At 47.1% G+C, this 144179-nt stretch overlaps 4 protein-coding genes across 5 annotated transcripts in view; 1 reads left to right on the top strand and 3 right to left on the bottom strand.

The window, feature by feature from the left end:
- Nucleotides 1-737, bottom strand: part of LOC137314027 (NLR family CARD domain-containing protein 3-like) — a 6379-nt gene extending 5642 nt beyond the window's left edge. Inside the window, exon 1 of the mRNA XM_067979730.1 lies at nucleotides 1-737. This exon is cut by the window's left edge and continues 224 nt beyond it. Within this exon, the coding sequence (XP_067835831.1) occupies nucleotides 1-645 (645 nt within the window). The 5' untranslated portion in view covers nucleotides 646-737.
- Nucleotides 738-35456: 34719 nt separating this feature from the next.
- LOC137314014 (NACHT, LRR and PYD domains-containing protein 3-like) lies at nucleotides 35457-84367 on the top strand. 2 transcript variants are annotated; one of them, XM_067979702.1, is made up of 11 exons: nucleotides 35457-36327; nucleotides 54992-55087; nucleotides 57120-57286; nucleotides 60303-60471; nucleotides 60577-60642; nucleotides 63525-65262; nucleotides 81328-81414; nucleotides 81549-81719; nucleotides 81877-82047; nucleotides 82455-82622; nucleotides 82795-84367. In XM_067979702.1, the coding sequence occupies exons 1-11, from the start codon at nucleotides 35871-35873 to the stop codon at nucleotides 82880-82882; spliced, it is 3378 nt and encodes a 1125-aa protein (XP_067835803.1). In that variant the 5' UTR covers nucleotides 35457-35870; the 3' UTR covers nucleotides 82883-84367. The 2 variants fall into 2 exon arrangements, with proteins under 2 accessions (XP_067835803.1, XP_067835804.1); XM_067979703.1 differs by lacking the exon at nucleotides 35457-36327 and adding an exon at nucleotides 50654-53718.
- A 14083-nt stretch (nucleotides 84368-98450) lies between these two features.
- On the bottom strand, nucleotides 98451-101532 carry LOC137313999 (probable G-protein coupled receptor 139; the record flags this gene model as incomplete). The annotated part of the gene is made up of 2 exons (XM_067979687.1): nucleotides 101463-101532; nucleotides 98451-99316 (listed from the first exon to the last, which is right to left on the bottom strand). Coding segments are annotated over exons 1-2 (936 nt in total), but the record flags the coding sequence as incomplete, so codon positions are not given.
- A 19956-nt stretch (nucleotides 101533-121488) lies between these two features.
- On the bottom strand, nucleotides 121489-124823 carry LOC137313993 (NACHT, LRR and PYD domains-containing protein 3-like). Its single transcript, XM_067979677.1, has 5 exons — nucleotides 124173-124823; nucleotides 122539-122625; nucleotides 122212-122382; nucleotides 121863-122030; nucleotides 121489-121690 (listed from the first exon to the last, which is right to left on the bottom strand). Exons 1-5 carry the CDS (start codon nucleotides 124751-124753, stop codon nucleotides 121603-121605), a joined length of 1095 nt encoding a protein of 364 aa, XP_067835778.1. The 5' UTR covers nucleotides 124754-124823; the 3' UTR covers nucleotides 121489-121602.
- Nucleotides 124824-144179: the final 19356 nt, after the last annotated feature.

Here is a 144179-nt window from a genome sequence, read left to right on the forward strand (position 1 = left end):
GTGGAATGTGTTCAGGAGGTCCGTTTTACGAGTTTCTCTCCCTTTGTTTCCAATCTCTCCTTCAACCTTTTCCTTCACCCAGTCAATCACTCCACAAATTGTGTGATGAAGAAATGGACCCAGAAACTCCTCCAGGGGCCGAGCTGACCGTGAGGAGGAGAGACCAACAAAAAAACGGAGAAATATCTCAAATCGCCCATCTTCCTTGCTGTGGGCTTCACTGAGGAGTTTCCGGATGTCCCCTGGATCTGCAGTCAGGAATTGTGCGAGTGCAGCTACAAACTCTTGGATGGTGAGGTGCGGGAATGTGTAAACCACACTCTGGGCAGAATCATCTCTCTCCAAAAGTTCCACCATGAACCCAGACAGGAACTGGGAAGGTTGCAGATTGTTCTTGATCAAATCTCCATTTCTAAACACAATCTTCTTCTCGGAGACTCCAGTGAAGGCCATCTCACCGATCTTCAGTAACACATCACGGGGGGATTCAATCTCTCGGCCATGGCTTTTAAGAATGTTGTAAATATAGTAGGAATATAGTTGGGTGATGGTCCTGGGAACTCGCTGCTGTTTCCTGTCTCTTTGTGTGAAGAAGGGACCCAGTGACAGACCGAGGATCCAGCAGTAGGAAGGGTTGTAACACATAGTGTACAGGATCTCGTTCTCCTCCAGTGTTTGAAAACAGCTGCTGCCACCGCCTGATCTTCAAAAAACTTGTTGAAATATTCCTTCCGTTCTTCACCAACAAATCCCAGGATTTCAGCCCAGACACTGATCTCAGCCTTTTCCAATAAATGTAATGCAGTGGGGCGGCTGGTCACGAGCACTGAACATCCTGGGAGCAGCTTGTGCTGTATTAAACTGTACACAATGTCAGACACTTCACACCAGTCTTCAGGATCTGTGCACATGTAATCAGCCTCTGTATTTCTCCGATTGTTATCAAAATCGATACTGTCCTTGAATTCATCTAAACCATCGAATATAAACAGTAATCCTACTGGGTTCTTCCAGAGATCTCCCAGAATATTCCCAAAGTAAGGATACATATCCAGTATCAGATTCCTCAGGTTTATTCCACAGTTAATAGCGTTCAAATCCCGGAATTTAAAACTGAAAACAAATTGAAAGTGTGGGTATATTTTCCCAGTGGCCCAGTCATAAACAATCTTTTGTACCATTGTTGTTTTTCCAATCCCCGCGACTCCGCTCACTGCTGCTGAACTCCCAGAACTGGATCGCTGGAAGAAACTCTTCATTTTCTGGAACAAACTGCCTCTCTGAGAAAAACTGCTCTGGAACAATTGATCTGTTCGGATTTTTTCCAGTTCTCTCCGGAGATGTTTCTCTCTCCACTCTTCATGCTCTCGGCCTCTTGCCAGCAGTTCATGTTCTACAAGTGTCCGATCTCGAACAGTAGAAATGACCGTTAGCTCAGTGTATAGATTGACCAGCTGGAAAATCTTAACCTTCTCCTTTATTCGGATCGTGTTCACTCTCAGTGTTTCAGTTTGGACCCGGAGTGTTTCCTTGTGTTTCTGTTGAACATCTTCAATGAGAACAGACAGAAAGTGGTTCTCAATGTTAGTTATTTTGAAAAAAGTAACAACTTCTCATTATCACTTTACTCGTCAGTGTCATTTCGTCAGTCCTTGGGCAAGTTATCTTGATTATTGTGGGCACTGGGAGAGAGACAGACTGTGAATGGACAGAAGTCCCACTGTTATTGTATCAGGTCTAGGGCAGGTTATCTGGGATACTGTGTGTACTGAATAGACTGAAATGGGCAGAAATCTATTGTTTAACCTCAGTTGTGGGGAAGCTTTTAGAAACGATAATCCGGGACAAAATTAGTATTCAATTTATTAAGTGTGGATTAGTTAAGCAAAGCCAGCACCGATTTGTTAAAGGTAAATCGTGTTTAACTATCTTGATTGAGTTTTTAAATGAGGTGACAGATTGCGTTGAGGAGTGCAATACGATTGATGTTGATATGGACTTTCAAAAGGCGTTTTATAAAGTGTCGCAAAATAGGCTTATTAGCAAATTTGAAAGCCATGGAATAAAAGGGGCAGTGGCAGCATGGATACGAAATTGGCTCAGTGACAGGAAACAGAGAGTCGTGGTGAACGGTTGTTTTTTGGACTGGAGGAAGGTTTACATTGGTGTTCCCCAAGAGTCGGTACTCGGACCACTGCTTGTTTTGCTATATATTAATGACTTGGATCTGGGTGACGCAAAACGTGAAAGTGCAGTAAACAGTGAGGAGGATAGTGATAGACTTCAATAGGACATAGACAGGCTGGTGGAATGGGCGGACATATGCAGATACAATTTAACGCAGAGAAGTGCGAAGTGAAACATTTTGGCAGGAAGAATGAGGAGAGGCAATATAAACTAAATGGTATCATTCTAAAGGGGGTGTAGGAACAGAGAGACCTGGGGGTGTATGTTCACAAATTTTTGAAGGTGACAGGACAAGTTGAGAAAGCAGTTTAAAAAGCATACGGGATACTTGGCTTGAAAAATAGATGCATAGACGACAAAAACAAGGAAGTGATGATGAAGCTTTATAATTCCCTAGTTTGGCCACAACTGGAGTACTGCGTCCAATTCTGGGCACCGCACTTTACGAAGGATGTGAAGGCCTTAGAGATGATGCAGAAAAGATTTATTCGAATCGCTCCAGGGATGAGGAACTTCAGTTACGTGATTAGACTGGAGAAGCCGGGGTTGTTCCACTTGGAGCAGAGAAGATTGAGAGGAGATTTGATAGAAGTTTTCAAATCCATGAAGGGTTTAGGTCAAGTAAATAAGGAGAAACTGTTCCCATTGATCGGACGGTCGAGAACCACAGGACACAGATTGAAAGTGATTCGCAAAAGAACCAATGGCGACAGGAGAATAAACTTTTTTAAAGTAGCGAGTAGTTATGGTCTGGACTGCTCTCTCTGAAAGGGTTTGTGGAAGCAAATTCAATCGTGGCTTTCGAAAAGGAATTCGATAAATACTTGAAGGAAAAGTTTTGCAGGGCTACGGGGAAATAGCAGGGGAATGTGGCGCACTCGGTAGCTCTTGCAAAGAGCCGGCAGGGGCTCGATGGGCTGAACGGACTTCTTCTGTGCTGTAAAAATTTTATGATTCTAATGTATCAGACCGTGGGCAGGTTATCTGGGGTATTGTGGGCACTGCGAGAGGGAGAGTCTGTGAATGGACAGAAGTTCCACTGTTATTGGAACGGACCTCGGGCAGGTTATCTGGGATATTGTGGGCACTGGGAGAGGGACAGACTGTAAATGGACAGAAGTCCCACAGTTATTGTGTCAGACCTCGGGCAGGTTATCTGGGATATTGTGGGCACTGGGAGAGGGACAGAATGTAAATGGACAGAAGTCCCACTGTTATTGTATCAGACCTCTGGCAGGTTATCTGTGATATTGTGGGCACTCGGAGAGGGACAGACTGTGAATGGACAGAAGTTCCACTGTTATTGTATCAGATCGCGGGCAGGTTATCTGGGGTGTTGTGGGCACTGGGAGAGGGACAGACTGTGAATGGACAGAAGTTCCACTGTTATTGTATCAGACCTCGGGCAGTTTATCTGGGATATTGTGGGCACTGGGAGAGGGACAGACTGTGAATGAACAGAAGTTTCAATGTTATTGTATCAGACCTATACTTCTTTAGTCACCTGATTACAGGTAAATATTACTGACATTCTGAAGGTACAGGGGGGATTAAGAAAGACAATTTAAGGTATTAGGAGTTTAGGTTGAGGGAATGGTGAGAGGGTTTGATGTATCTTGTTAGTGTAAGAGACTTCGGTATTGAATCATTTCAACGTAATTCACAACTTTAATGCAGGAAAAAGGCTCACACTCATGAAAATAATTAGAGACGGAGAAAATTTAAAGTCGGAAATAAGAAGAGAAATCAGGGTAATTTTCTCACTGAAGGGTCAGAGAGCGGGGGACCCAGTTACCAGGGAAACACACTGAAGGGGCAGTGTAAGTGGGGTTAAAAGACAATTGAACGTGTTTCTGTGGATACACTGAGAGGAGGAGTAGGTGGGGCCATCTCTCAAAAAGAGGCAGGCTTATTTGGGCCAAATGGCCTTTTCCTGTCTCTAATCATTCTCCCGTTATATTGTATTTCAGAAATTGTGAACAATTTTTCAGCAGCTTTGCACCTATATTTAATGTGTTTTTATAACAGTCCTTTCATAGAATTAGAATTAGAACTACTGCCCACATCACTCAGTGCAATGTTAGAGCAGAAAACATTCGCAGTTCATTTCAACTGTTCTCCCAATAATTATACTCCGTTGTTTCATTTTGGTCTGAAATTCCTACAATGCAGGTTTGGGTAATTACAAATCTGTTTCCATCAGTCATTCCATTGGGTCTAAAAAGACCGTGAGTTAAATGACTATTCTTTGAGTAGAATAAGTTCTCTCTTTCACTGCCATCAGTCATTCCATTGGGTCTAAAAAGACCCTGAGTTAAAGGACTATTCTTTGAGTGGAATAAGTTCTCTCTTTCACTGCCATCAGTCATTCCATTGGGTCTAAAAAGACCCTGAGTTAAAGGACTATTCTTTGAGTGGAATAAGTTCTCTCTTTCACTGCCATTAGTCATTCCATTGGGTCTAAAAAGACCCTGAGTTAAAGGACTATTCTTTGAGTAGAATAAGTTCACTCTTTCACTGCCATTAGTCATTCCATTGGGTCTAAAAAGACCCTGAGTTAAAGGACTATTCTTTGAGTGGAATAAGTTCACTCTTTCACTGCCATTAGTCATTCTATTGGGTCTAAAAAGACCCTGAGTTAAAGGACTATTCTTTGAGTGGAATAAGTTCTCTCTTTCACTGCCATTAGTCATTCCATTGGGTCTAAAAAGACCCTGAGATAAAGGACTATTCTTTGAGTAGAATAAGTTCACTCTTTCACTGCCATTAGTCATTCCATTGGGTCTAAAAAGACCCTGAGTTAAAGGACTATTCTTTGAGTAGAATAAGTTCACTCTTTCACTGCCATTAGTCATTCCATTGGGTCTAAAAAGACCCCGAGTTAAAGGACTATTCTTTGAGTGGAATAAGTTCTCTCTTTCACTGCCATTAGTCATTCCATTGGGTCTAAAAAGACCCTGAGATAAAGGACTATTCTTTGAGTAGAATAAGTTCACTCTTTCACTGCCATTAGTCATTCCATTGGGTCTAAAAAGACCCTGAGTTAAAGGGCTATTCTTTGAGTAGAATAAGTTCACTCTTTCACTGCCATTAGTCATTCCATTGGGTCTAAAAAGACCCCGAGTTAAAGGACTATTCTTTGAGTAGAATAAGTTCTCTCTTTCACTGCCATTAGGAAGCCAGCCCAGAACTTCCGAATTACCCTGAATATTGTCTTTCCCTCACATTACTCCACGGATTAATGATCTATTGTGTTAACATCTAAACATCTTCTCAGATCAGATCGAACACCGACGTCTCATTCTGTGCTGTGTAATGAAAATATTTTAATATTTTGCATTTCTCCACCTCTTTCCCTACCGTTGATGGTGGGCCAGATTTCTAGAGTAGTCGGTCAACCTTAAAGTCTGGCTTAGGGCACTGCTCATTAATTCTGAGCCCAGAGCTTCTATGTGCCTCATAGGAGTTGTGAATGGGGATTCACGGTGTATCAGGATCCTACCAGGTGTGTATGGGGATTCACAGTGTATCAGGATCATGCCAGGTGTGTATGGGTATTCACAGTGTATCAGGATCCTGCCAGGTGTGTGGGGATTTAACAAGTTCTGGCGATCATCAGCTGGATTAAGTGAAATAATGCAACCTCCGCATATTCCTAACGAGGTTTCATTTCTGTTCCCTCCACCCTTTGAATTTCTGATTCCCAGATTCTGACAATCTCTAAACAAAAGTCTACAGTCAAACATTCTGATTCTCAGAAGTGAAATAAATAGTTTGAAATCTCCATTTCATCACTTACCTTTCAGGTGACTGGGTATTTCAGTTAAACCTCGTCCGATGTTCATATAATCAAATGGATCAGGACCTGTTTAAATCAATGAGCTTTCATGAAATCTGATCTGTGTAATATTAAAGTAAATTCTGCAGTTTTTCAATCTGAAATTGAATTCAGTGTGTGATTTTACCGTACCAAGTTCCTGCATCTCTTTCAGTATTTTGTCCAACTTTGGTACCGCATGGTGCATGTTCACAAAGGATTCCCACATCACCCTTCGGGCCCGAGAGCCTTTCTCCATCACCAGATTTAGGAGAAGTTTGGAACTGTCCGCCCTGTTTCCCTTCTCCACGAGATCAATGACTTTCTGTAAAGAACAATAATTAATATATTGGTCTCTCCTTTTCCCAGTCCCACTGAAACTGTTTCCTTTTTTTCAGTCCACAGAAAAGTTATACCCGAAGCATCCCTCTATCCTTTGTGCAAGCACTGACCGATCCACTGGGTATTTTCCTCTCATCGTATCATTGTTTCAGATTCACTGTATTTTCAGTTTGATCCATTTATTTCCTATTTGGCCTGTTTCTGTTCTGTAACATTGTTTGATTCTAAGATCTCATATCCTGTTAGTTCCCTGCTGTTTAAATAATCCAAACTCATTCTGTTTCCAGCCCACTTACCCGATGTTCCTGTCCACTGAAATGCCACTCGTATGTTAACAACGAGCTGACTCCGTCCACCCCTTCTTCAATCGCCTGTTCTAGTCTGTCCCGGTAGAATTTCGTCAACTGGAACAGATGATAGTCGTCGCAATTTGTCAGGAACTCAGTGATTGCAGTGTTCGGATCTGTGAGCAAAAATGGAGAAAACTAAACACATTATCGACTTTCTATCCGGGCGGTTACATTTCCTCTTATAACAAACGGCTGAAGCCTCCTGTGAGCCACATTATCAAACACCTTCTGAAAACCCAGAGACACCGCATGTGATACATTCCATCGACCTATATTGTCACCTCTCAACAAAGCTGCATCAGATTTGTCAAATACAGCTTGTCTGCAGCGAATCATTTCCAGCCTCCCCTGATCATCCCCTGCATTTCGAAACGTTCACGAATTCGATCTGGAATTACAGATTCTAGGAGTTTGCCCACTACTGACGGAGACTAATTGGTCTCCAGTTACCCGTTGACCCTCTCTCCCTATTTTAGCAGAGACATTACTTGGGCTCCTTCAGTCCACCTGGATATTTTTGATAACAAGCGAGGATTGAGAAATTGGGGTCAGAATCCCTCCTATCTCCTCTCTGACTTCCTTTAACAGCCTCGGGTGTGTTATCTCTGGGGCCAGTGATTTATCCACCTCGGCGATGTTTCTCAGATCCAAATCCTTCTCTTTCCCTCTCTGTTCTCCTTTTGGAATATCCTTGAAACCTACCTCTTTGACCAAGCTTTCCGTCACCAGTTCTAATATCTCCTTATTTGACTCTGTGTCAAATTTTGTTTGATAATCGCTCCTGTGAGGCCCCTTGGGTAGTTTTACTATATTAAAGGCGCTATATAAATGCAAGTTGTTATTGTTCCAGCTCTGTCATAGAAGCTTTATTAATACTGGCGACCAGAGGTATTTTTCTTTCTCCTCAAAATGTGATAACCAAGAACGTTTTGCGCTGAGTCCTGTGAAAACTCAGGCCCTGTCTTGCAGATACTAGATCACATCTCTCATGATTCTGATTTTCCAAATGTGTTTGGAGTGATTTGTATATTTAGAGATAAAACTCAACCATAACTCCGATTTTTTGGAATGTTGACCCGTTTCCGTTTATTGTGTTTTTTTAATACCAAGTGACTTTATCTCTCAATACTTCAAAACCACCTTCCTTTTTACCTGCCAATAACTTTTCATTATTTCATAAATCTTCTGTTCCTGCTCCAACAGTTTTATGAATTCCGTTCTCTCATCTCAGACCCGGATATTTCCCACCCTCCAGATTATCAGCTGAAACCCTCCCGCTGCTCCATTCACCCAGTCTGTAAAACCATTGTTGTTCGATTAAGACCGTGACCGTCCCTTCCCTTCTTTCTGAACTCACCCTCGTGCCCCGAGACCGTGAACCCTTCCCTCCTGCTCCATTCACCCAGTCTGTAAAACCAATGGTGGTCGGTTCATATCGTGTCCGTCCCTTCCCTTCTCCCTAAACTCACTCTATTCGCCAAGACCGTGAACCCTTCCCTCCTGCTCCATTCACCCAGTCTGTAAAACCATTGTTCTTGATCGGTTCAGATCGGGACCTGCTCAGGGCTGCAGAAGAGCCTGTCTATTCCCTGACTATGGAATATCCCATCACTATCACTCTCCTATTCCTGTGTCCCACCTGCCTCTCACCCCCGCCCCACTCGGGGTGTCCCCCTGCTCCCTGGCCTCATACTGTTACTCAGGAAGACCATCCTCTGAGTCACTGTCTCTGTCCACCTTACAGTCCCCACCATCAGGTATCAATTGGACAGTTCCAGTACTCAGGAGATCCCTACACCTGTGACTGCACTATGCCTCTAGATGGTCACTCACTTCCCTCTATCTACACGGTATCTGTACTGTTACATCTTCCTGTGTGAACTGCAGGTTCTTGCTCCTGATCTGGACCCTTTGTCAGGACGGAAATTGTATTGTGAAGAATTTTCTGAACGTACCTGTGTACATTCTCATTCTTGTTGAAGATGTTGGATCTTCTCCCCTGTTTGAACCTTCAGCCATGGTGGTGACAGACGTTCCCAGATTCTGATGCCCTGTAATAAATATAATATAAATAGGAGGGTTAGACGGAAATATTAAAATAAGCAGGAGAGCATTGCCTTGTTAAACATGATTCCAAGTCTCTCCTCCCCCATCAGCACAACAGCTGTTCGCTCTGGGATCGAGCATTTCCCGAGTGTTATGATCAACGCTCCACATCAGGTGTGACATGGACAGCTGCCCAGTGAAGTCCAGTGAGTCCCGCTGATCTCCACAACCCAGTTCCAGACGGGAACCCATCGGCAGAGACTCTGAACTGGGAGCGTCCCTTGGTAAGATTTACTCACACAGTACAGGCCAGAACCAGCCTTATTCCTGAGGCAGTGAATATTCTGGAGGGAAATCTGGAGCGGGGTGATCATTGATGGATTAAATGACCCTTCACTCGGTTTAACACAGTCTGAGGCAATTGTGTTATTTTTATTCACAAATTGTGTTGAATATTTTTGATTTGTTGAGTTTCGTCATTAAATTCAGATACTTTATGAATATGATATCTATCCTCATACACAATATATAGCTGGGTGGGATTCCTCTGGTGCCTTTGGGCAGTGAAAGTGTCCGTGTGTTCATGGAGAGGTGTCCTGGTTGGTGTTTCTACTGGAATATATTTACCACATCCCCATGGTGTCAGCACCTGACAATCACTGTAGGAGGTGAGGAGATTTACCACTGTTCTAATATTAACACTAATGAGCACTGTGTGAGGTGAGGAGATTTACCACTGTTCTAATATTAACACTAATGAGCACTGTAGGAGGTGAGGAGATTTACCACTGTTCTAATATTAACACTAATGAGCACTGTGTGAGGTGAGGAGATTTACCACTGTTCTAATATTAACACTAATGAAAACTGTAGGAAGTCAGGAGATTTACCACTGTTCTAATATTAACACTAATAAGCACTGTAGGAGGTGAGGAGATTTACCACTGTTCTAATATTAACACTAATAAGCACTGTTGGAGGTGAGGAGATTTACCACTGTTCTAATATTAACACTAATGTATAATGTTATGAATCGTGTAACTTTAAACATTCAGGTGATGCACAATATTTATTTAGAGAATGTCGTTCTGGGTTTTACAGTCTCAATGTTCAAGTGGTGGATTTGATTGTTTTTATATAATCACGTTTGTGACTGGCAGTTGTATGTGTGTCTCACGAATGTGCTCCCAATCAAACTATCAGTCCCAGTGCCATTTCCTTTCCCCACTGTGGAAATGTAAAAATGATTAAATCTCGGATCAGTAATTTCTCCAAACTATATTTGAAGTTATTCTCCGGCATTAATTTATAACCAAGTTTGAGACTTTGTAAAATTCAATTCCTGCTGTTTCACTCACACTGACACTAGTATAATAAACACACAACAGCAACAACTTGCATCACCACAGAGCCTTTAACATCGAAAAAACATCCCAAGGCGCTTCACAGATGCCGAATCAGACAGAAAATGGCCAAAATTTTGGTCAAAGAAGTGAGTTTTAGGATGGTCTTTATTGTGACACCGCACACAAAATAATCAAATGGAAGAAATTTTATAAATCTTTATTAAAATTTAAGATCTACATATCATTTTATCACCAAATTATATCGAAATGGTAATCATTTAATTCAACTGTAATTTTGAAATTCAGAAATAGATTTACTGATGGGAAATAACATTAAGTAAAACCCAGTAAGATGATTGATTTTGATAGTTGGATCTGAAATATATTTGAATTCGGTAACACTGTCTGGTACTACCTTAACACACAGCGTAATATCGATATTATGAGGGCTATCAAGGTGGGTTCATTCCGATTTGATGCTGGGGGCGGGGAGACACTGTATATCTGCTGGGCTCTGCCTCAGACTGGAGCCACTTCTTCGATCAAACCCCTTCACTCCAAAACACACACAAGATTCATCAGTGACTGTGTGTTTTGAGATAGAAACTGATCTCACTTCACATTTCATTGCAAGGCCTCATGCTGGATAATTGTACTCGGTGATCAGACTCTCCCAGTCTCATTCTCACCATTTCGCCCCTTAACTTGTAATCTTTGTGGACCGTCAACAGGACCAGTGTTTATCTGAGTAAGTGAGACTTTCTCTTACCTTTCTCCCCAGTCCATCTATGGAAGCTCTTTGAATCGGAAGGGTTCTCTCTGGTTGCTGCTCTCACAATCCTGTGCTGATTCACCTGCTGTTGTTCCTCAGTCTACAATCCCTGTTTACTTCCAGCTGTGGGCTTTTCTCAATCACTCCGTCATTCACCGGGAGATCTAATAATGGCAGGGTAGAAAATGAGACAAACATTGACTGTGTGAAGGAGAATGTAATCTACACTTTCCTTCTAATGTTGAATTTAAATAAAAGTAATTGAAACGTAAACAATTGAACAACAAATATTTAATTGAATAAACACTTTGTTTGAGGAACTCTGTTCCCACATTCCATGTCTCTTTCCCACCCCGATCACAATATGTGATCGTTTCATTTTCCAGCCCTAGTTAGAGGCAATTCGTTCTCCATGTCCCGCCCCTGGTTTTAGGATCACATTTGCTATTTGTGAATCAGTGGCCATTCCTTTATATTTTCTGGCTGAACTCCATCCAGGGGCCGGACTCCCATTTTCCAAATGTATTTTAGTGGCATCATCGACAAACAGGGAGAGTAGATGGGACAATACTCTCAGCGTCATGGTTCTACCCACAGAAGGCAGATATACTGCGCCAACACCATGACTGGGAAGTGCGACTATTGCAGTGAGTTCACTTCACTTAATATTTGCATAACATAACATAACATGGGACTGATTTATCACAGAAAGAAGAGATTTCCCCTGCTTTGAGTGTTACTGTTTATTGTGGACACTCCGATGAGTAAAAGTCCTATTAACATCTGTGGACCGGGTTTCTAACCATCTTGAATTGACAGTTCCTGACTCAGAGGCTGGATGTGTCTCCAGTTAGCTGCAAACTCCGAAGTTCTGGCATGTGGGGGTTGGAACGTTTGTAACTACAAGTGAGACATTTTAATAAGAATATTTAACCGTCAAATAGGTATTAACTGTAAAAACTGCACCTCAGTGTGGGAATGTGGTGGGAACTTTGACCATATTTAAGAGAACAAGAGAAAATAGAAGCTCTCAGCAATTAACTTGTTTCTATTTTGCTATAAATGGTCATTGATATACAGAACTGGACGATAGATTACAACTCATTCTCATGCCTGTAATAAAATATCTCTGATTAGATAAAATCACGATCAGTAACGAAATGATTTGAAGTAGAATGTGTGAACAAATATGGCCCATTCTTAGTTTGAGGATAAATCAAATCACTATCCCCAAAAATATCAATAGTTGAATGCGTAATTGGAATTGAAAGATTTATTGGGGCCACTGTCCAAACACAATGGATATGATCGAAGGACTCACACTTCAGGGAGGGCACAGTGTCACCAATGATGACATTGTACCGTGTCTGATACAACGGGGCGGGGAGGGCACTTTGTCACCACAGGATGGCATTGTACCTTGTCTCGAACAAGGGGGCGGGGAGGGCACTTTGTCACCACAGGATGGCAGTGTACCGTGTATGGCACAATGGGGCGGGGAGGGCACCGTGTCACCACAGGATGGCAGTTTACCGTTCCTTACACAATGGGCGGGGCAGGCACTCTCGGGTACCGACCCCAAAAGATGGCAATGTACCATTTGAGATATGGAGGAGGCGTGGGTATATCAGTCAGTGATTCTTTGTGTGTTTGATAGAGAGAGATAGGGGAAGTGAACTCGTGTCTATTTCAGTGAGTGAATCTTAATGTTTGTGTGTACATGAGAGAGAGGGAGAGTGAAACAGATTTTATCAGTGAGCAACTGAGGATTGTATGAGTATGAGAGAGAGACAATGGATGCCTCTGCCTAACTGTGAGACTCTGAATGTGTGTTTATGTGATGGAGCCAGATACATTGTGCATCAGTGAACAACTGAGTGGGTGTGTGTGTGTGTGAGAGAGACAGAGAGAGAGAGAGAGAGAGAGAGACAGAGGATGTGTCTGTATATCTGAGTGACTCTGAGCAGGTATGTGCATACGTGACGGAGGGAGACACACTGTGTATCAATGTGGGACTGACTGAGTGTTTGTGTATGTGAGAGGCAGAGAGAGAGAGAGAGAGAAAATGGCTCTGTATATCTGAGTGAGTTTGTGTGTGTGAGAGGGAGACAGAGTATGCCTCTGTATATTAGCGAGTGACTGAGTATCTGTGTGTATTTTCTGTTGGGGGAGAAGCGGCACGATGATGAAATCTAACCTTTAACCATCAACCACTTCTAAAATCGTACACGGACTGGTATTTAACAAGTTAAATTGCCAGAAGACACATGTCCATATCAAACGTTCAATCAGACGCAGCAAGGGCAGACCACATGCAAAGTGCAAAAGCGTCTTGTTCTTATAGATTAAAAGGTTGAGGAAGTGAGTTAACACAAACGGAAACCGTTCGCCTCTGTCTCTGCAAGTTTCAGCATGTTGCTGTTACTTTCTGTCATTCAGAGGCAGACATTTTGAGACCCACTCAGTTCCCCCTTCAGTTTAATGTTTACCAAAAGGTTTATTCAATTCCACTGTGTTTTGATTAAAGTCGCTCTGGGTTTCAATTCGACCCTATCATCCAACTGAGAATAATGGGGTCACCCGTATTTGGTGTTGATTGATTCTCTGCATTAGGTTTTATCTTTAATTCTGATCACCACCTGGTTTCCACCCAGAACCGTGTGTGTGACGAGAGAAAGAGGAGAGATCTGCACTAAATGCAGACATGTGTTTCCTTCGATATAATCCCCCACTCTCATCATTCTCAGTCACTCACCCAATTCGTCCATTGAAAAGACTGAAGCGACATGTGATCTGGTCCGCACGGGCCCTGTCGCCAGTCAGGACTTGATACTCGGGGATCAGGCTGATCTCCCCACCTTGCTCTCCCTGTCCCCAGTGAAGACTCTGGTACTCGTAGATTCGGTTGATCTACCCGCCTTGCTCTCCCTGTCCCCAGTGAAGACTCTGGTACTCGTGGATTCGGCTGATCTACCCGCCTTGCTCTCCCTGTCCCCAGTCAGGACTCTGGTACTCGGGGATTCGGCTGATCTCCCCGCCTTGCTCTCCCTGTCCCCAGTGAAGACTGTGGTACTCGTGGATTCGGCTGATCTCCCCGCCTTGCTCTTCCTGTCCCCAGTCAGGACTCTGATACTCGTGGATTCGGCTGATCTCCCCGCCTTGCTCTTCCTGTCCCCAGTCAGGACTCTGGTACTCGGGGATTCGGCTGATCTCCCCGCCTTGCTCTCCCTGTCCCCGGTCAGGACTCTGATACTCGGGGATTCGGCTGATCTCCCAGCCTTGCTCTGCCTGTCCCCAGTCAGGACTCTGGTACTCGGGGATTCGGTTGATCTCTCCGCCTTGCTCTCCCTGTCCCCAGTCAGGACTCTGGTACTCGGCTGATCTCCCCGCCTTGCTCTCCCCGTCCCCAGTCAGGACTCTGGTACTCGGGGATTCGGCTGATCTCCCCGCCTTGCTCTCCCCTGGACACAATCTGAGTGGAGCCCTCCAGGAAGTGTCAGCGCACATCAACCTCGCTGTCACCTCTTCCGCTAAATGTTACTGACATATAAAGATCATGTGGGGCATAACCCGAAACCTCGCGTTGCCTTTACTCTTCCTACCAGCTGATTCAAGTGGGTTTGATGCGAGTTAAGTTTCGTATTAAGTGCTCAAATTATGTAAATGCTTCGATTTCCAATCCCCCCATTGATTTCAAGCAGACAGCTCAGAAGGAGGCCATTCGGCCCCTGCTGTCCGTGCTGGCTCTTTGAAAGAGGTATCCATTTAATCCCACTCCCCTGCACTTTCGCAATGGTCCTGCAACCTTTCTCCTTTACAAGTGATTAACCAATTCCATTTTGAAAGTTACTAAACAAATTTGTTCACCGCGAGCGAATGGACAGTCGGAGCATCAGTTATACACAGAGGCATTGGGGCAGATTTTAAACACGAATCTGCTTCCACAACCCTATCAGGCATTCGGTTCCAGATCAGAACAACTCGGTGCGTAAAGAAAATTCTACTCATCTCCCCCTGGCTTTTTTCCCAATTCTCATCAATCTGCGTCCTCTGGTTACCGACCCTCCTGCCAGTGGAAAGAGTTTCTCCCGATCTACCCTATCAAAACTCCACTATTAAATCTCCCCTTTACCTGCTCTAAGACGAACAAACCGAGCTTTGAAGTCCCTCGGGCCAGACGCAGAAAATTGCAGGATATTCGCTGGAAGTTAATGTCATTTAAGTCAATGCAAGCAGCTCAGGAATGTGGGAAATCTGAACAGTCAGTATTTTACATAGAAACAGGAAACAAGTTGTACTGTTTAAAGTAAGGGGCTCTCTGTCATTCTCCCTCTCCCCCTAACCCCGCCCATCATTGATGAAAGTAAGGGGCTCTCTGTCATTCTCCCTCTCCCCCTCGCCCACCCATCACTGATTAAAGTAAGGGGTTCTCTGTCATTCTCCCTCTCCCACCCATCACTGATTGTAGTAAGGGGCTCTCTGTCATTCTCCCTCTCCCCCCAACCCCACCCATCACTGATTAAAGTAAGGGACTCTCTGTCATTCTCCCTCTCCCACCCATCACTGATTAAAGTATGGGACTCTCTGTCATTCTACCTCTCCCCCCAACCCCACCCATCACTGATTAAAGTAAGGGGCTCTCTCTCATTCTCCAACTCCCCCCATAGATTTTGTACCTATTGGATCAAACCCGATTGACAAGTCCGTCCCCGTCATCCCCAACCGTCTCATCCCCCGGGGACCTTCCGGGCCGGGGTATGCGCACTGCACACTCGGCACAAATGAATGCCTCCCCCACAGACACAGCCCTCTCTCACTTGATTGACCGACCGCAGAAAGTGTCACGTGCCTCCAGATTTTTAAACCCTTCCGGCCGTTTCAACGACTCAGCGCCTGCCCGGATGCAGCGCTCTTGCGTGATGTCAGCAATCCGGCGGGGTCGCGACCTGACTGATGGAAGAGTCCAGGGGACTGGAGACGATCAGCTGGTCCCCATCCACCGCCATCATCTCAATCCACCGCCATCCTCCCCCTGGAGAGGATCAACTGGTCCCCATCCACCGCCATCATCTCAATCCACTGCCCTCCTCCCCCTGGAGAGGATCAACCGGTCCCCATCCACCGCCATCATCACAATCCACCGCCATCCTCCCCCTGGAGAAGATCAACCGGTCGCCATCCACCGCCATCATCTCAATCCACCGCCATCCTCCCCCTGGAGAAGATCAACCGGTCCCCATCCACCACCATCATCTCAATCCACCGCCATCCTCCCCCTGGAGAAGATCAACAGTTCCCCATCCACCGCCATCATCTCAATCCATCGCCACCTCCCCCTGGAGAGGATCAACCGGTCCCCATCCACCGCCATCATCTCAATCCACCGCCATCCTCCCCCTGGAGAGGATCAACCGGTCCCCATCCACCGTCATCATCTCAATCCAACGCCATTGTCTCAATCCACCGCCATCCTCCCCCTGGAGAGGATCAACCAGTCCCCATCCACCGCCATCATCTCAATCCACCGCCATCCTCCCCCTGGAGAGGATCAACCGGTCCCCATCCAACGCCATCATCTCAATCCACCGCCATCCTCCCCCTGGAGAGGATCAACCGGTCCCCATCCACCGCCATCATCTCAATCCACCGCCATCCTCCCCCTGGAGAGGATCAACCGGTCCACATCCACCACCATCATCTCAATCCACCGCCATCCTCCCCCTGGAGAGGATCAACCGGTCCCCATCCACCGCCATCATCTCAATCCACCGCCATCCTCCCCCTGGAGAGGATCAACCGGTCCCCATCCACCGTCATCATCTCAATCCAACGCCATTGTCTCAATCCACCGCCATCCTCCCCCTGGAGAGGATCAACCAGTCCCCATCCACCGCCATCATCTCAATCCACCGCCATCCTCCCCCTGGAGAGGATCAACCGGTCCCCATCCAACGCCATCATCTCAATCCACCGCCATCCTCCCCCTGGAGAGGATCAACCGGTCCCCATCCACCGCCATCATCTCAATCCACCGCCATCCTCCCCCTGGAGAGGATCAACCGGTCCACATCCACCACCATCATCTCAATCCACCGCCATCCTCCCCCTGGAGAGGATCAACCGGTCCCCATCCACCGCCATCATCTCAATCCACCGGCATCCTCCCCCTGGAGTGGATCAACCGGTCCCCATCCACCGCCATCATCTCAATCCACCGCCATCCTCCCCCTGGAGAGGATCAACCGGTCCCCATCCACCGCCATCATCTCAATCCACCGCCATCCTCCCCCTGGAGAGGATCAACCGGTCCCCATTCACCGCCATCATCTCAGTCCACCGCCATCCTCCCCCTGGAGAGGATCAACCGGTCCCCATCCACCGCCATCATCTCAATCCACCGCCATCCTCCCCCTGGAGAAGATCAACCGGTCCCCATCCACAGCCATCATCTCAGTCCACCGCCATCCTCCCCCTGGAGAAGATCAACCGGTCGCCATCCACCGCCATCATCTCAATCCACCGCCATCCTCCCCCTGGAGAGGATCAACCGGTCCCCATCCACCACCATCATCTCAATCCACCGCCATCCTCTCCCTGGAGAGGATCAACCGGTCCCCATCCATCGCCATCATCTCAATCCACTGCCCTCCTCCCCCGGATATGAGTGTGAATCAGACGGTTAATCAGACTCATCCATTCCTTTTTCCACCTCCAGTCTCCACTATTCCAATACTCTCCTGCCCGGCCTCCCATCTTCCACCCTCCATAAACATCTGAAACTCTACTGCCCGTATCTGAACTCACACCAACTCCCATTCACACTTCACCCCCTGTGCTCACTGATCTACATTGGCTCAAGTCCGGGAACGCCTCCATTTAAAAATTCTTATCCTGGTTTTCAAATCCCGACATGACCCTCGCCCCTCTCCCTCTCTCTGCAACCTCCTCCAGCCCTCCAACCTTCCGAGATCTCTGCACTCCTCCAATTCTGGCCTCTTGCCGATCCCCAGATTTCCATCACTCCACCATTGGCGGCCGTGCCTTCACCTGCCTGGACTCCAAGCTCTGGAATTCCCTCCCTAAACCTCTCCACCTCTCTCTCTCTCCCCTCCTTTAAGACGCTCCTTAAAACCTACCTCATTGACCGAGCACTGGATGGGCTCTGACCGGAGCTCTGTACAGCTGTAACATAACTTCCTCCACTTTATATTCCATCCCTTGAGATAAAGGCCAACACTCCATTAGCCTTTTAGATAACTTCTTGTACCTGCCCACTGGGATTTAGAGATGTGTGTACTTGGAGCCGTAAATTTCTGTGCTCATCCACAGTTCCCACACTCTTCCCATTCAGGAAATATTCCGATTTGTCTTTTTCTGATCAAAGTGGATGACGTCACACTTGCCCACATTAAACACCATCTCCCACAGTTTTCCTCACTCACTCACTCTGTCTGTGTCCCTGGTTTCCAGTTTCCCCAATAGGGTCAGATTCTGTTTTCAGTACAAAGTAACAGGTAATCAAATCTACCCTTTTATTCGGTATATCGAGGTGATATGGAGTTGAGGTACAGATCAGCTACGATATAATAGAGTGGCGGAACAGGCTCGAGGGGCTGGATGGACCCTCCTGTTCCCATGTAACGGGCTCGAGGGGCTGGACGGCCCCCTCCTGTTCCTGTGCACTGTTTATTGGGTGGGGTGTGAAACAAACGGGTAATGACACAGTGTCACACACTTTGCGGAAGGCAATGAACCATGTGAGAGAGACAGTGAGAGAGGATGCCTCTGTATATCAGTGAGTGTGTGAGAGAGAGGATGCCTCTGTATATCAGTGAGTGTGTGTGTGAGAGAGGATGCCTCTGTATATCAGTGAGTGTGTGAGAGAGAGGATGCCTCTGTATATCAGTGAGTGTGTGAGAGAGAGGATGCCTCTGTATATCAGTGAGTGTGTGAGAGAGAGGATGCCTCTGTATATCAGTGAGTGTGAGAGAGAGGATGCCTCTGTATATCAGTGAGTGTGTGAGAGAGAGGATGCCTCTGTATATCAGTGAGTGTGTGAGAGAGAGGCTGCCTCTGTATATCAGTGAGTGTGTGAGAGAGAGGATGCCCCTGTATGTCAGTGAGTGTGTGAGAGAGATGGGATGCCCCTGTATATCAGTGAGTGTGTGAGAGAGATGGGATGCCCCTGTATATCAGTGAGTGTGTGAGAGAGAGAGGATGCCCCTGTCTATCAGTGAGTGTGTGTGAGAGAGAGAGGATGCCCCTGCCTATCAGTGAGTGTGTGTGTGAGAGAGAGAGGATGCCCCTGTCTATCAGTGAGTGTGTGTGAGAGAGAGAGGATGCTCCTGTCTATCAGTGAGTGTGTGTGAGAGAGAGATGATGCCCCTGTATATCAGTGAGTTACTCTGAGTGAGTGTGAGAGAGAGACGCTGTCTCTGTGTTTCAGTTAATGACTCTGAGTGAGTGTGTGTGAGAGAGAGGATGCCCCTGTATATCAGTGAGTGATTCTGAGTGAGTGAGAGAGAGAGAGGATGCCCCTGTATATCAGTGAGTGATTCTGAGTGAGTGAATGTGAGAGAGGATTCCTCTGTTTTTCAGTGAATGACTCTGAATGAGTGTGAGAGAGAGAGGATGCCTCTGTATATCAGTGAGTGAGTGTGTGTGAGGGGGAGGATGCCTCTATACATCAGTGAGTGAGTGTGAGAGAGAGAGAGAGGAAGACTCTGTATATCACTGAGTGACTCTGAGTGAGTGTGTGAGAGAGAGGATGACTCTGCACATCATTGAGTGGCTGTGAGCGAGGATGCCTCTGTTTTTCAGTGAGTGACTCTGAGTAAGTGTGAGTGTGAGAGGATGCCCCTGTATATCAGTGAGTGTGTGTGTGAGCGAGGATGCCCCTGTATATCGCTGAGTGAGTGTGTGAGCGAGGATGCCCCTGTATATCAGTGAGTGACTCTGAGTGAGTGAGTGAGAGAGAGAGAGGATGCCTCTGTATATCAGTGAGTGTGTGTGTGAGAGAGGATGCCTCTGTTTTTCAGTGAGTGACTCTGAGTGAGTGTGTGTGTGAGAGAGAGGATGCTCCTATATATCAGTGAGTGTGTGTGTGAGAGAGAGGATGCCCCTGTATATCAGTGAGTGTGTGTGTGAGAGAGAGGATGCCCCTCTATATCAGTGAGTGTGTGTGAGAGAGAGGATGTCCCTGTATATCAGTGAGTGACTTTGAGTGTGTGTGTGTGTGTGTGTGTGTGTGTGTGTGTGTGTGTGTGTGTGTGTGAGATGATGTCTCTGTACATCAGTGAGTGACTCTGAGTGAGTGTGTGAGAGAGAGGATGCCTCTGTATATCAGTGAGTGACTCTGAGTGTGTGGGAGAGAGGATGCCTCTGTATATCAGTGAGTGAGTGTGTGAGAGAGAGGATGTCTCTGTATATCAGTGAGTGACTCTGAGTATCCGTGTGTATTTTGTGTTGGGGACAAGCGGCAGGATGATGAAACCCGACCTTTAACTATCAACAACTTGGAAAATCCTACACAGACTGGGACTGAACAAGTTAAATTGCCAGAAGACACGTGTCCATATCACAGGTTGGATCAGACTCAGCGAGTGGTGTCTCCGTGCAAAGTGCAGAAAGCTCTTCCTCATATCAGCCCAAAGTTTGAGGAAGTGAGTTCCCACAAACGGAAACCGTTCGCTTCTGTCTCTGCAAGTTTCAGCATTTTGCTGTTACTTTGTGTCACTCAGGGGCAGACATTTTGAGACCCACTCAGTTCCCCCTTCAGTTTGATTTTTTTACCAGAAGGTTTATTCAATCCCTGTGTTTTTTAATTAAAGGAGCACTGGGTTTCAATTCAACCCTAACATCCATCTGAGAATAATGGGGTCACCCGCATTTGGTGTTGATTAATTCTCTGCATTAGGTTTTATCTTTAATTCTCATCACCATCTGGTTTCCACCCAGAATCTCATTTCCGTTCCCGGAGCTTGCTGACAACTTACAGCCGCCAAGTGGAAAAAAGTGCTTTGAACTTTGTGTCTCTGCACTTATACTTGTTTTGCATAGAACATATTATAACCCTGCCATTTCTCAACAACGGTATTACTTATGATGATCACTTTGTAATATGAAAGTTACATGACACGCCAGACATGTTCATTAATCTAAAGGGCCTGCTTCTCACTGATGTTTTGAAATCACACATTAAAACACAGTCCTCTATTTACACTGCTAAGTAAAATTAAATATATTTATTAATCGATAAACGGATGGTTAGAATAATCCTTTTAAGATTAATATGCGTCGATAATCTGTATCTGTCTTCACAGCAGAAGACACTAAAAGCATACCGGAAATAGTGGGGAACAAAGAGGCAAATGAGAGTGAGGAACTGAAAACAATTAATATCAGTGGAGAAAAAGTACTGAGAAACTAATGGGACTGAAGCTGATAAATCCCCTGGACATGATGGTCGACATCCGAGGGTTCTAGAAGAGGTGGCTGCAGAGAGAGTGGATGCATTGGTTATGATCTTCCAAAATTCCCTCGATTCTCGAGCGGTCCCAGCGGATCGGAAGGTAGCAAATGTAACCCCGCTATTAAAGAAAGGAGGGAGAGAAAAAACAGGGAACGACAGGCCAGTTAGCCTGACATCAGTCATCAGGAAAATGCTGAAATCCATTAAGGCAGTGGTAACACGGCACTTAGAAAATCATAATATGATTAGGAAGAGTAAACATGGTTTTATGAAAGTAAATTTGTTCAACACGATTTTCCTAAGAGTTCTTTGAAGATATAACTGGCAGGGTAGATAAAGGGGAACCAGTGGATGTAGTATACTTGGATTTCCAAAAGTCATTCGATAAGGTGTCACATAAAAGGTTGTTACTTAAGTTAAGGGGGTTGGGGTTAATAAATTGGCATGGACAGAGGGTTGGTTAATGGACAGAAAACAGAGAGTCGGGATAAACGGGCCATTTTCAGGTTGGCAGGTTGTAACAAGTGGGGTGCTGCAGGGATCGGTGCTTGGCCCTCAGCTATTAACAATCTATATTAGTGTTACGTGGATCGAATGGAGAAGCTGGGGTTGTTCTCCTTAGAACAGAGACGGTTGAGAGGAGATCTGATTGAGGTATTCAAAATCATGGAGGGACTATACAGATAGAGAGAATCTGTTCCCATTGGCGGAAGGGTCAAGAATCAGAGGACATCGATTTAAAGTGATTGGCAAAAGAACCAAAAGCGACATGAGGAAAAACCTTTTTACGCAGTGAGTGGTTATGATCTGGAATGCACTGCCCGAGGGGGTGGTGGAAGCAGATTCAATCATGGCCTTCAAAAGGGAATTGGATAAACGCTTGAAGGGAAAAAAAAATTCGGCCTACGGGGATAGGGCGGGGGAGTGGGACTAGCTGGATTGCTCTTGCATGGAGCCGGTGCAGAGTCGACCGGCCGAATGGCCTCCTTCCGTGTTGTAACCATTCTATGATTTTATGAATTGGAGGAAGGGACCGAGTGTAATGTCTCCAAGTTTGATACAAAGGGTAGGTGGGAAAGTAAGCTGTGAAGAGGACACAAAGAGTCTGTAAGGAAATAATGTGGGGAAATGTGAGGTCATTCACTTTAGTAGGAAGAATAGAAAAAGAGAATATTTTTTAAATGATGAGAAACTATTGAATGTTGGTTTTCAGAGAGATTTGGGCGTCCTCGTTCCATGGTCTGAATACATAGAAACGAGTTTACACTGAATGTTTCATGCTCTGAATATATCGATAGGAGTTTAACACTGAATATTTCATGGTCTGAATATATAGATAGGAGTTTACACTGAATGTTTCATGGTCTGAATATATCGATAGGAGTTTACACTGAATGTTTCATGGTCTGAATATATAGATAGGAGTTTACACTGAATGTTTCATGGACTGAATATATAGATAGGAGCTTACACTGAATGTTTCATGGTCTGAATATATCGATAGGAGTTTACACTGAATGTTTCATGGTCTGAATATATCGATAGGAGTTTACACTGAATGTTTCAAGAACTGAATATATAGATAGGAGTTTACACTGAATGTTTCATGGACTGAATATATAGATAGGAGCTTACACTGAATGTTTCATGGTCTGAATATATCGATAGGAGTTTACACTGAATGTTTCATGGACTGAATATATAGATCGGAGTTCACACTGAATGTTTCATGGTCTGAATATATAGATAGGAGTTCACACTGAATGTTTCGTGGACTGAATATATAGATAGGAGTTTACACTGAATGTTTCATGGTCTGAATATATCGATAGGAGTTTACATTGATTGTTTCATGATCTGAATATATAGAGAGGAGTTTACACTGAATGTTTCATGGTCTGAATATATAGAGACGAGTTTACACTGAACGTTTCATGGTCTTTCGGATATAAATTGGAACCAACGCCTCTTGTACTGAGATCTGACAGATTGTTACCCTGGCAATAGAGGAAATCACTCAACGAAAATAACTGAAACGGAAATAACAAAAACCACCTTCGTGTTGGGAGTTTAGTTCAGATGAAGATTAACCCTGAACAGTCAGACACTTTTTCTAACCATGAAGCTGCGATTCCAATAACGGATTTTTTACACCACAAGACCTGATACTGGGGATTCAGTGAATTCACCATCAGTTTGAGCTCGACAGAACATTAAGCAGCACCGCATCTACAGAAGGACATCGATAAAACAGTCACATTATTAAAAACAGACCCCGTCTGCTCTGAAAATCTGGTTGTCTTAATCACTGCAAACCTGTAACTGTTAGCAGTGACCATTTAAATTACTGCCACAATACTGAATTCGATGGCGAAACATCTGGTCGTCACATTCTTTATACATCTGGAATGTAACAAAATTTGGATAAACGACATTTCTGCAAACTCCAGTTAGTGTTTAAAGGGCTGAAAGACGGTGTTTATATTTTCTGCTAAAAGCAGATTCCCATGACAAGAATATAAGAAATCGCAGCAGGAGTAGGCCATACGGCCCCTCAAGCCTGCTCCACCATTCAATAAGGTCATGGCTGATCTTCAATCGCATCTCCACTTTCCCGCCCGATTCCCATTTCCGTTGATTCCCCTCGAGTCCAAAAATCTGTCGAACTCAGCCTTGAATATATTCAATGACTCAGCATCCACAGCCCTCTGGGGTAGAGAATTCCAAAGATTCACAACCCTGTGAGTGAAGAAATTCCTCCTCATCTCAGTCCTAAATGGCCGATCCCTTATCCTGAGACTACACTCCTTCGTTCTAGATTCTCCGGCCACGGGAAGCAGCCTCTCGGCATCTACCCTGTCAAGCCCCCTCAGAATCATATGTTTCAATGAGATCACCTTTCATTCTTCTAAACTCCAGAGAGTATAGGCCCATTCTACTCAATCTCGCCTCATAGGACAGCCCTGTCATCCCAGGAGTCAATCTCGTGAAACTTCATTGCACTCCAGCTGAGACAAGTATACCCTTCCTTAGATAAGGAGACCAAAACTGTACACAGTACTCCAGGTGTGGTCTCGCCAAAGCCCTATACAATTGCAGCAAGACTTTCTTATTCTTGTACTCCAACCCCCTTACAATAATCAGCTGATTGTGTTGAAAGAGCAGGGAAATGAATCTGGATTCTATGGGGAAATACATTGCTCTCAGTTTAATAAAAAGAACCCTCGGCCGAGGCCGGGAGCTGGATCAGGTGATCACCCAGAACATTATTCTGATACAAAACACAAAATAATCAATTGGAAGAAATTTTACAAATCACTATTTTAAAAAAAGTAAGATTTACGTCTTATTTTATCACCAGTTTATATTTAAATTATCATTTAATTCAACTGCAATTGTGAAATCCAGGTATAGATTTACTGATGGGAAATAACATTATGTAAAACCCAGTATCCAGTTCAGAATTGTAAGATGATTGATTTTGATAGTTGGATATGAAATATATTTGAATTCAGTAACACTGTCTGGTACTACATTAACACATAATGTAATATCGATATTATGTGGACCACAAAGGTGGGTTCTTTCTGACATGGTGCTGGGGGCGGGGAGACACTGTATATCTGCTGGGCTCTGCCTCAGACTGGAGTCACCTCTTCGATCAAACCCTTTCACTCTAAAACACACACAAGATTAATTTGTGACTGTGTGATGAAGCACAGAATGCATTGTGAACCGAGTGGGAACTTGAGAATTTGGAAATAGGGGGACTCTGTTCAAGTAGCGGGTGAATTGAAATTAAAAATTTAGTTTAAAATTTAACACAGAACTTTAAAACTTTAGAAGAAACTGCAAGTTCGGTAACAGTTAACAGAAACTGTGATTTAGTGGCAGTTAACGGTCAATCAGCTGTAGGTGATTGTCTGAATAGAGGGTAATTACTGTGAACTGAAAGTTAACTGAGCAGTTGTAAGTGCTGTTCTCAAAAGGTTTATAAAGTAGAAGGTTAACTGCTGAAGCACAGAGTGTATTGTGGACTGAGTGGGAAATTGAGGAGGGGGGAAGGCCAGTGCACAGAGAGGAAGTGCTCTGAGATACCTGAAATAAAAGCATAGGTTAATCGGGATAAGTGAATTAATAATAGAGCATCTATTGGGAGTTTAGATAAAAAAAGATTTCTAAATATAATGGAGGGGCAGCAGAGACCCATTGCCTGTAATTTCTGTGCCATGTGGGAACTTCAGGACTTTTCATGTATTCTGGAGGGCCACGTGTGCAGGAAATGCCTCTAGTTGCTCGTGCTCAAGCTGAGGGTTTCTCAGCTTGAGGGGCAGCTGGACTCACTGCAGAGCATAAGGAAGGCTGAAGGTTTCCTGGATCGTACGTTCCAGGAGGTGGTCACCACACATCCACAGAGAGTTCGGGATAGCAAGTGGGTGGCCATCCGAAAGGGTAGGAATAGGCAGGCAGTGCAGGAATCTGCTGGGTGTGAGCCACTCTCAAACCAGTATTAATACCAGTGAGGGTAATAATACCTCGAAGGAGTGCAGTCCTGAGCCTGGCGCAATGGGGCAATGGACTGCACGGGGGGGTGGGGGGCACAGTGAAGTGTAGAAATTCAGTAGTCATCGGGAATTTGATAGTCAGGGGGACACACAGGCGTTTCTGTGACCGCTGACATGAGTCCTGCCAGGGTAAAGGACATCACAGAGAGGGTGCAGAACAGTCTGAGGAGGGAAGGGGAACAGCCAGAATTTGTGGTCCATTTGGGAACCAACGACACAGGAAAGGAAAGGGATGAGTCCGGCGGCTCGAGTTTCAGGAGCTCGGGAGGAAGTTAAAAAGCAGGACCTCAACGTTAGTAATCTCTGGATTACTCCCAGTGCCACGTGCTAGTGAGTATAGGAATAGGAAGATAAGGCAGGTTATTGTGTGGCTGGAGACATGGTGCAAGAGGGAGGGCGCCAGATTGTTGGGGCATTGGGACCAGTTTTGGGGCAGGAGGGACCAGTTCAAGATGGACGGGTTGCATCTCAAAAGAGCTGGGACTAATGTCCTCGCAGGGAGATTCCCTAGTACTGTCGGCGGGGTGGGGGGGGGGGGGGTGGTGAAACTAATTTGGCAGGGGGATGGGCATCAGGATGTAGCATTAGAAAGGAGGAACAAGGTGCACATAGGATTGGGAGAGACAGATAGCACTAGAATAAGAAATAGTACAGGATTAGGGGGATCAGACTAAGAGAGAATACGAGAAGGTCTACGATAGGTTTACAGTGCATGTGTGTAAATGCATGAAGCGTGGTAAATAAGGTTGGTGAGCTGCAGGCGCAAATAGCCACATGGAACATGATGTCATGGCGATAAGAGAGACCTGGCTCAAAAAACGGCAGGATTGGGTGCTAAATATTCCTGGATACAAGGTGTTCATGAAAGATAGGGAAGGAAAAATGGAGGGGGGTGGTGGAAGTATTGGTTCAGGAGAATATTGCAGTGCTGGAGAGAGAGGATGTCCTGGAGGGGTCAAGGACAGAATCTATTTGGATTGAGTGAAGAGACAATAGAGGCGCCATTACACTACTGGGTGTATTCTATAGGCCACCAACTAGTAGGAAGGATACAGAAGAGCAAATTTGCAGGGAAATTACAGAGTGGTTGAAGAACTATAGAGTAGTGATTATCGGGGACTTCGACTATCCTAATATAGACTGGGTGAGTAATAGTGTAAATGGCAAAGAGGGGGAGGAATTTCTGAAGTGTGTTTGAGAAAACTTTCTTGATCAGTATGCTTCTGGCCCAGAGGAAGGAGGCATACTGGTTCTGGGGAATGAGGTGGAGCAAGTGTCAGTGGGGGAGCATTCAGGAAATAGTGATCATAGTATCATAACATTTAGATTCGTTATAGAAAAAGACAAAGAACAATCTAAAGTAAAAATACTTAATTGGAGGAGGGCCAATTTCAGTGGGTTGAGATCAGATCTGGCCCGGGTAAATTGGAATCAAAGATTGACAGGCAAAACTGTAATCGAACAATGGGTGGCCTTTAAAGAGGAGATGGTTCAAGTACATTCCCACGAGGGCAACAAAAGCCAGCGCTCCCTGGATGACGAAAGAGATAGAGAGTAAGATGAAGCAGAAAAAGCGGGTGTATGACAGATGTCAGGTTGATAATACAAGTGAGAATCAGGCTGAATTGCAAATGTTACACCCTTGTTCAAAAAAGCGTAAGGATAAACCTGGCAACTACAGGCCAGTCAACCTCGGTGGTGGGGAAGCTTTTCGAAACGATAATTCGGGAAAAAATTATCGTCACTTTGACAAGTGTAGATTAGTTAAGGAAAGCCAGCACGGATTTGTTAAAGGCAAATTGTCTTTAACTAACATGATTGAGTTTCTTGATGAGGTAACAAAGAGGGTTGATGGAATCATAGAAATTTACAGCACAGAAGGAGGCCATTCAGCCCTTCGTGTCCTTGCCAGCCGAAAAAGAGCCATCCGGCTCTTGGTCCGTAGCCCTGTAGGTTAAGGCACTTCAAGTGCACATCCAAGCACCTTTTTAAATGAGTTGAGGGCTTCTACCTCTGCCACCCTTTCAGGCAGTGAGTTCCAGACCCCCACCACCCTCTGGATGAAAAAAGTTCTCCTCAGCTCCCCTCTAATCCTTCTACCAATTACTTCAAATCTATGCCCCCTGGTTATTGACTCCCCTGTTAAGGGAAATAGGTCCTTCCTATCCACTCATAATTTTTTTACACCTTAATTAAATCTCCTGTCGGTCTCCTCTGTTCCAAAGAAAATAACACCGGCCTATGCAACCTATAGCTTTGATTCTCCAGTCCTGGCAATGCCGTCGTAAATCTCCTCTGTACCCTCTCTAGTGCAATCAACATCTTTCCTGTGATGTAGTGACCAAAACTGTACACAGTACTCAAGCTATGGCCTAACCAATGTTTTATACATTTCTAGCATAACCTCCCTGCTCTTAAATTCTCTGCCTTGGTTAATAAAGGAAAGTATCCTGTTTGCCTTCTTAACCACCTTATCTATCTGACCTGTTACCTTCAGGGATCTATGGGCATGCACTCCAAGTTTCCTCTACACCTCTCAGTATCTTCCCATTTATTGTGTACTCCCTTGCCTTATTTGATCTCCCCAAATGCATTACCTCACACTTCTCCGGATTGAATTCCATTTGCCACCTTTCTGCCCACCTGAGCAGTCCATTGATATCTTCCTGCAATTTACAGTTCTCCTCCTCACCATCAACTACATGGCCAATTTTTGTATCATCTGCAAACTTCTTAATCATGCTCCCTACATTTAATTCGAAATCCTCGATATATACCACAAAAAGCAAGGGACCTAGTACTGAGCCCTGCGGAACCCCACTGGAAACAGCCTTCTAGTCACAAAAACACCGGTCGACCATTACCCCTTGCTTCCTGCCACCGAGCCAATTTTCGACCCAACTTGCCACTTTCCCTTGGATCCGATGGGCTTTTACTTTCCTGACCAGTCTGCCATGTGGGACCTTGTCAAAAGCCTTGCTAAAATCCATGTAGACTACATCAAATGCGCTACGTTCATCGATCTTTCTTGTTACCGCCTCAAAAAATTCAATCAAGTTAGTCAGACACGACCTTCCCTTAAATCCATGCTGACTCTCCTTGATTAATCCGTGCTTTTCTAAATGATGATTAATGCTGTCCCTCAGAATTGATTCCAATAATTTGCTCACCACCAAGATTAGGCTGACTGGCTTGTAATTACTCGGTCTATCCCTTTCTCCCTTTTTAAACAATGGTACAACATTTCAGTCCGCCATTCCTCCAGCACCACGCATGTAGCCAGAGAGGATTGGAAAATGATGGTCAGAGCCTACGCTATTTCCTTCCTTCGCCGGGACTGGCGATCTATCTAATTTCAAAGTTGCGAATCCCTTTAATATTTCCCCCCACACTATGTTTACCCCATCCAATATTTCACACTCCTCCTCCTTAACTACAATCTCTGCATCGTCCCCCTCTTTTGTGAAGACAGATGCAAAGTATTCATTAAGAACCATATCCACATTTTCCATCTCCACACAAAGGTTACCTTTTTGGTCTCTAATAGGCCCTACTCTTTCCTTAGTTACCATTTTGCTCTTTATGTATTTATAAAACACCATTGGGTTTTCCTTGATTTTACTTGCCAATATTCTTTCATACCCTCTCTTTGTTTCCCTAATTTCCTTTTTTATTTCACCCCTGCACTTTTGATACTCCTCTCGGCTTTCTGCAGTATTGAGCTTTCGGCTTTCTGCAGTATTGAGCTTCCCTTTTTTGCTTTATCCTAACCTGTATGCTCCTTGACACCCAGGGGGCTCTAGATTTGTGAGTGCCACCCTTTTTTATGTGGGAACGTATTTGCTCTGAACCCTCACTATCTCCTTCTTGAATGTCTCCCATTGCTCTGACTCTGATTTACCTTGAAGTAACTGTTTCCAGTCCACTTTTGCTAAATCACTTCTCAGCTTAGTAAAATTGGTTTTCCCCCAATTGAAAACTTGTACTCCTATTCTATCTTTGTCCTTTTCCATAACTGCTCTTAATCTAACTGAGTTATGAGGAAGGCAATGCAGTTGATGTTTTGTATCTGGACTTTCAAAAGGTGTTTGATAAAATGCCACATCATAGGCTTATCAGCAAAATTGAAGCCCATGGAATAAAAGGGGCAGTGGCAGCATGGATAGGAAATTGGCGAAGTGACAGGAAACAGAGAGTAGTGGTGAACGGTTGTTTTTCGGACTGGAAGAAGATATACAGTGGTGTTCCCCAGGGTCGGTGCTGGGACAACTGCTTTTCTTGATACATATTAATGACTTGGACTTGGGTGTTCAGGGTACAATTTCAAAATTTGCAGATGACACAAAACTTGGAAGTGTAGTAAACAGTGAGGAGGATAGTGATAGACTTCAAGAGGATATAAACAGGCTGGTGGAATGGGCGGACGCATAACAGATGAAATTTAATGCAGAGAAGTGCGAAGTGATATATTTTGGCAGGAAGAACGAGGAGAGGCAATATAAACTAACTGGTACAATTCTAACACGGGTGCAGGAACACATCAGGGGGTATATGTGCACAAATCTTTGGTGGCAGGACAGGTTGAGAAAGTGGTTAAAAAAGCAAATGGAATCCTGGGCTTTCATCACAAATGACATCCTCTATGACTGTGACCGTGGTAAACTATCTCTCCTCATCCTTCTCGACCTGTCAACAACCTTTGACACGCTGACCCCACCATCCTCCTCCAATGCCCCTCCTCCATCGTCCAGCTGGTTGGGACTGCGCTTATCTGGTTCCATTCTTATCTATCCTGTCGTAGCCAGAGAATCACCTGCAATGGCTGCTCTTCCCGCTCTCGCACCGTTAACTCTGGAGTCCCCCGAGGATCTATCATTGACCCCATCTCTATCCTCATCTACATACTGCCCCTCAGCAACATCATCCGAAAACACGTCAGATTACTCATGTACACTGACGACACCCAGTTCTACCTCACCACCACCTCCCTCAACACCTCCACTGTCTCTCATTTGTCACATTGCTTGTCCACAGTACTAGATGAGCAAAAATTTGCTCCAACTAAATATTGGGAAGACTGAAGCCCTTGTCTTTGGTCCCCGCTGCAAACTCCATTCCTTAGCCACCGACTCCATATCTCTCTCTGGCCACTGTCTGAGGATGAACCAGACCGTTCACAACCTTGGCGACCTGAGATGAGTTTCTGACCACATTTCTGCTCCATCACCAAGACCGCCCACTTCCACCTCTGTAACATCGCCCGTCTCTGCCCCGGCTCAGCTCATCTGCTGCTGAAACCCTAGTCCATGCATTTGTTACCTCCAGGCTCCACTATTCCAATACTCTCCTGCCCGGCCTCCCATTTTCCAGCCTCATCAGCTCATCCAAAACTCTGTTGCCCGTATCGGAACTCGCACCAATTCCCGTTCACCCATCACCCCCTGTGCTCACTGACCTACATTGGCTTCCGGTCCGGGAATGCCTCGATTTTAAAATTCTTATCCTTGTTTTCAAATCCCTCCATGACCCTCGCCCCTCCCTATCTCTGTAACTTCCTCCAGCCCTACAACCAATGTTCCCTCTATTTTTTTTGGCCATGTGCGGAATGAATTTGGGTTTGTGCACCGATATAAAGGCCGTGTGCACCACCGTAAAAAAAAATCACAACTTTGAATACAAATCTTTTTAGAAAACATTATTCAGGGTATGTAACAAACAGATCAATTTACAAAATAATGGATAATTCTAACAATTTAATGTTATATTGGCTGATACATTTATATAATTTATGAAAAGGGTTTAAGTTGCATTCGGATTGAGCAGACCAGTCTCATTATATTTTAAAAATCAGATGGGAACGATTCCAATCAGCATTTTTTTTGAATCAGCTTAATGACTCTGATTCAAACAGAAATAAATTGTTTGCCATCAGAATTTTTAAATTGAGTTAGAAATACAAAACAGCTGTCAAATCAGTCAGTGTGAATTTGGAGAGGGGCAACAGTTTAATTAAAGATTTCCGCCCCGCCCCATTGAATCCTCAGCAGGGTTTGAACAAATATTGCATTACAGTTGTACATCTTGCAGGTCTCATTTATTCTGGCTGCCTCTGTGTAAGGCAGGGAGCAGTTTGTTCATGAGGAACCTGAACTGAGGGAGGCAACAGACAAAGATAAAAAGTGACAATCCTTGGGGCAACTGATGACTTTTGGATAGTGATTGTATAAAACAATTTAAATCAACTTCATTGTTTTGTTTACAATGTACCAATGTGATTGGAAACTATATTTTAGCACAATCGTAGAAGGATCTTTAATAACAGATGATCTGTCACAATAACTTAATTTGTAAATATGAAATATGGAAATCGATAAACAATTATTACAATATGCCGGGTAATTTGGGTTCATTTGTAGTTTACTTCAGAAGCTAACGTTGAATAGGATGGTGACAAAAACTGTTAATTGCACTAATCGGAGACTCCCTCCAATGTTATTTGCTACCAATGCCTTAAATGTCTTTGTCTTGAGACTAAAATAATAGTTCTCCACAATTCGCACTGGAGGTGAAAAGCTTTCATTTAATTGAACACATCTCCTCATTATATCTTTACTGAATCCTCGTGTGCTCAAGTTTTCTGATTGGAAACTCAAGTCAGTTATATAATGAAGGGACGAAAATATGTGTATTTATTTATCCAATATACACATGTTTACACTTTAGTCAAGTTAGTTTATAATTTTACAATATCTATAAATTTTTACATTTTTTCTTCTATATCTATAAACTTTAACACTATTTCTTCGATGTATATAAACTTTTACACGATTTCTTCTATATCCATACATTTTTACACTATTTCTTCGACATGCATAAACTTTTACACTATTCCGTCTATATCTCTAAACTTTTAGACTATTTCTGCTTTATCTCTAAACTTTTACACTATTTCTTCTATATCTATAAACTTTTACAAAATTTCTTCAATATCTATAAACTTTTAAGCTATTTCTTCTATATCTAAACTTTTGCACTATTTCTTCTCTATCCATCTAAACTTTTACATATATCTATTGATCTATATCTATCTCTCCATCGGACTGTACACTATTTGTGGAGACCGGTCTCTGAGCAGCTGTACCACTGACCCACACCAGACGCCGACATCTGCAGTCCAACACTCCCGTCCGACCTAACTTGAACTCCCGCCCTTGCGACAAATTGATTGGTAGCTGACGTCACCTCAGCAGCATCCCCACCAGAGAGCACTGGTTTGGTTAGCAGACGGAATGATGATATGCGTGGCAAACAACAAACTGATGCGCAGCCGCGCCCACCGCAGTTAAGGTGGAATCGTGCCTGCAACCCTCCGAGATCTCTGCGCTATTCCAATTCTGGCCTCTTGCCTATCCCCCGATTTCCATCACTCCACCATTGGCGGCCGTGCCTTCAGCTGCCTGGACCCCAAGCTCTGGAATTCCGTCCCTAAACCTCTCCACCTCCCTCTCCTCATTTAAGATGCTCCTTAAAACCTACCTCATCGACCAGGATTTTGGTCATTTGTCCCAATATATCCTTATCACAATATTGTGAAATTTTGTTTGATAATCGCTCCTTGGGACATTTTACTATGTTAGAGGTGATATATTAATGCATGTTCTTGTTCTAAATAGAGGCATAGAGTACAAAAGCATGGAAGATATGTTGAACGTTTAAAAACATTGGTTTGACCACAACTGGAGTACTGTGTCTAGTTCTGGCCATTCGACTTCAGGAAAGATGTGAAGGCCTGAGAGAGGGTGCAGAAAAGATTTACGAGAATGATTCCACGAATGAGGGACTTCAGTTACGTGGATAAGTTGGAGAAGCTGGCGTTACCCCACTTCCCCCCCACGCCCGGCCCCGTTACCCCACTTCCCCCCGACGCCCCCCTCTCCCCCCACCACGCCCGCTTTCACCCACCACGCCCTGTCCCGGTACCCCACTCCCAACCCACGCCCTGTCCCATTAGCCCACTCCCCCACCACGCCCCCCTCCCCCCACCACGCCCCTCTCTCCCCCACAACGTCCTGCCCCGTTACCCATCTCACCCCACCACGCCCCCTCTCCCCCACCACGCCCTGTCCCGTTACCCCTCACACCCACCACGCCCTGTCCCGTTACCTCACTCCCCCCCACGCCCAGTCACGTTACACCACTCCCCCCACCACGCCCCCCTTTCCCCCACCACGCCCTGTCCCGTTACACCACACCCCCCCACGCACGGTCCCGTTACCCCACTCCCCCCCACGCCCGGTCCAGTTACCCCTCTCCCCCGCACGCCCTGTCCCGTTACCCCACTCCCCCCACGCCCTGTCCAGTTACCGCACTCCCCCCACGCCCTGTCCCGTAACCCCACTACCCCCCACGCCCAGTCCCGTTACCACACTCCCGACCCACGCCCAGTCCCATTAGCCCACTACCCCACCACGCCCCCTCTCCCCCACCACGCCCTCCTCTCCCCCACCACGCCCTGTCCCGTTAACCATCTCACCCCACCACGCCCTGTCCCGTTACCCCACTCACCCCATGCCCTGTCCCGTTACCCCACTCCCCCCACGCCCAGTCACGTTACACCACTCCCCCCACCACGCCCCCCTCTCCCCCACCACGCCCTGTCCCGTTACACCACCCCCCCCCCCATGCACGGTCCCGTTACCCCACTCCCCCCCTACGCCCGGTCCCGTTACACCACTCTCCCCCACGCACGGTCCAGTTACCCCTCTCCCCCGCACGCCCTGTCCCGTTACCCCACTCCCCCCGCCCTGTCACGTTACCCCACTCCCCCCACGCCCTGTCCCGTTACCCCACTCACCCCCCAAGCCCTGTCCCGTTACCCCACTCCCCCCACGCCCTGTCCCGTTACCGCACTCCACCCCACGCCCTGTCCCGTTACCCCTCCCCTTCACCACGACCCCTTCCCGCACCACGCCCTGTCCCGTTACCCCACTCCCCCACCACGTCCCCCTCTCCCCCCACCACGCCCTGTCCCTTTACCCCTCTCCCCCACCACGCCCCCTCTCCGCCCACCACGCCCCCTCTCCCCCCACCACAGCCCTCGGTCACGTTATTAACGTGTAAGGAATCTTACAACACCAGGTTATAGTCCAACAGTTTTATTTGAAAAGCACAAGCTTTCGGAGGCTTTCTCCTTCGTTAGGTGAGTTTGGGATTCCACGGAAGGTGCCGCATTTATATTCAGAGAACAATGCCAGGTGATTACAGATAATCTTTCCAACTGCCCGTTGTCAAGGCAATCAGACAGACAGACATTACATACAGGACGACTGAATATACAAACGGTCCGAACCCAAAGACAGACAGAGAGAGAGAGCGAAACATCCGAAAGGAAGTGAAAGACAGAGAATGACCCGTTGTACTAAAAACAGAAAACTTTTTTTTCGCTGGTGGGGTTACGTGTAGCGTGACATGAACCCAAGATCCCGATTGAGGCCGTCCTCATGGGTGCGGAACTTGGCTATCAATTTCTGCTCGACGATTTTGCGTTGTCGTGTGTCTCGAAGGCCGCCTTGGAGTACGCTTACCCGAAGGTCGGTGGATGAATGTCCATGACTGCTGAAGTGTTCCCCGACTGGGAGGGAACCCTCCTGTTTGGCGATTGTTGCGCGGTGTCCGTTCATCCGTTGTCGCAGCGTCTGCATGGTCTCGCCAATGTACCATGCTCTGGGGCATCCTTTCCTGAAAGCTTGTGATCTGATATAAAACTGTTGGACTATAACCTGGTGTTGTAAGACTCCTGACATTTCACCACCCCAGTCCATCACCAGCATCTCCACGTCATCTTTATTCACGGGACGGGGCTGTGTTGTGCGCAGGCGCACTGCCTCTTACGGGCGGAGTTTGCTCCGTGCGATCACTGGCGGCCATTTTGTGATCGCGGCCGGCCCGGGTGGAGGGTCGGGCGGGGAGCCGTGATGGCGGCGGCAGAGGATCGGATACAAGCCGTGGAACAGCAGTTCCAGGTCTTGGAGCGGCGGTTCCGGACCATGGTGGAGCGGCAGAAGGCGGCGGTGAAGAGGGGCGGCGGTGAGCAGTGGTTCCAGACCGTGGAGGGGTGGTTGCAGGTGGCGGAGGAGCGGTTCCGAGAAGCGGAGCGGGCCCAGGCCGAGGAGGAGCAGCGGTTCCAGGTCATGATCGGCGATGATGAGGATTGGTTCTTGGATGATGAGGTTTGGTTCTTGGACGATGGGGATTGGTTCCAGGTCTTTCCGAATTTGTACTCGTTCGTGAAGGAGAGGCGGTTCCAGCCCAGGATGCCCAAAGTGGCGGTGATGATGGGCGGCGATGAGGAGCGGAGGGTCCGGGCCAGGGGGCTGATCTCCAGATCGCTGAATCGAAGGCCGCGCGGCATGTGGTTGAATAAAGTGGCAGGTTGGTGCTGCAGGACGGGGAGTGGTCAGTACTGAGAGTGAGGGTGATGAAGCGGGTCAGTTCAGAGAGTGAGGGTGATGGAGCGGGTCAGGACTGAGAGTGAGGGTGATGGAGCGGATCAGCACTGAGAGTGAGGGTGATGGAGCGGGTCAGGACTGAGAGTGAGGGTGATGGAGCGGATCAGCACTGAGAGTGAGGGTGATGGAGCGGGTCAGCACTGAGAGTGAGGGTGATGGAGCGGATCAGCACTGAGAGTGAGGGTGATGGAGCGGGTCAGGACTGAGAGTGAGGGTGATGGAGCGGATCAGCACTGAGATTGAGGGTGATGGAGCGGGTCAGCACTGAGAGTGAGGGTGATGGAGCGGGTCAGGACTGAGAGTGAGGATGAACGAGCGGGTCAGGACAGAGAGTGAGGGTGATGGAGCGGGTCAGTGCTGAGAGTGAGAGTGATGGAGCTGGTCAGTACTGAGAGTGAGGGTGATGGAGCGGGTCAGTACTGAGAGTGAGGGTGATGGATCGGGTCAGCTCAGAGAGTGAGGGTGATGGAGCGGGACAGTACTGAGAGTGGGGGTGATGGAACGGGTCAGTACTGAGAGTGAGGGTGAAAGAGCGGGTCAGTACTGAGAGTGAGGTTGATGGAGCGGGTCAGTCCTGAGAGTGAGGGTGATGTTGCGGGTCACTACTGAGAGTGAGGGTGATGGAGCGGGTCAGTACAGAGAGTGAGGGTGATGGAGCGGGTCAGCACTGAGAGTGAGGGTCATGGAGCGGGTGAGTACTGAGAGTGAGGTTGATGGAGCAGGTCACTGCTGAGAGTGAGTGTGATGGAGCTGGTCAGTACTGAGAGTGAGGGTGATGGAGCGGGTCAGGACAGAGGGTGAGGATGATGGAGCGGGTCAGCACTGAGAGTGAGGGTGATGGAGCGGGTCAGCACGATGAGTGAGGGTGGTGGAGCGGGTCAGCACTGAGATTGAGGGTGATGGAGCGGGTCAGCACTGTGAGTGAGGGTGACGGAGCGGGTTAGTACTGAGAGTGAGGGTGATGGAGCGGGTCAGTACTGAGAGTGAGGGTGATGGATCGGGTCAGTGCTGAGAGTGAAGGTGATGGAGCGGGTCAGTACTGAGAGTGAGGGTGATGGAGCGGGTCAGTACTGAGAGTGAGGGTGATAGAGCGGGTCAGTACTGAGAGTGAGTGTGATGGAGCGGGTCAGTACTGAGAGTGAGGGTGATTAAGCGGGTCAGTACTGAGAGTGAGGGTGATGGAGCCGATCAGTACTGAAAGTGTGGGTGATGGAGCGGGTCAGCAGTGAGAGTGAGGTTGATAGAGCGGGTCAGTGCTGAGAGTCAGTGTGATGGAGCGGGTCAGTTCTGAGAGTGAGGTTGATGGAGCGGGTCAGTACTGAGAGTGAGCGTGATGGAGCGGGTCAGTACATAGATTGAGGGTGATAGAGCGGGTCAGTACTGAGAGTGAGGGTGTTGGAGCGGGTCAGTACTGAGAGTGAGGGTGATGGAGCGGGTCAGTGCTGAGAGTGAGTGTGATGGAGCGGGTCAGTGCTGAGAGTGAGGGTGATGGAGCGGGTAAGTACTGAGAGTGAGGTTGATGGAGCGGGTCAGTACAGAGGGTGAGGGTGATGGAGCGGGTCAGCACTGAGAGTGAGGGTGATGGAGCGGGTCAGCACGATGAGTGAGGGTGATGGAGCGGGTCAGTACTGAGATTGAGGATGATGGAGCGGGTCAGCACTGTGAGTGAGGGTGATGGAGCGGGTTAGTACTGAGAGTGAGGGTGATGGAGCGGGTTAGTACTGAGAGTGAGGGTGATGGAGCGGGTCAGTGCTGAGAGTGTGGGTGATGGAGCGGGTCAGTACTGAGAGAGAGGTTGATGGAGCGGATCAGTACTGAGAGTGAGGTTGCTGTAGGGGTTCAGTACTGAGAGTGAGGGTGCTGGAGCGGGTTAGTACATAGAGTGAGGGTGATGAAGCGGGTCAGTACTGAGAGTGAGCGTGATGGTGAGGGTCAGTACTGAGAGTGAGGGTTATGGAGCCGGTCAGCACTGAGAGTGCGGGTGATGATGAGGGACAGTACTGAGAGTGAGATTGATGGAGCCGGATAGTACTGAGAGTGTGGGTGATGGAGCGGGTCAGTACTGAGAGTGGGGGTGATGGAGCAGGTCAGTACTGAGAGTGAGGGTGATGGAGCGGGTCAGTACTGAGAGTGAGGGTGGTGGAGCTGGTCAGCACTGAGAATGTGGTTGATGGAGCGGGTCAGCACTGAGAGTGAGGGTGATGGAGCGGGTCAGTACTGAGAGTGAGGGTGATGGAGCGGGTCAGTACAGAGGGTGAGGATGATGGAGCGGGTCAGCACTGAGAGTGAGGTTGATGGAGCGGGTCAGCACGATGAGTGAGGGTGATGGTGCGGGTCAGTACTGAGATTGAGGGTGATGGAGCGGGTCAGCACTGTGAGTGAGGGTGACAGTGCGGGTCAGTACTGAGAGTGAGGGTGGTGGAGCTGGTCAGTGCTGAGAGTGAGGTTGATGGAGCGGGTCAGTGCTGAGAGTGAAGGTGATGGAGCGGGTCAGTACTGAGAGTGAGTGTGATGGAGCGGGTCAGTACTGAGAGTGAGGGTGATAGAGCGGGTCAGTACTGAGAGTGAGGGTGATGGAGCGTGTCAGTACTGAGAGTGAGGGTGATTAAGCGGGTCAGTACTGAGAGTGAGGGTGATGGAGCGGATCAGTACTGAGAGTGAGGTTGATGTAGGGGTTCAGTACTGAGAGTGAGGGTGATGGAGCGGGTCAGTACTGAGAGTGAGGGTGATGAAGCGGGTCAGTACTGAGAGTGCGGGTGATGATGAGGGTCAGTACTGAGAGTGAGGGTGATGGAGCGGGTCACTACTGAGAGTGAGGTGATGGAGAGGGTCAGTAGTGAGAGTGAGGGTGATGGAGCCGATCAGTACTGAAAGTGAGGGTGATGGAGCGGGTCAGCAGTGAGAGTGAGGGTGATGGAGCGGGTCAGTGCTGAGAGTCAGTATGATGGAGCGGGTCAGTTCTGAGAGTGAGGTTGATGGAGCGGGTCAGTGCTGAGAGTGAGGGTGATGGAGCGGGTCAGTCCTTCGAGTGAGGGTGATGGAGCGGGTCAGTGCTGAGAGTGAGTGTGATGGAGCGGATCAGTGCTGAGAGTGAGGGTGATGGAGCGGGTAAGTGCTGAGAGTGAGGTTGATGGAGCGGGTCAGTACAGAGGGTGAGGGTGATGGAGCGGGTCAGCACTGAGAGTGAGGGTGATGGAGCGGGTCAGCACGATGAGTGAGGATGATGGAGCGGGTCAGTACTGAGATTGAGGATGATGGAGCGGGTCAGTACTGAGAGTGAGGGTGATGGAGCGTTCAGTACAGAGAGTGAGGGTGATGGAGCGTGTCAGTACTGAGAGTGAGGTTGATGGAGCGGGTCAGTACTGAGAGTGAGGTTGATGGAGCGGGTCCGCACTGAGAGTGAGGGTGAAGGAGCGGGTGATTGCTGAGAGTGTGTGTGATGGTGTGGGTCAGTACTGAGAGTGAGGGTGATGGAGCGGGTCAGTACAGAGGTTGAGGGTGATGGAGCGGGTCAGATCTGAGAGTGAGGGTGATGGAGCGGGTCAGTACTGAGAGTGAGGGTGATGTCGCGGGTCAGTACTGAGAGTGAGGGTGCTGGAGCGGGTCAATACTGAGAGAGAGGGTGATGGAGCGGGTCAGTACTGAGAGTGAGGGTGATGGAGTGGGTCAGTACTGAGAGTGAGGTTGTTGGAGCGGGTCAGTACTGAGAGCGAGGGTGATGGAGCGGGTCAGTTCTGAGAGTGAGGGTGATGGAGCGGGTCAGTGCTGAGAGTGAGGGTGATGCAGCGTGTCAGTACTGAGAGTGAGGGTGATGGTGAGGGTCACTACTGAGAGTGAGGGTGATGGAGCCGGTCAGTACTGAGAGTGAGGGTGATGAAGCGGGTCAGGTCTGAGAGTGAGGGTGATGGAGCGGGTCAGTGCTGAGAGTGTGGGTGATGGAGCGGGTCAGGTCTGAGAGTGAGGGTGATGGAGCGGGTCAGTGCTGAGAGTGTGGGTGATGGAGCGGGTCAGTACTGAGAGAGAGGTTGATGGAGCGGATCAGTACTGAGAGTGAGGTTGCTGTAGGGGTTCAGTACTGAGAGTGAGGGTGCTGGAGCGGGTTAGTACTGAGAGTGAGGGTGATGAAGCGGGTCAGTACTGAGAGTGAGCGTGATGGTGAGGGTCAGTACTGAGAGTGAGGGTTATGGAGCCGGTCAGTACTGAGAGTGCGGGTGATGATGAGGGACAGTACTGAGAGTGAGGGTGATGGAGCCGGATAGTACTGAGAGTGTGGGTGATGGAGCGGGTCAGTACTGAGAGTGGGGGTGATGGAGCAGGCCAGTGCTGAGAATGAGGGTGATGGAGCGGGTCAGTACTGAGATTGAGGGTGGTGGAGATGGTCAGCACTGAGAGTGTGGTTGATGGAGCGGGTCAGTACTGAGAGTGATGGTGATGGAGCGGGTCAGTACTGAGAGTGAGGGTGATGGAGCGTGTCAGTACTGAGAGTGAGGGTGATGGTGAGGGACAGTACTGAGTGTGAGGGTGATGGTTCTGGTCAGTACTGAGAGTGAGGGTGATGGAGCGGGTCAGCACTGAGAGTCAGAGTGATGGTGCGGGTCAGTACTGAGAGTGAGGGTGATGGAGCGTTCAGTACAGAGAGTGAGGGTGATGGAGCGTGTCAGTACTGAGAGTGAGGTTGATGGAGCGGGTCAGTACTGAGAGTGAGGTTGATGGAGCGGGTCCGCACAGAGAGTGAGGGTGAAGGAGCGGGTGATTGCTGAGAGTGTGTGTGATGGTGTGGGTCAGTACTGAGAGTGAGGGTGATGGAGCGGGTCAGTACAGAGGGTGAGGGTGATGGAGCGGGTCAGATCTGAGAGTGAGGGTGATGGAGCGGGTCAGTACTGAGAGTGAGGGTGATGTCGCGGGTCAGTACTGAGAGTGAGGGTGCTGGAGCGGGTCAATACTGAGAGAGAGGGTGATGGAGCGGGTCAGTACTGAGAGTGAGGGTGATGGAGTGGGTCAGTACTGAGAGTGAGGTTGTTGGAGCGGGTCAGTACTGATAGCGAGGGTGATGGAGCGGGTCAGTTCTGAGAGTGAGGGTGATGGAGCGGGTCAGTGCTGAGAGTGAGGGTGATGCAGCGTGTCAGTACTGAGAGTGAGGGTGATGGTGAGGGTCACTACTGAGAGTGAGGGTGATGGAGCCGGTCAGTACTGAGAGTGAGGGTGATGAAGCGGGTCAGGTCTGAGAGTGAGGGTGTTGGTGCGGGTCACTACTGAGAGTGAGGGTGATGGAGCGGGTCAGTACAGAGAGTGAGGGTGATGGAGCGGGTCAGTACTGAGGTTGATGGAGCGGGTCAGTAATGAGAGTGAGATTGATGGAGCGGGTCAGTTCTGAGAGTGAGGGTGATGGAGCGGGTCAGTACTGAGAGTGAGGGTGATGGAGCTGGTCAGCACTGAGAGTGAGGGTGATGGAGCGGGTCAGTAATGATAGTGAGGTTCATGGTGCCGCTCAGTTCTGAGAGTGAGGGTGATGGAGCGGTTCAGTACTGAGAGTGAGGGTGATGGAGCGGGTCAGTTCAGAGAGTGTGGGTGATGGAGCGGGACAGTACTGAGAGTGAGGGTGATGGAGCGGGTCAGTACTGAGAGTGAGGGTGGTGGAGCAGGTCAGCACTGAGAGTGTGGTTGATGGAGCGGGTCAGTACTGAGAGTGAGGGTGATGAAGCGTGTCAGTACTGAGAGTGAGGGTGATGGTGAGGGTCAGTACTGAGTGTGAGGGTGATGGAGCGGGTCAGTCCTGAGAGTGAGGGTGGTGGAGCTGGTCAGCACTGAGAGTGACGTTGATGGAGCGGGTCAGTACTGAGAGTGAGGCTGATGGAGCGTGTCAGTACTGAGTGTGAGGGTGATGGAGCCGGTCAGTACTGAGAGTAAGGGTGATGGAGCGGGTCAGTACTGAGAGTGAGGTTGATGGAGCGGGTCAGTACTGAGAGTGAGGTTGATGGAGCGGGTCAGTACTGAGAGTGAGGTTGACGGAGCGTGTCCGCACTGAGAGTGAGGGTGAAGGAGCGGGTGATTGCTGAGAGTGTATGTGATGGTGCGGGTCAGTACTGAGAGTGAGGGTGATGGAGCGGGTCAGTACAGAGGGTGAGGTTGATGGAGCCGGTCAGATCTGAGAGTGAGGGTGATGGTGCGGGTCAGAACTGAGAGTAAGGGTGATGGAGCGGGTCAGGACTGAGAGTGAGGGTGATGGAGCGGCTCAGTACTGAGAGTGAGGGTGATGTCGCGGGTCAGTACTGAGAGTGAGGGTGAAGGAGTGGGTCAACACTGAGAGAGAGGGTGATGGAGCGGGTCAGTGCTGAGAGTGAGGGTGATGGAGCGTGTGAGTACTGAGAGTGATGGTGATGGAGCGGGTCAGTTCTGAGAGTGAGGTTGATAGAGCGGGTCAGTTCTGAGAGTGAGGGTGATGGAGCGGGTCAGTTCTGATAGTGAGGGTGATGGTGCGGGTCAGTACTGAGAGTGAGGGTGATGGAGCGGGTCAGTACTGAGAGTGAGGGTGATGGAGCGGATCAGTTCTGAGAGTGAGGTTGATGTTGCGGGTCACTACTGAGAGTGAGGGTGATGGAGCGGGTCAGTACTTCGAGTGAGGTTGATGGAGCGGGTCAGTACAGAGATTGAGGGTGATGGAGCGGGTCAGTACTGAGAGTGAGGATGATGGAGCGGGTCAGTACTGAGTTTGAGGGTGTTGCAGCGGGTCAGTACTTAGAGTGAGGATGATGGAGCGGGTCAGTCCTGTGTGTGAGGGTGATGGAGCGGGTCAGTACTGAGAGTGAGGGTGATTTAGCGGGTCAGTCCTGAGAGTGAGGGTGATGGTGCGGGTCACGTCTGAGAGTGAGGGTGATGGAGCGGGTCAGTACAGAGAGTGAGGGTGATGGAGCGGGTCAGCACTGAGAGTGAGGGTGATGGAGCAGGTCATTACTGAGAGTGAGGGTGATGGAGCGGGTCAGTACTGAGAGTGAGGGTGGTGGAGCTGGTCAGCACTGAGAGTGAGGGTGATGGAGCGGGTCAGTACTGAGAGTGAGGGTGATGGAGCGTGTCAGTACTGAGAGTGAGGGTGATGGTGAGGGTCAGTACTGAGAGTGAGGGTGATGGAGCGGGTCAGTACAGAGAGTGAGGGTGATGGATCGGGTCAGTACTGAGAGTGAGGTTCATGGAGCGGGTCAGTACTGAGAGTGAGGTTGACGGAGCGGGTCCGCACTGAGAGTGAGGGTGAAGGAGCGGGTGATTGCTGAGAGTGTGTGTGATGGTGCGGGTCAGTACTGAGAGTGAGGGTGATGGAGCGGGTCAGTGCAGAGGGTTAGGTTGATGGAGCGGGTCAGATCTGAGAGTGAGGTTGATGGAGCGGGTCAGAACTGAGAGTCAGTGTGATGGAGCGGGTCAGTACTGAGAGTGAGGGTGATGGAGCGGGTCAGTACTGAGAGTGAGGGTGATGTCGCGGGTCAGTACTGAGAGTGAGGGTGAAGGAGCGGGTCAACACTGAGAGAGAGGGTGATGGAGCGGGTCAGTACTGAGAGTGAGGGTGATGGTGCGGGTCACTACTGAGAGTGAGGGTGATGGAGCGGGTCAGTCCTTAGAGTGAGGTTGATGGAGCGGGTCAGTACAGAGATTGAGGGTGATGGAGCGGGTCAGTACTGAGAGTGAGGATGATGGAGCGGGTCAGTACTGAGAGTGAGGGTGTTGCAGCGGGTCAGTACTTAGAGTGAGGATGATGGAGCGGGTCAGTACTGTGTGTGAGGGTGATGGAGCGGGTCAGTACTGAGAGTGAGGGTGATTTAGCGGGTCAGTCCTGAGAGTGAGGGTGATGGTGCGGGTCACGACTGAGAGTGAGGGTGATGGAGCGGGTCAGTACAGAGAGTGAGGGTGATGGAGCGGGTCAGCACTGAGAGTGAGGGTGATGGAGCGGGTCAGCACTGAGAGTGAGGGTGATGGAGCGGGTCAGTACTGAGAGTGAGGGTGATGGAGCGTGTCAGTACTGAGAGTGAGGGTGATGGTGAGGGTCAGTACTGAGTGTGAGGGTGATGTAGCGGGTCAGCACTGAGAGTCAGAGTGATGGTGCGGGTCAGTACTGAGAGTGAGGGTGATGGAGCGGGTCAGTACAGAGAGTGAGGGTGATGGATCGGGTCAGTACTGAGAGTGAGGTTCATGGAGCGGGTCAGTACTGAGAGTGAGGTTGATGGAGCGGGTCCGCACTGAGAGTGAGGGTGAAGGAGCGGGTGATTGCTGAGAGTGTGTGTGATGGTGCGGGTCAGTACTGAGAGTGAGGGTGATGGAGCGGGTCAGTACAGAGGGTGAGGTTGATGGAGCGGGTCAGATCTGAGAGTGAGGGTGATGGAGCGGGTCAGAACTGAGAGTCAGTGTGATGGACCGGGTCAGTACTGAGAGTGAGGGTGATGGAGCGGGTCAGTACTGAGAGTGAGGGTGATGTCGCGGGTCAGTACTGAGAGTGAGGGTGAAGGAGCGGGTCAACACTGAGAGAGAGGGTGATGGAGCGGGTCAGTACTGAGAGTGAGGGTGATGGTGCGGGTCACTACTGAGAGTGAGGGTGATGGAGCGGGTCAGTCCTTAGAGTGAGGTTGATGGAGCGGGTCAGTACAGAGATTGAGGGTGATGGAGCGGGTCAGTACTGAGAGTGAGGATGATGGAGCGGGTCAGTACTGAGAGTGAGGGTGTTGCAGCGGGTCAGTACTTAGAGTGAGGATGATGGAGCGGGTCAGTACTGTGTGTGAGGGTGATGGAGCGGGTCAGTACTGAGAGTGAGGGTGATTTAGCGGGTCAGTCCTGAGAGTGAGGGTGATGGTGCGGGTCACGACTGAGAGTGAGGGTGATGGAGCGGGTCAGTACAGAGAGTGAGGGTGATGGAGCGGGTCAGCACTGAGAGTGAGGGTGATGGAGCGGGTCAGTACTGAGAGTGAGTTTGCTGGAGCAGGTCATTACTGAGAGTGAGGGTGATGGAGCGGGTCAGTACTGAGAGTGAGGGTGATGTCGCGGGTCAGTACTGAGAGTGAGGGTGAAGGAGCGGGTCAACACTGAGAGAGAGGGTGATGGAGCGGGTCAGTACTGAGAGTGAGGGTGATGGTGCGGGTCACTACTGAGAGTGAGGGTGATGGAGCGGGTCAGTCCTTAGAGTGAGGTTGATGGAGCGGGGCAGTACAGAGATTGAGGGTGATGGAGCGGGTCAGTACTGAGAGTGAGGATGATGGAGCGGGTCAGTACTGAGAGTGAGGGTGTTGCAGCGGGTCAGTACTTAGAGTGAGGATGATGGAGCGGGTCAGTACTGTGTGTGAGGGTGATGGAGCGGGTCAGTACTGAGAGTGAGGGTGATTTAGCGGGTCAGTCCTGAGAGTGAGGGTGAAGGTGCGGGTCACGACTGAGAGTGAGGGTGATGGAGCGGGTCAGTACAGAGAGTGAGGGTGATGGAGCGGGTCAGCACTGAGAGTGAGGGTGATGGAGCGGGTCAGTACTGAGAGTGAGTTTGCTGGAGCAGGTCATTACTGAGAGTGAGGGTGATGGAGCGGGTCAGTACTGAGAGTGAGGGTGATGGAACGGGTCAGTACTGAGAGTGAGGGTGATGGAGCGTGTCAGTACTGAGAGTGAGGGTGATGGTGAGGGTCAGTACTGAGTGTGAGGGTGATGGAGCCGGTCAGTACTGAGAGTAAGGGTGATGGAGCGGGTCAGCACTGAGAGTCAGAGTGATGGTGCGGGTCAGTACTGAGAGTGAGGGTGATGGAGCGGGTCAGTGCAGAGAGTGAGGGTGATGGAGCGGGTCAGTACTGAGAGTGAGGTTCATGGAGCGGGTCAGTACTGAGAGTGAGGTTGACGGAGCGGGTCCGCACTGAGAGTGAGGGTGAAGGAGCGGGTGATTGCTGAGAGTGTGTCTGATGGTGCGGGTCAGTACTGAGAGTGAGGGTTATGGAGCGGGTCAGTACAGAGGGTGAGGTTGATGGAGCGGGTCAGATCTGAGAGTGAGGGTGATGGAGCGGGTCAGAACTGAGAGTCAGTGTGATGGAGCGGGTCAGTACTGAGAGTGAGGGTGATGGAGCGGGTCAGTACTGAGAGTGAGGGTGATGTCGCGGGTCAGTACTGAGAGTGAGGGTGAAGGAGCGGGTCAACACTGAGAGAGAGGGTGATGGAGCGGGTCATTACTGAGAGTGAGGGTGATGGAGCGTGTGAGTACTGAGAGTGAGGGTGATGGAGCGGGTCAGTTCTGAGAGTGAGGGTGATGGAGCGGGTCAGTTCTGAGAGTGAGGGTGATGGAGCGGGTCAGTTCTGAGAGTGAGGGTGATGGTGCGGGTCAGTACTGAGAGTGAGGGTGATGGTGCGGGTCACTACTGAGTGTGAGGGTGATGGAGCGGGTCAGTACTTAGAGTGAGGTTGATGGAGCGGGTCAGTGCAGAGATTGAGGGTGTTGGAGCGGGTCAGTACTGAGAGTGAGGATGATGGAGCGGGTCAGTACTGAGAGTGAGGGTGATGGAGCGGGTCAGTACAGAGAGTGAGGGTGATGGAGCGGGTCAGTACTGAGAGTGAGGGTGTTGCCGCGGGTCAGGACTTAGAGTGAGGATGATGGAGTGGGTCAGTACTGTGAGTGAGGGTGATGGAGCGGGTCAGTACTGAGAGTGAGGGTGATGTCGCGGGTCAGCCCTGAGAGTGAGGGTGATGGTGCGGGTCACGACTGAGAGTGAGGGTGATGGAGCGGGTCAGTACAGAGAGTGAGGGTGATGGAGCGGGTCAGCACTGAGAGTGAGGGTGATGGAGCGGGTCAGTACTGAGAGTGAGTGTGATGGAGCGGGTGAGTACAGAGGGTGAGGTTGATGGAGCGGGTCACTACTGAGAGTGAGGGTGATGGAGCGGGTCAGTACTGAGAGTGAGGGTGATGGAGCGGGTCAGCACGATGAGTGAGGTTGATGGAGCGGGTTAGTATTGAGAGTGAGGTTCATGGAGCGGGTCACTACTGAGAGTGAGGGTGATGGAGCGGGTCACTACTGAGAGTGAGGGTGATGGAGCGTGTCAGTACTGAGATTGAGGGTGATGGAGCGGGTCAGCTCTGTGAGTGAGGGTGATGGAGCGGGTTAGTATTGAGAGTGAGGTTGATGGAGCGGGTCAGTACTGAGAGTGAGGGTGATGGTGCGGGTCACTACTGAGAGTGAGGGTGATGGAGCGGGTCAGTACTGAGAGTGAGGTTGATGTAACGGGTCAGTACTGGGAGTGAGGGTGATGGAGCGGGTCAGTGCTGAGAGTGAGTGTGATGGAGCGGGTCAGTACTGAGAGTGAGGGTGATGTTGCGGGTCAGTCCTGAGAGTGGGGTTGATGGAGCGGGTCAGTACAGACAGTGAGGGTGGTGGAGCGGGTCAGCACTGAGAGTGAGGGTGATGGAGCGGGTCGGTGCTGAGAGTGAGGTTGATGGAGCAGGTAAGCACTGAGAGTGAGGGTGATGGAGCGGGTCAGTGCTGAGAGTGAGTGTGATGGAGCGGGTCAGTACAGAGGGTGAGCGTGATGGAGCGGGTCAGTACTGAGAGTGAGGTTGATGGAGCGGGTCAGCACGATGAGTGAGGGTGATGGAGCGGGTCAGTACTGAGATTGAGGGTGATGGAGCGGGTCAGCACTGTGAGTGAGGGTGATGGAGCGTGTTAGTACTGAGAGTGAGGTTGATGGAGCGGGTCAGTGCTGGGAGTGAGGATGATGGAGCGGGTCAGTGCTGAGAGTGACGGTGATGGAGAGTGAGAGTGATGGAGCGGGTCAGTACTGAGAGTGAGGGTGATAGAGCGGGTCAGTACTGAGAGTGAGGGTGATAGAGCGGGTCAGTACTGAGAGTGAGGGTGATGGAGCGGGTCAGTCCTGAGAGTGAGCGTGATTAAGCGGGTCAGTACTGAGATTGAGGTTGATGGAGCGGGTCATTACTGATAGTGAGGGTGATGGAGCTGGTCAGTACTGAGAGTGAGCTTGATGGTCTGGGTCAGTGCTGAGAGTGAGGGTGATGGAGCCGGTTAGTACTGAGAGTGCGGGTGATGATGAGGGTCAGTACTGAGAGTGAGCGTGATGGAGCGGGTCAGTTCTGAGAGTGAGGGTGATGGAGCGTTTCAGTACTGAAAGTGAGGGTGATGGAGCGGGTCAGTCCTGAGAGTGAGGATGATGGAGCGGGTCAGTGCAGAGAGTGAGGTTGATGGAGCGGGTCAGTACAGAGTGTGAGGGTGATGGAGCGGGTGAGTACTGAGAGTTAGTGTGAAGGAGCGGGTCAGTACTGAGAGTGAGGGTGATGGAGCGGGACAGTACTGAGAGTGAGGGTGATGGAGCGGGTCAGAACTGAGAGTGAGGTTGATGGAGCGGGTCAGTACCGAGAGTGAGGTTGATGGAGCGGGTCAGTGCAGAGTGTGAGCGTGATGGAGCGGGTCAGTGCAGAGTCTGAGGGTGATGGAGTGGGTCAGTGCAGAGTGTGAGGGTAATGGAGCGGGTCAGTGGAGAGGGTGAGGGTGATGGAGTGGGTCAGTGCAGAGGGTGAGGGTGATGGAGCGGGTCAGTGCAGAGGGTCAGGGTGATGGAGCGGGTCAGTGCAGAGTGTGAGGGTAATGGAGCGGGTCAGTGCAGAGGGTGAGGGTGATGGAGCGGGTCAGTGCAGAGTGTGAGGGTGATGGAGCGGGTCAGTGCAGAGTGTGAGGGTAATGGAGCGGGTCAGTGCAGAGTGTGAGGGTAATGGAGCGGGTCAGTGCAGAGTGTGAGGGTAATGGAGCGGGTCAGTGCAGAGTGTGAGGGTAATGGAGCGGGTCAGTGCAGAGGGTGAGGGTGATGGCGCGGGTCAGTGGAGAGGGTGAGGGTGATGGAGCGGGTCAGTGCAGAGGGTGAGGGTGAAGAAGCGAGTCAGTGCAGAGGGTGAGGGTGATGGAGCGGGTCAGTGCAGAGGGTGAGGGTGATGGAGCCCTTCTCCGATGCCCCGCTGACCCGGCCCCTCTCCGGCGGCCCGCTGAATTTAAGGTGAAGTTTGATAAACACATGAGGGAGAAATGAATCGAAGGATATTCTGATGGGGTTCGATGTCGATGTCGGGGAAATGCTCGTGTGGAGCAGTTGGGCCGAATGGCCTATTTCTGTGCTGTCCAACCTGTGTCATTCTGTTTGAAAAGGGGAAGTGATGAGTCTGCTTTTTCTGAACCAGTTTTGTGAAAAGACAACATCGGGAGCTTTGCACTAATTCTGTATCATGGTACTAGAGAACTCCTCTGATGGAACTGGGAGATTCCAGCCAGAGCTTGGAATGTTCTGTAAATGTGAAATGATTTTATCTTCTTCGAGAAGATGAAACTACAAATGAGACCCTTGCATTACAGAGGAGAGGGTTTGAGTGGGTGAATAGTTCAGACACGTGTTTCTCCATCTCCAGCCTCTCTTTCCTTTCAATATTTTGTCACCTCCCAAATTTCTGCCCATCTTTCTGACAACTCCATGTGTGAATCTCTCCAATCAGGTTTCCCCTCCTGTCACAGCACTGAAGTGGCAATAATCAAAGTCACAAATAACACCTACTGTGTCTGTGACTGTGGTAATCTATCCCTCCTCATTCTTCTCCACCTCTGCAGCCTTTGACACGGTCGATCACAATCTCCTCCTCCAACGCCTCGACTCCATTGTCCAGCTCAGTGGGACTGCCCTCATTTGGTTCCACTTTTACCTGTCCAGTCGTAGCCAGAGAATCTTCATCAAAGGTGTCTCTTCCCGCCCCCTCGAGATCTAACCTCGCCCCCTCCTCTTTCTACTCCAAATGCTGCCCCTTGGACACATTATCCGAAGACAAGGGGTCAGCTTTCACGTGCACTGACAATACTCTGTTCTACCTCTCCACCCCTCCACTGCCTCTGCTTTGTCACGCTGTTTGCCCGACATCCAGTCTTTGACCAGCTACAACCAGCAAGTAACATTCACGCCAGACTGCCAGGCAATGACCATCTCCAACAAGAGAGAGTCTAACCACCTGCCCTTGACATTCAACAGCATTACCATCGCCGAATCCCCCACCATCAACATCCTGGGGGTCACCATTGACCAGAAACTTAACTGGACCAGCCACATAAATACTGTGGCTACAAGAGCAGGTCAGAGGCTGGGTATTCTGTGGCGAGTGACTCACCTGAGCAACTCGCCAAGGCTTCTTCGACAGCACCTCCAAACCAGCGACTTCTACAACCTAGAATGACAAGGGCAGGAGGCACATGGGAACAGCACCACCTGCAGGTTCCCCTCCAAGTCACACTCCATCCCGACTTGGAAATATATCGCCGTTCCTTCATCGTCGCTGGGTCCAAATCCTGGAACTCCCTTCCTAACAGCACTGTGGGAGAACCGTCACCAGACGGACTGCAGTGGTTCAAAAAGTCGGCTCACCACCACCTTCTCAAGGGCAATTAGGGATGGGCAATAAATGCTGGCCTCGCCAGCGACGCCCACATTCTCATGAACGAATTAAAAAAATATTTCTCCAAGTAAACATTTGGAAGACGAAAGACACCGTCTTCAGCCCCTGCCATGAATACTGTTCCCTCGCCAGTCATTCCATTCCCGTCCCAGCCAATGTCTCCGATTGAACCCGACTGTTCACAACCTCAGCGTTCGATTTGACATCAAGCTGAGCTTCTGATCTGATATTCTCTCCATCACAAGGACCGCCTGATTCCACCTCTGTAACATCGTCCATCTCCATCCCTGCTTCAGCCCATCTGCTGCTGAAACCCTCCTCCGTGCTTTTATCACCTGTCGACTCGATTTTTCCAATACTTTCCGGGCCGGCTTTGCTCCGTTCCCCCACTGTAAAGTTAAGTGAATCCAAAACCCTGCTCACCGATCACTTCTGAACCTACATTAGCTCTTGGTCCCCCAGCATCTCCAAATTAAAACTCTCGTCCTTGTGTTTAAATCCCTCCATGGTCCCATCTCTCCCTATCTCTAACCGACTCCAGCCCTACAAGCCCCTACCACCAAGATCTCTCTTTCCTCCGACTCTGGCCTCTTCTATATTTCACTCCCTCCTCACCCCATCTATGGCAGTTCTGCTTTAGAATCTTAGAATCATAGAAAATTTACGGCACAGAAGGAGGCCATTCGACCCATTGTGTCCGCGCTGGCCCAAAATGAGACATGCAGCCTAACCCCACTTTCCAGCACTTGGTCCGTAGCCTTTTAGGTTACGGCACTTCAGGTACACATCCAGGTAGTTCTTAAATGCGATGAGGGTTTCTGCCTCTACCACGCTTTCAGGCAGTGAGTTCCAGACCCCCACCACCCTCTGGGTGAAAAAATTCTCCTCAGCTCCCCTCTAATCCTTCTACCAATTACTTTAAATCTATGCCCCCTGGTTATTGATCTCTCTGCTCAGGGAAATAGGTCCTTCCTATCCACTCTATCTAGGCCCCTCATAACTTTATACACCTCAATTAATTCACCCCTCAGCCTCCTCTGTTCCAAAGAGAACAACCCCAGCCTATCCACTCTTACCACATAGCTAAAATTCTCCAGTCCTGGCAACATCTTCATAAATCTCCTCTGTCCCCTCTCCAGTGCAACTACATCCTTCCTGTAATGTGGCGACCAGAACTGTACCAGTACTCAAGATATGGCCTAACCAGTGTTTTATTCAGTTCCAGCATAACCTCCCTGCTCTTACATTCTATGCCTCGGCTAATAAAGGAAAGTATCCCGTATGCCTTCTTAACCACCTTATCCACCTGTCCTGCTACCTTCAGGGAACTGTGGACATGCATTCCAAGGTCACTTTGTTCCTCTATAGCTCAGTATCCTCCCATTTATTGTGTACTTCCTTGCCTTGTTTTCCCTCCCCAAATGCATTACCTCACATTTCTCTGGGTTGAATTCCATTTGCCACTTTTCTGCCAACCTGACCAGTCCATTGATATCTTCCTGCAGTCTAGTTTTCCTCCTCACTATCAACCACACGGCCAATTTATATATCATCTGCAAACTATCATGCTCCCTATATTTAAGTCTAAATGATTAATATATATCACAAAAGGCAAGGTGCTTAGTACTGAGCCCTGTGGAACCCCACTGGAATCAGCCTTCCAGTCTCAAAAACACCTGTCCACCATGACCCTTTATTCCTGCCACAGACAATTTTGGACCCAACTTGCCACTTTCCCTTGGATCCAATGGGCTTTTACTTTTTTGACCAGTCTGCCTTGTGGGACCTTGTCAAAAGCCTTTGCGAAAATCCATGTAGACTACATCAAATGCACCACCCTTAACAACCCTCCTTGTTACCCCCTCAAAAAATTCAATCAAGTTAGTCAGACATGACCGTCCCTTCAATCCATGCTGGCTGTACTTGATTACTTCGTGCTTTTCCAAGTGACAGTTTATTGTGTCCCTCAGAATTGATTTCAATAATTTGCCCACCACCGAGGTTAGACTGACTGGCCTGTCATTACTCAGTCTGTTGTGCGCTCCCTTTTTAAACAACGGTACAACATTAGCAGTCCTCCAATCCACCGGCACCACGCCTGTATCCAGTGAGGATTGGAAAATGAAGGTCAGAGCCTCCGCTATTTCCTCCCTTGCTTCTCTTAACAGCCTGGGAAACATTTTATCTGGCCCTGGTGATTTATCTACATTCAAAGATGCTAATCCCATTAATACTTCCTCGCACTATGTTGATCCCATCCAATATTTCACACTCCTCCCCCTTAACTACAATCTCTGCATCGTCCCCCTCTTTTATGAAGACAGATGCAAAGTATTCATTAAGAACCATACCAACATCTTCCACCTCCACACATAGTAAAGCCTTCAGTTATCCCGGCTCGATGTTCTGCAATTCTCTCCCCAAACCTCTCCACCTCCCTCTGCTCCTTTAAGACCCTTCTAATATCCACTTCTTGAATCAACCTTTTGACCACCCCTTCTTTATTCAGCATCCATCTTTTCTCTGATTCGGGTTCTGTGAAACGCCTTGGGATATTTTTTGATGTTAAAGGCGCTATGGAGATGCAAGTTTTCGTTGTTTATTTATTGTACTAGTGCCAGTGTGAGAGAAACAGCAGGAACTGAATTTTACAAAGTCTCAAACTTGGTTATAAAGTAATGCCGCCGAATAACTTCGAGAGTTTGGAGAAATTACTGATCTGAGACTTAATCACTTTTACATTTCCACAGTGGGGAAAGGAAAGGACACTGACTGATAGTTTGATGGGAAACGCGTGTGTGGGGTCGTACACAAGTGGAGAATCTTCAGAGTAAAACAGCAGCCATATCGACCAATTATATATTGATGGCGTTTTCTGAGATTGTAAGATGTTTAAAGCTATACAACAAATAAATTCTGTGCATCACCTAAGGGTTTAAAGTTACACGAACCATAACATTTCACATTAGTGTTAATATTCGAACAGTGGTAACTCTCCTCACCTCCTACAGTGCTCATTAGTGTTAATATTGGAACATTGGTAAATCTCCTCACCTACAGTGCTCATTATTGATAATATTAGAACAGTGGTAAATCTCCTCACCTACAGTGCTCATAAGTGTTAATATTAGAACAATGGTAAATCTCCTCACCTCCTACAGTGCTCATTCGTTTTAATATTAGAACAGTGGGAAATCTCCTCACCACCTACAGTGCTCATTAGTGTTAATATTGGAACAGTGGTAAATCTCCTCACCTACAGTGCTCATTAGTGATAATATTAGAACAGTGGTAAATCTCCTCACCTCCTACAGTGCTCATTAGTGTTAATATTAGAACAGTGGTAAATCTCCTCACATCCTACAGTGCTCATTAGTGTTAATATTAGAACAGTGGTAAATCTCCTCAACTCCGACAATGCTCATTAGTGTTAATATTAGATCAGTGGAAAATCTCCTCACCTCCTACAGTGCGCATTAGTGTTAATATTAGAACAGTGATAAATCTCCTCACCTCCTACAGTGCTCATCAGTCATTTGCTGACACATAAGAGATGTGGTAAATATATTCTAATAGAAGCACCAACCAGGAGACATCTCCCTGAACACATGGACAATGTCACTGCCCACAAACACCAGCGGAATCACACCCAGCTATATATTGTATTTGTGGATAGGTATCATATTCATATTCTGAATTTAATAACGTAGCTCAACAAATCAAAAATATTCAATACATCTGTAAATTAAATGATACAATACCCCCAAACTGTGTAAAACCGAGTGAATGTTCATTTAATTCATCAATGATCACCCTCTCCATATTTCCCTCCAGAATATTCACTACCTCAGGAATAACGCTGGTTCTGGCCTGCACTGTTTGAGTAAATCTTACCAATGGGCACTCCCAGTCCAGAGTCTTGTCCGACGGGAACTGGGTTGTGGAGATCAGAGGGACCCACTGGATTTCACTGAGCAGCTGTCTGTATCACACCTGATGTGGGGTGTTGATCATAACACTCGAGAAATTCTCGATCCCAGAACTAACAGCTGTTGTACTGATGGGGGAGAAGAGACTGGATATCATGTTTAACAAGAGAACGTTCTCATCATTTTAATATTTCTGTCTAATCCTCCCAGTAATATATTTATTACAGAGCATCAGAATCTGGGAACGTTTGTCACCACCATGGCTGAAGGACCAAACAGGGGAGAAGATCCAACATCTTCAACAAGAATGAGAATGGAAACAGGTAGGTTCAGAAAATTCATCAAAATATAATTTCTCTCCTGACAAAGGATCCAGATCAGGAGCAAGAACCTGCAGCTCACACAGGAAGAGGTAACAACACAGATACTGTGTAGATAGAGGGAAGTGAGTGACCATCTGGAGGGACATTGCAGTCACAGGTGGAGGGATCTCCTGAGTACTGGAATTGTCCAATAGATACCTGATGTTGGGGACTGTAAGGTGGATAGAGACAGTGACTCAGAGGATGGGGAGCAGGGGGACACCCCGAGTGGGGTGGGGGTGAGAGGTAGGCGGGGCACAGGAATAGGAGAGTGATAGTGGTGGGAGATTCTATAGTCAGGGGAATAGAGATTCACTTCTGCTGCCCTGAGTAGGTACCGAATAGTAAGTTGCCTCCCTGGTGCTAGAGTGAACAACATCCTGGAACGCGTGGGACCATCTCTGAAAAGGAAGGGGGATCGGCAAATAGCCATAGTCGGAAACAATAATACGAATACGATTATAGAGGGAATATTAAGATTTAGGCTCGAGACTGTAAAAACAAGCCCTCCGGGTGGTGGTCTCCAAATTGTTTTACACTGGGCTGCTTAGGATGGAAATATGAGTCAGGTCAATGTGTGGCTGCAGGGCTGGAGCAGGAGGGAAGGGTCCACGGTCTTGGGGATCGAGTGAGTTCAGGGAGAAGGGACGGGACGGTCACGGTCTGAACCGACCAACAATGGTTTTACAGACTGGGTGAATGGAGCAGGAGGGAAGGGTCCACGGTCTTGGGGATCGAGTGAGTTCAGGGAGAAGGGAAGGGACGGTCACGGTCTGAACCGAACAACAATGGTTTTACAGACTGGGTGAATGGAGCAGGAGGGAAGGGTTCACGGTCTTGGGGATGGAGTGAGTTCAGGGAGAAGGGAAGGGACGGTCACGGTCTGAACCGACCAACAATGGCTTCACAGACTGGGTGAATGGAGCAGGAGGGAAGGGTTCACGGTCTTGGGGACTAGAGTGAGTTCAGGGAGAAGGGAAGGGACGGTCACGGTCTGAACCAACCAACAATGGTTTTACAGACTGGGTGAATGGAGCAGTGGGACGGTCATCAGCTGATATGACTGGAGGGTGGGAAACATCCGGGCCTGAGACTAGAGAGTGGAATTAATAAAACTGTTGGAGCAGGAACAGAAGATTTATGAAATAATGAAAAGTTATTAGCAGGATAAAAGGTAGGAGGTTTTTCAGTATTGGGAGATAAGTTATGGATGTTGAGGGGGGGAAGAAAAACGAATAATGGATAAAATTCCCCAAAAATTGGAGTTTGGATTACGTTTTATGTCTGTGAATGTACAAATCATTCCAAACACATTTGGAAAGTCAGAAGCATAGGAGATATGGTCCAGGAGCTATGAGACCATATGGTTTAGGTTTACACGGGAATCAGAGCAAAATCTTCCTGGTTATAACATTTTGCGGGGAGTTTAATGAAGATTCTAACACTGATGGTGTTGGTGGGAATGTAGGTGTACTGGAGGAGGATGTGGGACCAGAGTTAGAGATAACTAGAGAAGGATTTGGATCTGAGAAGAATAACCAAAGTAGAGATGCCGCTGGACCTACAACCAATGTGGTTAAATGAAGTCAGGGAGGAGACTTTGGATATAAAATCTGCGCTGATGGATTCGAAAGAGACAAAGTAATGTATCTGTTCAAGAAAGAGAGAAGATAAACTGGGTAACTGGAGATCAATTAGTGTACATCAGCAGTGGGCAAACTACTTGAATCTGTAATTCCAGGTGGAATTAATGAACATTTAGAGATATAGGGGATGATCTGTAGACAAGTCGTGTTTCACATAATTAAACACCGGTTTTTAAGAATTGACTGTACGGATTGATGGAATGTAGCACAGGCGGTGTATATGGGTTTTCAGAAGGTGTTTGATAATGTGGCTCACAGGAGGCTTCAGCCGTTTGGTATAAGAGGAAATGTAGCCGCCCGGATAGAAAGTAAATAATGTGTTTAGTTTTCTCCATTTTTGTTCACAGATCCGAACACTGCAATCACTGAGTTCCTGACAAAGTGCGACGATTACCAGCTGTTCCAGTTGACGAAATTCTACCGGGACAGACTAGAACAGGCGATTGAAGAAGGGGTGGAGGGACTCAGTCTCATGTTAACAGGCGAGGACCATTTCAGTGGACAAGAATATCACGTAAGTGGGATGGACACAGAATGAGTTTGGATTATTTAAACGTAACAGAAGTGACAGAATATCACATCTTAGAATCACAGAATGTTACAGAACAGAAACAGGCCAAAAAGAGGAGAAATGGATAAAACTGAAAATTTTGAATCTGAACCAATGATACGAAGAGATGATAATACCCAATGGATCAGTCAGTATCTGTACAGAGAAAGGACAGGGTAACGACAACAGCAACATGCATTTATATCGCGCCTTTAACATAGTAATTCGTCCCAAGGCGCTTCACAGGCGCGATTATCAAACAAAATTTGACACCGAGCCACACGAAGAGATATTCAGAGAGGTGACCAAAAGCTTGGTCAAAGAGGCAGGTTTTGAGGAGCGTCTTAAAGGAAAGGAGAGCGAGGTAGAGAGGCGGAGACGTTTAGGGAGAGAATTTTCAGAGCTTCTGGACTAGGCAGTTGAAGGCACGGCCACCAATGATGGAGCAACGACAATCGGGGATGCACAAGAGTCCAGAATTGGAGGAGTGCAGAGATCTGAGGGGTTTGTAGGGCTGGAGGAGGTTACAGAGATAAGGAGAGGCAAGGCCATGGTAGGATTTGTGCAAAATGATGAGAATTTTAAAATCGATCAGTTTCCGGATCGGGAGCCAATGTAGGTCAGCGAGCACAGGGGTGTTGGGTGAACGGGACTTGGTGTGAGTTAGGCTATGGGAAGCAGAGTTTTGGATGAGCTTAAGTTTACGGAGGCTGGAATGTGAGAGGCCTGCCTGGAGACCATTGGAATGGTGGAGTGTGGAAGTGACAAAGGGATGGTTTCGGTCTTCCCAATATTTAATTGGAGGAAATTTCCTCCGGACGCAACTATTCCAATGCTCTCCTGGCCGGCTTCCCATCTTCCGCCTTCTGTAAACTTCAACACATCCAAAACGCTGCTGCCTGTAACCTGTCCCTCCCCCGTCCCGCTCACCCCTCACTCCTGTGCTCGTTCACCTATCGCAGTTCTCGAATGACTTCAATTTTCAATTCCCATCCTCCTGTTTAAATCACTTCATGGTCTCGCCCCTCACTAGAATTCTCTATTGCTCTGACTCTGGCATCTTGTGCCTCTCCCCATCGCCCGACCAGCGGTGGCCTAGCATTCCGTAGTTTATGGACCCAGGCTCTGGAATTCACTCCCGAAACCCCTCCACCTCTCTATCTCCCTCTTCTCCTGAAAATTTGATTCTTTATCCAGCTTTTGGTCATCCCTAATAATATGCCCTCCTTTGTCTCAGGCCCATTGTCTGATTCCACTCCTGTGAATCGCCGTGGGATATTTTTCTATATTAAAGGTGCAATGTTGTTGTTGATGAATCAAGATGTTCACAGAATATTTTGCCCATGTTCAGAATGGATCAGAACCCGGCCCAGTGATTACTTTATGTGCTCAATAAAGTGGGAGATCCATCACGGAGCAGCTCCTTTCCTTCTCATTCTCAGTCTTTGTCTTTCACTCCACTCCTCAATATAAACTGGGAGATCCATCACGGAGCAGCTCCTTTCCTTCTCATTCTCAGTCTTTGTCTCTCCCACTGCTCCTCAATATGAACTGGGAGATCCCATCACGGAGCAGCTCCTTTCCTTCTAATTCTCGGTCTTTGTCTTTCACTCCACTCCTCAATATAAACTGGGAGATCCCATCACGGAGCAGCTCCTTTCCTTCTCATTCTCAGTCTTTGTCTTTCACTCCATTCCTCAATATAAACTGGGAGATCCCATCACGGAGCAGCTCCTTTCCTTCTCATTCTCAGTCTTTGTCTTTCACTCCACTCCTCAATATAAACTGGGAGATCCATCACGGAGCAGCTCCTTTCCTTCTAATTCTCGGTCTTTGTCTTTCACTCCACTCCTCAATATAAACTGGGAGATCCCATCACGGAGCAGCTCCTTTCCTTCTCATTCTCAGTCTTTGTCTTTCACTCAACTCAATATAAACTGGGAGATCCCATCACGGAGCAGCCCCTTTCCTTCTTATTCTCAGTCTTTGTCTTTCACTCCACTCCTCAATATAAACCGAGAGATCCCATCACGGAGCAGCTCCTTTCCTTCTCATTCTCGGTCTTTGTCTTTCACTCCACTCCTCAATATAAACTGGGAGATCCCATCACGGAGCAGCTCCTTTCCTTCTCATTCTCGGTCTTTGTCTTTCACTCCACTCCTCAATATAAACTGGGAGATCCCATCACGGAGCAGCTCCTTTCCTTCTCATTCTCTTTGGGGATAGAATATAAAAACAGGGAGGTATTGCTGCAGTTCTATAAGGTATTGGTGAGACCGCACCTGGAATACTGCATACAGTTTTGGTCTCCAGACTTAAGAAAATACATACTTGCTCTCGAGGCAGTACAAAGAAGGTTCACTCGGCTAATCCCGGGGAAGAGGGGGTGGACATATGAGGAGAGGTTGAGTAGTTTGGGACTCTACTCATTGGAGTTCAGAAAAATAAGAGGCGATCTTATTGAAACATGTAAGATTGTGAAGGGGCTTGATCGGGTGGATGCGGTAAGGATGTTCCCAAGGATGGGTGAAAATAGAACTAGGGGGCATAATCTTAGAATAAGGGGCTGCTCTTTCAAAACTGAGATGAGGAGAAACTTCTTCACTCAGAGGGTAGTAGGTCTGTGGAATTTGCTGCCCCAGGAAGCTGTGGAAGCGACATCATTAATTAAATTTAAAACATAAATCGACAGTTTCCTAGAAGTAAAGGGAATTAGGGGTTACGGGGAGCGGGCAGGAAATTGGACATGAATTTAGATTTGAGGTTAGCATCAGATCAGCCATGATCTTATTGAATGGTGGAGCAGGCTCGAGGGGCCGATTGGCCTACTCCTGCTCCTATTTCTTATTCTCAGTCTTTGTCTTTCACTCCACTCCTCAATATAAACTGGGAGATCCCATCACAGAGCAGCTCCTTTCCTTCAGTCTCAGTCTTTGTCTTTCACTCCACTCCTCAATATATTCATCATTATTCTTTACAGAAAGTCACTGAGCTCGCGGAGAAGGCAAACAGGACGGACAGTTCCAAACTTCTCCTAAATCTGGTGATGGAGAAAGGCTCTCAGGCCCGAAGGAAGATGTGGGAATCCTTTGTGAAAATGTACAGATTACCAAAGTTGGACAAAATACTGAAAGAGATTCAGGAACTTGGTACGGTAAAATCACACACTGAATTCAATTTCAGATTGAAACACTGCATAATTTACTATAATATTACACAGATCTGATTTCATGAAAGCTCATTGATTTAAACAGGTCCTGATCCATTTGATTATATGAACATCGGACGAGGTTTATCTGAAATACCCAATCACCTGAAAGGTAAGTGATGAAATGGAGATTTCAAACCGTTTATTTCACTCCTGAGAATCAGAATGTTTGACTGTAGTCTTTTGTTTAGAGATTGTCAGAATCTGGGAATCAGAAATTCAAAGGATGGAGGAAAGAGAATAAACGTTCATTTCAATTTGTCGTTAATTCTGTGAAACCACTTGCATCTGGCAGGATCCTAATACACTGCAGCACTTCATACACTTCTGTGAGATGCCCTGGTATAGCAGGAAAAACATGTTTTGCGCAGCCTGAAGTTAAAAGTCACAACTTGTTTTGAATTATTGGTAAGTTTGTATTACTCCAGTTAATCCAGCTGCCTACATTCCTGGCAGCATTCTGAAACGCTATGAATCCCCAGACACACCTGGCAGGATCCTGACACACTGTGAATCCACATACACACCTGGCAGGATCCTGATACACTGTCAATCCCCATAGACAACTGGCAGGATCCTGATACACTGTGAATCCCCATACACACCTGGCAGGATCCTGATACACTGCCAATCCCCATACACACCTGACAGGATCCTGATACACTGGGAATCCCCATACACACCTGGCAGGATCCTGATACACTGTCAATCCCCATACACACCTGGCAGGATCCTGATACACTGGGAATCCCCATACACACCTGGCAGGATCCTGATACACTGTCAATCCCCATACACACCTGACAGGATCCTGATACACTGGGAATCCCCATACACACCTGGCAGGATCCTGATACACTGCCAATCCCCATACACACCTGACAGGATCCTGATACACTGTGAATCCCCATACACACCTGACAGGATAATGACACACTGTCAATCCCCATACACACCTGACAGGATAATGACACACTGTCAATCCCCATACACACCTGGCAGGACCCTGATACACTGTCAATCCCCATACACATCCGGCAGGATCCTGATACACTGTGAATCCCCATACACAGCTCCTATGTGCCACACAGATGTCCTGGGCTGACAATCCATGAGCAATGCCATGAGCCAGATGTTATGGGTTACCTGCGCCCCGAGAAATCTGCCCACCATCAACTGTAGGGAAAGAGGTGGAGAAATGCGAAATATTAAAATGTTTTCATTTCACAGCAGAGAATGATACATTAAAATGTTCGATCTGATCTGAGAAGATGCACAGATGTTCACTCAATAGTTCATTAATCCGTGGAGGATTGTGAGGGAAAGACAATGTTCAGAGTAATTGGGAAGTTATGGGCGAGCTTCAGAATGGCAGTGAAAGAGAGAACCTTATTCTACTGAAAGAATAGTCCTTTAACTCAGGGGTCTTTTTATACGCAATATAATGACTGATGGAAACAGATTTGTAATTTCCCAAACCTTCATTGCAGGAAATTCAGAACAAAATGAAACAACAGAGTATAATTATTGGGAGAACAGTTGAAATGAACTGTGAATGTTTTCTGCTCTAACATTACACTGAGTGATGTGGGCAGTAGTTCTAATTCTAATTCTAATCGATGATATGAAAGGACTGTTCGAAAAACACATTCAATGTAGGTGTAAAACTGCTGCAAAATTGTTGACAATTTCTGAAACACAATATAACAGGAGAGTGAGTAAGACAGAAATGGCCATTTGGCCCAAATAAGCGTGGCCCTGTTGGAGAGATGACCGCACCTACCCCTCCTCTCAGTGTATCCACAGAAACATGTTCAATTGTCTCTTGACCCCACTTACACTGCTCCTTTAGTGTCCTTCCCAGGCTCTCTGGCCCTTTGGGTGAGAAAATTACCCTGACTTCCCTTCCCCGTTATTAATTATTTTGTTGATTGTGAACTTGCTTCCTGTTTCCGATGTGTATATTCAAGACTGAGATCGATAGATTTTTGGGCACTAAGGGAATCAATGGATTTGGGGATCGGGCGGCCAAGTGGAGTTAAGGTCGATCAGCCACCATCTTCATGAACGGCGGAGCAGGCTCGAGGGACTGTATGGCCTACCCCTGCTCCTGTTTCTTATGTTCTTTCTAATGTTGGGAATTCCACTGAAACATTTCAAGACCGAAGTCTCTTGCCCAAACAAAATACATCACCATTCCCTCAACCTAAACTCCAAAACCTTAAATTATCTTTGAGTCCCATCTGTCACTTCAGAATGGCAGTAACCTTTACCTCTGATCAGGTGACTATAGAAGTGCAGGCAATGCACCAGATAACCTCCCACGTCCAGTTTCTAAAAGGTTCCCCACCACCGAGGTTAAACAGTGAAACTTCTGCCCATTCACAGACTATCCCTCTCCCAGTGCCCACAATATCCCAGATAAACTGCCCGAGGTCTGATACAATAACAGTGGGACTTCTGTCCATTCACAGTCTGTCCCTCTCCCAGTGCCAAAATATCCCAGATAACCTGCCCGAGGTCTGATACAATAAGAGTGGGACTTCTGTCCATTCACAGTCTATCCCTCTCCCAATGCCCACAATAACCTATTTCCCATTTCCGCAAAAGGTCAGCACCACTGACGGTTTCATAAATTATTCCATTGGAAACTCTAGTTTCGTATAACAGAATCATGTGTGGATTTGTAATGAGATGTCCAAGGTACAGGGCAGGGCTGATTGAATTAATCATCAGAGGGAAAATATCACCTTCATAGAAATCTCCATGTTCAGTAAATATTAGAATCAAGTGAGGATTTGAAACTTCTCTCCGCCATGATTCACTTTCAAGCGAGGTTTTCAGTAACTGAGTTTAATTTCCTGCTCACACCTCTATTGAAGCTGTGAATTAAATCTCGGAAAATTTTACTGAATCGTAAAGTGATATTGAGAATTTGTTTTTATGTCAATGCATCTTACATTGAGAACCACTTTCTGTCTGTTCTAATTGAAGATGTTCAACTGAAACACAAGGAAACACTTCGGGTCCAAACTGAAACACTGAGAGTGAACACGATCCTAATAAAGGAGAAGGTTAAGATTTTCCAGCTGGTCAATCTATACACTGAGCTAACGGTCATTTCTACTGTTCGAGATCGGACACTAGTAGAACATGAACTGCTGGCAAGAGGCAGAGACCATGAAGAGTGGAGAGAGAAACATCTCCGGAGAGAACTGGAAAAAATCCGAACTGATCAATTGTTCCAGAGCAGTTTTTCCCGGAGAAAATCCAAATCTGGGAGTTCAGTAGCAGTGAGCGGAGTCGCGGGGATTGGAAAAACAACAATGGTACAAAAGATTGTTTATGACTGGGCCACTGGGAAAATATACCCACACTTTCAATTTGTTTTCAGTTTTAAATTCCGCGAATTGAACGCGATTAACTGCAGAATAAACCTGAGGAATCTGACACTGGATCTGTATCCTTACTTTGGGAATATTCTGGGAGAGCTCTGGAAGAACCCAGAGAGATTACTGTTTATATTCGATGGTTTAGATGAATTCAAGGACAGTATCGATTTTGCTGACAATCGAAGAAATACAGAACCTCAGTACATGTGCACAGATCCTGAAGACTGGTGTGAAGTGTCTGACATTGTGTACAGTTTAATACAGCACAAGCTGCTCCCAGGATGTTCAGTGCTCGTGACCAGCCGCCCCACTGCATTACATTTATTGGAAAAGGCTGAGATCAGTGTCTGGGCTGAAATCCTGGGATTTGTTGGTGAAGAACGGAAGGAATATTTCAACAAGTTTTTTGAAGATCAGGTGGTGGCAGCAGCTGTTTTCAAACATGTGGAGGAGAACGAGATCCTGTACACCATGTGTTACAACCCTTCCTACTGCTGGATCCTTGGTCTGTCACTCGGTCCCTTCTTCACACAAAGAGACAGGAAACATCAGCGAGTTCCCAAGACCATCACCCAACTATATTCCTACTATATTTACAACATTCTGAAAAACCATGGCCGAGAGATTGAATCCCCCCGTGACGTGTTACTGAAGATCGGTGAGATGGCCTTCACTGGAGTCTCCGAGAAGAAGATTGTGTTTAGAAATGGAGATTTGATCAAGTACAATCTGCAACCTTCCCAGTTCCTGTCTGGGTTCATGATGGAACTTTTGCAGAGAGATGATTCTGCCCAGAGTGTGGTTTACACATTCCCGCACCTCACCATCCAAGAGTTTGTAGCCGCACTCGCACAATTCCTGACTCCAGATCCAGGGGACATCCGGAAACTCCTCAGTGAAGCCCACAGCAAGGAAGATGGGCGATTTGAGATATTTCTCCGTTTTGTTGTTGGTCTCTCCTCCTCACAGTCAGCTCGGCCCCTGGAGGAGTTTCTGGGTCCATTTCTTCATCAAACAATCTGCGGAGTGATTGAGTGGGTGAAGGAGAAGGTTGAAGGAGAGATTGGAAACACAGAGAGTGAAACCGGTAAAAGGGACCTCCTGAACACATTCCACTACCTGTTTGAGTCTCCGAATCAAACACTGGCTCGGACCACGGTGGGATCTGCGAAAACACTTACATTTAGTAGATTGGGACTGACCCCGATTGACTGTGCGGTCCTGTCTCACGTCATTGGACTCTGTGATACAATAAAAGAACTCAATCTGTGGAACTGTTCCATTCAGTGTGAAGGACTCCAGCGGCTGGGACACGTACTGCACAAATGCCAGGTGTTGAGGTAACTGTTTATTTGTTTCCAACTGTTCGGCCAATTGTAGAACAGTCACGGATTGTGTTGTTGCTCCGTAATGAAGGGAAACAAACAGTTCAGTTAAACCAGAGAGAAGCAGATTCAACACAAATATGACAAATGATAAGAGGATCGGTTAGTGATCCCCTAAGGACTGGAGAATCTAAAATGTATCATTGTGAACACGTGGAGATTTTACAGTCTTTATCGGATCATTAAATACAGGTCAATGAAAGAGTCTGATAATTTAATTGTAATAAATTATATTTATTGCTGTTTTTCTCACTGCCTAAGATAAGTCCATTGAAGAGGCTCCTTCTCACTGTTGCTTAAACGTAGACCGACACTAACTGCAGCAGTCGATGTGTCGGAGCATCCCACCCTCTTACCGAGGTGACAGTCACCGGACTGTTAACGTGTGTAGGAGAGGGAAGCAGAAACACCAAACATTCAGTAACAAAGAGCAAAACAAGCTTTCGGGCAGTCAACCATCAGTGGGCGAGCTGAACTTTCCCCGCAGGACGTCGTTCCGTTATCTTAACTCATCAGTGACACAGCCCCTCACACTCTCCAATACATCCACCATCTCTTCTGCACTCGTGCCTGTGAGTCAGAAGATCGTGGATTCAGGCCCCTCGCTCATTAATCCAGACCGACACTTCAGTGGGATTTGTGAACTAAAATCTGACGGTAAAGAGGTTCAGGTCTAACGGGTTGTGTGATATTAGCCCAGCAGTACAGACACACACCGGCCAGCGGTGGGGCCTCACACACAGCGGGAGGCTTCTGGGTTAGCCAGGAAGGGGTAGTGAACGCGGAAATTACCCATAATCTGCTCCCTGTGAGTGAGGCCCCGCTTGAGGAGGGAACTTCAGAAAATTCCCCATAAGCTATCGGGCCCGTTACACCTGAAATAAATGTAGAGCCATTTTAATGGGAATGAACTGAGGAACCCCCTCCCTATAAACGAGGAGTACAGGGACATTTAAAACTTGTAAACGGGACATAATAAACTCTCCTTGTTACATGAAATCCTGGGGAACGTATTTTACAGCAGCCGTTAGCGCCGTTTCACAATATAACTCAACCCAAGATATTATACAGACTAATATAATACTACATAAAGTACAGGTAATCACCGCTTTATCATTTAATTCAGGGAAAATCGCCCCATTCCCATAAAATCTGGGATTTACGACATAGGTAGGTCTATGAAAAAGGTTCTGCAGAGAGAGTTTGAGCAGCTAGGGACTAAATTAAAAAGCTGAACCATAAAGGTAATAGTCTCCGGATTATTACCTGAGTCACGAGCAAATTGGCACAGGGTAAATCAGATCAGAGAGATGAATGCGTGGCTCAAAGAAGGGTTTGAGAAGGGTTTCGATTCGTGGGGCACTGACACCAGTACTGGGGAAAGAGAGAGCTGTTCCTTTGCGACGGACTACACCTGAACCATGCTGGGATCTGAGTGATCGCGAATCGAATAACTAGGGAGTTAGATAGGGCTTTAAACTAAATATGGGGGGTGGGGGTAAGGTCCCGGTGGAGAGAAATCTAGAATGCTAAAGAGAAAAGTCAAAGAAACAGTGCAGGAAAGTGATTGAGGTAAGGATAACCAGATTGTGTCAGGAAGGGACAGAGCACACAAGCAAAAGACAACAGATAGGGTCCGGGTAAGAAAAAATGGTAATAAGACAAATAAGACCAAAGTACAAAAAAATTTTAAGATATCTAAAAATGTGAAAAAGACAAATCTAAATGCTCTGTATCTGAATGCACGAAGCATTTGTAATAAGGGAGACGAATTAACAGCACAAGTCGATGTAAACGGATGTGATATCATAGCAATTACAGTTACATGGCTTCAGGGTGACCAAGGCTGGGAGCTGAATATCCAAGGGTAGTCGTTATTTAGGAAGGACAGGCAAAAAGGAAAAGGAGGTAGGCTGGCGTTGTGAGTAAAGGATGAAATCAGAGCATTCGTGAGAAAGGATATTGGCTCAGAAAATCAAGATGTGGAATCAGTTTGGGTGGAGTTAAGAAGCACCAAGGGGCAGAAATCATTGGTGGAAGTTGTCTATAGACCTCCATACAGTAGTGGTAATGTAGGGGATGGGATCAAACAGGAAATTAGAGATGCATGTAACAAGGGAACTACTGTAATCATGGGTGACTTTAATCTGCATATAGACTGGCCAAAACAAATTAGCAATAATACTGTGCCGAATGAATTGCTGGAGTGTGTACGAGATTTTTTTAGACCAGTACGTTGAGCAGCCATCCAGGGAGCAGGCAATCCGAGATTGGTTATTGTGCAATGAGAAAGGATTAATTAATAATCTTGCTGTGCGGGGACCTTTCGGGAAAAGAGACCATAACATGATAGAATTCATCATTAAGATGGAAAGTGAATAGTCCAATCTGAAACTAGGGTCTTAAATCTAAACAAGGGGAACTACGAAGATATGAGGAGTGAGTTGGCTTTGATCGATTGGGAAGCTTCATTAGAAGGCATGATGGTGGATAGGCAATGGCTAACATTGAAGGAACGAATACGTGAATTGCAACAGTTATACATTCCTTTCTGGTGCAAAAACAAAAAAGGAAAAGCGGCCCATCCTGGCTAACAAATGAAATTAGGGATAATATTACATACAAATAGGAGTCATATCAAGTTACTACAAAAAGTAGCAAGCCTGAGGATTGGGAGCAGTTTAGAATTCAGCAAAAAAGCACGAATTGATTGATTAAGAGGGGAAAAATAGAGTATGAGTGTAAACTTGCAAGGAACATAATAGTGGACGGTAAAAGCTTCTACAAGTATGTGAAAAGAAAAAGATTAGGTCCCTTACAGTCAGAAACGGGAGAATTTATAATGGGGAACAAGGAAATGGCAGAGCAACTAAACAAGTACTTTTGTTCTGTCTTCATGGAAGAGGACACAAATAACTTCCCGGAAATGCTCGGGATCCAAGGGACTAGTGAAAAGGAGGAATTAAAGGAAATTAGTATTAGTAAAAAATAGTGCTGGACAAATTAATGGGACTGAAAGCCGATAAATCCCATGGCCTGATTATTTGCATCCCAGAGTACTAAATAAGGTAGCCATGGAAATAATAGCTGCATTAGTTGTCATCTTCGAAAATTCTATAGATTATGAAACATTTCCTGTTGATTGGAGGGTGGAAAATGTAACCCCACTATTTAAAAAAGGAGGGAGAGAGAAAACAGGGAACTACAGACCAGTTAGCCTAACATGAGTAGGATGGGAAATGCTAGAATCTATTATAAAGGATGTGATAACAGGACACTTAGAAAATATCAACAGGATTAGACAAAGTCAACATGGATTTATGAAAGGGAAATCATGTTTGAAAAAACCTACTGCAGTTTTTTGAGGATGTATCTCATAACATAAATAAGGGAGAACCAGTAGATGTGGTTTATTTGGATTTTCTGAAGGCCTTTGATAAAGTCCCACGTAGAAGTTAGTGTGCAAAATTAAAGCACATGGGATTGGGAGTAATGTACCAGCATAGATTGAAAATTGGTTAACAGAAAGGAAACAGGAAACAGTGAGCAAAAATAAATGGGTCTTTTTCGGGATGGCAGGCAGTGACTAGTGGGGTACCGCAGGGATCAGTGCCTGAGTACCAGCTATTCAGAATATATATCAATGATTTGGATGAGGGAACCAAATGTAATATTTCCAAGTTTGCTGATGACACAAACTAGGTTGGATCGTGAGTTGTGAGGAGGATGCAAAGAGGCTTCAAGGCGATTTAGACAAGTTGAATTAGTGGACAAATACATGGCAGATGCAGTATAATGTGGATAAATGTGAAGTAATCCACTTCAGAAGGAAAAACAGAATGGCAGAGTATTATTTAAACGGTGATAGATTGGGAAATGTTGATGCACAAAGGGTCCAGTGTGTCCTTGTACACGAGTCACTGAAAGCAAACATACAAGTGCAGCAAGCAGTTCGGAAGGCAACTGGTATGTTGGCCTTCATTTCAAGAGGATTTGATTACAGGAGCAAGGATGTTTTACTGCAGTTATACAGGGCCTTGGTGAGGCCACAGCGGGAGTATTGTGTCCAATTTTGGACTCCTTACCTAAGAAAGGATATACTTGTCATAGAGGGAGTGCAGCGAAGGTTCACCAGACTAATTCCTGGGATGGCAGGACTGTTGTATGAGGAGAAATTGGACCGTCTCGGCCTGTTTTCACTCGAGTTTAGAGGAATGAGAGGGGATCTCATTGAAAAGTATAGAATTCTGACAGGGCTAGGCAGACTGGATGCAGGTCTCCAGAACGAGGGGTCAGAGTCTCAGGATACTTGGTAGGATGTTTAGGACTGAGATGAGGAGAAATATCTTCACTCAGAGGGCGGTGAACCTGCGGAATTCTCTACCACAGAAGACTGTGGAGGCCAAGTCACTGAATATATTTAAGAAGGAGCTGGAGAGATTACTAGAAAAAAAGGCATCAAGAGATTTGCGGATAGAGCGGGAATATGGTATTGAGATAGAGGATCAGCCATGATAATATTGAATGGCGGAGCAGGCTGGATGGGCCGAATGGCTTACTCCTGCTCCTACTTTTTATTTTTCTATATTTTGATGTACTTGCCGCCATTTTGTCCAAGGCAGCCGCCTTACTTGCTGCCATTTTGTCCAAGATGGCTGCCATACTCGCCGTCATGCTGGCATTGTGTAAATACAGATATTGAAAACATATATATTCCTTATATCTTATAAATACAAGTTGTTGTTGTTGAATATGTAGTTGTTGTTGTGGTTGTCTAAATAAAAGGAATGCCATTCGGGGATCACTCTGGGGTCTCTCGGTGCTCTCTGGGATGCATTGATGATCACTCTTCTTTGTCTGGATGCACTCTGGGATCCCGGTGTGCAATCTGGGATACCTGCATGAGCTCTGAGATCAATCTGTGGTGACTGGGTGCGCTCTGGGATCCCTGGGTGTACTCTGGTTTCCCTGAGGGGGTCAATGGGACAATCTGGAGTCACTGTGGTATCACTGGGGACACTCTGCATGATACTTGCTGCAATTTTCTCCAAGTTGGACGACGTACTTTCTGACGTTTTGTGCAAGATGGCCGCCTTACTTGCCGCCATTTTGTCCAAAATGGCCATTGTACTTACTGCTATGCTGGCCGTGTGTAAATGCACGTAAAAATAAATATAAAACACATATATATTACAAATACAAGTTGTTGTTGTATTGTTAATTGTTGTTGTGGTGGTCTAAATATAAAGACTGCCACTCTGGCATTACTCTGGGGTGACTGGATGCACTCTGGAATCCATTGGTGCACTTTGAGATCACTTCATCGTGACTGGGTTAAATCTGGGATCACTTTGGGCTGCCTCGGTGCACTATGGGTTGCTGTGTGAACTCAGGGGTCACTCTGGGGTGACTGGGTGTAATCCGGTGTACTGGGGGGTCACTGGGACATTCTGGGGTCACTATGGGATCACTTGGGACACTCTGCGCCGTACTTGCGGTCATTTTGTCCAAGACGACCACCATATTGCCGCAGATGGCTGCTGTACTTGCCACAATTTTGTCCAAGATGGTCGCTGTGCTTACCGCCATTTTTTCATAGATGGCTGCCGTACGTGCCACCATGCTGGCCGTTTGTAAATACAAATATATATAGCAAATATAATATGAATATACGTTGTTGTTGTAGTAGTAGTTGTCGTGATTGTAGTCTATTTTAAAGACTGCCAATCTGCGATCACTCTGGGGTGACTGGGTGCATTCCGGGATCAGTCTGGGAGACTGGGTGCAATCTTGGCTTCCTGGTTGCATCCTGGGATCACTCTGGGGTGTCAGGGTGCATTCCAGGGTCCCTGGGTGCAATCTAGAGTCAATCTGGGGTAGCTGGGTGCAATCTGGGATCACAGATTGCACTCTGGATTCACTGCGTCGTCACTGGGACATTCTGGGGTCACTGTGGTTTCACTGGGGACATTCTGCCCGGTACTTGCCGCCATTTCGACCAAGGTGGCCGACAGACTCATCGCCAATTTGTCCAAGATGGCTGCGGTACTTGTGGCTATTTTGTCCAAAATGGTCGCCATACTTGCGGCCATTTTGTCCTTGATGGCCGCTATGCTTGCTGCCACTTTGTCCAAGATCCGGCCGCACTTTCCGCGATCTTGTCGAAGATGGCGGCCGTACTAGCTCCCATTTTGGCCAATATTGCCTCCGTACTTGCAACCATTTTGTGCAAGACGGCCGCCATACTTGCCGCCATTTTGTCGCATTTTTCCTCTGTACTTGATGCCAATTTGCCCAAGATAGCTGCCGTACTTGCTGCCATTTTGTACAAGATGTCCGCCAAACATACCGACATTTTGTCGAAGATGGCCGCCGTACTTGCCGCCAATTTTTCCAAGATGGCCCATTGACTTGCTGCCAATTTTTCCAACATGGCTGCTGCATTGCGGCCATTTTGTACAAGATGGCTGCCGAACATGCTGCCATATTTTCCAAGATGGCTGCCACACTTGCGGCCACCTTGACAAAGGTGGCCGCCATACATGCTGTAATTTTGTCCAAGATGGTCGTTGCACTTGTGGCCATTTTGACCAAGAAGGCCGCCGCACTTGCTGCCATATTGTTGAAGATGGCCGCCGAACTAGCCGCGAATTTGTCCAAGGTGGCCACCATATTTGCTGCTATGTTGTCCAATGTGGCTGCCGTTCATGCCGCCATTTTTTCGAAGATGATCGCTCTACTTGCTGCCATTTTGTCCAAGTTGGCCCACCTACGTTCAGTGAGGTGGTCACACCGCAGGTAAAGAATACACTGGCAGAAAGGAAATGGGTGACCGCCAGGCAGAGTAAAAGGACTAGGCAGGTAGAGCAGGAGTCCCCTGGGGCCATCTCCCTCTCAAATAGATATTCTGCTTTAGATACTGTTGGGGGAGATGGCTTATCAGGGGAAAGCAGCAAGAGCCAGGTTCGGGGCACCACGGGTGGCTCAGCTGCACAGGAGGGGAGGAAGAAGAGTGGCAGGGCTATAGTGATAGGGGATTCAATTTTAAGGGGAACAAATAGGCGTTTCTGCGGCCGCAAACGTGACTCCAGGATGGTTTGTTGCCTCCCTGGTGCTAGGGTCAAGGATGTCACGGAGCGGCTGCAGGGCATTCTGGAGGGGGAGGGTGAACAGCCAGTAGTCGTGGTCCATATTGGTACCAACGACATAGGTAAAAAAAAAGGGATGAGGTCCTGCAAGGTGAATTCAAGGAGTTAGGAGATAAATTAAAAAGCAGGGCTTCAAAGGTAGGGATCTCAGGATTACTACCGGTGCAACGTGCTAGTGAGTACAGGAACAGGAGAATAGACAGGATGAATGCGTGGCTGCAGGGATGGTGTAGGAGGGAGGGATTTAGATTCCTGGGGTGTTGGGACCGGTTCTGGGGAAGGTGGGACCTGTACAAGCGTGACGGGTTACTGCTGAGCAGGACCGGGACCAATGTCCTCGCGGGGGTGTTTGCTAGTGCTGTTGGGGAAGGTTTAAACTAGAGTGGCAGGGGGATGGGAACCTGAGCGGGGAGTCAGAAGGGAATAAAGTTGAGAGCAGCAAGAGAGGGGAAGACCCAGGGGAAATCTACAATACAAATAGTAAAAACAGTTGTTCAACAACAAGTGAAAGGGAAAAGCGTAGAGCAGCGGAAAGAAAGTGTACTTTAGGCACGAGAGATAAAATAAAATCTAGAAGGTGCAAGGCGATTAACCCAGCATCAAAGCTGTGGCAGGGGGTTGGGAACCTGAGCAGGGAGACAGAGGAAAGCGTGTCAGGAAGGGACAGAAGGTATGGAGAAAAATGTAAAGTGTTAAAAAAGGAAAAAGCAGGAACTAAGTGTCACAAAACATATTTGAAAGTTCTTTATCTGAATGCACGTAGCATTCGTAACAAAATGGACGAGTTAACGGCACAAATAACGACGTATGGGTATGATCTTGTGGCCATTACAGAAACATGGCTGCAGGGTGACAACGACTGGGAATTAAATATGCCAGGGTATTTAACAATCAGGAAGGACAGGCAGGAAGGAAGGGGAGGTGGGGTGGCTATGTTAATAAGGGAAGGAATCACTGTAATACAGAGAAAAGATATTGGGACAAAGGATCAGGATAATGAAACAGTTTGGGTAGAGATAAGGAATAATAAAGGGAAAAAAACACTCGTGGGCGTAGTATATAGGCCTCCTAATAGTTGCAACTCTGCTGGAAGAAGTATTAATCAGGAAATAGTCGGGGCATGTAATAAGGGAACAGCTATAATTATGGGGGATTTTAACTATCATATTAACTGGACAAATCAAATTGGGCAGGGCAGCCTTGAGGAAGAGTTTATTGAGTGTATTAGGAATGGATTTCTTGAGCTGCATGTAACTGATCCTACAAGGGGGCAAGCAACCTTGGACCTGGTCCTGTGTAATCAGCCAGGATTAATTAATAATGTCCTAGTTAAGGATCCCCTTGGAATGAGTGACCATAACATGGTTACATTCCATATCCAATTAGAGGGTGAGAAGGTTGATTCTCAAACAAGCGTGCTGAGCTTGAATAAAGGAGACGATGATGGTATGAGAGCGGAATTGATTGAAGTGGACTGGGAAAATAGTTTAAAGGGTAAGACGGTACTTGAACAGTGGTGTTCATTTAAGGAGTTATTCTACAACTTTCAAAAAATATATATTCCACTGAGGAAAAAAGGGTGTAAAAGAAATGACAGCCATCCGTGGCTAAGTAAAGAAATTAAGCTTAGTATCCGACTAAAAACAAGGACATATAAGGTAGCCAAACTTAGTGGGAGGATAGAAGATTGGGAAGTCTTCAAAAGACAGCAAAAAAGTAACGAAAGGATTGATTAAGAAAGGGAAGATAGATTATGAAAATAAATTAGCAAAAAATATAAAAACAGATAGCAAGAGTTTCTACAGTTATATAAAAAGAAAAAGTGTGGCTAAGGCTAACGTAGGTCCCTTAGAGGATGAGACCGGGAAATTAATGGTGGGAACATGGAGATGGCAAAAATGCTGAACAAATATTTTGTTTCAGTCTTTACGGTAGAGGACACTAAGAATATCACAACAGTGGACAAACGGGGGGCTCTGGGGGGCGAGGAGCTAAATACGATTAAAATCACTTAGGAATTGGTACTTAGTAAATTAATGGGACTCAAGGCGGATAAATCCCATGGACCTGATGGCTTACATCCCAGGGTCTTGAGGGAAGTGGGAGTAGGGATTGTGGATGCTATGGTAATAATTTTCCAAAATTTTCTGGACTCGGCAAAGGTCCCGGCAGATTGGAAAACTGCTAATGTAACACCGTTATTTAAAAATGGTATTAGGCAGAAGGCTGGAAATTATAGACCAGTTAGCCTAACATCTGTGTTGGGTAAAATTTTGGAGTCTATTATTAAGGAGACAGTAGCGGAACATTTGGATAAACATAATTTAATAGGACAAAGTCAGCATGGCTTCACGAAGGGGAAGTCATGTCTGACAAATTTGCTTGAGTTCTTTGAGCATATAACGTACAGACTGGATAAAGGGGAACCAGTGGATGTAGTGTATTTAGACTTCCAGAAGGCATTCGACAAGGTGCCACATAAAAGATTATTGCTCAAGATAAAGAATCACTGGATTGGGGGTAATATTCTGGCATGGGTGGAGGATTGGTTATCTAACAGGAAGCAGAGAGTTGGGATAAAGGGTACATTCTCGGAAAGGCAACCAGTAGCCAGTGGTGTGCCGCAGGGGTCGGTGCTGGGTCCTCAACTCTTTACAATCTATATTAACGATTTGGAGGAGGGGACCGAGTGTAACATACCAAAGTTTGCAGATGATACAAAGATGGGAGGGAAAGTGGAGAGTGAGGAGGACATAAAAAACCTACAAGGGGATATAGACAGGATGGGTGAGTGGGCGGAGATTTGGCAGGTGCAATACAATATTGGAAAATGTGAGGTTATGCACTTTGGCAGGAAAAATCGGAGAGCAAGTTATTATCTCAATGGCGAGCAACTGGAAAGTACTGCAGTACAAAGGGATCTGGGCGTCCCAGTGCAAGAAAATCAAAAAGTTAGTATGCAGGTGCAGCAGGTGACCAAGAAGGCCAACGGAATGTTGGCGTTTATTGCTGGGGGGATAGAATATAAAAACAGGGAGGTATTGCTGCAGTTATATAAGGTATTAGTGAGACCGCACCTGGAATACTACATACAGTTTTGTTGTCCATACTTCAGAAAAGACATACTTGCTCTCGAGGCAGTACAAAGAAGGTTCACTCGGTTAATCCCGGGGATGAGGGGGCGGACATATGAGGAGAGGTTGAGTAGATTGGGACTCTGCACATTGGAGTTCAGAAGAATGAGAGGCGACCTTATTGAAACATATAAGATTGTGAAGGGGCTTGATCGGGTGGATGCGGTAAGGATGTTCCCAAGCATGGGTGAAACTAGAATGAGGGGGCATAATCTTAGAATAAGGGGCTGCTCTTTCAAAACTGAGATGAGGAGAAACTTCTTCACTCAGAGGGTGGTAGGTCTGTGGAATTTGCTGCCCCAGGAAGCTGTGGAAGCCACATCATTAAATAAATTTAAAACAGAAATAGACAGTTTCCTAGAAGTAAAGGGAATTAAGGGTTACGGGGAGCGGGCAGGAAATTGGACATGATTTTAGATTTGAGGTTAGGACCAGATCAGCCATGATCTTATTGAATGGCGGAGCAGGCTCGAGGGGCCGATTGGCCTACTCCTGCTCCTATTTCTTATGTTCTTATGTTCTAAATGGCCCTATTTTGTCCAAGATGGCCACCTTACTTGATGCAATTTTGTCGAAGATGGATTCCATAAATGCAGCCATTTTTCTCGATGGCCTCCACACTTGTGATCGCTTTGTCCAATGTGGCCGACATACTAGCACAATTTTTTCCAAGATGATCGCTGTGCTTGTCGTCATTTTGTCCAAGATGACTGCCGTACTTGTGACTATTTTCTCCAAGATGGCTGTCGCTCTTGCTGCAATTTTGTCCAAGATGGTCGCCATGCTTGCCGTCATGCTGGCCGTGTGTAAATGCAAATATATATAATATACATTATGTATTGTAAATATAAGTTGTTGTTGTCGTGGTAGTTGTTGTGGTGGTAGTCCAAATATAAAGACTGCCATTTATATTTAGTGGCAGTCTTTGTATTGCTCTGCAGTCACTCTGAGATGACTGGGCGCACTCTGGGCTCCCTGGGTGCACTCTGCGATCAATCTGGGATGACAGGGTCCACTCTGGGTTCACTTTGGGGTCACTGTGACACTCTGGGTTCACTGTGGTATCACTGGGGAGAGTATGCCTGGTTCTTGCCGGCGTAAGACGAAGATGACTGCCGTACTCACCGGTAATTTGTCCGAGATGGCTGTGGTACTTGAGGCAATTTTTTCCAAGATCGCCACCGTCCTTGCCGCCAATTTGTCCAAAATGGCCACCATACTAATACAGTTGTTGCATTAGTAGTTGTTGTGGTGGTGGTCAAAATATACAGGCTGCCACTCTCGGATTCCTCTGGGGAGACCGATGCGTCCCCCAGAGGGGACCGAGGGGACCGACTAAGGCCTCCTCCAGAGGCTGCACGCAAATCGGGCTGACGTGAGTTCAGTCTGTTTATTGCCCTGGGGTTTCATTTCCATTCTGGGCCCTGGTTTTGGGACCTCAGTTTAACATGTTCCTGTTCGATTGTAACCGTTGTAATTTAACCAGGTTAAAGCCTGGGGTTAAAGTAGCCCGGCCTGTAATGTTATACAAACACATTAACCCAGTATGAAACAAACAGGGGCCGAGAGGAGATTAACGTCTGAAACGTGAACCCCTGTACGGGCTTCGAGGGTTTGTTATAATTTCAAAATGATGATTGTGTTTCGGGGAGATGGGACAACTTTGAGGGGTCAGAGCGGCCATTTGAGGTGTTGTGATGGAGAAAATGAGGAGATACTGTTTCCAGTGGCATGGGGTCGGTAACCAGAGGACACAGATTCAAAATAATTGTCAAAAGAGCCAGAGGTGACATGAGGAAGGATTATTTTTTTTGCAGCGAGTTGTAATGATCTGTAATTCACTGCCTGAAAGGGAGGTGGAAGCAGATTCAATAGTAAGTTTCAAAAGGGAATTAGATAATTACTAGAAAAGGAAAAAAATGTGTTGGCCACAAGGAAAGATCAGGGTAATGGGACGATCTGGTTAGCTTTTTAAAAGAGCCGAAGGGGCAACAAATAGACAACATATAAGGTCCGGGTAAGAAAAAAATGCTAATCGCACAAATAGGGCCATAGTACACAAAAAATGTTAAGATGTCTTAAAATGTTAAAAAGAAAATTCCAAACGTATCTGAATGCAGGAACTATTCGTAATAAGGTAGACGAATTAACCCCGCAAATAGACTTTTTAAAAAATTCGTTCATGGGATGTGGGCGTCGCTGGCGAGGCCGCCATTTATTACCACATATGTAAACGGATAGGATATAATTGCAATTACAGAGACATGGCTGCAGGGTGACCAAGGCTGGGAGCTGATTACCAAGGGTATTCTATATTTAGGATGGACAGGCAAAAAGGAAAAAGAGTGGGGTGGCGTTGTTAGTAAAGGATGAAATCAGAGCTGAATGATAAAGTATACTGGCTCATAAAATCAAGAGGTAGATTCCGAGTGGATGGAGTTAAGGAGCTCCAAGGGGCAGAAAACACTGGTGGGAGTTGTCTATAGGACTTCAAACAGTTGTGGCAATGTAAGGGACGATATCAAACAGGAAATTAGAGAGGCATGTATCAAGGGTACGACAGTAATCATGGATGACTCTAATCTACATATAGATTGGTCAAACCAAATTAGCAATAATACTGTGGAGGATGAATTCCTGGAGTGTATACGAGATGGATGTTTAGACCAGTACGTTCAGGAGCCAACGAGGGAACAGGTTATCCTAGATTGGGTATTGTGCAATGAGAAGGGGTTAATTAACAATCTTGTTGTGCGGGGTCCTTTACGGAAGAGTGATCTTAACCTTATAGAATTCTTCATTAAGATGGGAAGTGAAGTAGTCCAACCCGAGAATAGGGTCCTAAATCTAAACAAAGGAAACTACGAAAGTATGAGGAGTGAGTTGGCTATGATAGATTGGGAATTTTCATTAAAAGGCATGATGGTGGATGGGCAATTGCTAACATTTTAGGAATTAATGCATGAGTTGCAACAATTATACATTCCTTTCTGGTGCAAGAACACAAAAGGCAAAGCGGCCCAACCATGGCGAAAATAAGAAAATAAGGATAGTATTAGGTCCATCGAGGAGTCATATAAAGTTGCCAGAAAAAGTAGCAAGCCTGAAGATTGGGAGAAGTTTAGAATTCAACAAAAAAGCACCACGCGATTTTTTTTTATTCGTTCACGGGATGTGGGCGTCGCTGGCGAGGCCAAAATTTATTGCCCATCCCTAATTGCCCTCGAGAAGGTGGTGGTGAGCCGCCGTCTTGAACAGCTGCAGTCCGTGTGGTGATGGTTCTCCCACTGTGCTGTTAGGAAGGGAGTTCCAGGATTTTGACCCAGCGACAATGAAGGAACGGCGATATATTTCCAAGTCGGGATGGTATGTGACTTGGAGGGGAACGTGCAGGTGGTGTTGTTCCCATGTGCCTGCTGCTCTTGTCCTTCTAGGTGGTAGGGGTCGCGGGTTTGGGAGGTGCTGTCGGAGAAGCCTTGGCGAGTTGCTGCAGGGGAAAAATAGATTACGAGAGTAAACTTTCAAGGAATATCAAAGTGGGCTATAAAAGCCTCTACAAGTATGTAAAAAGAAAAAGATGAGTGAAGACAAATGTAGGTCCCTTACATTCAGAAACGGGAGAATTTAAAATGGGGTACAAGGAAATGGCAAATCAATTAAACAAACAATTTGATTCTATCTTCTCGGAAGAGGACACAACTAACTTCCCCGAATTGCTAGGGATCGAAGGAACTAGTGAGAAGGAGGAATTAAAGGGAATTAGCATTAGTAAAAAAATAGTGCTGGAGAAATTAATGGGACTGAAAGCCGATAAAGCCCCAGGGCCTAATAATCTGCATCCCAGAGTATTAACGAGGTAGCCATGGAAATAGTGGATGCATTAGGTGTCATTTTCTGAAATTCTATAGATTATGGAACAGTTCTTTCAGATTGGAGGTTGGCAAATGTAACCCCACTATTTAAAAAAGGAGGGAGAGAGTAAACAGGGAACAGACCGGTTAGCCTAACATCAGTAGTAGGGAAAATGCTGGAGTCTATTATAAAGGATGTGATAACAGGACACTTAGAAAATATCAACGGCATTAGACAAAGTAAACATGGATTTATGAAAGGGAAATCATGTTTGACAAGCCTACTGGAGGTTTTTGAGGATGTAACTGGTAGAATAGATAAGGGAGAAGCAGTAGATATGGTTTATTTGGCTTTTCACAAGGCCTTTGATAAAGTCCCACATAAGAGGTTAGTGTGCAAAATTAACGCACATGGGGTTGGGGGGTAATATACTGGCATGGATTAAAAAGTGGTGAACAGACAGGAAGCAGAGAGTAGGTATAAATTGGTCTTTCTCGGGATGGCAGGTAGTGATTAGTGGGTTACCACAGGGATCAGTGCTTGGGCCCCAGCTATTCACAATATGTATCAATGATTTGGATGAGGGAACCAAATGTAATATTTCCAAGTTTGCTGACGACACAAATCGAGGTGGGATCGTGAGTTGTGAGGAGGATGCAAAAAGGCTCCAAGGCGATTTAGACAAGTTGATTGAGTGGGCAAATACATGGCAGATGCAGGGCAATGTGGATTAATGTGAAGTTATCCACTTGAGAAGGAAAACCAGAAAGGCATAGTATTATTTAAATGGTGATAGATTGGGAAATGTTGATGTACAAAGGGACATGGGTGTTCTTGCACATCAGTCACTGAAAGCAAACATGCAGGTGCAGCAAGCAGTTAGGAAGGCAAATGGTAGGTTGGCCTTCATTGCATGAGGGTTTGAATACATGAGCAAGGATGTCTCACTGCAGTTATACAGTGCCTTGGTGAGACCACATCTGAAGTATTGTGTGCAGTTTTGGTCTCCTTACCTCAGAATGGTCATACTTGCCATAGAGGGGGTGCAGCGAAGGCTCACCAGACTGATTCCTGGGCTGGCAGGACTGTCGTCTGAGGAGAGATTGGGTCGACACGGCCTGTATTCAGTCGAGTTTAGAAGTATCAGAGGAGATCTCATTGAAACATGTAAAATTCTGACAGTGCTAGATAGATTTGATGCAGGGATGATGTTTCCCCTCGCTGGGGGGACGCGTCCAGAACGAGGAGGCACAGTCTCAGGATACGGGGTAGGACATTTAGGACTGAGATGAGGAGAAATGTCTTCACTCAGAGGGTGGTGAACCTGTGGAATTCTCTACCACAGAAGGCTGTGGAGACCAACTCACTGAATATATTTAAGAAGGAGCTGGATTGATTTCCAGACACAAAAGGCATCAAGGGGTAAGGGCAGGTAGCGGGAATATGGTATTGAGATAGAGGATCAACCATGATCAAATTAAATTGCGGAGCAGGCTCGAAGGGCCGAATAGCCGACTCCTGCTCCTATTTTCTATGTTTATTTGTTTCTATGTCGGGAGCCGCAGAAATGAGACAAGTTTCCCCAAACATGATGGAACCGGTCATTGACCATCAGAAGGGTAATTCGGAACATTAGGGAATGAAACCGGACTGAGGGACATTTTAAGGCTTTACACAGACAGCACTTTATTTAATAAATACATTTAGTGACAGTCCCTGAATCTATGGTGCGTTGGATGTGTGAGATTCATTGTCAGTGACAGGGAAATCTGGTTATTAATTTCATGAAGATTTTTCAGTGTTTCCTGTAATATCAGCGAGAAAAATTGTGTCAGATCGGGAATTGAATTCAGTTTGTTTCTCACTCTCTTTCTGTTTGTGTTTAGACTGGGGAGAAATAAACTGCGAGATTCAGGAGTGAAACTACTGTCTGCGGCTCTGAGGAACCCGGACTGCAAAATACAGAAACTTTGGTAAGTATTAGACTGTGTGAGATTGTGTTTATAATAACTGGATGACGAACACTGAATATTATTATTAGTATCAGTAGTAGTGTTATTAATAAACATTGGGGATTAATTGTTATTTCTCTCAATTTGATCACCAGTCTCTGGGCTAACAATCTCACAGCTTCTTGTACCAAGCATCTCGTCTCCGCTCTCACTACAAACCGGTCACTGACGGGTCTGAACCTGAGTAATAATATACTGGGAGATTCAGGAGTGAAACTATTGTCTGCGGCTCTGAGGAACCCAGAATGTAAAATACAGAAACTGGAGTAAGTATCAGACTGTGTGAGATTGTGTTTATAATAACTGGATGTCTGAACACGGTGTACAAATGTCAGTATAAGTAATAATAATACAAATACATACTGGGAACTTACTCTGATTCCTGTTATCTCTGTTCCTTTCTCTGTCTCTCTCTCCGATAAGGTTATGGGGTAACCATCTCACAGATTCTTGTACCAGTGATCTCTCCTCCGCTCTCAGTACAAACCCGTCACTCACGGTTCTGAAACTGGGTAATAATAAATTGGGAGATTCAGGAGTGAAACTACTGTCTGCGGCTCTGAGGAACCCGGACTGTAAAATACAGACACTGGGGTAAGTATCAGACTGTGTGAGATTGTGTTTATAATAACTGGATGTCTAACACTGAACATTATTATTCGTATCAGTAACAGTGTTATAAATAAACACTGTGCATAATTATTAGTATCAGTAATAGAGTTATTAATGAACACTGTACATTAATATTAATATCAGTAATAGTGTTATTAATAAACACTGTACATTATTATTAGTATCAGTAATAGTGTCATCAATAAAAACTGTATATTATTATCAGTAGCTATAAGACTGTTATTAATAAACACTGTATATTATTATTAGTAACAGTAAGGATGTTATTAATAAACACTGTATATTATCATTAGTATCAGTAATAGTGTTATTAATAAACACTGGGGATTTACCCTGATTCGTGTTATTTCTCTCTCCCTGATCCCCAGTCTGGATGATGTCGGTCTCACAGATTCTTGTACCCAGGATCTTGTCTCTGCTCTCAGTTCATTCCGGTCACTGACGGTTCTGATCCTGAGATCAAACACCTTCACAGACCGGTCTGTCCCCGCTCTCCGTTCCCTCATACTGACCTGCAGGAGTCTGGAGTGGATCGGGTGAGTGTTTGTGTTAATGTTCAATGTAATAAATAAAATATCAGTGGGATTCAGTCCCTTTTATGGGTAATATTTGTCTGTAATTATTATTGAAATATTAACCCCAGTCTCCCTGTTATTTACACTGTTGTTCAAACTGTTTATTTCCTGTTTAATCTTTAATCTGTTTCAGGCTGAGGGAGAATCAGTTCAGTCCAAAAGGAAAGAATCAGCTGAAGTCACTGTGGGAATCCAGACCCGGACTGAGAGTGGGAGTGTGAACATTTCAATTTATAACCATTCCTGGTCTCATTATATGAACATTTCAATTTATAACCATTCCTAGTCTCATTCTTTGAACGTTTCAATCTATAACCATTCCTGGTCTCATTATATGAACATATCAATTTATAACCATTACTGGTCTCAGTATATGAACATATCAATTTATAACCATTACTGGTCTCATTATGTGAACATCTTTGGCCGATTCTCTGTCCCTCCCCTTTTATTGGCGGCGGTCCAGTTTGAACGGTTTCCAGCTCGAGCTGAGCGAGCGTCGTCTCCCATTGTGACGTCAGAGGCCCAGCGACAGGGTCACGAGACTCAGTCACCCGGTCCCCCAGTGCTGATTCTGCCGGATATCCGGGGCTGGATGGTCCCCAATGGGGCACTGGGTCAATGTACAGACAGGAAGGGCCCAGGGTGGGGCTCAGTCTGGGCTGCAGTGGGACACTGGGTCAATGTGCAGACAGGAAGGGCCCAGGGTGGGGCTCAGTCTGGGCTGCAGTGGGACACTGGGTCAATGTACAGACAGGAAGGGCCCAGTGTGGGGCTCAGTCTGGGCTGCAGTGGGACACTGGGTCAATGTACAGACAGGAAGGGCCCAGTATGGGGCTCAGTCTGGGCTGCAGTGGGACACTGGGTCAATGTACAGAGAGGAAGGGCCCAGTATGGGGCTCAGTCTGGGCTGCAGTGGGACACTGGGTCAATGTACAGACAGGAAGGGCCCAGTATGGGGCTCAGTCTGGGCTGCAGTGGGACAGTTGGTCAATGTACAGACAGGAAGGGCCCAGGGTGGGGCTCAGTCTGGGCTGCAGTGGGACACTGGTTCAATGTACAGACAGGAAGGGCCCAGGGGGGCTCAGTCTGGGCTGCAGTTGGACACTTGGTCAATGTACAGACAGGAAGGGCCCAGGGTGGGGCTCAGTCTGGGCTGCAGTGGGACACTGGGTCAATGTGCAGCCAGGAAGGGCCCAGGGTGTGGCTCAGTCTGGGCTGCAGTGAGACACTGGGTCAATGTCCAGACAGGAAGGGCCCAGGGTGGGGCTCAGTCTGGGCTGCAGCGGGACACTGGGTCAATGTACAGACAGGAAGGGCCCAGAGTGGGGCTCAGTCTGGGCTGCATTAGGACACTGATAATTTATTTCGGTACTGCTAGGTGCCTCTCCCAGTGACGAGTCAGAATCTGGAACGTGTCCCTGTGTACCGTGCCTTCAGCTGCCGAGGCCCGAAGCTCTGGAGTTCACTCCCTAAACCTCTCCGCCTCTCTCCATCTCTCTCCTCCTTTCAGATGCTCCTGAAAACCTCCCTCTTTGACCAAGCTTTTGACCACCTGCCCTGATATTTCCTGATGTGGCTCAGTGTCAAATTATGTCTGATTGCTCCTGTGAAGCACCTTGCGAAGTTTTATTACCATAAAGGCGCAATATAATTGTAATGTGTTGTACATATGCTGTGTGAATAAAACTCCACCGTCTACTTCAGCTCCGGCCTGGTCTCCTCATTATTTTAAATAAAATTACTTGTTTTCGTATTTTAAAATATTGAATAATTTTTCCTGGAAAGTACATCACACATCCCCCAACTGGTATAGTAGATTTGACCAGTCCGTCTATTGAACCGGCTGGGCCTTACCCGTGGTGGGGGGCTGGATATGCAATTTACACAAATTGTGTGGAGCTCAGCTGGTACTCTACAAAATGGGCACCTGACATGCGACATAAAATGGCTGCAATGCAACGCAAAATGACTGCCATGCACCTGTTCCAAATGGCCACCAAGAACCAGTCAGCAATATCACAGAATGATCTATCACTGAAGCAGGCCATTCGGCCCTTCGTGCCTGTGCAGGCTCTTTGCAGTTGGTCCCACTCCTTTCCCCAAACCGAAAAATTTGATCCTTTTCAAGTATTTATCCAATTTCATTTTGAAAGTTACTGGTCATTCTGCTTCCACCTCCCTTTCAGGCAGTTAATTTCAGATCATAACCACTCGCTGCAGAAAAATAATCCTTCCTCATGTCAGCTCTGGCTCTTTTGACAATTATTTTGAATCTGCGTCCTTTGGTTACTGATCCCCTGCCACTGGAATCAGTTTCTCCTCATTTACTCCATCAAAACCCCTCAAATGGCTGCTTTGAGCATCACTTTGAAATTATAACAAACCCTCGAAGCCCGTACAGGGTTTCACGTTTCAGACGTTAATCTCCTCTCGGCCTCTGTTTGTCTCACAACGAGTTACCGTGTTCATATAACATTGCAGGCCGGGCGCCTTTAACCCCAGGCTTTAACCTGGTTAAATCACAACGGTCACAATCGAACAGGAACACGTTAAACCAGGGCCCAGAGAGGAAATTAAACCCCAGGGCAATAAACAGACTGAACTCACGGGGGCCCTGTTTGGGTGCAGCTTTTGGATCGGGCCTCGGTCAGTCCCCTCTTTGGGAGGCCTCGATTTGTCGCCTCTGGGAGAGGCATCGTTCTCCCCAGAGGGATCCCAGAGTGGCAGTCTTTATATTTAGACCACCACAACAACTGCCATTACTACAACAACAACATGTATTCGTACCGTGGCCCTCTTGGACAAAATGGCGGCAAGTCCAGCGGCAATCTTGGTCGAAATGGCGGAAAATACCGCGCAGTGTCCCCAGTGATACCACAGTGACCACAGAATGTCCCAGTGACCCCCACACGGAATCCAGAGTGTACCCAGTCACCCAGAGTGATCCCAGAGTGTCAGTCTTTATATTTAGACCACCACCACAACAACAAACAACAACAACAACTATTTATAATAAATATAATATAAGCGTATTTAGTCACGGCCAGCATGGCGGCAAGTACGGCAGCCATCTTCGACAAAACGGCGGCAAAATGGCGGCGAGAATGCCAGACATCTTGAATAAAATGGCGGCAAGCTCGTTGGCCATCTTGGACAAAATGGCGGCAAGCTCGTTGGCCATCTTGGACAAAATGGCGGCAAGCACGATGGCCATCTTGGATAAAATGGCGGCAAGCTCGTTGGCCATCTTGGATAAAATGGCGGCAAGCACGGCGGCCATCTTGGACAAAATGGCGGCAAGCTCGTTGGCCATCTTGGACAAAATGGCGGCAAGCTCGTTGGCCATCTTGGACAAAATGGCGGCAAGCTCGTTGGCCATCTTGGATAAAATGGCGGCAAGCACGGCGGCCATCTTGGATAAAATGGCGGCAAGCACGGCGGCCATCTTGGATAAAATGGCGGCAAGCTCGTTGGCCATCTTGGATAAAATGGCGGCAAGCTCGTTGGCCATCTTGGATAAAATGGCGGCAAGCACGGCGGCCATCTTGGACAAAATGTCTGCAAGTTGGGTAGCCATCACAGTTTATCAGGATCCCACAGTGACCCCAGAATGTCCCAGTAACCCCCAGTGACCCCAGAGTGCACCCAGTCACCCTAGAGTGATCTCTGAGTTCACACAGGGATCCCAGAGTGCAATCAGTCTCACCTGAGTGATCCCACAGTTGACCCAGGGATCCGAGAGATCACCCAGTCACCCCAATGTGATCCCGAACCGCGCCCAGGGATTCCAGTCTGCACCCAGTCACCCCAAATTGATCCCAGAGTAGCAGTCTTTATATTTAGACCACCAACCCAGCAATTAATATAACAACAACTTGTATTTATTATATATATTTCATATATATATATGATATATATGTGTATTTACACAAGGCCAGCATGACGGCAAGTATGGCAGGAATCTTGGACAAAATGGCAGCAAGTACCGCTCAGATTGTCCCCAGTGATCCCACAGTGACCCCGGAATGTCCCAGTGACCCCACAGTGGCTCCAGATGGCACCGAATCACCTCAGTCTGATCCCGGAGTGCTCCCTGGGATCGCAGAGTACACCCATGCACCCCAGAGTGATCCCAGAGTGCATCCAGGTATCCCAGACTGCATCCAGTCACCCCAGAGTGATCCCAAAGTTCACACAGCGATCCCACAGTGCACCCAGTCACCCCAGGGTAACCCATGGTGCACCAAGGTATCCTAAACTGAGACCAGAGTGAAACCAGTCACACCAGAGTGATCCCAGAGTGCACCCAGGGATCCCAGATTGCGCTGAGTCAACCCAGAGTGATCCCAGATTGCACCCAGTCACCTCAGAGTGATCCCAGATTGGCAGTCTTTATGTTTAGACCTCTACCACAACAACGACAACTTGTATTTATAATATATATATATATATCAAATATTACTACGGCGGCGACCTTGGACAATATGGCCGCATGTACGGCGGCGATCTTGGACGAAATAGCGACTAGTTCCTCAAGGCTGTTCGACAGAAACAGAAGGAGGCCATTCAGCCCCTCGAGCCTGTTATATCGGAACATGAGGAGGCCATTCAGTCCTCCGAGATTGTTATGCACGAAATGGAGGCCAATCAACCCATCAAGCCTATCATACAGCAACAGGAGAAGTCCATTCAGCACTTCAAGCCTGTTATCCGGGAACTGAAGGCCATTCAGCGCCTCGAGCCCGTTACAGCGGAACTGGAGGCCAATCAGCCCCTCAAGCCTGTTACATGGGAACAGGAGGAGGCCATTCAACCCTTCGAGCCTGTTACACAGGAACTGGAGGCCAATCAACTCCTCAAACCTGTTAAGTAGGAACAGGGGAAGGCGATACATTCTCCGGGAACTGAAGGCCATTCAGTCCCTCGAGCCTGTTTCACAGGAACAGGGGGAGGTGATTCAGCCCCTGAAGCCTGTTATACAGGAACTGAATGTGATTCAGCCCCTCAAGCCTGTTGCACAGGAACTGGTGGAGGCCAGTCAGCCCCTCGAGCATGTTATACAGGAACTGGACGCCATTCAGCCCCCCAAGCCTGTGACATAGGAACAGGAGTAGACCATTAAGCTCCTTGAACCCGTTCCGCCATTCAATTAGATCATGGCTGATCTGTATCTTAACTCCATCTACCCGCCTTGTTTCCGTAATCCTTCATACCCTTGCCGAACAAAAATCTATCAATCTCCGTTTTGAAATTTCGTATTAACCCCACCCCTTGATATTTCAGCCCTCTTGAAATAAAAGCCGACATTGTATTAGCCTTGTTAATTATTTTTATAACTGTCCACTAGCTTTTAATGATTTCTTTACTTGGACCCCTAAATCTGTCTGCTCCTCCACAGTTCCGAGCTCCTCACCATTTAGAAAACTCCGAAGTGGATGACCTCACATTTCCCCACATTGAACTCCATTTACCGACTCATATACTCTCTCAATGTTCTGGGAATGCTTCGTGCTTTTGTTTGGTTGGAGAATGCTTTAAATCAGATCGTTATTTTAAAGAGATTACAATTGATTTTTATTTTGTACAGTTTGAACAAGATCAATATAAAATGTCTGTGTTTTTCAGATAGTGGCGACAGTTCAGAGATAGTTGCCTTTTTGCCTACTTTGATAAAGTGAAATTTTGCTGATTTAAAGTCAGCTGTATTTCAAAGCTTGAAAAAGCAGCTCTTCTGATAGGTGAGGGTTCACTCCCAATGTCTCAGTGTTTCCGCTTGTCCTGATATCAGTGTAACACTTGAAGGGCTCCAGGTAATGAACAGTGAAACCCCTTCAGATTATCTCAGCCACTCGTTCTATCCAGTGCCTAATAGTGCCTGCTCTTCAGAGGGTGACAGATTCACACTACACTGGACCTTGTTTTAGATTTAACTGCCAAACAAATTGATGAAACAGTAAGAGAATAAACAAATAGTAGCAGTAAGACAACAGTTTTACTGTAAAGCTCAACCAGTTCCTTATTGGAAAAGAAAATAATAAATAATTCACAAATACTATACGAAACTGTGACCGAACTTTTGAACATCCTGGTTCTTTGTTGTCTTTCTCTCACAAACTATGGAACTCACCAGTTTGAAAAAGACAGGCTGATAAATGCCTTCAAAACAGTGACTGGGAGGCAGTCATTTTAAGCAATGTTCTGTTTAATTCAAAAGAAGCTGCCAATCAAAACTGTACGAGAAGAAATGACCCCGGAGGTTTGTATCTGAATCAAATGTTTGACTCGTTCCCCCGGCAACTGCCCGGCAACAAGTTGGTAATTGGTGCAGTGCGTGTATTAAATTAACCTGGGACATTATTTCTGTGTGAAGCTAGTTTCTAATGCCTTATGTACCACGTACTCCTTATGTACTCATTTGAACGAGCTATCCAGTAAGTCCCTTAAAGAAGCCAATACCAGGCTAAATCTTCGACAACATTGCTTCATTTTGTCACACGGGATTACTTTGCTGGACCACATGGCGTGTTACACAGCATGGCGTTGGCTGTAATTAAAATCAGCGTTTTCTCAGACTCACTCTGCCCATCAACATGGGAGATCTGCCACTGTTTACAAACCGCACAGAGAAAGGGCTGAATCATGGAAATTTACAGCACAGAAGGAAGATATTCGGCCCATCCTGTTTGTGCCAGCCGAAAAAGAGCCCTCCAGCCTAATCCCACTTCACATCTCTTGGCCCGTGGCTTTGTAGCTTGCGGCACTTCAAGTGCAAAAGTTTCTTCTATCCCAGACAGCAAAAAGACCAGAGAGGTTTAGACACTAATATTATCGTGTTACGACTCAGAAGCCTGTCTGCACTCATGAAATAATTCAAATTTTCTCTTTTTAAAAAAAACAAACTTTTCCCCAACAATTGATGAAAGCGAAGCCCAGCTTCTCACTCACATAATCCCACACTAGTCAGACAGGAAACCTGAAACTGCCAAGGCAACATTCAGTGTGGGGGCCGCTGGCACAGGTACAGGCAAATGGTGAGGGTGTAGTAGCCTAACACATAGGTATCTAAGTTACTGCCACAATGGGCACTCAATGTGACGGGCCACAGTTTATTGCAGTAAAGGTATCAGTTTTATTTAACAGGATCCTGCAAACTCATTCGAATCAAATTGTTTGTTGTATATTAAAAATGTTGAGAGAATTACTGACTGCAATTCCTGTATTGAGAATCCCTGCTAGAAATTATCACTGACTGGAGGGCAATGCAGAGCCTGCAGTATAACTCGACTCTACAATCCCTGCTTCACTCGTCTCAACCTGTACCTGCAGTCTAACACCATCCCTCTCTATTTAAGACTCAGCAAAATGGAACTGTGCACCTATGATCTAAACATGGGCAACACGAAAGGGTATAGCTAGGGGTGTGGTATCATCGTATCATCGTAGGTAAAGCAGAGAAGGAGGCTATTCTGCCCATCATGCCGCCTCTTTGAAGGAGCTATCCAGTAAGTCCCATTCCCCTGCTCTTTCCTCATAGCTCTGTACATTTTATCCCTTCAAATATTTATCCAATTCCCTTTTGATAGTTTCGATTGAATCTGCTTCCACCGCCCTTTCAGGCAGTGCATTCCAGATCATAACAACTCGCTGCGTAAATAAATGTTTCCTCTTGTCCCCTCTGGCTCTTCTACCGATCACCTTATACCTGTGTCCTCCGGTTAGAGACCCTTCTGCCACTGGAAACAGTTTCTCCTTATTTACTCTGTCAAAATCTTTCATGATTTTGAACACCTCTATCAAATCTCCCCTTAACCTTTTCTGTTCTAAGGAGAACAGCCCCAGCTTCTCTAATCTCTCCAGATATCTGAAGTCCTTCATCCCTGGTATCATTTTGGTAAATCTCACCTTAACCTTCTCGACTCTAAGGAGAACAACCCCAACTTCTCCAGACTTTCTACATGACTGAAATCCCCCATCCTTGGTACCGTTCTGGTAAATCTCTTCTGCACCATCTCTAAGGCCTTGACATCTTTCCAAAGGTGTGGTACCCAGAATTGGACAAAATATTCCCGCTGAGTCCTTACCAGCATTTTATAAAGGTTTAGCATAAATTCCTTGATTTTGTGCACAATTTCAAAGCAATATAATTCAAAATAATACAAAACAGATCGTACAAAATATGATCCCAATATTATAATTCAACCGCAGTACATATTTTATAATACATGGTGACCAATACAAGGTGGGATGGCTTTCCACGGTTCCCTTTCCCCATAACGCCTTTGCGTAGGTCGCACCTCGCTTCAGTGCGTCCCGCAGCACGTAGTCCTGGACCTTGGAGTGTGCCAGTCAGCAACACTCGGTCGTCGACAGCTCCTTTAGATGGAAGGTCAGCACGTTTCGGGTCGACCAAAGGGCCTCTTTAACTGAATTGATGGTCTTCCAGCAGCAGTTGATATCTGTCTCGGTGTGTGTCCCAGGGAACAGCCCGTAGAGCACAGCGTCCTGTGTTACCAAGATGTTGGGGATGAGCCGGGACAGGTACCAACGCATCTCTTTCCACAACACCCGCGTGAATGGACAGTCTATCAGCAGGTGGATGACGGTGTCACCATGCTGCAACCTCGAGGCCAGCACACGGTGGTGCTGAGATTCCGTGCATGTTGTAAGGACTGCATTGGAAGGACCTTCTCACCACCATCCAGGCCACATCCCGGTGCCTGCTGGTCAGTTCCGGCGATGAGACGTTCTGCCAAATGGCATCGGCCGTCTGGTCCAGGAACTGCCCGTTCGGATCCATTCCCTCCTTTACCTGCAGGACGCCCAGAACGTTCCGTGCCGACCACCGTCAGAGGGCTTTGTGGTCAAAGGGGTTCCTTCGCAGGGACTTCTCCACCTGGGACAGGTGGTGGGTGATGGTCCAGCTGGACGGGGCGTCCTGCATCTGCTCGGCCAGCGTAGAACCTAAGCGCGCGGTGATTTTTCCGCAAGCTCAGCCTCTTCTCAGCATCATTCAACATTGACTGGGACAGCCATAGCATTAGGGGCTTGGATGGAGAGAAATTTGTTGAGTGTATTCAGGAGGAATTTCTCATTCAGTATGTGGATGGCCCGACTAAAGAGGGGGCAAAACTTGACCTCCTCTTGGGAAATAAGGAAGGGCAGGTGACAGCAGTGTTAGTGAGGGATCACTTTGGGACAAGTGATCATAATTCCATTAGTTTTAAGATAGCTATGGAGAAGGATAGGTCTGGCCCAAAAGTTAAAATTCTAAATTGGGGAAAGGCCAATTTTGATGGTATTAGACAGGAACTTTCAGAAGTTGATTGGGAGAGTCTGTTGGCAGGCAAAGGGACGTCTGGTAAGTGGGAGGCTTTCAAAAGTGTGTTAACCAGGGTTCAGGGTAAGCACATTCCTTATAAAGTGAAGGGCAAGGCTGGTAGAAGTAGTGAACCTTAGATGACTCGGGAGATTGAGGCACTAGTCAAAAAGAAGAAGGAGGCATATGACATGCATAGGCAGCTGGGATCAAGTGGATCCCTTGAAAAGTATAGAGATTGCCGGAGTAGAGTTAAGAGAGAAATCAGGAGGGCAAAAAGGGGATGTGAGATTGCTTTGGCAGATCAGGCAAAGGTGAATCCAAAGAGCGTCTACAAATACATAAAGGGCAAAAGGGTAACCAGGGAGAGAGTAGGGCCTCTTAAGGATCAACAAGGTCATCTATGTGCGGAACCACAAGAAATGGGTGAGATCCTGAATGAATATTTCACATCGGTATTTACGGTTGAGAAAAGCATGGATGTTAGGGAACTTGGGGAAATAAATAGTGATGTCTTGAGGAGTGTACATATTACAGAGAGGGAGGTGCTGGAAGTCTTAACGCGCATCAAGGTAGATAAATCTCCGGGACCTGATGAAATGTATCCCAGGACGTTATGGGAGGTTAGGGAGGAAATTGCGGGTCCCCTAGCAGAGATATTTGAATCATCCACCGCTACAGGTGAGGTGCCTGAAGATTGGAGGGTAGCAAATGTTGTGCCTTTGTTTAAGAAGGGCGGCAGGGAAAAGCCTGGGAACTACAGACCAGTGAGCCTGACATCTGTAGTGGGTAAGTTGTTAGGGGGTATTCTGAGGGACAGGATCTACAGGCATTTGGAGAGGCAGGGACTAATTAGGAACAGTCAGCATGGTTTTGTGAGAGGAAAATCATGTCTCACGAATTGGATTGAGTTTTTTGAAGGGGTAACCAAGAAGATAGATGAGGGCTGTGCAGTAGACGTGGTCTACATGGACTTCAGCAAAGCATTTGACAAGGTACCGCATGGTAGGTTGTTACATAAGGTTAAATCTCATGGGATCCAAGGTGAGGTAGCCAATTGGATACAAAATTGGCTTGACGACAGAAGACAGAGGGTGGTTGTAGAGGGTTGTTTTTCAAACTGGATGCCTGTGTCCAGCGGTGTGCCTCAGGGATCGGTGTTGGGTCCGCTGTTATTTGTTATTTATATTAATGATTTGGATGAGAATTTAGGAGGCATGTTTAGTAAGTTTGCAGATGACACCAAGATTGGTGGCATTGTGGACAGTGAAGAAGGTTATCTAGGATTGCAACGGGATCTTGATCAATTGGGCCAGTGGGCCGATGAATGGCAGATGGAGTTTAATTTAGATAAATGTGAGGTGATGCATTTTGGTAGATCGAATCGGGCCAGGACCTACTCCGTTAATGGTAGGGCGTTGGGGAGAGTTATAGAACAAAGAGATCTAGGAGTACAGATTCATAGCTCCTTGAAAGTGGAGTCACAGGTGGATGGGGTGGTGAAGAAGGCATTCGGCATGCTTGGTTTCATTGGTCAGAACATTGAATGCAGGAGTTGGGATGTCTTGTTGAAGTTGTACAGGGCATTGGTGAGGCCACACTTGGAGTACTGTGTACAGTTCTGGTCACCCTATTATAGAAAGGATATTATTAAACTAGAAAGAGTGCAGAAAAGATTTACTAGGATGCTACCGGGACTTGATGGTTTGACTTACAGGGAGAGGTTAGACAGACTGGGACTTTTTTCCCTGGAGAGTAGGAGGTTAAGGGGTGATCTTATAGAAGTCTATAAAATAATGAGGGGCATAGATAAGGTCGATAGTCAAAATCTTTTCCCAAAGGTCGGGGAGTCTATAACGAGGGGGCATAGATTTAAGGTGAGAGGGGAGAGATACAAAAGGGTCCAGAGGGGCAATTTTTTTCACTCAAAGGGTGGTGAGTGTCTGGAACGAGCTGCCAGAGGCAGTAGTAGAGGCGGGTACAATTTTGTCTTTTAAAAAACATTTGGACAGTTACATGGGTAAGATGGGTATAGAGGGATATGGGCCAAGTGCAGGCAATTGGGACTAGCTTAGTGTTATAAACTGGGCGACATGGACATGTTGGGCCGAAGGGCCTGTTTCCATGTTGTAACTTCTATGATTCTATGATTCTATGATTCCTGATTACTAAGGCTTCCCGTTCCGCTGTTCTGGGGAATGAGGTGGGTCAAGCAGAGCAAGTTTCAATGGGGAATATATCGGGAACAATGATCATAGTATCATGAGGTTTCGACTAGTTATGGAGAAGGGCAAGGAGCAATCTAAATACTTCATTGCAGGAGTGACAATTTCAGTGGGTTGAGATCGGATCTGGCCCGGGAAAATTGGAATCAAAGATTGGCAGGCAAAACTGTAATCAAACAATGGGTGGCCTTTAAAGAGGAGATGGTTCGGGTACAGTCTAGGTACATTGCTACGAGTGGGAAAGGTAGGTCAATCAAAGCCAGATCTCCCTGGATGACGAAAGAGACAGAGAGTAAGATGAAGCAGAGAAAGGGGGCGTATGACAGATATCAGGTTGATAATACAAGTGAGAACCAGGCTGAATATAGAAATCTCAGAGGAGAAGTGAAAAAGGAAATAAGAGGGGCAAAGAGAGAGTATGAGAATAGGCGAACAAAAAGGTAATCCAAAAGTTTTCGACAGGCATATAATTAACAATGGAAAGCAAGAAGAGGGGTGGGTCCGATTAGGAACTAAAAAGGTGATGTATGCATGGCTGCAGAGGGCATGGCTGAGGCACTAAATGAGTACTTTGCATCTGTCTTTCACAAGGAAGAAGTTGCTGCCAAACTCACAGTAAAAAGGGAGGTAGTTGAGTTAATGGAAGGGCTAAACATTGATAAAAAGGAGGTACTAGAAAGGCTGGCTGTGCTTAAAGTAGATAAGTCACCCGGTCCAGATGGGATGCATCCCAGGTTGCTGAGGGAACTAAGGGTGGAAATTGCTCAGGTAATGACCATAATCTTCCAATCATCCTTAGATACGGAAATGGTGCAAGACGACTGGAGAATTGCAAATGTTACAGCCTTGTTCAAAAAAAGGCTTTAAAGATAAACCCATCAACTACAGGCCAGTCAGTTTAACCTCGGTGGTGGGGACGCTTTTAGAAAAAAGTAATCAGGGACAAAATTAATACCCACTTGGACAAGTGTGGATTAATAAAAGGACTAATTGGATAGCCCTTTCAAAGAGCTGGTATAGGCACAGTGGGCTGAATGGCCGCCTCTTGTGCCGTAACTGCTATGAAAATATGAAATTATGAACAAAACAACTTCAACGCCATAAACCTGAAACAAAATGGCAGCCAGTAAGGCAGCAATCTTACAGAGGGGCAAGCTGGACATCTTACTGATTTGCAAGGCGGCCATCTTACTGAGGGGCAAGGCAGTCAACTTACCGGCGGGCAAGGGGGCAATGTCAAACAAATTGACCGCCATGAAACTTAAACAAAATTGCCGCCCTGATCTTGAAACAAAAAGGCCAAAAGTAAGGCATCCATCTTACTGAGGGGCAAGGTAGAGCTTGTTATGGTGAGAGAGACGGAAAGAGTTAATTTGCTGGTCCTGTTAAATCACTGTTGCACTATAGTTAAAGATACAAACTGAGTGAGACTGGCACTAGCTGGTGTTTAACAGAAATATGGCGGTGCAGTGAGGGATTAAACACCAAAATGTGAACTTCTGCAAAAATAAATTGACTAATACTTGATTATTCTGACGTAATGGTTACCGAGAAGGAAAGACCAGACATTGGGAGGAAAGGTCCAATTAACCGTTTTGTGTAGCGAATGCAATTCTAGCTTCTATTAAATAAATCAGAATAAAATTGGACTCAATCTGAATGCAGTCTAATCTGGGATTTTGTTTATTTCTCCATTATTCATATTTTTCTTTAATCTGAAACAATAAAAGTATTTGTAACATTAACAGAGCAGGAGAGTGCAGCGAGACCCTGTCCACTTTAATAACACAGCAGACGGGTTAAGAGTACATTGTGATTTATCAGAGAATCCAGCAACTCACTGGGAAAGTTACACATGGTACAGATGGAGGAGCAAAAAGGTGCAAAGTGATTTTCCACTTTAATTTGGGGCAATGACTTTTGTCTCCACAATGTTTAATTTTATAATAAACTTAATGTGCTCTTTTTTCCGAAAGAAATTTCAAGCACAGACCAGGGCTTCATAAAGAGAACAATGATTATTAATACACTATAAAAATTGTCATTTTAATTTAAACAACACTTTGGGTTTATGCCCGATTTAGAATTGCTTTAACCACAATAAAACAACACATTGTGAATTCCGAAAATGCAAAACCGTTTGGAAATCAAATGTCTATCTTGGAATAAGCCCATACAGGAAGTTATATACTCATGGTTGGTTGAAGCATGCGGGAAAATTCCAAGTATTTTGATGGATGATGTTGCAGTGTAGCGTGGCTTTCTCTTGTATCCAGGTCATCGGCTTCATAGGCAATCTGTAAACCAGCATCGAGGCATCAAGCTGGGAGGTAGCGAGCAGTCATTAAGATTCCAGGTGAGGTGGTGCTGCCAGGAAGTGAAAGGTGAGTTTGGAGCAGTCGTGGTGGATCTGTGTCTCTCCACACTCAACATCTGCACAGCTTTTAAAGAGATTTTTAACACCGGATCACACCTCTGGGACGGTGGCTTCTCAACGATAGTTTCCTACAAATACAACCCACGATTGATTGACACTTCACTTGTTTTCTCTCATTGTCCACAACGTAACCTAGTTAAGTCGGCAGATTGTTCAACTACCTCTAGCCCTCCTGGAATCGTTCTTTTTGCTACGGTGATCTATCCTCTGCTGTGTGATCATTTACAATCTGTTATTAACAATCCTTTAAACAGCCCTTCCACCTTTGAACAGTCCTTTTCCTTCAGACATGCTGAAGTCGATTTCGTCTCAGGCTTTCGTTCAATAGATGAATGTTTACGACATAGAGCAGCTGGGAAACCCCTGCAGTAAGTAATGGTCAGGGGCAGGGACACAAGGCTGAGTCCAGGCTTATTGTGCAGCCTCCAGGCATCACCTTGAGAAATGTCAAAATTAAATGCAGAAGAGTGTTACCCCAGAACAAACATGAACTGTCTGATCTGCTTCATCTGCTGCTGTTCTGCTGGTCAGCACTCTCACACACTCCAGGCTGATTACACAGTTTGTTTGGTTATTTAATGTTTTCTGTGTTCTAGTCTCACTCCTGCCCCTACCCTGCTGTCACTTTATATGTTTGTCCAACTTTCATTGTGTCTATTCTCTGTTTATGTCGTTTGTCCCTATTTATTTTCTGTCTGTTTTTCTATCTTGTTATTTCCACTTCTACTCCCATCACTTTGCACTTCTTTGTCAGTCTCTCTCTCTCGTTCCATCCATGTCTGCTTGCTCGCTCTCATTATATATATATATATATATATATATATATGTATGTATATATATTAATATATGCTTTCTTTTACTCCTTCTTTCTCTCTTTCTATTTCTCTCCTGTCTTACAAACTCTCATTATTTATCTCATTCTCTGTGTAACTCTGTCTCTACCTCTCTTTGTTTCTATCTCTCTCCCACTCACACCCTATCCCTTTTATGTGAACCTGTTTTAATTTTCTGCGCTATTTAATCATGATATTTCTTTTGTCCCTTTGTTTTTTCTCTGTGTTCCCTCCTCTCTCCATCTTTCTCTCCTTCTGTCTCTCTCTCTCTCTCTATCCCTCTGTCTCTCTGTCCATCTTTCTCTCTTTCTCTCTGCCTTTGTCCCACTACCTCTCTCTTTTTCGCTATTTCTCTCTCTATCTCTCTCTCACCCGCTCCCTGTGTCGCTCTCTGCCCCTCTTTCTCTTTCTCGCTCTCACTCTCTATGTCTCTGTTTTTCTCCCTTTTCTCTGTCACTCTATCTCCCCCTCTCTCTTTCCCTCTCTTTATCGCTCCCTGTCTCAGTCTCTCACCCTTTCCCTCTTCGTGAATCATTGTGGCTTTCTCTCTCTCGCTCACTCTCTCCCTCCCTCTATCTCCCTTTCTCTCACCCTCTCTCACCCCCTCTCCATTTATTTGGAATGCACCCATTCTGATAAGGCCCACAGCAGCTACTTTGACTCCCAACTTTGCAATTTTTGCTGTACGGCCATTTAGATGAAGTCCAGCTGAGATACTTGTGCCATCATTTTGCACAAAAATGCACTTGTTGCCTGCAGAATAAATCCTGCCTCAATAGATCAGAATTTCAATAAAATATAATATCAGAAGCATATTTCAGATCATTTAATGTCTCTGTGTGGCTAATATAAAATGTACTTTCCATCCCCGGGAAGTGTAGGGGATGGAGTATGAAATGGGATTTAGTTCTAGTGCTTGAAACCCTTCAGCTCTTTCTATGATTTCACGAATTTAACAATTAGATTGAGTGGGTATTTCACCGCGTTCTTCAGCTCCTCTCTGAATTTAGTCTGAGTCAGGACATAAATACACGTGTTTGTGCAGGAACTGAGAAGTTGCAGCATCTTCGCTGTGTGTTCTGTGATATAACCAGGGTCAGCGGTGGAGTAATAAGACCGAATGTCCACAATTCGTACATAAATGGAAAATACAACCTGTGTCAGCCACAACAGTATAAAACTGCCCGATATACTGAAGAGTAAAATGATGGATTTCTTTCGGTTCTCCATCTCTGGATCACTCTGATTCTCTCCATTGCTGCGGCCCCGGAGTCCCCTGCGGACTCGACTGGACACTAAAATACGCCTGACCGTCAGAACATTGAGCAGCAAAATCAGACAGAACGGGACACAAGGGGTTAAAATGAGGTGAAACATCTCAAATGCGGCCCATGCGGGGGAAGTAAGGAAGCTCGGTTTAATCTCACAACCCCAGGGAACATTATCAATTATAAATCTAGGTTCATATATAAAGTACCAGGGAAGACTCTCTGAACAGCCCAGCACACTCACTGTTCCCAGAACCACAGCCGCCGTTCTCTCGGTGCAATATTTCGTTTTCAGCTTCTCACAACAAATGGCCACAAATCGATCAAAGGTGAAAGTGACTGTGAGCCAGACAGAAACCACTGTGGCTGCTTCAGTCATAGAGAGAATAAAACTACACAGGGGAGTAATATCCAGGAATGACCATGGGAGATAGAGCACATTAATTTTGTTCAATATCGGATCAGTGATAACGACCATGAGATCGGCCACTGCCATTCCCACCAGGTAGACACTGATACATTTGGAGAGACCGCACTTTCCTCGGGACAGGATCACAATCGCCACCAAGTTAACTGTAAGAGAGAGAAAAGGAAGCAGAGAAATTACTGATCAGACCTGGAGCCAAAGCAGCAATTTGAGAGGATCTGGGGTGAAATTTCCAGCTTTGTTGCTGCATCGAAGGGTGGAAAGTGATTGATTGACCTGGGCAGCGCTTTCGGGCAGAGAGATGTTTTTTAACACAATGATCAATAATGAATTGGGAGATGGATACAGAAAGTGAATAAAGTGAGCACCGGATCCACTGGAAGGGCTGAGTGAGGGCGCAGTGCCGGTGGGAAAGGGAGAAGGGGCTTTACACACCGGGAATCCAGCGGATTAAAGCCGGATTTGGGCTCCAGACGGACGGGGAAAGAGGGGGAAGGGTCGGGAATGTGAGGGGACAGGGGGAGTTACAGCCGGTTTATTTTTCAAGGTTAAGAGAGCCGACAGTGGCTGGCACTAAATGGGAAAGTCAGCGAGAGACCGAGCCAGTGAGTGAGATTGGGAGGGAGACAAGTAAAGGACATGCAGGAGCTGGAGGGGAGTCAGGAGGAGATGGTTTGGGAAAGTGGATAAACTGAAGAAACAGATGAGGAGACAGAGGATTCAATGCAGTGGGATGATAGGCTGAGATTCACAGGGAGAGACTGCAGCAGAGTGTTGGAGGAAATCTAATCTATCGGTCCCACTAAAACAATCCAACTAATACATTCAACAGTTCATTTCTGTGGTTATTGATGTCAGGAAACCTGTGTAGTTATAAAATGTGTACAATAAATTTACTTTGTAATTCACTTGTAATTAAATTTAAAAGTATTAATTAAATCAACCTCGTTGTTTATTGAATTCACCAAACTTTAACGTACTGTATCCGAACAATTCATTCCGATCAAGACATTTCTGATTATATTTTTTTTCAGCAAATTTTAATTATGTTTAGTGTTAAGTTGGAAAACAAGGAACATTCACAAAAACAGACTGAGGACCTGACAGGGATATAAACATGAGGATCGAGTCCCACAATAAAAACTCACCCAATCTGACCACATCATAATAACACCTTCAAATCACATTTTCTGTGTTTAATTGTACTGGAAGTTTCAGCAGTTCATTCTGATGAATTATTCACACCACAGCCTCTCGCTTTCCCTCTCAGTCACCCTCTCCATCACTCACTCTACTCTCTTTCTCAACTCCATTTTCATATCCGATTAAATCCTATCACCCTGTACCTGCATTCTGTTCACCAGCCCCGTGTTCCACCGATCCTATTCTCAGTGTTAGTTTGTTAAATAATGAAGCCTCTGTGCAATAGTTTAATGTTTCTACACCTGTTCACATGCACTGTTCACTTCATCCACAAATCATGGAATAAACAGAATCGAATCCCTCTCCCAGACAGATCTCTCAATAATTGAGATTCCTTCACCTGTAATTATAAAGTAAAGTGATAGATGGCGGGATTGTTCAATTAACAAAACGCCAACATCATACTTATAAACTACAGGTACATAGAAGGGCTGCTGATTCCAACAGGGACAGTGCAAATTGAGACCACAAAACATCAAAACATTTCATTTAACAGTGAAGTCCAGTGACAGTCAGTGAATTCATCCACAGTGAAGCAGAGAAGGAGATGTGAAAGAGTCAGCAGAAAACTCAGTTCAGTAACCAGACATCTGAAGCGGCGTCAGATACACACACAATGATATAATATTTCATAACAGTGATCACCAATAAATACATTGAAATCCCAGTTAAACTGAAGCATGTTATTGGGGAGGGAGGACATTCCGCTGCCTCCTTGTAACACTGAGACCGTGAACTGTCTCATTATCAATCACTGAAAACACATTGATGAAAACATATTCCAGGACAGGTTAGTTCCACAACATGAAACTGTTATCATCTCCTGATGGTCTGATACCAAGTCTGAGCCCAATACATTCAGTACAGAGAATAATGCAGTAACAATGCCAGGGTTGGATAGACAAATTCATGGCAGATATAATGCAGCGCCTCAATACCGAAAGAGCAGAGACTTAACACATTCCATCATTCAACCAATAGAACAGAACAAGTGACTGTGTAAAATATGTAGGGACAAAAACAATTTGCCAAGTACAGAAGCAGAGTTAACACCGATTTACACCTTTAACAGCTGAGATAACGGCTTACCCGGAATTCCAATTGCTGCAAGAACAGGATAATAAATGCGTTCTATCTGAATCATTACTGGATATTCCATTTCTGTGAGAAGCACTGACTTCTGTTCGCCTGGAAACCACAGCTTCGGCAGGCACTCTGAGCTGATCCATTCCAACAAGTCCTGATTTATACAGGGGATAAGTCTCCACTGACACGGTTATCCTCCTGACCATTGCTATTAGTTACAGTCAGTTTAACAAACACATTATATCAGCAGCTTTGACTCCGCTGTAAATAATGTGGTGAATAAAACACAAACATCTCAAAGTCCAGGTTATTACTTAATCAGACCTCTCTCAGGAATAAAGTTTAAATCTATTCTCATACAGGACTGATCCAATAATAATGAGCGGCTCCATTTACAGCTTTTATATAACTATATTGACCATGTTCACTCCTGGTGTTTCATTTATAATTTGGACCAATTCCTAGGCAGTGTACACTGAACCCAGGGACACAAGCAGACCCGTTTCACTCTCTTCTTGCAGTTTCCCAGTTAAAATATGAATTTTGAGTCTCTGATACGAGGACAGTTAAAGGGCAGGTTGAGGATTGAAGCCTAGAAATGACTGTGGGTGATATTAGGGGACGGACACTGAACGTGTCCCATTGACATTCCTCTCTCCGCTATTTTACTGCAGATGTTTTCCCGTTTGTTCTACATTGGTTAACGGCTCCAGTAAAATTGGCCCCGTGTAAAACCGAGCTGAACTCATGACCCTTTTTCACCTCCATCACAAAGGCCCCGTAATTCCCTCACCCGCCTCCATTCCTTCCTCAGCCCATTGCCATTGAAACCCTCATCAATGTCTCTGTCCCCTCCAGACTCCATTCCTCCAATGCACTCCTGACCGGCCACCCAACCTCCACCTTCCATAAACGTGAGCTCGTCCAAAACTCTTGTCCGTGTCCAACCAGCACCAGGTCCTGCTCGGACTCACTGACCCTCACTCTCTCCCAGTTACATATTCATTACATTTAAAATTCTCATCCTTGGGTTTAAAACCCTCCCCATTTCCACACCAACAGACAACCCACCCGTCACCATCTCATTCATCGGAAATTGGCCTCTTTTGCTGGGACTACCCTCACTTGGTTCCACTCACCTATCTGATCAGAGCCAGGAGAAGCTTCTCTTCCCACCCTATCACCGTTATCTCTGATGTTTCTAAAGGTTCAATCCTTGGCTCCCTCCTCTTCCTCATCTACATGCTGCCCTTTGGTGACACAGTCCACAGACAAGGACCAGCTTTCAGATGGACGCTGACAAAACCACCGCCTCTCTTGACACTTCCAATGTCTTTGTGTTGTCAGACCCACATCCTGTTTTAGATGAGCCACCAGTTCCTCCAGTTAAAAATTGGGAAGTCATCAACTTTGGCCCAAAAATTTCCACATCCTAGCCACGGATTCCATCCCCACCCCTGACATTTGATTGATGAGCGGCTCACCAATCACGGAATCCCTTACTAACCGACATTTGATTCCAGTCTCCGAAGCCTGTCGATTCTTTTTATTTTTTCTTACACTTAAATCCATCAGGGTCTCACCCCTCCCTATCTCTGTAACCCCCTCCAGTCCGACAGCCCCTTCAAAACACTCTGCTCCTCCAACGCTGGCCTCTTGTGCATCCGCAGTCCATTTGGCCTAATTTTGACACCGGTGACCTCAGCCATATCAACGCTCCTGAATTGCCTTCCTAAGCCTCTCCATCTCCCTCTTCTCCTTTCAAGTCTCAGACGTGGCTCAGTGTTCGTAGTCTCACCTGTGAGTTAGAAGGCTGTGCATTGAAGCCCGATTCCAGAGGCTTGAACACATAATCCAGGCTGACACTGCAGTCCAGTCCTGAAGGAGCACTGCACTGTTGGAGGGTCAGTACTGAGGGAATGCAAAACGTTCGGAGAATCAGCACTGAGGGAGAGCAGTACAGTCACATGGTCAATATTCAGGGAGCGTAGTACTGTCAGAGGGTCAGTACTAAGGGAGGGCTGCACTGTCGAAGGGTAGCTACCGATGGAGCGCAATACTGTCAGGGCGTCAGTACTGAGGGAGTGTTGCACTGTCGGTGCGTCAGTACTGAGGGAGCGCACTACTGTCGGAGTGTTAGTACTGAGGGAATGGTGCACTGTCGGAGGTTTAGTACTTAGGGAGTGGTGCACTGTCGGAGGGTCAGTACTGATGGAGTGCAATAGTGTCCATGAAGAGTAGGAGGTTTAGGGGTGATCTTATAGAAGTCTATAAAATAATGAGGGGCATAGATAAGGTAGATAGTCAAAATCTTTTCCCAAAGGTAGGGGAGTCTATAACGAGGGGGCATAGATTTAAGGTGAGAGGGGAGAGATACAAAAGGGTCCAGAGGGGCAATTTTTCACTCAAAGTGTGGTGAGTGTCTGGAACGAGCTGCCAGAGGCAGTAGTAGAGGCGGGTACAATTTTGTCTTTTAAAAAGCATTTGGACAGTTACATGAGTAAGATGGGTATGGAGGGATATGGGCCAAGTGCAGGCAATTGGGATTAGCTTTGTGGTATAAAATTGGCAACATGGACATGTTGGGCCGATGGGCCTGATTCCATGTTGTAAACTTCGATGATTCTATGATTCTATGGTTAGTACTAAGGGAGTGCATTAATGACGGAGGTTCAATACTGTGGGAGCGCAGGACCGTCAGAGGCGCAATACTGAGGACGTTCTGCACTGTCGGAGGGTCAGTACTGATGGGCTGGCACTCTGTTCGATGGTCAGGGATGTGGGAGCGCAGTACTGTTGAAGGGGCAGTACTGTGGGAGTACTGTACTGTCGGAGGTGCCAACAATAGGATACGTTAAACCGAGGGCTCATCTACACTCTCAGGTAAATATAAAAGTTGCCATCGCAATATTCGAAAAAGAGCAGGAGAGTTCTTTCCGGTATCCTGGCCAATATTTAGCCCTCAAACAACAATACTAAAGCCGATTTTCTGGCCATATATCTCATTGCATTGTGTGGGATCTTGCTGTGTGCAAATTGGCTGCCACGTTTCCGACATTACCACAGTGAATACACTTCACAATGTTCTTCATTGCCTGTTTTGGGACGTCCTGAGGCCTTGAAAGGCGCGAAATAAAGGCAAGTTCTTTCCTTCTTTCAGACCTTCCATGAAACCCATTTCTTGCTCCAAGCTTTTGTCAACCCTTCTATTATTTCCTTCTTTGGTCGTAGGTCCATTTTTGTTCTTCAGACATCGAAATTCTTCTCTCTAAAAGCAATCCTATCCCCTCCGACTCTCCATTTACCTCTCCTCCTTTTACACCCTCCTGAAACCCACTCTTTGACCAAGGTTTTCATAAGAACATAAGAACATAAGAAATAGGAGCAGGAGTAGGCCAATCGGCCCCTCGAGCCTGCTCCGCCATTCAATAAGTTCATGGCTGATCTGATCCTAACCTCAAATCTAAATTCATGTCCAATTTCCTGCCCGCTCCCCGTAACCCCTAATTCCCTTTACTTCTCGGAAACTGTCTATTTCTGTTTTAAATTTATTTAATGATGTAGCTTCCACAGCTTCCTGGGGCAGCAAATTCCACAGACCCACCACCCTCTGAGTGAAGAAGTTTCTCCTCATCTCAGTTTTGAAAGAGCAGCCTCTTATTCTAAGATTATGCCCCCTAGTTCTAGTTTCACCCATCCTTGGGAACATCCTTACCGCATCCACCCGATCAAGCCCCTTCACAATCTTATATGTTTCAATAAGATCGCCTCTCATTCTTCTGAACTCCAATGAGTAGAGTCCCAATCTACTCAACCTCTCCTCATACGTCCACCCCCTCAACCCCGGTGTCCGCCCCCTCATCCCCGGTATCTGATTCCTTTTGTACCTGTCTTCCCCTCACTCCTCCGTGAATCCGCTTGGGAATGTGTGTAAAATTAAAGGCGGTCTGGGAATGCAAGTTTTATTAACCTTCATTGGAATGTGTTCATTATTTGTCCACTCTTTGAGCAAAAGTAATTTCTGGGATCATATTCTTGTACCAGAAAGAGATAAATTAACATTGGAAAATGGTCGTGGATACCGTTTTTTTAGACCAACATAACTTGGTTAATGTGCAGACATCACATTGCAATCAGTTTGTACAATCGTGAGTGAACCGTTCGGAAATTCTCTATCTAATAGGAGACCAGCAACACTGACGAGAATGGAGATTTATTAGTTATTTGTCGTTTTACTCTTTGATTATATTCCGTTTCACTGCTCTGTGGGACTGGTGACTAGGATGAAGATTTATTAGTTATCTGTCTTTTTACTCTTTGATTATATTCCGTTTCACTGCTCTGTGGGACTGGTGACTAGGATGAAGATTTATTCGTTATTTGTATTTTTACTCTTTGATTATAACAAGTTTTACTGCTCTCTGGGACTGGTGACTGGGATGAAGATTTATTAGTTATTTGTCTTTTTCCTCTTTGAATATAACCCGTTTTACTGCTCTCTGGGACTGATGATTATGATGAAGATTTATTCGTTATTCTCTTTGGTTAAACCTCATAGTTCCAGAGTATAGTGAGCAGTTTCGGTGTCCCATTATGGAAACATCATTAAAGCCACAGGGAGAGCACAATGTAGATTCACTCGAATGAGGCCAGGAAAAGGAAACTTACTTGGAAAGACTTGAAAAAACAGGATTATTTTCATGGGAATTGAAAAGAGGAGACTTAAATTTTAAACAGAAACAGGACATTCGGCCCAACTGTTCCATGCCGGTGATTATGCTCCACACGAGCCTCCTCCTAACTTCATCTCACACTATCAGGATATCCATCTATTCCTTTCTCCCTCGTGTACTTATCCAGCTTCCCCTTAAATACATCTCTATTATTCGCCTCAACTACTCCAGGTAGGAGCAAGTTCCATAACTCTAACCACTCTCTTGGTTAAAAAGTTTCTCCTGAATTCCTTATTGGGTTTATTTGTGACTATTTTATATTGATGACCCCAAGTTTTGGACTCCCCACAAGTGGAAACGTCTACCCTCCCTCTACCCTATTAAACCCCTTCCAAATTGTGGAGACCTCTATTAGGTCACCCCTCAACCTGCTCTTCTCTAGAATAAAAAGTCCCAGCCTGTTCAGTCTTTCCTGATATTTATAACCTCTCAGTTCATTCTAGTGAATCTTTTTTGCACCTTCTCCAGTGCATCTGTATTGCTTTCATAATATGGAGGCCAGAACTGTTCACAGACCTGAAACATTAACTCTGTTTGTCTCTCCACAGATGCTGCCTGACATGCTGTGTGTTTGCAGCATTGACTGACTTTATTGCAGTATTCTAAGTCTGGTCTAACCAAGGTCCTGTACACGTTTAACATAAAATCTCTGCTTCTCAATTCTACTCCTCTGGAAATGAATACCAGGACTGTGTTTGCATTTATTTGGCCTTGCCCCCTCAGTAAGATGGCTGCCTTGCTGGCGAGCATTTTGTTTCCGGTTCAGGGCCGGAGTGATTGTTTCCTTTTCACCCACTGTGTGCTGTACATGTACAGGAGCTGACATTGTGACACACATGGGCCGTAAAGTACAGAGAAGGAGATACAAACTGAGAGAGACATTTTCTTTTAAAGTAAATGCACTGATTGTCACACATGTGCAGATATGAATTTTGTGTGTATTCAGGGCCACCATTTTGTGTCAACACAGCACTGGGACATTTATTACAGACTACCACTCCTCACTGGGAAAGACACACACTGTACAAAGGGCAGGAAATATAAAGTGAAACACAGATACAGGTCTGAAAGGAGATCAGAAATTGTACAGATAAAGCACAGGTACCGATCACTTCGTTATCTTTAAAAAGTGTTCTTTTATTTTAACTATTGAATAAAGTTTTCCCAAAACTACACACCAGATCCTCCAATCTGCATATCAGACCCGACCAATCGGCCGGTCTGGGTTTGTACCAGTCCATTTTTCTGTTTCTGAAACGGTGCTGAAACAGAACTGAAACGGCCCTGATCAAAGTCACAAATGACTTCCTATTTGACTCCAACCGTAGTAAACTATCCCTCCTCATCGTTCTCGACCTGTCTGCGGCCCTTGACACGGTTAACCACACCATCCTCCTACCGCGCCTCTCCTCCGTCGTCCAGCTGGGTAGGACTGCGCCCGCCTCTTCCATTCTTATCTATCCAGTCATAGCCAGAGAATCACCTGCAATGTCTTCTCTTCCCACTCCCGCACCGTTATCTCTGGAGCCCCCCAAGGATCTATCCTTGGCCCCCTCCTATTTCTCATCTACATGCTGCCCCTCGGCGACATCATCCTGAAGCACAATGTTAGATTCCACATGTACACTGACGACAACCAGCTCTTGGAGCATGATGGGAAGGATCCCGTTGTCGTGGTCAGCGTATGAACCAAGGACATACGTAGAACAAGGAATGAGGTTTTGCTGAGGGAATTTGAGGAGCTAGCTTCCAAATTAATAAGCAGAACGGCAAAGGTATGAATCTCTGGATTACTACCTGAGATCTGAGGAAATTGGCATAGGGTCAAACAGATCAGAGTGTTAAAAGCATGGCTCAAAGACTGGTGTGGGAGACAGGGATTTCAATTCATGGGGCACTGGCACCAGTACTGGGAAAAGAGGGAGCTGTTCTGTTTGGATGGACTCCACTTAAAACGGGTTGGGACCAGTGTACTGGCGAATCGAATAAATAGGGCGGTAGATTCGGCTTTAAACTGAAAAGGCAGGGTGGGGAGCGATTTTAGGTAAGGGTGAACTCATGAATCAAAATGGAAAAGTCAAGGCCATGGGGTAGTTTATTGATTTGGGTAAAGATAAGTAGAGTGTGTCAGGGTGGTACAGAGAGTTTAATGGCAATAGTGCTTCAGTGAATAAGGACAAATCAGGGAATAAGAGTAAAACGTTCAAATTAAAGGCGCTTTTCTGAACGCATGAAGTTGTTGTAACAAGCTAAACAAATTAATGGCGCAAATAGAGGTAAATGGGTTTGATCTCGTCGTCGTTACTGAAACGTGGTTGCAAGGTGACCAAGGTTGGGAACTAAATATTCCAGGGGACTTGACTTTTGGAAAAGACAGACAAAATGGAAAAGGAGCGGCGGTAGCTCTGATAAAAGAATCATAGAAAAGTTACAGCACAGAAGGAGGCCATTCAGCCCATCACGCCTGCGCTGACTCTATGCAACAGCAATCCAGCTAGTCCCACTCCCCCCACCCTTTCCCCGTAGCCCTGATTTTGTTTTCCTTTCCAGTACTTGTCCAGTTCCGTTTTGAAGGCCATGATTGAATCTGCCTGCACCACCCCGCCTCGGGCAGTACAATCCAGATCCTAACCACTCGCTGTGTAAAAAAAAGTTTTTCCTCATGTCACCTATGGTTCTTCTGCCAATCATCATATATCTATGTCCTCTGGTCCTTGACCCTTCCACCAATGAGAACAGTTTATCTCTATCTATTCTGTCTCGACCCTTCCTGATTTTGAATACCTCTATCAAATCTCCTCGCAACCGTGTGTGTTCCAAGGGGAACAATCCCAGCTTCTCCAGTCTATCCACCAAACTGAAGTCCCTCATCTCTGGAATCATTGTATTAAATCTCTAGTAAATAATAAAGGCAGACAAAATGGAAAAGGAGCGGGGTTAACCCCGATAATAAAAGATGACATAAAGACAGTGGTGAGAAAGGATCTTGGCTCGGAAGATCAGGATGTAGAATCAGTATAGGTGGAGATAAGAAATGACAAGGGGCAGAAAACACTGGTGGGAGTAGTTTACATGCCCCCTAACAGTAGTTATACTGTTGGACAGAGCATTAATCAAGTAATAAGAGGAGCTTGTAACAAAGTCACGGCAATAATGGTGGGGGACTTTAATCTTCAGAGAGACTGGACAAATCAAATTGGCAAAATTAGTTTGGAGGATGAGTTCGTGGAATGCATTTGGGACAGTTTCCTAGAACGATCGTATGTGGAACCAATCAGGGAACAGGCTATTTTAGATCATGTCTTGTGTAATGAGACAGAGTTAATTCGTAATCTGACAGGATGGGATCCTCTGGAGAAGTGTGATCGTAATATGATACAATTTCACATTGATTTCGAGAGTGACACACTTCAGTTCGAAACTAGAGTCTTAAACTTAATCAAAGCCAATTACATAGGTTTGATGGGCGAGTTGGCTCAGGTTAATTGAGAAATTAGATTAAAAGATATGATGGTCGATAAACAATGGCGATCATTTTAAGGAATGTGCAGGAAGGTGGCAGATGGAATATAATGTTTGGAAATGTGAGGTTATTCACTTTGGTAGGAAGAATAGAAAATAGAATATTTTTAAATGATGAGGAAATATTAAATGTTGGTGCTCAGAGGGATTGGGTTTCCTTCCACACGAAACACAAAAAGTTACCATGAAAGTACAGCAAGCAATTCTGATGGCAAAAGGTATGTTGTCCTTTATTGCAAGGGGGTTGGAGTACACGAGTAAGGAAGTCTTGCTGCAATTGTACAGGGCTTTGTTGACACCACATCTTCAGTACTGTGTACAATTTTCGTCTCTTTATCCAATAAAGGATGTACTTGCATTAGAGGTGGTGCAATGAAGGTTCACTAGATTGATTCCTGGCATGAGAAGATTGTCCTATTAGGAGAAATTGAGTAGAATGGGCCTATACTCTCTGGAGTTTAGAAGAATGAGAGGTAATCTCAGTGAAACATAAAAGATTCTGAGAGGGCTTGACAGTGTCGATGCTGAGAGGTTGTTTCCCCTGGCTGGAAAGTCTAGAACTATCAGGATAAGGGGTCAGACATTTAGGAAAAAGATGAGGAGGAATTTCTTCATTCAGAGGGCTGTGAATCTTTCGAATTTTCTGTCCCAGAGGGCTGTAGATGCTCAGTGGATGATTATATTTATGGCTGCGATCGATAGATTTTTGGAATCTCTAGGCGTTAAATTGAGCAGTGCCAGAAACCGGGCGTGGGTATCGTGATCTGCAATTTACCCGCGCCCGGTGTTTCCTTTGCAGGCAGGACGAGACATTTGTCCAGCCTCAGTACTTACCTGAAAGCAGCGTTCCAAATCAGCGTTACCACGAGAATTCAAGGACATTCGCACTTCACACCAACAGGGGTAGCCCCAATCTCTTAAAGGCAGGCTGTCTATCTGAAAGCCAGTCAAAATGTCTTAAAGATAGCTGGTACGTGTTATTTGCTAAAAAAATAACAGTGTGCTGTCTGCAGAGTCTGAACGGAGATCTGACATCACACACGTAAAACATAAATGCAGGTCCCATCCCTATGTTTACAAACTGTTGAATTATGTTAAAACATTGAATAAACATTGCGTATCACTAAATCCCACACCCTCCAATCTGCTTGCTGGACCTCACCAATCTGCCGGTCCGAGTTGATATCAGGCCTGCGAGAGTGAGAGCACAAAGGTTCGCTGATGTAGCACTAAAGGGTTTAGTGCAAGAGGTGGACAGAAGAAGGGGCACGTGGCCCTCCAGTTATATGTTCAAAAGGCAGTAGGGGGCGAAGTCAATGCCAGCCGCATAGCACCACGTAACATGAATGCAGTGCAGGAAGAAGTTCAATACTTCGACACGAGTAGGTCAAGGTGCGTGAGATCAACTCTCAAGCGTCAGCTCCTACCAATTGCCCCACTAGCCGCATCGAGTGCTCCACGAACTATACCCCCCATCACCCACACACCATCAAATTCTTTCAATCAGTACTCAACACTTCCAATTAGGTGCTTCCATTTCACCGTCACACATTATCACTGTTGCAAGCCGCGCAACCACAACACACAGGTCACTGCACTCTGGCAGCTATTCAATCATGACAAGCACATCACCCAGACACACGTCCCGCTTTCATTGCAGGAAAAGGTGGCGCTTATGAGGAGGCAGCAAGTTTTTAAAAATTTATTTACAGGATGTGGGCGTCGCTGGCGAGGCCGGCATTTATTGCCCTTGAGAAGGTCGTGGTGAGCCGCCTTCTTGAATCGTTGCAGTCCTTGTGGTGACGGTTCTCCCACAGTGCTGTTCGGAAGGGAGTTCCCAGTGGTCTGCCCAGTTTTATTCTTAATATGACTTTTCGTAGCGAGATTTTACAACTGAGTGGCTTGCTAGACCATTTCAGAGGGCAATTAAGAATAAACCACATTGCTATGGGTCTGGAGTCACATATAGGCCAGACCAGATAAGAACGGCAGGTTTCCTTCCCTGAAAATCATTCGTGAACCAGATGGGGTTTTATGACAATCCGGTAGTTTCATGGCCACCATTACTGATACTAGCATTTTAATTCCACATTTCTATTTAATTATTTGAATTTAAATTCGCTAGCTGCTGTGATGGGATTTGAATTCATGGAGTCTGGATTTTCGTCTGGGCCCCTGAATTACTAGACCAGTAACATAACCACTATGCTACCGTACCCCAGTGGCAGTGGTATTCACCCCCTCGAGCCTGTTCTGCCATTCAATAAGGTAATTGTTGATCTGTGGCCAAACTCCATATACCAGCCTTGGCCCGATATCGCTTAATACCCTTGGATCACAGAAATCTATCAACTTCTGCTTTAAAATTCACAATTGAGCTAGCATCAACTGCCGTCTGGAGAAGAGCGTTCCAAACTTCTCCCACAAAAACATTTACAAATGCATCAGCAGCCAGTAACAATAATCCAGCAACTAATCTGTAAATCCTGCAAGGTCCTTTCAATAGCGCTGTTGGGGTTCCTCCAGGCACTCATGTTCAGATAGTCGTGGTTAAAGGCAATGTGGGCACCATTTTGGGGCCTAAGGAGTCCAGTAAGTGCCAAAAAAACGGGCGCCGCGTGTCCCAATTTATAGCCCGATTTGTATTTTGTCGATTCACTTACTTTCTCTCTCCGTCACAACCTTGACTGCAGGAGGTGCTGTGGCCCAGTTAAAGCTGTTTTTGACTATTTCTCCGCTGGTGGGGGAGTCCAGAACAAGGGGGCATAACGTTAAAATTAGAACCAGGCCGTTCAGGGGTGATGTCAGGAAGCACTTCTTCACACAAAGGGGAGTGGAAACCTGGAACTCTCTCCCTCAAAAGTTTGTAGAGGCTGGAGGTCAATTGGAAATTCCAAAACGGACATTGATAGATTTTTGTTAGGCAAAGGTATTAAGGGTTGTGGAACCAAGGCGGATCGATTGAGTTAAGATCAGCCATTATCTAAGTGAATGGCGGAACAGACTCGACGGACTGAATGGCCTAATCCTGTTCATGTGTTCCTATGCTGGAGACTCAGAGAGACTGATGATAAAGGGGCAGAAAGAAAGAGAGCGTCAGACAAAAAGAAAAGGAGTCACCGCGAAAAATAGAGAGCTTGGAGATCAGAGAATGAAAAATAACAAAGAGAAACGGAGTCTTCGGGAGATTCAGAAAGAGGGAGAGAGGAGAGAGGGAAACGGACAGAGAGTGGGAAAGAGAAACGGACAGCTCTTCCCCTTTCCCTCCACAAGGCTCTCGAGAAAGTGCAGACTGTTTCTATCGCAGCATAACTGCGGCTTAAAGTGCTCGGTTAGATCAGGCAGAGATTCTCTTTCTATAACGGGGGAGCAGCTGCATCTTAACATTGTGTCAGACACACACTATTTGACAAACAGGTATGACACTTGGTCTCCGTTTTTAGCTAATAACCAAAAAGGAATGATTTTTTGAATTTGATCCAGAAATATTGAGGTTGATTTAATGATGCCAATGGAGGATTGGATAAGTTATGGAGATGTGGAGCTGTGTCCTCTCCTCATTGGGCAGACTGATCCTGGGTTTGCACCTCCACAGATTCGGCTTTTCCTATCCTGTCCCTTACTGTCATGATGCACTGGTTCAGTTCTCAGTACTGAAACTGGGGGCCTTCCCCGAGATCAGATGCTGTCACTCTGAGATCTTCATGTACATTGTACCTTCAATCCTATTCATATCTTGAGATCTGGAGCGTGGCTCATTCATACAGGTGGATTTAGATTTCATTCCATACTCGTGTTAGCTGTGGTTCAGTGGGAGCACAATAGCTTCTGAACCAGAGGGTTGTGTGTTATAAGCCCGTTAGAGCGCTGGTATTCAGTGTCTCAACAAATATATGGCAAGGGATCAGATGAACCTTTGACCCCTTCACCTTACCGCCTCACGAAGGAACCGTCTGGGTTTAACCTCCCAGCCCTTGTCTGGAAGTGAATGATGCCGAATATTGCTCGCTGAACAGTCTAACATCTCCCAGTTCAGATTGAATGAGTTCACCTCACCGATCATTAATTAGGATGCCCACAAGCCACTGAGTGAATGGATTAACGCTTTCTAAAAAACCTTCAAAGAAGTCAGACAGCAAATCATGCACAATAATGTTTTATTGACTTGGAAATCATAATTACCGTTGTTTAAACATTGAGTACACCAATAATAAGTACACATAAACAGTGGTAGACTGGGTCATGTATCAATCCTAACAACATAATTAATAGGCTGAAGCTTAACACAATGAATAACCGATTGTAAAAGCAGCTGAGAGTATCACCATAATTCAGCATGAGCTGGATCACTGATTATTACATTATAATTTAGATCAGTGTCTGGCACGACTGCAGACTGGTGAGATTAATTTAGGATTCACTATTCAGCTATCTGACAATTTAACCTCATTAGATCGCCAGTCCAGGGAATAGATGAGAGAATAAATTCACCTCGGGCGTTAGTGCAAAACGGGCGACAGCGAATTGGCAGCTCGTTTTTCACTCCGCCTGATTTTATATTCCATTTACTGCTGCTTCCCCAGATGAGATGTTAAGCCAGGGCCCCCTTCGTTTCAGTGGATGTAACCGTGGAGCCCCATGCTGGATCCTTCCTGTCTGTACATTGACACAGTGTCCCACTGCAGCTCAGACTGAGTCCCACCCTGGGCCCTTCCTGTCTGTACATTGACCCAGTGTCACACTGCAGCCCAGACTGAGTCCCACCCTGGGCCCTTGCTGTCTGCACATTGACCCAGTGTCCCACTGCAGCCCAGACTGAGCCCCACCCTGGGCCCTTCCTGTCTGTACATTGATCCAGTGTCCCACTGCAGCACAGACTGAGCCCCACCCTGGGCCCTTCCTGTCTGTACATTGACCCAGTGTCCCACTGAAGCCCAGACTGAGCCACACCCTGGGCCCTTCCTGTCTGTACATTGACCCAGTGTCCCACTGAAGCCCAGACTGAGACCCACCCTGGGGCCTTCCTGTCTGTACATTGACCCAGTGTCACACTGCAGCCCAGACTGAGCCCCACCCTGGGCCCTTCCTGTCTGTACAGTGACCCAGTGTCTCACTGCAGCCCAGACTGAGCCCCACCCTGGGCACTTCCTGTCTGTTCATTGACCCAGTGTCCCACTGCTGCCCAGACTGATCCCCACCCTGGGCCCTTCCTGTCTGTTCATTGATCCAGTGTCCCACTGCAGTCCAGACTGAGCCCCACCCTGGGCCCTTCCTGTTTTACATTGACCCAGTGCCCCACTGCAGCTCAGACTGAGCCCGACCGTGGGCGCTTCCTGTCTGGACATTGACCCAGTGTCCCTCTGCAGCCCAGACTGAGCCCGACCCTGGGCCCTTCCTGTTTTACATTGACCCAGTGCCCCACTGCAGCCCAGACTGAGCCCCACCCTGGGACCTTCCTGTCTGTACATTGACCCAGTTTCCCACTGCAGCCCAGACTGAGCCCCACCCTGGGCCCTTCCTGTCTGTACATTGACCCAGTGCCCAACTGCAGCCCAGACTGAGCCCCACCCTGGGCCCTTCCTGTCTGTACATTGAACCAGTGCCCAACTGCAGCCCAGACTGAGCCCCACACTGGGCCCTTCCTGTTTTACATTGACCCAGTTCCCCACTGCAGCTCAGACTGAGCACGACCGTGAGCGCTTCCTGTCTGGACATTGACCCAGTGTCCCTCTGCAGCCCAGACTGAGCCCGACCCTGGGCCCTTCCTGTTTTACATTGACCCAGTGCCCCACTGCAGCCCAGACTGAGCCCCACCCTTGGCCCTTCCTGTCTGTACATTGACCCAGTGTCCCACTGCAGCCCAGACTGAGCCCCACCCTGGGACCTTCCTGTCTGTACATTGACACAGTGTCCCACTGCAGCCCAGACTGAGCCCCACCCTGGGCCCTTCCTGTCTGTGCAGTGACCCAGTGCCCCACTGCAGACCAGACTGAGCCCCACCCTGGGCCCTTCCTGTCTGTACATTGACCCAGTGCCCCACTGCAGCCCAGACTGAGCCCCACCCTGGGCCCTTCCTGTTTTACATTGACCCAGTGCCCCACTGCAGCTCAGACTGAGCCCGACCGTTGGCGCTTCCTGTCTGGACATTGACCCAGTGTCCCACTGCAGCCCAGACTGAGCCCGACCCTGGGCCCTTCCTGTTTTACATTGACCCAGTGCCCCACTGCAGCCCAGACTGAGCCCCACCCTTATCCCTTCCTGTCTGTGCATTGACCCAGTGTCCCACTGCAGCCCAGAGTGAGACCCACCCTGGGCCCTCCCTGTCTGTACATTGACCCAGTGTCCAACTGCAGCCCAGACTGAGCCCCACCCTGGGCCCTTCCTGTCTGTACAGTGACCCAGTGTCTAACTGCAGCCCAGACTGAGCCCCACCCTGGGCCCTTCCTGTTTTACATTGACCCAGTTCCCCACTGCAGCTCAGACTGAGCACGACCGTGGGCGCTTCCTGTCTGGACATTGATCCACTGTCCCTCTGCAGCCCAGACTGAGCCCGACCCTGGGCCCTTCCTGTTTTACATTGACCCAGTGCCCCACTGCAGCCCAGACTGAGCCCCACCCTTGGCCCTTCCTGTCTGGACATTGACCCAGTGTCCCACTGCAGCCCAGACTGAGCCCCGCCCTGGGCCCTTCCTGTCTGTGCATTGACCCAGTGCCCCACTGCAGCCCAGACTGAGCCCCACCCTGGGCCCTTCCTGTCTGTACATTGACCCAGTGCCCCACTGCAGCCCAGACTGAGCCCCACCCTGGGCCCTTCCTGTTTTACATTGACCCAGTGCCCCACTGCAGCTCAGACTGAGCCCGACCGTGGGCGCTTCCTGTCTGGACATTGACTCAGTGTCCCACTGCAGCCCAGACTGAGCCCGACCCTGGGCCCTTCCTGTTTTACATTGACCCAGTGTCCCACTGCAGCCCAGACTGAGCCCCACCCTTATCCCTTCCTGTCTGTGCATTCACCCAGTGTCCCACTGCAGCCCAGAGTGAGACCCACCCTGGGCCCTCCCTGTCTGTACATTGACCCAGTGTCCAACTGCAGCGCAGACTGAGCCCCACCCTGGGCCCTTCCTGTCTGTACAGTGACCCAGTGTCTAACTGCAGCCCAGACTGAGCCCCACCCTGGGCCCTTCCTGACTGTTCATTGACCCAGTGTCCCACTGCAGCCCAGACTGATCCCCACCCTGGGTCCTTCCTGTCTGTTCATTGACCCAGTGTCCCACTGCAGTCCAGACTGAGCACCACCCTGGGCACTTCCTGTTTTTCATTGACCCAGTGCCCCAATGCAGACTAGACTGAGCCCGACCCTGGGCCCTTCCTGTCTGGACATTGACCCAGTGTCCCACTGCAGCCCAGACTGAGCCCCACCCTGTGCCCTTCCTGTCTGTTCATTGACCCAGTTTCCCACTGCAGCCCAGACTGATCCCCACTCTGGGCCCTTCCTGTCTGTTCATTGATCCAGTGTCCCAATGCAGTCCAGACTGAGCTCCACCCTGGGCCCTTCCTGTTTTACATTGACCCAGTGCCCCACTGCAGCTCAGACTGAGCCCGACCGTGGGCGCTTCCTGTCTGGACATTGACCCAGTGTCCCTCTGCAGCCCAGACTGAGCCCGACACTGGGCCCTTCCTGTTTTACATTGACCCAGTGCCCCACTGCAGCCCAGACTGAGCCCCACCCTTGGCCCTTCCTGTCTGTACATTGACCTAGTGTCCCACTGAAGCCCAGACTGAGCCACACCCTGGGCACTTCCTGTCTGTACATTGACCCAGTGTCCCACTGCAGCCCAGACTGAGACCCACCCTGGGCCCTTCCTGTCTGTGCATTGACCCAGTGTCCCACTGCAGCCCAGAGTGAGCCCCACCCTGGGCCCTTCCTGTCTGGACATTGACCCAGTTTCCCTCTGCAGCCCAGACTGAGCCCCACCCTGGGCCCTCCCTGTCTGTACATTGACCCAGTGTCCCACTGCAGCCCAGACTGAGCCCCACCCTGGGCCCTTCCTGTCTGTACAGTGACCCAGTGTCTCACTGCAGCCCAGACTGAGCCCCACCCTGGGCCCTTCCTGTCTGTTCATTGATCCATTGTCCCACTGCAGCCCAGACTGAGCCCCACCCTGGGCCCTTCCTGTCTGTTCATTAATCCAGTGTCCCACTGCAGTCCAGACTGAGCCCAACCCTGGGCCCTTCCTGTTTTACATTGACCCAGTGCCCCACTGCAGCTCAGACTGAGCCCGACCGTGGGGGCTTCCTGTCTGGACATTGACCCAGTGTCCCTCTGCAGCCCAGACTGAGCCCGACCCTGGGCCCTTCCTGTTTTACATTGACCCAGTGCCCCACTGCAGCCCAGACTGAGCCCCACCCTTGGCCCTTCCTGTCTGTACATTGACCCAGTGTCCCACTGCAGCCCAGACTGAGCCCCACCCTGGGACCTTCCTGTCTGTACATTGACCCAGTTTCCCACTGCAGCCCAGACTGAGCCCCACCCTGGGCCCTTCCTGTCTGTACATTGACCCAGTGCCCCACTGCAGCCCAGACTGAGCCCCACCCTGGGCCCTTCGTGTTTTACATTGACCCAGTGCCCCACTGCAGCTCAGACTGAGCCCGACCGTGGGCGCTTCCTGTCTGGACATTGACCCAGTGTCCCTCTGCAGCCCAGACTGAGCCCGACCCTGAGCACTTCCTGTTTTACATTGACCCAGTGCCCCACTGCAGCCCAGACTGAGCCCCACCCTTGGCCCTTCCTGTCTGTACATTGACCCAGTGTCCCACTGCAGCCCAGACTGAGCCCCACCATGGGACCTTCCTGTCTGCACATTGACCCAGTGTCCCACTGCAGCCCAGACTGAGCCCCACCCTGGGCCCTTCCTGTCTGTGCATTGACCCAGTGCCCCACTGCAGCCCAGACTGAGCCCCACCCTGGGCCCTTCCTGTCTGTACATTGACCCAGTGCCCCACTGCAGCCCAGACTGAGCCCCACCCTGGGCCCTTCCTGTTTTACATTGACCCAGTGCCCCACTGCAGCTCAGACTGAGCCCGATCCTGGGCGCTTCCTGTCTGGACATTGACCCAGTGTCCCTCGGCAGCCCAGACTGAGCCCGACCCTGGGCCCTTCCTGTTTACATTGACCCAGTGCCCCACTGCAGCCCAGACTGAGCCCCACCCTTATCCCTTCCTGTCTGTGCATTGACCCAGTGTCCCACTGCAGCACAGAGTGAGCCCCACCCTGGGCCCTCCCTGTCTGTACATTGACCCAGTGTCCCACTGCAGCCCAGACTGAGCCCCACCCTGGGCCCTTCCTGTCTGTACAGTGACCCAGTGTCTCACTGCAGCCCAGACTGAGCCCCTCTCTGGGCCCTTCCTGTCTGTTCATTGACCCAGTGTCCCACTGCAGCCCAGACTGATCCCCACCCTGGGCCCTTCCTGTCTGTTCATTGAACCAGTGTCCCACTGCAGTCCAGACTGAGCCCCACCCTGGGCCCTTCCTGTTTTACATTGACCCAGTGCCCCACTGCAGCCTAGACTGAGCCCGACCCTGGGCCCTTCCTGTCTGGACATTGACCCAGTGTCCCACTGCAGCCCAGACTGAGCCCCACCCTGGGCACTTCCTGTCTGTTCATTGACCCAGTGTCCCACTGCAGCCCAGACTGATCCCCACCCTGGGCCCTTCCGGTCTGTTCATTGATCCAGTGTCCCACTGCAGTCCAGACTGAGCTCCACCCTGGGCCCTTCCTGTTTTACATTGACCCAGTGCCCCACTGCAGCTCAGACTGAGCCCGACCGTGGGCGCTTCCTGTCTGGACATTGACCCAGTGTCCCTCTGCAGCCCAGACTGAGCCCGACCCTGGGCCCTTCCTGTTTTACATTGACCCAGTGCCCCACTGCAGCCCAGACTGAGCCCCACCCTTGGCCCTTCCTGTCTGTACATTGACCCAGTGTCCCACTGCAGCCCAGACTGAGCCCCACCCTGGGCCCTTCCTGTCTGTGCATTGACCCAGTGTTCCACTGCATCCCAGACTGAGCCCCACCCTTGGCCCTTCCTGTCTGTACATTGACCCAGTGTCCCACTGCAGCCCAGACTGAGCCCCACCCTGCGACCTTCCTGTCTGTACATTAACCCAGTGTCCCACTGCAGCCCAGACTGAGCCCCACCCTGGGCCCTTCCTGTCTGTACATTGACCCAGTGCCCCACTGCAGCCCAGACTGAGCCCCACCCTGGGCCCTTCCTGTCTGTACATTGACCCAGTGTCCCACTGCAGCCCAGACTGAGCCCCACCCTGGGCCCTTCCTGTCTGTACATTGACCCAGTGTCCCACTGCAGCCCAGACTGAGCCCCACCCTGGGCCCTTCCTGTCTGTACATTGATCCAGTGTCCCACTGCAGCCCAGACTGAGCCCCACCCTGGGCCCTTCCTGTCTGTACATTGACCCAGTGTCCCACTGCAGCCCAGACTGAGCTCCACCCTGGGCCCTTCCTGTCTGTACATTGACCCAGTATCCCACTGCAGCCCAGAATGAGCCCCACCCTGGGCCCTTCCTGTCTGTACATTGACCCAGTGTCCCACTGCAGCCCAGACTGAGCCCCACCCTGGGCCCTTCCTGTCTGTACATTGACCCAGTGTCCCACTGCAGCCCAGACTGAGCCCCACCCTGGGCCCTTCCTGTCTGTACATTGACCCAGTGTCCCACTGCAGCCCAGACTGAGCCCCACCCTGGGCCCTTCCTGTCTGTACATTGATCCAGTGTCCCACTGCAGCCCAGACTGAGCCCCACCCTGGGCCCTTCCTGTCTGTACATTGACCCAGTGTCCCACTGCAGCCCAGACTGAGCTCCACCCTGGGCCCTTCCTGTCTTTACATTGACCCAGTATCCCACTGCAGCCCAGAATGAGCCCCACCCTGGGCCCTTCCTGTCTGTACATTGACCCAGTGTCCCACTGCAGCCCAGACTGAGCCCCACCCTGGGCCCTTCCTGTCTGTACATTGACCCAGTGTCCCACTGCAGCCCAGACTGAGCCCCACCCTGGGCCCTTCCTGTCTGTACATTGACCCAGTGTCCCACTGCAGCCCAGACTGAGCCCCACCCTGGGCCCTTCCTGTCTGTACATTGACCCAGTGTCCCACTGCAGCCCAGACTGAGCCCCACCCTGGGCCCTTCCTGTCTGTACATTGACCCAGTGTCCCACTGCAGCCCAGACTGAGCCCCACCCTGGGCCCTTCCTGTCTGTACATTGTTCCAGTGCCCCATTGGGGACCATCCAGCCCCGGATATCCGGCAGAATCAGCGCTGTGGGACCGGGTGACTGAGTCTCGTGACCCTGTCACTGGGCCTCTGACGTCACAATGGGAGACGACGCTCGCTCAGCTCGAGCTGGAAACCGTTAAAGGGCCGTTCGGATTTCAACCTGGAGCGCGGCCGGTTAAAGGGGAGGGACAGAGAATCGGCCAAAAATGTTCATATCATGAGACCAGGAATGGTTATAAATTGAAATGTTCATATAATGGGACCAGGAATGGTTATAAATTGAAATGTTCATATAATGAGACCATGAATGGTTATAAATTGAAATGTTCATATGATGAGACCAGGAATGGTTATAAATTGAAATGTTCATATAATGGGACCAGGAATGGTTATAAATTGAAATGTTCATATGATGAGACCAGGAATGGTTATAAATTGAAATGTTCATATAATGAGACCATGAATGGTTATAAATTGAAATGTTCATATAATGGGACCAGGAATGGTTATAAATTGAAATGTTCATATGATGAGACCAGGAATGGTTATAAATTGAAATGTTCATATAATGGGACCAGGAATGGTTATAAATTGAAATGTTCACACTCCCACACTCAGTCCGGGTCTGGATTCCCGCAGTGACTCCAGGTGTCTCTTTCCGTTTGAACTGAACTGATTCTCCCACAGCCTGAAACAGATTAAAGATTAAACAGGAAATAAACAAATTGAACAACAGTGTCAATAACAGGGAGACTGGGGTTAATATTTCAATAATAATTACAGAGAAATATTACCCATAAAAGGGACTGAATCCCACTGATATTTTATTTATTACATTAAACATTAACACTAATACTCACCAGATCCGCTCCAGACTCCTGCGGGTCAGTATGAGGGAGCGGAGAGCGGGGACAGATCGGTCTGTGAAGGAGTTTGATCCCAGGTTCAGATCCGTCAGTGACCGGTTTGTACTGAGAGCGGAGACGAGATCCTCGGTACAAGAATCTGTGAGACCGACATCATCCAGACTGGGGATGAGAGAGAGAGAATTAACAGCAATCAGGGTAATTCCCCAGTGTTTATTAATAACACTATTACTGATAATAATAATAATGTACATTATTAGTAACACTTAATTTTACTAATAATAATGTTTAATGTTAGACAGCCAGTTATTATAAACACAATCTCACACAATCTGATACTTACCGCAGTTCCTGTATTTTACAGTCCGGGTTCCTCAGAGCCGTAAACAGTAGTTTCATTCCTGAATCTCCCAGTTTATTATTACCCAGGTTCAGAACCGTCAGTGACCGGTTTGTACTGAGAGCGGAGGAGAGATCATCGGCACAAGAAGTTGTGAGACCGTTGTACCATAACCTCGAGATCAGAGTGAGGAGAGAGACGAGCAGAGATAACAGGAATCAGAGTAAATTCCCAGTATTTATTTGTATTATTATTACTTATACTGACCTTAATGTACAGTGTTAGACATCCAGTTATTACAAACACAATCTCACACAGTCTGATACTTACTCCAGTGTCTGTATTTTACAGTCCGGGTTCCTCAGAGCCGCAGACAATAGTTTCACTCCTGAATCTTCCAGTTGATTTCCTGCCAGTCTAAACACAAACATACAGAGAGTGAGAAACAAACTGAATCCAATCCCCGATCTGACACAATTTCTCTCTGATTTTTCAGTGTTTCCTGTAGTATCTTCAGGAAATTAATAACTAGATTTCCCTGTCGCGGACAATGAATCTTACTCTGTCCGACGCTCCATATATTCAGGGACTGTCAGTAAATATATTTATTAAATAAAGTGCTGTCTGTGTGAAGCCTTCAAATGTCCCTCAGTCCGGTCTCATTCCCTGATGATCAGAATCACCCTCCTGGAGGTCCCGTCATGTTTGGGGAAATTGTCTCATTTCTGCTGATTCTTAAATCCCAGATTTTATGGGAATGGGGCAATTTTCCTGAATTAAATGATAAAGTGGTGATTACCTGTACTTTATGCAGTATTATATTAATCTGTTTCATACCTCGGGGTGAGTTATATTGTGAAACGGCACTAAAGGCTGCTGTAAAATCCATCCCCCAGGATTTTATGTAACAAGGAGAGTTTATTCTGTCCTGTTACTAGTTTTAAATGTCCCTGTACTTCTCGTTTATCGGGGAGGGGAGTCTCTCACTTTATTCCCATTAAATTCTCTCCACATTTATTTCAGGCGCAACGTTCCCGACAGTTTATGGGGATTTTTCTGAAGTTCCCTCCCCGAGCGGGGCCTCACACACAGGGGGCAGATTATGGGAAATTCCCGGGTTCACTGCCCCCTGGTTAACCCAGGAGCCTCCCGCTGTGTGTGAGGCCCCACCGCTGGCCGGTGTGTGTCTGTACTCCTGGCCTAATACCCCACAACCCGTTAGATTGGAACCTTTTCAAAGGCAGATTTTAGTTCCCAAATCTCACTGAAGTGTCGGCCTGGATTAATGAGCGAGGGGCCTGAATCCACGACCTTCTGACTCAGAGGCACGAGTGCTGCCAGCTGGGTGAAGAGATGATGGATGTATTGGAGAGTGTGAAGGGCTGTGTCATTGATGAGTTAAGATAACGGACCGTCGTCCTGCGGGGAAAGCTCAGCTCGCCCACTGGCGGTTGACTGTCCGAAAGCTGTGTTTTGCTGTTTGTTACTGAATGTTTGGTGTTTCTGCTTCCCTCTCCTACACACGTTGACAGTCCGGTGACTGTAACTTGCCCCCACACCTCGGTAAGAGGGTGGGATGCTCCGACACACAGACTGCTGCAATTAGTGTCGATCTACTTGTAAGTAACAGTGAGAAGGAGCCTCTTCAATGGACGCATCTCAGTCAGTGAGAAAAACAACAATAAATATCATTTATTACAATTAAATTATCAGACTCTTTCAGTGACCTGCATTTACTGATCGGATAAAAATTGTGAAATCCCGAATTGTTCACAAGGATCCATTTTAGATTCTCCAGTCCTGAGGGAATTACTAACCGATCCTTTTATAATTTGTCATATTTGTGTTGAATCTGCTTCTCTCTGGTTTAACTGAACTGTTTGTTTCCCTTCATTTCGGATCAGCAATACAATCCGTGACTGTTCTACAATTGGCCTGACAGTTAGAGACAAATAATCATTCACCTCAACACCTGGCATTTGTGCAGTACGGATCTCAGCCGCTGGAGTCCTTCACACCGAATGGAGCAGCTCCCCAGATCGAGGTGTTTTATTGTATCACAGAGTCCAATGACATGAGACAGGACCGCACAGTCAATCGGGGTCAGTCCCAATCCATGAAATGTAAGTGTTTCCACAGATCCCACTGTGACCCGAGCCAGTGTTTGATTCTGAGACTCAAACAGGTAGTGGAATGTGTTCAGGAGGTTCCTTTTCCCAGTTTCACGCTCTGTCTTTCCAATCTGTCCTTCAACCTTCTCCTTCACCCAGTCAATCACTCCGCAGATCGTTTGATGAAGAAATGGACCCAGAAACTCCTCCAGGGGCCGAGCTGACTGTGAGGAGGAGAGACCAACAACAAAACGGAGAAATATCTCAAATCTCCCATCTTCCTTGTTGTGGGCTTCACTGAGGAGTTTCCGGATGTCCCCTGGATCTGCAGTCAGGAATTGTGCGAGTGCAGCTACAAACTCTTGGATGGTGAGGTGCGGGAATGTGTAAACCACACTCTGGGCAGAATCATCTCTCTCCAAAAGTTCCATCATGAACCCAGACAGGAACTGGGAAGGTTGCAGATTGTACTTGATCAAATCTCCATTTCTAAACACAATCTTCTTCTCGGAGACTCCTGTGAAGGCCATCTCACCGATCTTCAGTAATACATCACGGGGGGATTCAATCTCTCGGCCATGGTTTTTCAGAATGTTGTAAATATAATAGGAATATAGTTGGGTGATGGTCTTGGGAACTCGCTGCTGTTTCCTGTCTCTTTGTGTGAAGATTGGACCCAGAGACAGACCGAGGATCCAGCAGTAGGAAGGGTTGTAACACATGGTGTACAGGATCTCGTTCTCCTCCATATGTTTGAATACAGCTGCTGCCACCGCCTGATCTTCAAAATACTTGTTGAAATATTCCTTCCGTTCTTCACCAACAAATCCCAGGATTTCAGCCCAGACACTGATCTCAGCCTTTTCCAACAAATGTAATGCAGTGGGTCGGCTGGTCACCAACACTGAACATCCTGGGAGCAGCTTGTGTTGTATTAAACTGTACACAATGTCAGAAACTTCACACCAGTCTTCAGGGTCTGTGCACATGTACTGAGGTTCTGTATTTCTCTGATTGTCAGTAAAATCGATACTGTCCTTGAATTCATCTAAACCATCGAATATAAACAGTAATCCCTCTGGGTTCTTCCAGAGCTCTCCCAGAATATTCCCAAAGTAAGGATACAGATCCAGTGTCAGATTCCTCAGGTTTATTCTACAGTTAATCGCGTTCAAATCCCGGAATTTAAAACTGAAAACAAATTGAAAGTGTGGGTATATTTTCCCAGTGGCCCAGTCATAAACAATCTTTTGTACCATTGTTGTTTTTCCAATCCCCGCGACTCCGCTCACTGCTGCTGAACTCCCAGATTTGTATTTTCTCTGGGTAAAACTGCTCTGGAACAATTGATCAGTTCGGATTTTTTCCAGTTCTCTCCGGAGATGTTTCTTTCTCCACTCTTCATGGTCTCGGCCTCTTGCCAGCAGTTCATGTTCTACAAGTGTCCGATCTCGAACAGTAGAAATGACCGTTAGCTCAGTGTATAGAGTGACCAGCTGGAAAATCTTAACCTTCTCCTTTATTAGGATCGTGTTCACTCTCAGTGTTTCAGTTTGGACCCGGAGTGTTTCCTTGTGTTTCTGTTGAACATCTTCAATTAGAACAGACAGGAAGCGGTTCTCCTTGTTAGTTGTCTTGGCATAAAAACAGATTCTCAATATCACTTTAATATTCAGTAAAATGTTGCGAGATTTAATTCACAGCTTCAATAGAGGTGTGAGCAGGAAATTAAACTCAGTTACTGAAAACCTCGCTTGAAAGTGAACAAGGGCTTAGAAAAGTTGCAAATCCTCACTTGATTCTAATATTTTCTGAACATGGAGATTTCTATGAAGGTGATATTTTCACTCTGATGGTTAATACTATCAGCCCTGCCCTGTACCATGGACATCTCATTGCGAATCCAAACGTGATTCTGGTTATCCGAAACTTGAGGTTCCAGTGGAATAATTTATTAAACCGTCAGTGGTGCTGACCCTCTGCGGAAATGGGAAATAGGTTATTGTGTGCATTGGGAGAGGGACAGACTGTGAATGGACAGAAGTTCCACTATTATTGTATCAGACTTCGGGCAGGTTATCTGAGATATTGTGGATACTGGGAGAGGGACAGACTATGAAGGACAGAAGTTCCACTGTTATTGTATCAGACCTCGGGCATGTTATCTGGGATATTGTGGGCATTGGGAGAGGGACAGACTGTGAATGGACAGAAGTTCCACTGTTATTGTATCGGACCTCGGGCAGGTTATCTGCGATATTGTGGGCACAGGGAGAAGGAAAGACTAAATGGACACAAGTCCCACTGTTATTGTATCAGACCTCGGGTATGTTATCTGGGATATTGTGGGCACTGGGAGAGGGACAGACTGTTAATGGGCAGAAGTTCCACTGTAATTGTATCGGACCTCGGGCAGGTTATCTGGGATATTGTGGACACTGGCAGAGGGACAGACTGCGGATGGACAGAAGTCCCACTGTTATTGTATCAGAACTCGGCAGGTTATCTGGGATATTGTGCACACCGGGAAAGGGACAGCCTGTGAATAGACAGAAGGTCCACTGTTATTGTATCAGACCTCGGGCAGGTTATCTGCGATATTGTGGGCACTGGGAGAGGGACAGATTGAATACACAGCAGTTAAATTGCTTTTGTTTCAGGACTCGGGCAGATTCTCTGGGGTATAATGTACATTTCTTTCGTCACCTTTTCACAGGTAACGATTACTGCCATTCTCAAGGTACAGAGTGGAATCAGAATGATGATGTTAGGTATTCGGACTTTCGGTTCACGGAATGGCGAGAGGGTTTGGTTTATTTTGTTTGTGCAAGCGAATTCTGGATTAAAATGTTTCAGTGGAATTCCCAACATTAGTAAGAACAGAAGAACATAAGAAATAGAAGCAGGATTAGGCCATACACCACCTCGAGCCTGCTCCGCCATTCATTAAGGTCATGGCTCATCTCCCTCAAATCCACTTGCCCACCCTGTCCACATATACATTGATTCCCTTCGTGTCCAAAAATCTATCGATCTCATTCTTGAATATATTCAACGGAAACAGGAAACATGCTCACAATCAACAAAGTAATTAAAAACGGGAAAGGGAAGTCAGGGTCATTTTCTCACCCTAAGGGCGAGAGAGCCTGGGAAGGACACTAAAGGGGCAGTGTAAGTGGGGTGAAGAGACAATTGAACGTGTTTCTGTGGATGCACTGAGAGGAGGGGGAGGTGGGGTCATCTCTCCAACAGGGACAGGCTTATTTGGGCCAAATGGCCTTTTCCTGTCCCTCATCATTCTCATGTTATATTGTGTTTCAGAAATTGCGAACAATTTTTCGGCCGTTTTACACCAACATCGAATGTGCTTTCCGAACAGTCCTGTCATATCACCGATTAGAATTAGAATTAGAACTACTGCCCACATCACTCAGTGCAATGTTGGAGCAGAAAACATTCACAGTTCATTTCAACTGTTCTCCCAATAATTATACTCCGTTGTTTCATTTTGGTCTAAATTTCCGACCATGCAGGTTTGGGAAATTACAAATCTGTTTCCATCAGTCATTCCATTGGATCTAAAAAGACCCTGAGTTAAAGGACTATTCTCTGAGTAGAATAAGTTCTCTCTTTCACTGGCCTCAGTCATTCCATTGGGTCTAAAAAGACTCTGAATTAAAGGACTAGTCTTTGAGTAGAATAAGTTCTCTCTTTCATTGCCATTAGGAAGCTAGCCAAAAACTTCCGAATTACCCTGAACATTGTCTTTCCCTCACATTTCTCCAAGGATTAATGATCTATTGTGTAAACATCTGTACATCTTCTCAGATCAGATCGAACACTTTGTGAAATTATATCATTTTTTATATTTCGAATTTCTCCACCTCGTTCCCTACAGCTGATTGTGAGCAGCTTTCTCGGGGCGCAGGTAAACCGTGACGTCTGGCACAAAGCACTGCTCATCGATTGTGAGCCGAAAGCATCTGTGGGGTACACTGGAGTTGTGTATAGGATTCACAATATATCAGGATCCTGCCAAGTGTGTTTGTTGATTCATAGTGTATCAGGATCCTGCTAATTGAGTATGAGGATTCACAGTGTATCAGGGTCCTGCCAGGTGTGTATGGGGGTTCACAGTGTATCTGGATCCTGCCAGGTGTGTCTGGGGATTCACAGTGTCTCAGGATCCTGCCAGGTGTGTATGGGAATTCACTCTGTATCTGGATCCTGCCAAATGTGAATGGGCACTCACAGACTATCACTATCCGGCCAGGTGTGTAAGCGGATTCACAGTGTATAAGGATCCTGCCCGGTGTGAATGGAGATTCACATTGTATCAGGATCCTGCTGGATATGTATGGGGATTCGAAGTGAGCAGGATGCTGCCAGATGTGTATGGGGATTCTCAGTGTATCAGGATCCTGCCACGTGTGTATGGGGATTCACAGTGTATCAGGATCCTGCCAGGTGTGTATGGGGATTCGAAGTGAGCAGGATCCTGCCAGATGTGTATGGGGATTCTCAGTGTATCAGGATCCTGCCACGTGTGTATGGGGATTCACAGTGTATCAGGATCCTGCCAGGTGTGCATGGGTATTCACAGTGTATCAGGATCCTGCCAGGTTTTTAGCGGGATTCGCAGTGTATCAGGATCCTGCCAGGTGTGTATGGGGATTCGCAGTGTATCAGGAACCTTCCAGGTATGTATTGGGATTCACAGTGTATCAGGATCCTTCCAGGTGTGCATGGGGATTCGCAGTGTATCAGGATCCTTCCAGGTGTGTATGGGGATTTGCAGTGTATCAGGAACCTTCCAGGTGTGTATGGGGATTCACAGTGTATCAGGAACCTTCCAGATGTGTATGGGGATTCACAGTGTATCAGGAACGTTCCAGGTATGTATGGGGATTCACAGTGTATCAGGGTCCTGCCAGGCATGAACTTTTTTTCACAACTGTTCGTAATCAGCGCCTGGATTAGCTGGAGTAATAAAACATCTGCAAATTTGCAAATAATTGAGAACAGCGAATACTAACGGATCGCGCAGACGATTTGAAGTTTATTAAGAAATCAAAATCAAAGTTTATTCTGTTCCCGCCTTCCTTTCAACTTCTGATTCCCAGATTCTGACAATCTCTTATCAAAAGGCTACAGTCAAACATTCTGATTCTCAAAGGTGAAATAAACGGTTTGAAATCCCCATTTCATCACTTACCTTTCAGGTGACTGGGTATTTCAGGTAAACCTCGTCCGATGTTCATATAATCAAATGGATCAGGACCTGTTTAAATCAATTAGATTTCATGAAATCAGATCTGTGTAATATTATAATAAATTCTGCCGTGTTTCAATCTGGAATTGAATTCAGTGTGTGATTTTACTGTACCAAGTTCCTGCATCTCTTTCAGTATTTTGTCCAACTTTGGTACCGCATGGTGCATTTTCACAAAGGATTCCCACATCACCCTTCGGGCCCGAGAGCCTTTCTCCATCACCAGATTTAGGACAAGTTTGGAACTGTCCGCCCTGTTTCCCTTCTCCACGAGATCAACGACTTTCTGTAAAGGATAATAATGAATATATTGGTCTCTCCTTTTCCCAGTCCCACTTAAACTGTTTGCCTTTTGTTTTCAGTCCACACAAGAGTTATATCCGAAACTTTCCCCTGTCCTTTGTACGGACACTGACCGATCCATTGGGCATTTTCACCTCTTCGTATCATTGTTTCAGATTCACTGTATTTTCAGTTTGATCCATTTCTTTCCTATTTGGCCTGTTTCAGTTCTGTCACATCCTATGATTCCAAGATCTGATATCCCGTTAGTTCTCTGATGTTTAAATAAACCAAACTCATTCTACAAGGAATACTCTCCACTTGCCTGGAATGGTGCAGCTCCAACAACACTCAAGAAGCTCGAAACCATCCAGGACAAAGCAGCCCGCTTGATTGGCACCCCATCCAACACCCTAAACATTCACTTCCTTCACCACCGGCGCAAAGTGGCTGCAGTGGGTACCATCCACAGGATGCACTGCAGAAACTCGCCAAGGCTTCTTCGACAGCACCTCCCAAACCCGCGACCTCTACCACCTAGAAGGACAAGGGCAGCAGGTAATGGGAACACCACCTGCACGTTCCCCTCCAAGTCACACACCATCCCGACTTGGAAATATATCGCCGTTCAATTTTCGTCGCTGGGTCAAAATCCTGGAAATCCCTTCTGAACAGCACTGTGGGAGAACCTTCACCACACGGACTGTAGCGGTTCAAGAAGGAGGCTCACCACCACCTTCTCAAGGGGCAATTAGGGATGGGGGATGAATGCTGGTCTCGCCAGCGACGCCTACATCTCATGAACAAATAAAAAAACATTATGTGTCCCTTCCACTTACCCGATGCTCCAGTCCACTAAAATGCCTCTCGTATGTTAACAACGAGCTGACTCCGTCGACCACTTCTTCAATCGCCTGTTCCAGTCTGTCCCGGTAGAATTTCGTCAACTGGAACAGTTGGTAATCGTCGCACTTTGTCAGGAACTCAGTGATTGCAGCGTTCGGATCTGTGAGAAAAATGGAGAAAACTAAATACATTATCGACTTTCTATCCGGGTGGCTACATTTCCTCTTATTCCAAACGGCTGAAGCCTCCTGTGAGTCACATTATCAAAAACCTTCTGAAAACCCATATACACCGCATGTGCTACATTCCATCGATCGATATAGTCACCTCTCAACAAAGCTGTATTAAATTTGTCAAATGCGACTTGTCTGTAGCGAATCAGTTCCAGCCTCCCCTGATCATCCCCTGTATCTCTAAATGTTCACTAATTCGACCTGGAATTACAGATTCAAGGAGTTTGCCCACTACTGACGGAGACTAATTGGTCTCCAGTTACCAGTTAACCCTCTCTTCTTATTTTACCAGAGACATTAATTGGGCTCCTTCAGTCCACCTGGATATTTTTGATAACAATCGAGGATTGAGAAATTGTGGTCAGGGTCCCTCCTGTCTCCTCTCTGACTTCCTTTAACAGCCTCGGGTGTGTTATCTCTGGGCCCAGTGATTTATCCACCTCGGCGATGTTCCTCAGATCCAAATCCTTCTCTGCAGTTATCTCGAACTCTGGGCCCACATCCTCCTCTAGCACACCAACATTTTCACTTCCACCATCATTTTTTGAAGCTAAAGGAAATATTTTGTATCTCACCAAACCTTTATCCACAACTAGTTTCCCGCACTTCCCGCTCTATCTAATCTCCACTGATTGCTGGCCTGCAAAACCCACTGGGAATTTTTTTCTTTTTTCTTTTATTCGTTCACGGGATGTGGGCGTCGCTAGCGAGGCCAGCATTTATTGCCCATCCCTAATTTCCCTTGAGAAGGTGGTGGTGAGCCGCCTTCTTGAACCGCTGCAGTCCGTGTGGTGACGGTTCTCCCACAGTTCTGTCCGGAAGGGAGTTCCAGGATTTTGACCCAGCGACAATGAAGGAACGGCGATATATTTCCAAGTCTGGATGGTGTGTGACTTGAAGGGGAACGTGCAGGTGGTGTTGTTCCCATGTGCCTGCTGCTCTTGTCCTTCGAGGTGGTAGAGGTCGCGGGTTTGGGAGGTGCTGTCGAAGAAGCCTTGGCGAGTTGCTGCAGTGCATCCTGTGGATGGTACACACTGCAGCCACAGTGCGCCGGTGGTGAAGGGAGTGAATGTTTAGTGTGGTGGATGGGGTGCCAATCAAGCGGGCTGCTTTATCTTGGATGGTGTCGAGCTTCTTGAGTGTTGTTGGAGCTGCACTCATCCAAGCAAGTGGAGAGTATTCCATCACACTCCTGACTTGTGCCTTGTAGATGGTGGAAAGGCTTTGGGGAGTCAGAAGGTGAGTCACTCGCCGCAGAATACCCAGCCTCTGACCTGCTCTCGTAGCCACAGTATTTCTATGGCTGGTCCAGTTCAGTTTCTGGTCAATCCTGACCCCCAGGATGTTGATGGTAATGCCGTTGAATGTCAGGGGGAGATGGTTAGACTGTCTCTTGTTGGAGATGGTCTTTGCCTGGCACTTATCTGGCGCGAATGTTACTTGCCACTTATGAGCCCAATGTTTAGTGTGGTGGATGGGGTGCCAATCAAGCGGGCTGCTTTATCCTATTGCTTAATTGGGTAGATATGGATTCTATCTTAACATAGCTCCCTGGACACCTTTATATTCTAAACCTCTCCTTCTCTCTACCTGTCTGTTCTCATGGAAGACGCTCCTTAAAACCTACCTCTTTGCCCAAGCTATTGGTCTCCCGCCCTCATATCTCCTTATTTGAGTCAGTGTCAAATTTATTTTTGATACTCGTACCTGTGAGGCGCCCTGGGTCGTTTTACTGCATTTGTGTTGCTACACAAACGCAAGTTATTATTGTTCCAACTATGTCATAGAACCTTTATTAATACTGGCGTCCAGAACTATTTTTCTCTCCACTCAAAATATTATAATCAGGAACATTTCGCTCTGAGTCCTGTGAAAACTCAGACCTTGTCTTATATTCAATAGATTCTGACTTTGCAAATGTGTTTGCAATGATTTGTATTGCAAACACATTTGCAAAGTTGGGTACGGTAGCATAGTGGTTATGTAACTGGGCTGGTAATCCAGAGACCTGGACTAAAATCCGGAGTCATGAGTTCAAATCCCGCCACGGCAGCTGGCGAATTTAAATTCAATTAATTTATTAAATTCAATTAATTAAATAAAAAAAAATCTGGAATTAAAATACTGGTATCAGTAATGATGGCCATGAAACGACTGGATTGACGGAAAAACCCATCTGGTTCACGAATGTCCTTCAGTGAAGGAAGCCTGCCGCCCTCACCCGGTCTGGCCTCTTTGTGACTCCAGACCCACAGCAATGTGGTTGATTCTTAATTGCCCTCTGAAATGGCCGAGCAAGCCACTCAGTTGTAAAATCTCGCTCCGAAAAGTCATAATAAGAATAAAACCGGGCGGACCACCCGGCATCGGACCACGAGGCACCGGACACGACAACGGCAAAACACCAAGCCCAGTCGACCCTGCAAGGTCCTCCTTACCAACATCTGGGGACTTGTGCCAAAATTGGGAGAGCTGTCCCACAGACGAGTCAAGCAACAGCCTGACATCGCCATACTCACAGAATCATATCTTTCAGCCAACGTCCCAGACTCTTCCATCACCATCCCTGGGTATGTCCTGTCTCACCGGCAGGACAGACCCACCAGAGGTGGCGGTACAGTGATATACAGTCAGGAGGGAGTGGCCCTGGGATTCCTCAACATTGACTCTGGACCCCATGAAATCTCATGGCATCAGGTCAAACATGGGCAAGGAAACCTCCTGCTGATTACCATCTACTGTCCTCCCTCAGCTGATGAATCAGTCCTCCTCCATGTTGAACACCACTTCGAGGAAGCACTGAGGGTAGCAAGGGCACAAAATGTACTCTGGGTGGGGGACTTCAATGTCCATCACCAAGAGTGGCTCGGTTGCACCACTACTGGCCGAGTCCTGAAGGACATAGCTGCTAGACTGGGCCTGCGGCGGGTGGTGAGCGAACCAACACGAGGGAAAAACTTACTTGACCTCGTCCTCACCAATCTACCTGTCGCAAATGCATCTGTCCATGATAGTAATGGTAGGAGTGACCACCGCACAGTCCTCGTGGAGATGAAATCCCGTCTTCGCACTGAGGACACCATCCAACGTGTTGTGTGACACTACCACCGTGCTAAATGGGATAGATTCAGAACAGATCTGGCAGCTCAAAACTGGGCATCCATGAGACGCTGTGGGCCATCAGCAGCAGCAGAATTGTATTCCAGCACAATCTGTAACCTTATGGCCCGGCATATTCCTCACTCTACCATTACCAACAAGCCAGGTATCAACCCTGGTTCAATGAAGAGTGTAGAAGAGCATGCTAGGAGCAGCACCAGGCGTACCTAAAAATGAGGTGCCAACCTGGTGAAGCTACAACTCAGGACGACATGCATGCTAAACAGCGGAAGCAACATGCGATAGACAGAGCTAAGCGATTCCACAACCAACGGATCAGATCAAAGCTCTGCAGTCCTGCCACATCCAGTCGTGAATGGTGGTGGACAATTAAACAACTAACGGGAGGAGGAGGCTCTGCAAACATCCCCATTCTCAATGATGGCGGAGTCCAGCACGTGAGTGCAAAAGACAAGGCTGAAGCGTTTGCAACTATCTTCAGCCAGAAGTGCCGAGTGGATAATCCAACTCAGCCTCCTCCCGATATCCCCACCATCACGGAAGCCAGTCTTCGGCCAATTCGATTCACTCCACGTGATATCAAGAAACGGCTGAGTGCACTGGTTACAGCAAAGGCTATGGGCCCTGACAACATCCCAGCTGTCGTGCTGAAGACTTGTGCTCCAGAACTAGCTGCGCCTCTAGCCAAGCTGTTCCAGTACAGCTACAACACTGGCATCCACCCGACAATGTGGAAAATTGCCCAGGTATGACCTGTCCACAAAAAGTAGGACAAATCCAATCCGGCCAATTACCGCCCCATCAGCCTACTCTCAATCATCAGCAAAGTGATGGAAGGTGTCGTCGACAGTGCTATCAAGCGGCACTTACTCACCAATAACCTGCTCACCGATGCTCAGTTTGGGTTCCGCCAGGACCACTCGGCTCCAGACCTCATTACAGCCTTGGTCCAAACATGGACAAAAGAGCTGAATTCCAGAGGTGAGGTGAGAGTGACTGCCCTTGAGATCAAGGCAGCATTTGACCGAGTGTGGCACCAAGGAGCCCGAGTAAAATTGAAGTCAATGGGAATCAGGGGGAAAACTCTCCAGTGGCTGGAGTCATACCAACCACAAAGGAAGATGGTAGTGGTTGTTGGAGGGCAATCATCTCAGCCCCAGGGCATTGCTGCAGGAGTTCCTCAGGGCAGTGTCCTAGGCCCAACCATGTTCAGCTGCTTCATCAATGACCTTCCCTCCATCATAAGGTCAGAAATGGGGATGTTCGCTGATGACTGCACAGTGTTCAGTTCCATTCGCAACCCCTCAGATAATGAAGCAGTCCGAGCCTGCATGCAGCAAGACCTGGACAACATCCAGGCTTGGGCTGATAAGTGGCAAGTAACATTCGCGCCAGATAAGTGCCAGGCAATGACCATCTCCAACAAGAGAGAGTTTAACCACCTCCACTTGACATTCAACGGCATTGCCATCGCCGAATCCCCCACCATCAACATCCTGGGGGTCACCATTGACCAGAAACTTAACTGGACCAGCCATATAAATACTGTGGCTACGAGAGCAGGTCAGAGGCTGGGTATCCTGCGGCGAGTGACTCACCTCCTGACTCCCCAAAGCCTTTCCACCATCTACAAGGCACAAGTCAGGAGTGTGATGGAATACTCTCCACTTGCCTGGATGAGTGCAGCTCCAACAACACTCAAGAAGCTCGACACCATCCAAGATAAAGCGGCCTGCTTGATTGGCACCCCATCCACCACCCTAAACATTCACTCCCTTCACCACCGGCGCACAGTGGCTGCAGTGTGCACCATCCACAGGATGCACTGCAGCAACTCGCCAAGGCTTCTTCGACAGCACCTCCCAAACCCACGACCTCTACCACCTAGATGGACAAGGGCAGCAGGTGCATGGGAACAACACCACCTGCACGTTCCCCTCCAAGTCACACACCATCCCGACTTGGAAATATATCGCCGTTCCTTCATTGTCGCTGGGTCAAAATCCTGGAACTCCCTTCCTAACAGCACTGTGGGAGAACCGTCACCACACGGACTGCAGCGGTTCAAGAAGGCGGCTCACCACCACCTTCTCGAGGGCAATTCGGGATGGGCAATAAATGCCGGCCTCGCCAGCGACGCCCACATCCCGTGAACGAATAAAAAAAAAATAATAATAATTCACAGACATAAAACTAATCCTGACTCCGATTTTTCGGTATGTTGCCCCGTTTTCGTTTCTTCGTTTTTTTCAATATCATGTAAATTTATCTTTCAATAGTTCAAAACCACCTTCCTTTCTACCTGCTAATAACTTTTCACTATTTCATAAATCTTTTGTTTCTCCTACAACAGTTTTATTAATTCCACTCTCTCGCCTCAGACCCGGATATTTCTCACCCTCCAGTCATGTCAACTGAATCCCTCCAACTGCCCCATTCACCCAGTCTGTAAAACCATTGTTGGTCAGTTCAGACCGTGACCATCCCTTCCCTTCTCCCTGAACTCACACTACTCCCCGAGACCGTTAACCCTTCCCTCCTGCTCCAGCCCTGCAGCCACACATTGACCTGCCTCATATTTCCCTCCTTAAGTGGCCTAGTGTAAAACAATCCGGAGATCACCACCTGGAGGTCTTGCTTTATAGTCTAGAGCCTCAGTCTTAATATTCCCTCCATTATCGTACTTCAATCCGTGTTATTGGTTCCGACAATGGCTATTCTCTGCTCTCCTTTCCTTAACAGAGATGGTCCCACCTGTTCCAGGATGTTGTTCACTCCGACAGCAGGGAGGCAACTTACCATTCGGGATCTCCTCAGGGCTGCAGAAGATTCTGTCTATTCCCCTGACGAAAGAATCTCCCACCACTATCGCTCTCCGATTCCTGTGTCCCACCTGCCTCTCACCCCCATCCCACTCGGGGAGTCCCCCTGCTCCCCAGTCTGACACTGTTACTCAGGAAGACCATCGTCTGAGTCCCTGTCTCTATCCACCTTACAGTCCCCACAACCTGGTATCTATTGGACAGTTCCAGTATCAGGAGATACCTCCATCTTCGACTGCACTGTCCCTCTAGATCGTTACTCACTTCCCTCTATCTACACAGTATCTGTGCTGTTACCTCTTCCTGTGTGAGCTGCAGGTTCCTGTTAGTGATCTGGACCCTTTGTCAGGACAGAAATTTTATTTTGATGAATTTTCTGAACCGACCTGTGTCCATTCTCATTCTTGTTGAAGATGTTGGATCTTCTCCCCTGTTTGAACCTTCAGCCATAGTGGTGACAGACGTTCCCAGATTCTGATGCTCTGCAATAAATATAATATTAACAGAAGGTTTAGACAGAAATATTAAAATGAGCAGGATAACGTTGCCTTGTTGAACATGATACCAAGTCCGTCCTCCCCCATCAGTACAACAGCTGTTAGTTCTGGGATCGAGCATTTCCGGAGTGTTATGATCAATACTCCACATCAGGTGTGACACAGACAGCTGCCCAGTGAAATCCATTGAGTCCCGCTGATCTCCACAACCCAGTTCCAGACTTGCTCTCGTCGGCCGAGACTCTGCACTGGGAGTGCCCATTGGTAACATTTACTCACAGTGCAGGCAGAACCAGCCATATTCCTGAGGTAGTGAATATTCTGGCGGGAAACATGGCGCAGGGTGAAAATAAATGAACTAAATGACTCGGTTTTACACAGTCTGGGGCAACTGTATAATGTTTAGTCACAGATTGTGTTGAATATTTGTGAGTTGTTGAGTTTCGTTTTTAAATTCAGATACTTTCTGATCATTTTTTTCGTTCATGTGATGTGGGCGTCGCTGGCGATGCCAGAATTTATTGCCCACCCCTAATTACCCTTGAGATGGTGGTGAGGAGCCGCCTTCTTGAACTGCTTCAGTCCGTGTGATGAAGGTTATACCACAGTGCCGTTAGGAAGGCAGTGCCTGGATTTTGACCCAGCGACAATGAAGGAATGACGATATATTTCCAAGTCGGGATGGTTTGTGACTTGGAGGGGAACTTGCAGGTGGTTTTGTTCCCATGTGCCTGCTGCCCTTGTCCTTCTAGGTGGTAGAGTTCGCGGGTTTGGGAGGTGCTGTCGAAGAAGCCTTGGTGAATTGCTGCAGTGCATCCTGTGGATGGTACACACTGCAGCAACGGTGCGCCGGTGGTGGAGGGAGTGAATGTTTAGAGTAGTGGTTGGGGTGCCAATCAAGCGGGCTGTTTTGTTCTGGATGATGTCGAGCTTCTTGAGAGTTGTTGGAGCTGCACTGATCTAGGCAGGTGGAGATTATTCCATCACACCTCTGAAGTGTGTCCCGTAGATGGTGGAAAGGCTTTGGGGAGTCAGGAGGTGAGTGACTCGCCGCAGAATACCAAGCCTCTGACCTGCTTTTGTAGCAAGAGTAGTTACGTGGCTGGTCCAGTTAAGTTTCTGGTCAATCGTGAAACACAGGTGTTTGATGGTGTGGATTTCGGCGATGTTAATGCCGTTGAATATCAAGGGGACGTGGTTAGACCCTCTCTTGTTGGAGATGGTAATTGCCTGGAACTTTTCTGGCGCAAATGTTAATTGCCACTTATCAGCCGAATCCTAGATATTGTCCAGGTCTTACTGCTTGCGGGCACGGACTGCTTCATTATATGTGGGCTTACGAATGAAACTGAACACTGTGCAATCATCAGCGAACATCCCAATTTGTGACCTTATGATGGAGGGAACCTCATTTATGAAGCAGCTGAAGATGGTTGGGCCGAGGACGCTGCCCTGAGGAACTCCTGCAGCAATGTCCTGGGGCTGAGATGATTGGCCTCCATCAACCACTACCATCTTCCTTTGTGCTTGGTATCACTCGAGCCAAATTAGAGTTTTCCCCCTGAATCCAATTGGCTTCAATTTTACTGGGGTTCCTTGGTGCCACACTCGGTCAAATGCTGCCTTCATATGGAGCGCAGTCACTCCCACCTCACCTCTAGAATCCATATTTGGATCAAGACTGTAATAAGGTCTGGAGTCAAGTGGTCCTGGCGGAATCCAAACTGAGCATCGGTGAGCAGGTTATTTGTTGAGCAAGTGCTGCTTGATAGCACTGTCGACGACATATTCCATCACTTTGCTGATGATTGAGAGTATACTGATGGAGCGGTAATTGGCCGGATTGGATTTGTCCTGCTTTTTGTGGACAGGACATCCCTAACAAATTTCCACATTGTCGGGTAGATGCCAGTGTTGTCGCTGTACTGGAACAGCTTGGCTAGAGGCACAGCGAATTCTGGAGCACGAATCTTCAGCACGATCGCTGGTATGTTGTCGGGGCCGATCGTCTTTATTTTCTCCAGTGCACTCAGCCGTTTCTTGATGTCACGTGCATTGAATCGAATTGGCTGAAGACTGGATCTGTGATGGTGCGGATATCGGGAGGAGGCAGAGATGGATCATCCACTCGGGACTTCTGGCTGAAGATGGTTATCTTCCATATGATATCTATTCACATATACAATATATACCTGGGTGTGATTCCTCTGGTCCCGATGGGCAGTGACAGTGTCCGTGTGTGGGTGGAGATGTGTCCTGATTGGTGCTTATATTAGAAGCTATTTACCATATTTCTCATGGTGTCATCACCTGACTATTGAGCAGTGTATGAGGTGAGGAAATTTACCACTGTTCCAATATTAACACTAATGAATACTGTAGGAGGTGAGGAGATTTACCACTGTTCTAATAGTAACACTAATGAGCACTGTGGGGGGTGAGGAGATTTACCACTGTTCTGATATTAACACTAATGAACACTGTAAGAGGTGATGAGATTTACCACTGTTCTGATATCAACACCAATGAGCACTGTAGGAGGTGAGGAGATTTACCACTGTTCTAACGTTAACACTAATGAGCACTCTAGGAGGTGAGGAGATTTACCACTGTTCTAATATTAACACTAATGAGCACTGTAGGAGGTGAGGAGATTTACCACTGTTCTAATATTAACACTAATGAGCACTATAGGAGGTGAACAGATTTACCACTGTTCTAATATTAACACCAATGTATTATGTTATGAATCGTGTAACTTTGAACCGTTAGGTGATGCACAGCATTCATGTTTGTCATATCATTAGGAGTTATTCAATCTCAGAAAGCAGCATGAATATATGTGGTAGATTTGACTGCTGTTTTAGAATCAGAATTCTCCACTTGTGTTTGTGTTTTGCGAGGGAACGGAATTCGTGGTTGGGGTTCAAGATGGTGTCTTCGGTCTTCCCAATGTTTAATTGGAGAAATATGCAGCTCGTCTCAGACTGGACGTCGGACGAGCAGCGTGACAAATCAGAGGCAGTGAATGGGCCTGGAGAGATTGTGGATTGGTAGAGCAGAGTGTTGCCAGTGTACATGTGAAAGCTGAACCCTTGTCTTCATATAATGTCTCCAACACGAGATGAGAAATAGGAAGGGGTGAGGTTAGATCCATGGGGGATTCCCAGAGTTCACAGTACGGGAGCAGAGAAGCCATTTCAGGAGATTCTCCGGCTACGACTGGACAGGTAAAAGTGGAACCAAGTGAGGGCAGTCCCAATGAGCTGGACAATGGAGGAGAGGCGTTGGAGGAGGATATCGAGTTCGACCTTGTCAAAGGCTGCAGAGGTGGAGAAGAATGAGGAGGGATAGTTTACCACGGTCACAGCAATAGAAGGTGTTATTTGTGATTTTGAGTATTGCCATTTCGGTGCTGTGACAGGAGGGGAAACCAGCTTGGAGAGATTCACACATGGAGTTGTGAGAAAGATGGGCAGAAATTCGGGAGGAGTCAAAACATTGAGAGGAAAGAGAGGCTGGAGATGGAGATACTCGTGTCTAACTATTCACTCGCGGGTCAATGTGGGTTCGTCTCTTTAATCAAACCCTCTCCTCTGTAACACAAAATTCTCATTTGTGGTTTAGTGTTATAGAACAAGTTAAATTCAGTCCACTTTTACACAACATTCCACGCTCTCTGATTGGGCGATTGGAATCTCCCTGTTCCACCGGAGGAGTTCGCTTGTTCCACGATACAGAATTAGAGAAAAGCTTTCGATATTCTCATTTTACAAAACTGATTCATAAAATGCAGCCTCGTCACTCCCCTGTTTTGTACAGAATCGCGCAGAATGTACAGCACAGAAATAGACCATTCGGCCCAACTCGTCCGTGCCAGTGTTTATGCAGTAGACGAGCCTCCTCCAATCCAGCTTGATCTAACCCGATCAGCATATCCTTCTATTCCTTACTCCCTCATGTGTGTATCGAGTTTCATCTTCAAAGCATCTTTTCTTTTCAGTGAAGATCTGTAACTTGGAGATTGCCTTCTCACCGACCCTGTACAGTTCACGTGTTGTTCCTCAGCCCCAAAAGCGCAGTCCCGGACCCACACAACGCCGAACCAGCCCTGCACCTTCACCCCACTGACCCAAATCCACACCACACACCACTGACCCAGTCGTACACCGAAACCCCACTGAACCAGTCCCACACCGACACCCCACTGACCCAGACCCACACCGACATCCCACTGACCGAGTCCCACACCGACACCCCACTGACCCAGTCCCACACCGACACCCCGCTGACCCAGCCCCACACCGACATCCCACTGACCAAGTCCCACATCGACACCCCACTGACCCAGTCCCACACCGACATCCCACTGACCCAGTCCCACACCGACACCCCACTGACCCAGTCCCACACTGACACCCCGCTGACCCAGCCCCACACCGACATCCCACTGACCAAGTCCCACACCGAAACCCCACTGACCCAGTCCCACACCGACATCCCACTGACCCAGTCCCACACCGACACCCTACTGACCCAGTCCCACACCGTCACCCCACTGACCCAAATCCACACTCACACAACATTGACCCAGTCCTACACCGAAACCCTATTGAACCAATTCCACACCCACAAACCACTGACCCAGTCCCACACCGACATCCCACTGACCCAGTCCCACACGCACACCCCACTGACCCAGTCCCACACCGACACCCCACTGACCTAGTCCCACACCGACACCCCACTGACCTAGCCCTACACCAATACCCCACTGACCCAGTCCCACACCGACACCCCACTGACCCAGTCCCACACCGACACCCCACTGACCTAGCCCTACACCGATACCCCACTGACCCAGTTCCACACCGACATCGCACTGACCCAGTCCCACCTCGATATCACACTGACCCAGTCCCACACCCACACCCCACTGACCCAGTCCCACACCGACACCCCACTGACTCAGTCCCACACCGACATCGCACTGACCCAGTCCCACCTCGATATCACACTGACCCAGTCCCACACCGACACCCCACTGACCCAGTCCCACACCGACATCGCACTGCCCCAGTCCCACCTCGATATCACACTGACCCAGTCCCACACCAACACCCCACTGACCCTGTCCCACACCAATACCACACTGTCCCTTCCAACCACTGAAATTAATTGATATTTTCATTGGCTCTCTCGGGTAGATTATTTTCTGACCCTCTCTGTTAGGTGATAAGTGTTCTCCCTTTATAAGTTGATAAGTTTACTCCTCAATATAATAGGGTTCAAAGCATTTATTGACATTCATCGGAATAAAGTATGCAACTTAACAGCACATTTACTGCTCAGGGAAGATTTCGAACAGGTTCTAGTTTTGAGCTCGAGGTTTTTCAAAGCTGATAAGGCCTGATCGAATTCCGAGTTATCTCTCCGAACACCCACTCTTTTATACCTTTTCCCCAATCCTGCCACGTGAGAATTCACACGTTCCATGTCAATACTGCTGTGTCCAGTGCACAGAATCAAGGACTATTTGGACCCGAACAATCAGCGCCCTATCAGTCACCTCTGAATCATCAGCAAAGTGATGGAGGGAGTTGGACCATCAAGTAACACTCGCTCGTCAATAATCTGCCCGCCAGCGCTCAGAACCGATTCCGCCAGAACCACTCGGTTTCAGACTTCTTTATCGTGTCAATCCACAAATGGATGCGAGAGTGGACAATCAGAGGACAAGTGAGGGGAACTCATCCCGTCAACAAGCAGCGTTTGACAGGGTGGGGCACCAAAGAGCTCCAGCAAACTGAGGTCAACGGGAGTCAAAGGGAAAACCTCCAGTGGCTGGAATCAGACGGGCCACCACACTGGGTTATGTTGGTGGTTGGGACTGTGTTGTATGTTGCAAAGCGTCAACCTCCAACTGTTTGTTCATAATATATATAATAATTCAGAAATACCTTCCAATAATATTTTAAATAATAGGATTTTAGCGGGAGAGAATAGGTTGAGGTTTTAGTCTCTTAAATGACGCTGCCACGAATGTTAATTTCAGGAAATAAACAACCCCTACATTCTGATCCGTGAGTAACTCCCCGACTTTCAATATAATTGAATAACTTCATAAGTAAACGGTGAAAGCCCCATTGGTCTACTTTAAAACACTGTAATTGTGCTCAGTATATTCGGGGTCCTTACCTTGTGCTGCGGCTCCTGATTCTGTTTCCACAGTGTCCGGGCAAGTTCGGGATGTGGGGTCTGCAGGTTAATGAACACACCCTGGGTAAAGATCAGTTACACATCACAGTCATAAACACGATCTTCAGCCTGATCAGTACAATCCCTCCCCGCCCTGTTCTCTGGTGTGGGGCTCGGTCTGAATCACACACCGTCTCATTCAAATTGAAATGGTCTGACAAATTACTGATATTTTAACCAAAGTCATAGAGTCTTAGAGTCATAGAGTTATACAGCACGGATAGAGGCCCTTCGGCCCATCGTGTCCGCGCCGGCCATCAGCCCTGTCTACTCTCATCCCATATTCCAGCATTTGGTCCGTAGCCTTGTATGCTATGGCATTTCAAGTGCTCATCCAAATGCTTCTTGAATGTTGTGAGGGTTCCTGCCTCCACAACCCTTTCAGACAGTGAGTTTCAGACTCCAACTACCCTCTGGGTGAAAAAGTTCTTTCTAAAATCCCCTCTAAACCTCCCGCCTTTTACCTTGAATCTATGTCCCCTTGTTATAGAACCCTCAACGAAGGGAAAAAGCTCCTTAGTATCCATCCT

The sequence above is a fragment of the Heptranchias perlo genome, unplaced genomic scaffold, assembly GCF_035084215.1.
Source record: "Heptranchias perlo isolate sHepPer1 unplaced genomic scaffold, sHepPer1.hap1 HAP1_SCAFFOLD_50, whole genome shotgun sequence".
Lineage (NCBI taxonomy): Eukaryota > Metazoa > Chordata > Chondrichthyes > Hexanchiformes > Hexanchidae > Heptranchias > Heptranchias perlo.

Coding starts and splice junctions, on each gene's coding strand:
- LOC137314014 (XM_067979702.1), top strand. CDS start 35,871: ATGGCGGCGGCAGAGGATCGGATACAAGCCGTGGAACAGCAGTTCCAG. Junction 60,643..63,524: donor AATACCCAATCACCTGAAAG/GTAAGTGATGAA, acceptor TTCTAATTGAAG/ATGTTCAACTGAAACACAAG. Junction 81,415..81,548: donor TGCAAAATACAGAAACTTTG/GTAAGTATTAGA, acceptor TTTGATCACCAG/TCTCTGGGCTAACAATCTCA.
- LOC137313993 (XM_067979677.1), bottom strand. CDS start 124,753: ATGATGGAACTTTTGGAGAGAGATGATTCTGCCCAGAGTGTGGTTTAC. Junction 122,383..122,538: donor TGTAAAATACAGACACTGGA/GTAAGTATCAGA, acceptor TCTGATCTCGAG/GTTATGGTACAACGGTCTCA. Junction 121,691..121,862: donor AGGAGTCTGGAGCGGATCTG/GTGAGTATTAGT, acceptor AATCTGTTTCAG/GCTGTGGGAGAATCAGTTCA.